At 46.6% G+C, this 143,400-nt stretch overlaps 3 protein-coding genes and 1 pseudogene across 16 annotated transcripts; 1 reads left to right on the top strand and 3 right to left on the bottom strand.

Moving 5' to 3' along the window:
- Positions 1–401: 401 nt before the first annotated feature.
- DDI2 (DDI proteasomal shuttling factor 2) lies at positions 402–39,132 on the bottom strand. Of its 6 annotated transcripts, none has more exons than XM_073317055.1 (10): positions 38,911–39,132; positions 24,402–24,531; positions 22,898–23,134; positions 19,854–19,980; positions 16,963–17,090; positions 16,209–16,337; positions 15,258–15,361; positions 14,458–14,647; positions 4,672–4,734; positions 2,537–2,624 (listed from the first exon to the last, which is right to left on the bottom strand). In XM_073317055.1, exons 1-9 carry the CDS (start codon positions 39,046–39,048, stop codon positions 4,718–4,720), a joined length of 1,200 nt encoding a protein of 399 aa, XP_073173156.1. In that variant the 5' UTR covers positions 39,049–39,132; the 3' UTR covers positions 2,537–2,624; positions 4,672–4,717. The 6 variants fall into 6 exon arrangements, with proteins under 6 accessions (XP_073173152.1, XP_073173153.1, XP_073173156.1 ...); XM_073317057.1 differs by lacking the exon at positions 2,537–2,624 and adding an exon at positions 3,366–3,623; XM_073317051.1 differs by lacking the exon at positions 4,672–4,734 and having other exon boundaries at positions 402–2,624.
- Positions 30,099–36,423, top strand: LOC140900129 (tissue alpha-L-fucosidase pseudogene; annotated as a pseudogene).
- Positions 39,133–43,071: 3,939 nt separating the features above from the next.
- On the bottom strand, positions 43,072–56,506 carry DDOST (dolichyl-diphosphooligosaccharide--protein glycosyltransferase non-catalytic subunit). The gene is made up of 11 exons (XM_073316359.2): positions 56,258–56,506; positions 54,742–54,852; positions 52,528–52,614; positions 51,953–52,056; positions 49,459–49,553; positions 48,580–48,673; positions 47,135–47,283; positions 46,249–46,396; positions 44,719–44,839; positions 44,187–44,293; positions 43,072–43,589 (listed from the first exon to the last, which is right to left on the bottom strand). Exons 1-11 carry the CDS (start codon positions 56,418–56,420, stop codon positions 43,440–43,442), a joined length of 1,329 nt encoding a protein of 442 aa, XP_073172460.1. The 5' UTR covers positions 56,421–56,506; the 3' UTR covers positions 43,072–43,439.
- Positions 56,507–57,797: 1,291 nt separating this feature from the next.
- On the bottom strand, positions 57,798–107,486 carry KIF17 (kinesin family member 17). Of its 9 annotated transcripts, none has more exons than XM_073316719.1 (14): positions 106,118–107,486; positions 96,664–96,810; positions 95,479–95,580; positions 90,568–90,757; positions 83,035–83,487; positions 81,617–81,717; positions 80,376–80,523; positions 79,454–79,533; positions 78,890–79,014; positions 73,540–73,771; positions 65,343–65,601; positions 61,808–61,878; positions 60,376–60,496; positions 57,798–58,899 (listed from the first exon to the last, which is right to left on the bottom strand). In XM_073316719.1, the coding sequence occupies exons 1-14, from the start codon at positions 106,358–106,360 to the stop codon at positions 58,703–58,705; spliced, it is 2,469 nt and encodes an 822-aa protein (XP_073172820.1). In that variant the 5' UTR covers positions 106,361–107,486; the 3' UTR covers positions 57,798–58,702. The 9 variants fall into 9 exon arrangements, with proteins under 9 accessions (XP_073172820.1, XP_073172823.1, XP_073172822.1 ...); XM_073316722.1 differs by having other exon boundaries at positions 60,376–60,493; XM_073316721.1 differs by having other exon boundaries at positions 61,808–61,875.
- Positions 107,487–143,400: the final 35,914 nt, after the last annotated feature.

Raw genomic sequence — 143,400 nt, 5'->3', positions numbered from 1 at the left:
TACATTTTGGGAATCTAGGCATCAGCTTTCAATGCACAAAAATGTGAAAGCTTTGAACATCCCTGCAAAACCTTTTTGGATCCGGAACCCTGTGAGCATTGACATACCTCTAGTAGCTGCTACAATTCTTCATCAGCATCAGATTAATATCAGATTATAAAGCACAGTAGAGTGATCACTGGTACAATTCCAAACAGCTTAATTGACAAACTTTGTTTCAGTTTGTACCATATTGAATTCATAGCTTGTGTGCCTCTCCTATAACAGCACATGCTCTGCACTGCCTTGGGGATGCATGTACATTCAGTTCATTTCGCAATCTGCTTTTACCTGAATGGGGTGGTGGTTTTCTCAATGGCTTCTGCTTTTTATTCATAATATCGGAGCTCATTCTAAAATCATACAATTAAATAAAAACTATTTTATTCCAGTATGCACCATCTTAAGGAAAATTCAAAGCTAATGTGTTTACACAATGCCAAGACTTTTCTTTTAAAAGGCCCAAATTTAACGCATGACACACACACAAGAGATCATAAATTACTTTGGCTAAAAATAATTTTTTTTAAAAAATCTGACAACATTCGGCTTGCAGCTTACTCTATATAATTTAGATATGTTCTTTAAAAGGACGATGGAGCAGTCAGGCCATCTTTTCCATGGTCATGTAGGAACTACAATATTCTTGGCTAATAAAAAGAGAAGAGCAAGGTTTGCATTTCCACCAGCTTGCTCCAAAGCTTCAAGAGCTTCCCGCACGGTAAAGCCAGCGCACAGAATCTGACTAATGTCGGCTGCAGGGAAAACAGGCAGCGGAGGAAGTCTGGAGTGCAGTTCCAGATCACTGACTGGAGGGCAGAGCAATGGCTCAACAAGTCCACAGGGTGGCCTTGGATCTTCAGGATTTGAGGAACTGTCAGTTATTTCAGACACTTCTGTTAACAGGCTCTGAGCATCCTGAGGAACATCTTCCTCCACCGTGAGCTCAGGTGAACGTGATCTGTTCAGCTCTAAAGTCTGACTGGCTGGAACTTGGTCATTTACTAAACGTTCAGGTAAAATTTCTGCCGGCTCAGTACTCTGTAGTTGATCAAATGTTGCAACTGAGCTCAGAATGACAGAATTACTCTTACTCGAGGACTTCTGTATCTCTAGAGCATCTTTTTCAACAATTGACTGGCTGCTAGTTAAAACCTTGATGCTAGCATTTTCTATTCCCATAGCATAAGATGGTGCCCCTGCTAGCCCCTCAGGGTTCGCATGTTCAGGCATCACCGTATGAAAGGAGCTATTTAGATCCCCACTCTCTGGATCCACACTTTCACATTCATCATCAGAAAGCTCCTTGCATTCCATTTGCTCTTCAAGAATAGTTTCTGGCTGACCAGTGTCTTCTTCAGACATAACAATGACAGAATCTCCTTTACTATTTATAACCAAAAGTTCATGAAGCTCCTTCAATGCTGCTGTTAAAGATAAACATGGCTCTTCAGTGGATGCTGCTGTATCACCTTTCACCTGATGAATGTCAGGTGAGGAAGAGCTATCTTCAGCTGATAAATTAGGTAACTCAGTACATATTGCAGTCATTTCAACATTGGTTTCAGGCTGCAGTAAATCACTAGTGGAAACTGGGTTACTCGAAAATACAGAGAAGGAGGAGTCATGCTTTGATGACTCTATTTGCATCAAAGAACAATCTACATTCAGACAAGATCCACCAATCTTCTTCGCTTGAGCGTTCTGTTTCCTTGACAAGTTATGCCCTGTGATTACAGACTGCTCAGCTACATCTGTTTCCATGAAGATTTCTGTATGTGTACAGCCACAGGATGCGGACATTGGGATATTGTCGTTTCTACACGATAGCTCTATCTTCTCCAGGCCACTTTCTCTTCTCTCAGCAAGAGAGTCAACGGGTGATTCCGGCTGGATGTTCGTAAGGCCTTGCTCCCCCACAGCAGGTAACTCAAGGCCACTGACATTACAAGGATATTCTGGCTCGATTGGTTCATTCTGTTTATCCAAACATCGTTCACTCACTGGTTCTTTGTATGTCTGAAGATCCAAAGGAAACTCATTCATTTGGTTCAGTTCCAGCGGTTCTGAAGGCAATGATACATCTAGAACCGCCTGCTGCCCACGCTTGCTGGTGGTGTCAGACAAACTGCTTTCTCTTGTCACTTCCATAGAAGATTCCAGACCATGGGCTAGTTCTTTAGCATTATATTTATTTAGACTGTCAGCAGCCACTGTTTTTTCAAGTGTATTCTGTGAAGGTATAGTTGGACTATGACAGGCTACTGCTCCAGTCTGGATAGCATGGTCATTGTGTGCTGAATGAGCAGCATGATCAGAAAGATTCTGTAACAGAAGAGGGTCTGGAGCTAGCTGGCATTCAGCTGGTGACTCCAAAGACTTCACAGCTGTAGAATCAATTATCTCTGCTAGACTAGATTTGTGTGAGCAAATTGAAGCAGGGGCAGAGACGGAGCGATCAAGTAATTGATTTGTGGGATTACAGATCTTGGAACTTAGTCCTGAAGAATGGACTGGACTTTTAAATCCATCAGAAGATGGTAAAGATGGCATTTCCAGTGAGGTAGTTTCTTTATCACTATTCTCTATACATGGATAGAAAGAGAAAGAAGTAGTTAGAATTATAAGAGCTATTACATTTTCACGTAATATAACAATTTCAGAATACAGGCTGTAAGGACATTTTGTATATCAGTTTGGTATGCCATTTCAGTTTGGTAACTACACCTGAAGTGCCACTTTCTCATGAATGTACTGTGACTAGATCAGATGTAACAGCCCTTCCACAGCTCTTTGAATAAATGCAAATTTGGTAATTAAATTACAGGGGCAGATACGTTATTATGGGTGAGTATGAGAAAGACTGGATGAAACCAGGTTGACTTTCAGATCTAATTTGCTATGATCACAATTAGAAGAGACATTTTAACTAGTAAAGCCAGCAAGTATAATCTGAAGTAATTGAGAAAAAACAGAAAATCCTATGATTCCACATACAGAGTCACTTTTCAGAGCAAAAACATGCTAAATTTAAAAAGTTAAGATCCCAACTTCTCTTCCACCCATCCCCTCAAACATTACATACAGCCCCTTTAACAGGAAAATGTCCAGGGTATTGTGTGTGGTTGGGGGGGTTAGCTTGTATAGCTACTTATTGGTTTGTTGAAGTTTAAAAGCAACTTCCATAGAAGTTTATCCTTTTCCATTTGGTAATACCTGCTCCCTTCCCCTAGTCTTGTTGTGCTTTGTAAGAAACAAGAGGATCCTTTCTTTGTCTGGATATCAGCAAAGATGTGAGAACAACAGCAAAGAGAAATACCACAGAGTAATAGAAAGCCACTGTTTATTATTTGTTTTAATTTCTCAGAGTGGTGGATAAAAAGCAAGATATTTAGAGTTCAGAAAACATTCACCATCAGATTATAACAATTTTAGAGTAGAAAAATTGTGGACCTAAATTACTTGACAGCTTCGGTCTTCATTCAACATTTATTTTCTGTTCCAAGCTACTGATGTCTGCCATAACAGGAGGAGGCAGGTGGTTGCAAATTCACCTCTGAGCAAAGTCAATGAGTTCAAAATATCTATTTTCATGGTGATAAAATAAGCAACCTGTAAAGCTTTTTAATTACAGAACCCAAAAGGGCCTCTGAGAAACACTTGCAACGGTACAGAAAGGCTACATAGTAATACAAAAGATATTTAGCATTTAATCATGCAATTCAAATACAACATGCTGAATAACAACGTTCTCCCAAGGGAGTGTAAGTTTTCAAGGTGTAATAAAGTAGTAAGTGTATGATCTAATTGTGCTCAAGACACTTCAGATTAGTCAGACAGCTTTGCATAATAAACTTACTGCAAGTGCTTAGGTACTGCTGGGCCTTTAAATAAAAATCAATTGCTATAAGATGGTCACGGCTTGTTTGTTAAACTCCGCACACACAGTCATTACAAGCTGAAGTCGTAGCCTTTCAGTTAGGTAGCTTAACATAACCATATAGTTAACCAAGTTTCTTTATATTATTTATATCTTTATATCTGTTGTCAGATAAAGCCCAACCAACCAGGGGCCTATGGTTGTATATTGGTAACATGACTTGCTGTCAACACCAAATTAATTTCTTGCTTTAAAAATCCAAAATTAAGACAGATATGACCGTGCAGTGGCCTTTCACCTCAGGAGACCTGTGTCTGAATCTTAGCTGAGGACACCCATAAATATCAGTGTGATGGTGTCCTTCTAGTTCTTGTTAGTTACATTGCAAAGTCACCACGCTGTTCAATGTGACTAGCCATCTCTGCTCAAGAGTTTCAGGTTTATGCACCATGGGTGCTGTAGGTAAGAAATGGGTGCATTTGGAAAGTAGTGCAGGAAAGCTCATACACCTATTAGCCCCTCCTTTCCATGAACAAATGGTTTAAATAAATGTTTAAATGAGGAAAAAGAACACACTACAGGTTTGTTATATTTAGATAAAAGAGGTGGAATGTTTTCATCCTCTGAAAGGAACGAGCTGTCAATTTCACATCACATAGGTTTCTCCACAATACTGTTTAAAGCAAGGTTAGCCCTGCTGCTGGCAGTGTGAAAGTTGAAGCGAAAGCTCATAAATGGGTAGCTATAAATACCTGGTCTGTGGCCCACTCCAGCTGCAGTACACACACACTACATGCATCAAGGCTTCTGATGTTCTGTTTGGATTAGGAAACACAACACACCAAACTTGTATTAGCAATTCAAAGCACACAACATGCATGGATATAGTCTGTGACCTCTCTCTCTCCCCTCCCCCAGTTTCTTCCAATATATGGTTCTGAACAAGGGAGCTCCTTGTGGTCGCTGCCTTCCAGAAGTTCGGCTGGCCATTCCGATATAAGTCTGTTTAGGCACTTTGCCATGTTGAGTCAAAAAGGAACTGCTCTTCAATCAAGTTAAGGATTTTACTGTACCGTCATTTGATCAGTACGGAGTGCAGGAGAAGCTATGTATTCGATAAAAATACACAGCACAAGGCATGTTTAACGGCACGCTAGCTCACTGTGCACTGCTGAAAATACACAGCAGGCACGTTTCAGAGAAGTTGGAGCTGGGGACAGTGCAACAGTTCCTGGAATCTGCTGCCAGTTGTCAGTAACTTGCTCTGTGCCCCTGGGTACATCACTTACCCAGTATGTACCTGTATCCCCATTTTACACATGGGGTTACTACCAGCCTCACAATGGGTGCGTGGCCTGAAGGTTATAAGATTTAAGATCCTTGGGTGAAAGGCACCAGAAAAGTGTGCAGTCTGAGCCAGCAATACTTTTTCAGAACACCACAGTGACTGAACAGATGTAGCCAAGGGTGAAATATGACTAACAGCAACCTTCTTTGCGCAGCAGGGAGGATGTCTCACATCAGCTGTGGATTTGGTTATTAGTAACCTCAGACAACAATTTCTATTTATCAAGAAAGATGTATTACCAACAAGTTGCATTCATTTATTTTTGCTAAGATTCTGGGTAAACGTATCAGCTCTCAGGCGCTTGTCAAATTTCCAGCATGACCTTCAGTGTGACAGTGAGTGTCCCTACCCTAGATCACATTAGGATCTCTCTGTCCAAGTTTCCTATTTCCAATCAGCTATCCAAAACTTCCAGCTGCGCTGCCTGGTTTGTCGTCATCTGTCTCTCCCTGTGCACAGGTTCCAAAACTCAGTGGCCTTTAGCAGGACCAGCAGGACAACTGAAGTAATTAAGACACACTGAATTGCTTTCCTTCATTTAAATCTTCAAAAAGTCTTCCTCCTTTTAAATATATAATTGGACTGTTCTGCTGACTGAACACGCTCATGTTTGCACCTGGGATTTGCCAGAAAGTTTATTATGCCTGTCCTGTAAGAAGTCTGTTTTTGTCTCCTCGAGTACCTGTTTCCATTATTTTCCATTTAGATCAAGCTGGGACGTGGAGTCTCAAAAGAGGATACATTGGGCCACTCCTGTTCTACTGGTTGCACATCTGGTCTTAATGTAACTATGGCAACAATTTTGTCAAGTTGTGATTTTAAGAAAAAACATTTCTGTAAATCATTCAGCCTTCCACATTGTCACAGTCTTTCACAGGGGGAGCAGCGAGGCCTGTGCAACAGAATAATAGTGAAAAACAAGACTAGGATTTGTGTGTCTCCAATTAACACTACACTCAGACCCCCATCTGCACAGCCTGATTCTTTGAAAGGGGAAGGGGGACAGGGTCATCCCCTGGTGCAGTGGAAGGTGATTTTGTTGACAGGGAATCTGTAATAAGGGTCTAATTAGTCAGATACATCAGGGAGTTGTATCCATTTAGACAACAGAAGTAGCTGGTGTCCTGCCAGACACCTGAACATGGTTATCAAAGACCAAAGACATGGCAGAATCTGCAGAAGGATTTGTTTTCTAACTCTGTCAAGGAAATCAATACAATAGGAATGTACTTGTCTCCAGATAAAATGCACCATATTTGATAGGGTTTTCCCTGTGCTGGAAAGAGTAAGGGCAACATACGTGATGGGACTGCCTGTATACATAGGCATTCTAGATGCAAGTACAGCTATATAAAGGGGCAGATTACTTCTCTATACCAGTGGTTCCTAAACTATGGGCTGGGTCTCCCAAGAGAGGCACGGGAATGTGTCAAGGGAGGCATGAGATGTGTGCTTTTTTAAAAAAAGAGCTCTGGCTGTCAGCCCTGGGCTGCTGGACTCGTGCAGAAGGGCCGTGCACACCCGGGAGGTGGGGGATGGGATAAAGGGGACAGCCGGAGCACCGCTGCCCCAGGGCTGACAGCTGGAGTATGCCACCCAAGATTGGGCTCTCTTCCTCCCCACCCCCCAAAACCTCAACAGGAGGTGGTGGCGGGGAACTCCTGCTCCCAGCCCCGGGGTGGCAGCAGCAGCAGCGCAGAAGTAAGGGTGGCAGTGGGGCGCTAAGTCTCCTGTGACAAGTGATATTGACAAATATCACTTTTCACATCTCTAGCCTCACTTCTGCACTGCTGCTGGCACAGCCCTGGCTTCAGAGCTGGTGCCCAGCCAGCAGCCGCTGCTGCTGCTTTCTGCTCTGCCTTCAGAATATATGTACTTTGGGGGTAGGGTGGGGGGTTTGCATAAGTGATTACAGACACAAAGAAGGGGGGGCGTGAGCAAAGAAGTCTGAGAACCACTGCTATTGTTAGGTTTTGTTGTAGTTTTGCTGTCAATATTCTAAAAATCTCATTGATTACAGGGAGTTGGCATCATCTGAATCCAACAGGGGAGAAAACATTGTGCATGGCTGGAAGAGTACAAATCCTTGAACAGAAATGGAGTTCACATGGAGAATCTGGTAATGAATAAATAGATATTGTCTATGCAGGACTAATACCAGGATGACACTGGCATCTAACTCCAAATTCTAAGCCTCTCCGAGGTGGGTCTGAAAGGGTCAAATAAGGCTCAGGACTAATTCACGTGTGTTCAAATGGGAACTTTACTGACCTAATGATGTACAGTGTGATATCTGGCATATCATGAACCAAAAAGGAGTCAAAATTCAAACCACTATAAAAGTACACAGGAGGTCCTGCAGGAAGATGAGTCTTTTAGGGCTGAACTATATCCTCTCTCTCTTTCTCTCTCTCGGCTTTCTTGGTGCCATCTGCAAGCAGCTAATATTTTGGAAAGGAGGATGATGATGCAAGAGTTAATATTCTGACAACTCAATATGTAGCTAACAATTGCCTAAAAATGTGAGGTTTGTCACATGTCTAAGACTCAGTAAAATCACTCAAAACAAAACCAACCTGAAGTAACATTTTATACATATATGTCAGAGTGTTCCACAAGTGCTATGGAACAACTAGAGATGATCTGTTCTATTTTAAATCCCTCTGTTAAATCACTCAGCTTCCTTCAGAGCTGAAACGTTGTGTGTTTGGTCTCAACCCCCAAGGTGAGACTGTTGGCAAATGAACGAACAGCTGAGCATTTTTAATTATATTAGCACAAAAAATGCTTTCGATAGTAAGTTATAGTAACTCTTTTGCACTCGACTCTAACACCTTAATTTTAAAACCTCAAATTTTCCAGGTTGATTGTCGTCAGTTTTGAGGGTCAGATAAAATTGAACCTTTGGTTTTTTGGTTTTTTTGGGGGGGGAGGGATAGCTCAGTGGTTTGAGCATTGGCCTGCTAAACCCAGGGTTGTGAGTTCAATCCTTGAGGGGGCCATTTAGGGATCGGGGGGAAAAATTGGGGATTGGCCCTGCTTTGAGCAGGGGGTTGGACTAGATGACCTCCTGAGGTCCCTTCCAACCCTGATATTCTATGATTCTATGAAGTCACAATCTGACTGATGAGGCTTTGGAAAACCAACCTTGGTTTTACCTATCTCAAATATTCTAACGGGAGAAAAACTAATATTTACGGCTATTGATTAATCTCAGTTAACACATGTGATTAACTCAAAAAAATTAATTGCGATTAATCGCAGTTAAACGATAGAATATCAATTGGCATTTATTAAATATTTTTGGATGTTTTTCTACATTTTCAAATATATTGATTTCTGTTGCAACTCAGAATACAAAGTGTAAATCTTTAGAGCCTACAAGTCCACTCAGTCCTACTTCTTGTAGCCAATCGCTAAGACAAAGAAGTTAGTTTACATTTATGGGAGATACTGCTGCCTGCTTCTTATTTACGTAACCTGAAAGTGAGAACAGGTGTTCGCATGGCACTGTTGTAGCCTGTGTTGCAAGGAATTTACATGCCAGATATGCTAAACATTTGTATGCCCCTTCATGCTTCGGCCACCATTCCAGAGGACATGCTTCCATGCTGATGATGCTCATTAAAAAAATAATGCATTAATTAAATTTCTGATTGAAATCCTTGGGGCAGAATTGTAGGTTTCCTTTTCTGTTTTACCCGCATTCTGTCATATATTTCATGTTATAGCAGTCTCAGATGATGATCCAGCACATGTTCGTTTAAGAACACTTTCACTGCAGATTTGACAAAACGGAAAGAAGGTACCAATGCGAGATTTCTAAAAATAGCTACAGCACTTGATCCAAGGTTTAAGAATCTGAAGTGCCATCCAAAATCTGATTGGAACAAAGTGTGGAGCATACTTAAAAGAGCAACACTCTGATGCGGAAACTACAAAACTCGAACCACCAAAAAAGAAAATCAACCTTCTGCTGATGGCATATGACTTGGATGATGAGAATGAACATGTGTCGGTCCGCTCTGCTTCGGATAGTTATCGAGCAGAACCCATCATCAGCATGGACGCATGTTCTCTGGAATGGTAGTTGAAGCATGAAGGGACAAATGACTCTTAAATGCATCTGGCATGTAAATATCTTGCAATGCCGGCTACAACAGTGCCATGAGGACACCTGTTCTCACTTCCAGGTGACACTGTAAACAAGAAGCAGGCAGCATTTTCTCCTGCAAATTGTAACCAAACTTGTTTGTCGGAACGATTGGCTGAACAAGAAGTAGGACGGCGTGGACTTGTGGGCTCTAAAATTTTACATTGTTTTATTTTTGAATTAAGTTATTTTTTGTACATAATTCTAAATTTGTAAATTCAACTTTCATGATAAAGAGACTGCACTACAGTACTCGTATTAGGTGAACTGAAAAATACTATTTTGTTTTTTACAGTGCAAATATTTGTAATAAAAAATAAAGTGAGCACTGTACACTTTGCATTCTGTGTTGTAACTGAAATCAATATATTTGAAAATGTAGAAAACGTCAAAAAATATTAAATAAATGGTATTCTATTATCGTGTAATCATGATTAATTTTTTTAACCATACAATTAATCGCGATTAATTTTTTTTAAATTGCTTGACAGCCCTACTAATATTATTTTACATTTCCTGTTGAAGGTAATGAGATGAACCTGCGACACCAAGTCTGGCTCTAGAGTTTGCCAGGGTTTGGTGATGGCAAGGCTGGATCCAGCGTTATGATTTATGCCTCTCTCTACTTGTCTGTAGACTAGGGGCACGTCTGCACTACAGGACTACCGGGGCGACAGCAGCACAGCTACAGATATGCCACTGTATCTCCATTACTTTAAGGTTGACCTGCACAAGGATTTTTTTTTTAAAAAAAAAGCACAAATTCATTTTTCAATCGTAATCATGGATAAAGGACTGGAAGGTTTTTTCCTTTACCACCTTTGAAGAATCAAGAGTGCAAATTTTGGCCTTCCCGGATTTTGATCACAGACCACTGGGAGGTCCCAAGAGATACATATTTTGAGCTATTAACACCTTAATTGATTGGAGCGAGAATGCTGAATCCTTAAAGTTTTTTCATTCATATCTTGTGTCATTGAAGTAAAAGATGCATTAACAAAAACAGAACTACAAAGTTTCAAACAGCCTGGCTAACTGCTCAGCCTTCTGCTTTCAGACCATCACCATGGCCTGATGTATACCTAAAACGTTTGTTGACCTAGCTACATCACTCTGGGGTGTGAAACTCACTATCCCAGCCCCCCCACGAGAAACGTAGTTTGTAGGGTCTAAATGAGCTGTTACTATTCAAGAAAGATCTTGGAATCATTGTGGATAGTTCTTTGAAAACATCCGCTCAGTGGCAGTATGCGGTGGCAGTCAAAAAAGCTTAACAGAATGAAGGAATCATTAAGAAAGGGCTAGATAACAGGACAGTAAGTATCATAATGCCACTCTATAAATCCATGGTACGCCCACACCTTGAATACTGCACACAATCCTTGTTGCCCCATCTTAAAAAAAGAAAAGGAAAGAGGTACAGAGAAAGGCAACAAAAATGATTAAGGGTATGAAACAACTTCAATCTGAGAAGAGATGAAAAACACTGGGACTGTTCAGGTTGGAAAAAAGATTTCACTTAACACAAGAACAAGGGGTCACCCAATGACATTAACAGGCAGCGGTTTAAAAACACACACAAGGAAGTACTTCTTTACACAGTGCACAGTCAACCTGTGGAACTCGTTTCCAGAAGATGTTGTGATGGCCAAAACTATAACTGGGTTCAAAAAAAGAGTAAGATCATTTCATGGAGGATTGGTCCATCAATGGCTATTGGTCAACATGGTCAGGACACAAACACATGCTCTGGGTGTCCCTAACCCTCTACCTGCCAGATGCTGGGAATACATAACAGGAGATGGATCACTTGGTAATTGCCTTGTTCTGTTCATTCCCTTTGAAGCATCTGGCATTGGCCACTGTTGGAAGACAGGATACTGGGCTAGATGGACCACTGGTCTGACCCAGTATGGCCATTCTTATAAGCTGACTTAAGCCCCAGTACAGACACCACTAGGTTGACACAAGAATTCTTCCATTGACCTAGCTACTGCGTGTCAAGGGGGTGAATTAGATCCAGCAATAGAAACACTCGTTTCATCACTGCAAGTATCTACGCTATAGTGACACAGCTGTAGCATCACAGCTTTGACGCTATAGAGCATCTGCAGTGCAGACAAGTCCCGTTTCGCTAGTTCTCCAGTCATCAAGGCCTTCCAGCCTAGACAGGACCGGAACCTGAAAACTTTAAGGCTTCTCTTATGTTGTAAAGCAGTAAAAGAAGGGGCACAAGCTCATTATTTTTCCCCTTTGCAGATCACCTTTAACACCGAAGATGTAGGTTAGGATACAGTAACTCCTCATTTGAATAAACAGGAAATCAGATTTTCAGAGTTGCTGAGTAAAGTAATATTTCAGCTCCGAGATACCATCACTGCTATGGGTACCTGCGTGGCCCCACAGTATGCCAACATTTTTATGGCTGACTTAGAACAACGCTTCCTCAGCTCTCGTCCCCTACTCTACTTGTGCTACATTGATGACATCCTCATCATTTGGACCCATGGAAAGGAAGCCCTTGAGGAATTCCACCATGATTTCAACAATTTCCATCCCACCATCAACCTCAGCCTGGACCAGTCCACACAAGAGATCCATTTCCTGGACATTACAGTGCTAATAAGCGATGGTCACATAACCACCACCCTATACCAGAAACCTACTGACTGCTATGCTTACCTACATGCCTCCAGCTTTCATCCAGACCACAGCACATGATCCATTGTCTACAGCCAAGCTCTTAGATACAACCGCATTTGCTCCAACCCCTCAGACAGAGACAAACACCTACAAGACCTCTATCAAGCGTTCTTATAACTACAATACCCACCTGGTGAAGCGAAGAAACAGATTGACAGAGCCAGAAGAGAACCCAGAAGTCACCTACTACAGGACAGGCTCAACAAAGAAAGTAACAGAACGCCACTAGCCATCACCTTCAGCCCCCAACTAAAACCTCTCCAGCGCAAAGATCTACAACCTATGCGGAAGGATGACCCATCACTCTCACAGATCTTGGGAGACAGGCCAGTCCTCACTTACAGACAGCCCCGCAACCTGAAGCAAATCCTCACCAGCAACCACACACCATACAACAAAAACACTAACCCAGGAACCTATCCTTGCAACAAAGCCCATTGCCAACTCTGTCCACATATCTATTTAAGGGACACCATCATAGGACCTAATCACATCAGCCACACTATCAGAGGCTCGTTCACCTGCACGTCTACCAACACGATATATGCCATCATGTGCCAGCAATGCCCCTCTGCCATGTACATTTACATAGAGACTGTCTGGTTTGGCCAAAGAAAAAATGGACACAAATCAGACGTCACGAATTATAACATTCAAAAACCAGTTGGAGAACACTTCAACCTCCCTGGACACTCAATTACAGACCTACAAGTCGCAATTATTCAACAAAAAACCTTCAAAAACAGACTCCAACGAGAAACAGCAGAACTGGAATTAATCTGCAAACTGGACACCATTAAATTAGGCTTGAGTAAAGATTGGGAGTGGATGAGTCATCACACTAACTAAAAACTATTTCCCCATGCTAATTTTCCCCTTACTGTTAGTTACACCTTCTTGCCAGCTGTTTGAAATGGGCCATCCTGATTATCACTACAAACTTTTTTTTTCTCCTGCTGATAATAGCCACCTTAATCGATTGGTCTCGTTAAGAGTTGATATGGCAACCCCCATTTTTTCATGTCCTCTGTATCTATCTATCTTCCTATTGTATTTTCCACTGCATGCATCTGATGAAGTGGGCTTTAGCTCACGAAAGCTTATGCTCAAATAAATTTGTTAGCCTTAAGGTGCCGCAAGTCCTAGAATCATAGAATCATAGAATATCAGGGTTGGAAGGGACCCCAGAAGGTCATCTAGTCCAACCCCTGCTCAAAGCAGGGCCAATTCCCAGTTAAATCATCCCAGCCAGGGCTTTGTCAAGCCTGACCTTAAAAACCTCTAAGGAAGGAGATTCTACCACCTCCCTAGGTAACACATTCCAGTGTTTCACCACCCTCTTAGTGAAAAAGTTTTTCCTAATATCCAATCTAAACCTCCCCCACTGCAACTTGAGACCATTACTCCTCGTTCTGTCATCTGCTACCATTGAGAACAGTCTAGAGCCATCCTCTTTGGAACCCCCTTTCAGGTAGTTGAAAGCAGCTATCAGATCCCCCCTCATTCTTCTCTTCTGCAGGCTAAACAATCCCAGCTCCCTCAGCCTCTCCTCATAACTCATGTGTTCCAGTCCCCTAATCATTTTTGTTGCCCTTCGCTGGACTCTCTCCAATTTATCCACATCCTTCTTGAAGTGTGGGGCCCAAAACTGGACACAGTACTCCAGATGAGGCCTCACCAATGTCGAATAGAGGGGAACGATCACATCCCTCGATCTGCTCGCTATGCCCCTACTTATACCCTCCTCCTCGTTCTTTCTGAAGCAGTATAGGTATTTCTAAAAACAGTTTAGAAAATTCATATATTTATGTAGCTACAGCGCAAATAAATGTCAATTGACAATTCTGTAACAGCTCACTACAATTTTTCTTTAGCATTTGTATAGACTGTGGAGATTAGAGCATGGCTCATGGCTGCTGCCACAAGTCCTCCTCCCTACCCCCCGATTAAAATGGCTAAAATATCACTTAACTGAAATTGTCCCCTCGCTGTACATTAAAAACAACAAGATTAATGGACTACGGTGGCAGGGAGGAATGGGAGAGCTACTAGTCAACCACAAAGAAAGACCAAGTTAAAATGGCACAGCATCCCATCGGCCTGTATTGTCCACGAAGAGAGATTTGATTTAGATGTCCCAAGGAAAAGAGTGCAGCAATCAGGAGGCTCTGCAAGAGAGGGTAAAATCCCCCTGCTCATCACTGGCATTACATTCAGTAAGATGTGCTAGAACAGTTGAGAAAAGTGAGGAGCTTTCTAGTGACAGGAGACAGAGCTGACATGTTACTGATAGCACTCTGCAGATTGTTACTCTGATTTGGCTCCTTGTGGTACCTGCTTCCTCTACAGATTTCTGTAGAGCTTCTGCCAGTTCTTGGTCTGCAATCTCCTCCGGCCGCATGTCCTCCCGTCCTGGCCCATATGCCAGTCTTGCACACTCTGGGAGCTCCCCTTCCGGAAGGAAAGTTGTCTGAGATCCAGTGGTGCCAATCACTAGTACATTCTTTTTGAGATCAATGGAACACTGGGAAAAGAGTACACGTGCAATTGATGTCTTGGTAACGGTCAGTCATAACACAGGACCAGAATACATTAATGTGTCACTAATTTAACAATGCACTAGAAAAATGTCACTTCCAATCATCAAGGGGTTACATTAACTGGACGAAGAAGGGTTAAGAAGGTGCTAACAACTGGTAGATCTAAAAACACGTGCTGGGTAGAAATAGCTCAGCAGCCTGCCCCTTCAATATGCCAAGGGGCTTCTTACAGCGGCTCCTATTAATCAGCTCTTGAATAGTTATGGTCCTTCTGCTCTTCAGCCTAACTAGGGTTACAGCTACAAGTGAGGACTTCCCAGAGTCTTTATTAAAACATTGCTCAGGTATAGACCTCCGAGGATTTTCAGGCACCAAGAGTTCAGAGCAAAGACCTTTAGGCTGGGACAAGATACAAAGTACTTACAACCTACAAGGTATAAGTGCTTCCCCCCAGTCTATGGGAAAACCATGTCGGCATATCTCTTCAGAGTTTTTAATCCTAAAAAATTCATAAGGATGATAAAGATCTTACATTTAGCACTTACGAAAGAGCCAAGGATTGTTTGCAAAACAAGCACCAATTGATTCAATTACCTGATGTCTCTTAAGCATATCCAGTCCTAGAAGCATATCCATGGGCTGTTCTTCAAGGATAGAGAAAGAACACGGCAGAAAATCCCCTTCAATCTGAACCTGAGCTGAAGCACACAGAAAACACCATATTACCCACCCTCCAGCCTCAAGAAGTGCTCAAGCACTGCAGCACAAGGATTCCACTATAGGTATCTCTCTATCTAAGGGAAATTATACAAAGCCTCTGTGGGGAAGTTATGGAATCAGAGAACAATGTACATAGACTTGGTTGTGGAAAAGTCTGCTCTAAGCCAGCCCTGGCGATTATCGGGAGTTTGCTAGCCCCCAGTGGCTAAATATTTCCCCCTCCATTATTTTAAAAGCTGACTGGATCTGCAGTGCAGTAGGAACTGATCAACTAACCCCTCAAGCTAGAGCTAAAGAGGCTGCATGCAGCTGCTCAGAGTGTGGAATTTTGTTTTGGTGCTTTAATTCATAGTCAATGTCTTAAACAATGAAGATAATATTTCCTTGTATGGCATTTTCTTCAGACAAACCTGTGCAAGAACACATATCTTGAAGTGCTCTCCTCACTGCGGAATGAGATACACTAAGCTGCACTGGAATTCTGCCCCAAACAATTCACACTGCCCATTATCCCCATCCTGATCCCTCATACCAAAGAATAAAGCTATTTATAACCCATCAGCACCAGGAATCAAGGTTTCCTCTGTATTTGTATGGGGACTCTAGACCTACCAGAATTAAAGTGTTAGGATAAGTGTATGAAAACATTTAACATGATGCAATCCTGGTTATTGTGTCTCTGGGTGAGCTTAATGTGATCTTGATAAACTCGTAAGCCACTCTATAGCAGTTCCCAAAGTTTACAGTATTAAAGTAGAGACTCTTTGGCGCCAAGCAGAGCCACAGCCATTACAGGTAAAGTTATCCTGTTGTATCACTACTTACCTAGGTGCACTCTGCCAATGATTTTCTGCGTGCCCACACCCTTAGCAATGCCTGCCCAGCGCCGGTCCACCAGTCTCATTATGTTACACCTTTCAGCACAAGCTTGGCTCATAATGGTCATTTGGGCACCTAGCACCAGAGAAAAGAGGAGTTAGCAATATTTAAAAACAACCAAGGGCTAGTTTAAAAATCTAGTACAGAGATTTTAATCTAAGACTCAGTAGCAAGCAGGGAATTACATTATGGCACAAAGGCATTCGATTACACCATGGCTCTGTGTGTATACACATGTCCACCTACCACCACCTGAAGGTCATTATGGCTATGGAAGTTACAATAAAGCTGAATACTTACACTTTGAGATCTACAGATGAAAAGTGTTGTGTAACAAAGGAAAGAAAATCTCAGTTTTACAGCTAGGGAAACTGAGACACACAGGTAGAGTGACTTGTCCAAGGTTACACAGCTGGCCAGCAGCAAAGGCAAGATTAGAACCCAGGAATTCTGACTCCCAGTCATGTTTTAACCACAACACACATCTCAAATATTTTTAATTAGGCTGAATAATGACAGAAAGTACATTCAGATTTTAATTAGATCCTTTTAAATCTCGTAACACAATTCTTTACTGTGGGAAAGGAATGCTATAAACTGACCTATTGTGGGGTTCATGATTTCCTTTAAAGAGCCAGGAGAAGGGGGAGCAGGGAGAGCATAAAGAGATTTAAAATGGGGAGATGTGGTGGGGAATCACCTGAGTCAACAAAGGCTTTCACTGGATGTCCATTGACTTTGCAGTTAATATAGAGCATCACCACCTGGCCAAAGCTCTCTGGGGCCTCTTCCATAGCTATTGTCATGTTCTCTTCAATATTTTGTTGCCTGAATTAAAGGAAAACCAGAAACTGGAATCATGCCTTCCATGAGCAGAAACAGCATATTTATAAAGCCTCCCCCTTTACAAGGATTACAAACAGATTTGTCATCTTCCCTGTCCCCACTACCACCAGTCATGAAGAGCTTGTGAAAGGCGTACTTCAGCAGTTAAACATCAGCCTACTTAGCAGATGTTAGCAAAAGATCTTGCCTTAATCCAGAGGCATCAGGATGCTTGCAAGCAGGAAGGAAAGAATGTTCCTTGTAGCATCTTAAAGAGACCCAATGCAGCAGTCTGGAGTAAAGTGGTCAGATGCACTTTAGCACCTAGAGACCTGCAACTGACTCTCTGTTTACAACAAAAACCTGTCATTACAGAGTTAACAAAAAGAACTCAGGGGCAAAAGACTGCATATATTAGTCATTCTGCTACAAAACTAGGATCCCCAAAAGTTATGTTTCTAAATGCTTGCCATAACATTTCAGTAGCGTCTTCCCTTTTGCAAGTATCAGGGTTGGGACTAGATACATGAAACTCTTGTGAGTGCAGTGATAACACCGCAAAGTCTCTCTACAAATTCAAGGCTACAAAAAGGAATGCAAGGTAGATAAAGCCAAATGAAATGTAGCTCCGTGTCTGCCATAACCTTGAGCATGCTGGGTATCTGCAGCTACCCTGCTGGAAATAGCTCATCTACCAGTATAAAAGGGTCTCTAGTTTAAAGAGATAGCTTCCCTTTTTTTCAGTAGGAGGGAAGATGTCTGCTCTTTTCCTACCGTATAGCAACCCTCCCTCCACCACAGGAGGGCTGACTGCAACTCCCTTTGGAGGCAGTCAGTGATATTCCATACACCTTCTAGAAGGGGACACTGGAGAGAAATATGCTGAGCTCTAAGACGTGGCTGCTTGGGAACTGAAGGTGGATTACTGCAAAGCAGCATATTGCACAGCCACTAGGCTGCCCTGGCTTTATTTACTCATAATATAGCTCAAACCAACACATATTGGGCTCTCTTACAGTATATAAGATTAAGTCAGTCAGGAGCAAGTAGTATGTGTGACTGATTACAGCAACCACCGCTCTGGTTTCCTCCCCGCTCATTCAAAAAAAAAAAAAAGATTAGAAAAGTGGCTCGGTAAAATGTGGCATTTATTATGCTGCACACAGCATCTGCTCCCAACCCATCTTTTCATGGGGACAAAATCGAATCGAGAGGGGCATGAGTCAGGTGATCAGAGACCAAAACTGAGAACTATCAGCTCCCAGGTTCTAATCCCCACTGTCACTAAATGGCTGTCTAGCTGTGGGCAAATCACTCGCTTTCTCTGCCTCAGTTTCCCTTTATCTATAAAAGTGGGGATAACAACACAACTTAAATAGCTCATGGGGATGTTCTGCTGTTTAGTCAGTGTTTGAACAGCACTGTGAAATACTGAAAAATACTTAACACTTACATAGTGCAAAATGCTTTAGTAGTCATTACAATATAATAAATGATTATTTTCCCTTTTACTAATGCATGTGTTAGCACTGCCAACTCTGCACAACCAATATGAACCTATTATGAAGGCATTCTGCTTCATACATCAGCAAAACCGCTTACTGTGTTCCGATACAAGAATTTATTGTCGATGATGTAAGAAACATAAGAATCAGAGCTCATCTCCCACAGGCAGCACCTAGCTGAGCCTGTAGCACTGGCAATGAGAGAAGCCTTGTTCGGACTTACAGACTCTGCAGTTACATACAAAAGATACAAAGGGGAAGTAAACCTGGGACAGCAAGGTGCCATTTTTACAGAATCACTTTTCAGACAATGATTATGCTTGAAATCCGCAACTAACCAGAGAGTTGGGCTATGTCTGCACTACCAAACTTACAGCCGCCCAGGGGAGAGAGAGCTTATACCGACAGGAGGAGTTTCTGTTGGTGTAGAAACACCACATCCCCAAATGTTAGCCATGCTGACAAGAAGCACTCTTCTGTCAGAAGCATCTACACTGGGAGCTATGGCAGTGTAAGTTTTAAGTGTAGACCAAGCCTCAATGGGTATGTCTTCACAGCAACTACACACCTGTGGCAGGCCTGTGCCTGCTGATCAGGGACTATGGGGCTCAGGCTGCATAGCCTGTTGTGTAGCTGTCCAGAATCGGGCTGGAGCTCGAGCTCTAGGACCCTGTGAACTAAGCCCAGAAGCCTACACAGCAGTGAAACAGCCCTGCAGCCCAAGTCACGTTTTTTCTTTGTTGCGTAGACATACCCAAAATATAAAAAGAGATGGACTGCAACAAGAAGATGCAGCCTGCTTGGTAACAACGTGATACTGCCCTGCAGGAGACATGGGTTAGGGGCTACGTTTGCAAGTCCTGGTGCTCAGGTTTGAGGGGATCCAATATATCCCAGGCAGCTACTTGCAGGGTCTCCATGGAATTTTGGTTAAGCAGTTTCTATGCAGTGCTCTCTACTGGCAAGTTCATGGAGATGCACTGCAGAATTGGGAAAGGTCCCTGAAAAAGAACAAAGACTATGACTGGATTTGGGGAAAGTGCAGTCCCCGTGTCGAGAGAGATGACCAAGACTGCCTCTACTCCGATGGCTGTGGGGGTGAGACCACACCACCAAAAGAAGTGACAGAGTCAACAAATGGGAGACAATGCTGGATCTACCTGCCCCTCTTGATTCCAACTAGACCCCCAAAATGCATTTTCAACTGGAATAGGGTCCCACAAAGGGGTCCAGAGCTCTCCCTTAGACTTAGGTTTACTACCTTATGTCCTCTTCTATCTTTGCCTGAGCCTCAAGATCAAAAGGGTCAGCTGAAAACAGACGGATTCTCTCCTGCTCCCGGCGGGCTCGGTCCTGTTGCTGCTCCACCAGCACCCTGGTAAATTTCTCTGCAGTAACAAAAACAGATACAAACACCATAGTTAGATGCACAGACACCCTTTACTGGAAATTACTCTTACAAATGAAATGCTATTAAACTTGTAGCAAAACAGTGTCTTTTAAAAATATTGGCCACTGTTGAAAAGTAAAGTGACCAGTGCAATCAGCAGTGGGCTCTATTTCAGGGCTACTTGAAAAACCAGCCAGCACAGACAGAACTCACGGGCTTGATCACGTAATCACTTGAGATTTCTCCCTTGCCTCCCATCTCCGTGGACTGAACTACTTCGCATTGGGCCTGATGCCCAACAGCCTATGTAGACATAACAGAGTTCTCAGCTTCTGAATGACCTGAAGTTACCCTACATTTATCTTTCCATTGTCTGCAAATGGATTTAATGTGCAGAGACACCATAACATTTAAATCAAAGAGCTGCTATTAAAGAATATTTTCATTGCTTTACTGCAGCAAGACCTACCCAGTGATATCATGCAAGAACATTTCCAAAAGCAGCAAATAAATTACACCGAGAATAGGAGTCAGAGATTCAACATTTGTATTCCAGCTTCTAGTTTAAATTATGCATTCGTATGTAGAACCATCTTTAGCCAAACACTTTTTTCAATTAGGAGAAACGGACGTCACAGCGACCCTAACGCTTAGCATTCCTCCCACAGATCTCAAAGAGCCTTGCAGGAGTGGACGTCATTACCCATACTCATGTTTACATGAGGAAATGGAGGCACCAAGGTCAGCTGGTTTACACGTCACAGTGAGTCAGTGGCATAGCCAGGAATGTAACCCAGGTCTTCTGAATCCCAGTGTGCTGCTCTGTACATTGGACCACGTTGCCAACAAAATCAGATGTTCCACCAAAAAGACAGCAGCAGAACTTACTGGCAATAGATTAATTTTGCATCTGAGCAAAGTCAAAGTTCTATGACATTGCAGGCTCCAAACAACAGTCTTATTTCAAAACCAACATAGGCCAAGATTTACAAATCTGAGTTCTTACAGTTAGATGCCTAAATCTACACTGAATGGGAGTTAAGAAGTGATTACTTTTGAAAAAAAATAAAATAAATTAGGTGCACAACTTCTAGATACCAAAATTTCAGCCATGGTTTTTCAAAGTTTGTACACAACAAAATTAATTCTTAACACCACTTGCATGCAGAAATCAAAACAGTTCTGTGTCAACAGTAGCTAGTGCTTTCACTTCAGGAAATGCAGTGGTTCCCAATACACCTGGTCTTGAAAACTTATTTACTCAGCAAGGAGTCCGATGCTTCGATTTCCATGGCTCCATGCTCTGTATAGCTGGTGCCTTCTGATGTATTGTAATGCATCTAACACAATTACATATGCATTGAAGCTTGATGTATTTTGGACACTACTGTGAGAGCAGATCTGGATATCTGCCCAAATGCTGATGGCAAATTCTGACAGCATAACCTGATAATCCACCCTTCTGAATGCACAGTGCTGTACCAATTTTGAATTATGAGAGTTTACTGTACAGATTAGACAAGGAAAGTGGCAGATGAGCTAGTCCTGGGACCCTGTAGTTCGTGCTCTGCACCATTACCACTGAGAGCATCCTTGCACCATCAAGGGCGGCGAGCTCTAGAAGCAGTGCTCTCATCCTAGGATGGGAGGGAAGAACATCTCACGTGATTCTGTGACAAGCTCTCCGATACAGGGGACACACTGTGAGGCTCAAGAGAGGGCCAATAAAAAGACACTTGTTATGGAAAGTAAAGGATTGTATGCTTTAGTAACATGGCATGCAGTATTGTACATTACTGTGTTCTCTCTCTCTTTGCAACTGTTCATATATATAAAATCAGTATAGAGAATTTTAAAAAAAACCAAACACATAGCTCTCTCCTCCAGCCTTCCTGTACTGGGAGAAGTCACCAGCCTGCAGTCTTTCAAGAGGAGAAAAACTAGGGGAGGCTCTTCTATAGAGTGCTTTTTCCTTCCATCATCTCTCCCAAACCTTCACACTAGTAACCAAGCTCCTGATAAACAGTTTTCTACAAATGGATCTCTAGTAAGGGTTTATAGCCATGCATTTTAATGTCTGCAAATGATCTGTTTTCATACTAAATGAGCTCTATGTTATTGCAAAAATAAATAAAGCTCAAATGAAACGAGGAGTGAGCAGCAAAGACCAAGTGTTCACCAGCAGAGTGTGGAGGGCATTATACTACTAAGTCTGCCAAGTGCACCACCATCTTAGATAGCACCCAGAAGGATTTTAACAATTTGTTTCTAAAAAAGCCAAATGTACAATTTTTTAAAAGACATTTAAGGAAACTCTTCAAAAGGAATAGTGAAACAAACACTGTTTACTGGTTCCCAGGGTGACCACAGGGCTGCCAGATTAGGTGTCTGCCACTGAGATACAAAGCCTCTCTTATTTAGGTTTTTTTTTAAGTCCATGTCTGTAGTGACGAAATATTAATATCTTCCAGGCTTTTGCAAGGGAGGTAGGATGGGATTTAAAATGAGCTATTTTCTGTTTGGGTCGTAGAGAACTAGGGATGGTAATACAGTTACCAGTAATTGGTACAGTTGATAGGATGCTCCGTACAGAGGCCAGGGATGGAACCGGTCCTAAAAACTGATCTCACCCCCCAGATTTGGTCCTTCCAAGAAAGGGGACAAGGCACATCCGCAGAGTTGCACGGAGGAAGCTTACAAAGCTGTTGCTAGCGAGGGCTATTCCTGTTCTGGGGATAGGGGAATTCCACCTCCAGTGCAGTCCGCAGTAAATTCACTAAGAAGCCATTGTGAGCAATCCAACTGACTGAACACCCGTGACCACTTTGTACTCGGACTCGGCACAGACAGAAGTTACCACGCAACAGCCTCAGACAAAGCAAGGAAGAACCAGTCGCCTCCAAATCCCAATTTACCAAGGTCTCCACTGAGCAGTGCCTCAGCCAGGGGCGGATTGCGTTCTTTCAGCAGGGACAGCTCGTGGGGATTGGCAAGCAACATGTCCCGTAACAACGTCGGATTGTCCAAGCCCTGCAGGGACGGTGGTGTACCCGGGGGCGATGGGCGAGGATGCTGCGCTGGCGGCTGCTGTGGCTGCAGCTGGGCCGATGTCCCAGGCACTGTAATGCTGCTGAAGTCTATCCTGGGCAGACCTTAAGGGAAAATGAGGTAACAGTTTGACCATTTCACCTTCTCAGCTGCTGTGGACAATGCAGTCAGAAGCGGTGGAATGGCTGAACATGCTACACGAGTATTTCATTTACACAGCAATTCATGTCTGAGCTCCACTGTGTTACCAACGTATTCAGGTTAGTGGGTTAGGAATACCATTACATATTTACCAGTCACATATCTGGCCCATTTTCCTGTGAAACTCACTTAACCCCCTCCGACACAATTTTTCAACTCTGAGATATGCATACCACCAATCTACCTCACAAGGGGGTTGTGAGGCTTAACAGCGCCTGTAAAGCACTTCTGAATTCCTCAGATGAAAGGAGATATGGTAGTGAAAAAATATTACTGAAGCCCTGCACTGCAGCCACCAATCTTCCAGCTGAGGCAGAGCTGGGACTTTACAGCCATTCCCCTGCTATAAGCTGCGGTCAACATTTCCTTTGTTAAGGGATACAATTATAACAGGAACTCTTAGGACTAAGAATTATAAGGGGGAAGTAGGACTCCAATTCCATACTATGGGGCTTGAGGAATCTTTTGAATAAATATTGCATCACATAATTGGTCTGCTAAGATTCAGCTTCTCTGTGCATAGTCACGAGATGTACTCGGAGCACACATTGCAACAGTCCTCTAATGTGTCGGAGCAGCACAGATTGCCTATTATTGCACCATTATACTGAATGGGAGGGAACAGGAAGCCTTATAAAAATCCACATGCATTCACAGAAGCTGCTTTTATGAACAAATTATTTTGGGCACTTTTCTCCCACCCCCAAACAGCAAACTAAATCATGCCTACCCATGGACTAAAGCATCACTGCAAGAAGTAAACCCTTTAAGTAACCAAAGCAAAGAAAAAGCCCACCCCCAAACAAAAACAGTTTTTCCTGATGAAGATGGCTATTGTGAAGTTTTTCAAGCACTTGTATGAAATGTGTTACACACATATAAAGTAGTGTTTTGGTGTATTTATTTACTAATGAACCAACTTTCTGCCCCAAGTAAATGTTCTATCACCAAGTTATTAACTCTCTGAAAAAGGGGACGTTTTAAATTTCATACATTAGTAGATCCTTGACAGGACAGCATTAGTTAAGTTTCACACACATCAATAAATAAAACTTCCAGAGCATTAAAAGGCTAAACAGCCACAATTTAAAGGTAATCTTCTGGGTACAGCAAGGGGGGCTGCAAGCCAACAGCAGGTAGCCCAACGAGCTAGTCTGAAGAGTTTCTCACCTGGAAACTGGACTGGAGGCCGTGGCTCCGCATTCTCCTTTTGCCGTAAAATCACCACATCCCCATCTTTCAAGCCATACGAGGCCAATGATCTGTGGTTGTCAGTTAGAGGCCTCTCCGCATAGACAATCTGTATATAGGGAGAGAGACAGCGTGACAGGAAACAAGCTTATACATAGCACAAAGTGGACTGACAGCAAGACCCTAAATGGTGATTTTACTTAGGAACATTAAATCTGATTCACTATAAATTTCAAGATGAATCCAAAAGAATTACCGGTAAGTGTGCAGTTCTCAAGAGACTGCTGCAAATCAAGTGCCCTGTGCACTAGGCAGATAGTTCCCAAGAGGAGTACTCAGTACTCCACAGAGAATTATTCTTACAGGAAACCAACAAGGTTTCACAGTACATAGCATTTCTGAGAAGGGCTGGTTAAGGAATAAGAATGGTAGATTTTAGAGCAGCTTTGGATAAGGCCCCGATTTCTACATATTCCCATATAAACCTGGAATCACCTTCAGCCAAAACTCTGTCTGCCTGCTTCCTAAATTGTGATCTCCCATCATAAAAATGACAGCCGCAATAACTTTATGAATTTCAAGGCAGAAGTGTTGAATACCGGACAGGATAGGAGGACATGAGGTCTTCAGTGGAATTCTGATTTCAGCCTTGAATATGTAGCCATGACTCTCCATAACATCCAGTTTTACAGAACTTACATTACCATTAACTTATGTCAATGCACAACAAATTCTAAAGTCAGAAGGGACCAACAGATCATCCAGCCTGACCCCCTGTATATCACAGGCCACCAACACCATCCACACACTAAATCCAACAACTGAAATTAGACCAAAGCATTACAGCCCACTGGAGACTAGACTGTGTGCCACAGGCAGAGAATAAGAGGGACTAAGGGGCACCAGTGCCCAAGGCCCCTGCAATGGTAGGGAAATGAATAAATAAGATGTACCCAGATAATCCTAGCAAGTGACACACTCTCTCACGCCACAGAGAAAGGCAAAAATATCCTCTAGTCACTGTCAATCTAACCTGGAGGAAAATTCCTCCCCAACCCCAAATAGGATAATCAGTTAGACTCTGAGCCATCTCTGACTGTTTGAGATATTTTCTAATAGCAATCGTGGAAAGGTCATGTGTCATAGTATGGAACCTCATCGTATCATCCCCTCCATAAACTTGAAACAAGTTAGGTTGCACTAACTACTCCCTTTGGAAGGGTCTTCTAGAACTTCACTCCTCTGATGGTTAGAAACCTTCATCTAATTTCAAGACTAAACTTGGTGAAGGCCAGTTGATATCCATTTGTTCTTGTGCCAGCATTGGCCCTAAATAACTCCTCTCCCACCCTAGTGTTTATCACTCTGATGTATTTATAGAGAGCAACCATCTCTCTCCAGAGCCTTCATTTTGTTAGGCTAAACAACCCAAGCTCCAAGTCTCCTCTCGTAAGGTAAGTTCTCTGTTTCTCTAATCATCCTAGCAGCCCTTCTCTGCACTTGTTCCAGTCTGAATTCATCTCTCAAATACAGGAGACCAGAATTGCAAGCAGTATTCCAGATGAGGTCCTCCAGTTAATATCAGAGAAATTAAAGTCTCCCATAATCACACAATTCCCAGTAGTATTTCTTTCATTGGTCTATCCATATCCAAATCAGATCCTGGGGGTCTGTAACAGACCCCAAGCACTGTTCCAGGGGAGTCTGTTTCCATTTTTCTCCAAAATGATTTTGACCCAAACATTCCATTCCGTCACTCTCGAGTTCTTTACAGTCTACCTCATCATTAACATACGGTGCTATTCCACCATGTTTATCTTTATTTCTGCCTTTCCTGACCAGCACATACCTTTCAAAACCCGTACTCCAGTCATGACGACTATTCCACCACATTTCCATTATCCCTATAATATCTGGTTTCACCTCCTGCACCAGTAGGTCTAGTTCTTCCTGTTTGCAACCCAGGCTCCTTGCACTGGAGTACAGACATCTTAGCTGTTTCACTTGGCCTTACCCAGGTTCTTCATCTGACAAGGCACAATCATTTTACTGCCCGCATAGCCTACCTGCCAGTGCCAGTACCAAGGACAGTAATAATCTTTCCTCTTGTTGTCCATTCTCCTTCTCTCTATCCGCTTACTTGATTTCCCTCCTGCTAAATATTATAATCAGGTATGGGGATTATATGACCACCTCCAAAACATTTTCCCCAAATTCCTAATTTAAAGCTCATTTAATCAACTCTGCCAGCTTCCATCCCAGAAGTCTACTACCCTCTCTACTCAGGTGGAGTCCATCTCGTGAGAGCAGCTCTCTGTCCGTGAATGCTCCCAGTGGTCGAACATCCCAAAGCTCTCCTTGTAGCACCACTGCCTGAGCCATCTGATGATCATCATAATCTGGTCTTTCCTTTGCTCTCCTCCTCTATGGACACTGAAGATCTCCCACTGAAGATCACTTAAACCTCCATTTCTTAAGCATCTTCTCCAGCTTGGTGCAGTATTCCTTGATGTGTCCCAGTGAGAATCTAGCAGCATCATTTGTTCCCATGTGAAAGACGATAAATGGTTTCTTTCCTGCTCCCCTTAGGATCCTCTTCAGTCTCACGTCCACATCTCATATCTTAGTCCTGGCAGACAGCACACCATCTGGTGACAGGCCTATCTGTTCTTCTTAGTAGGGAGTCCCCAGTTGTGTAGACTGTTTCTTCCTGGTGTTGGTGTGAGTCTCCAGTCCTCCCTCTTCTGTTCTTTCTGGCTGCAAGTCTTCTTGTCATCTGTTCTCACTTGCAATCTTCTGCAAGTCATACTCTATCGTCCTGGAGCTCTGAATTCTGGATCGCCTCTTGTAGGACTAGCTATTCTACTTGTCTTCCTTGCTCTTTTGTTACTGTCTGCCTCTCCCCTTCATTTTCTAACTGAGCAAAACCTGTCCTTCAGCTCTACTTCTCCCTTGCTAGCTAGTCTTCTCCTATGCCTTGTTTTTGTAGTCACATTCTTCCATGGGCCACTTTCTTCATCCAGCGGTCTACCCTCACAGTTCTCTTGGCCAGCAGGCATCTGCAAGCATTGAGTTTTCTCTTCAACCTCCTCTCTCCATCATCTTCTGAAATTCTGTCTAAACTCAACCATAATTTCTAGCTGCATCTCCAAACATGGGATCTTCTCTTCCATCAGTTCTATTGGGCAGCACATCATACAAATGAAGCTCTTTCAGGTACCCTCTACAGCAAGGATAGGCAACCTATGGCATGCGTGCCAAAGGCGGTACGCGAGCTGATTTTCAGTGGCACTCACAATGCCCGGGTCCTGGCCACTGGTCCGGGGGGCTCTGCATTTTAAATGAAGCTTCTTAAACATTTTAAAAACCTTATTTATTTACGTACAGCAATAGTTTAGTTATTTATTAAAGACTTATAGAAAGAGACCTTCTAAAAACGTTAAAATGTATCACTGGCACATGAAACCTTAAATTAGAGTGAATAAATGAAGACTCGGCACACCACTTCTGAAAGGCTGCCGACCCCTGCTCTACAGAGTAACGTACATCCTGCACCTTCCACAACCTGTTACCTGTAACGTTTTAAGTATAAACGAGCCCTTAGACAACTGGCCCCAAAGAGCCACCCCATCAGCAGGGGTGTGAGGTGGCCTCTCCCGCCTTTGCAAGTCCAGGTAATGTCCATTCTGCACAGGTTGCTGCCACCCCCTCATTTACTCTCTCTCAAAGCTGAATGATGGGCAATCTAACTAAAAAAATCTAAGCATAAAAAAAGCTTCAAAGGACAGAATGAAAGAAAAAACAATGAGGGACGAACCAAAGTCAACGCATCTGATCTGAGTTAAGGAGCTGCATGCTCATTGGGGTCACTCACCCTTTTACACCCTTGGAAGACTCAGGGATGGGAAGGAGTCAGTGACACCAAATAACTATGCTCACAGTACAGTCATCTTGATCCCACAAGTGGCCATGTACAGAGGCTACTCAAAGAAGAATACAGGACCTTCTCATTCACTGTTAAATCTTTGCTGAGCAATGGGAAAGGCCATTAGGTCTTTTGTGCAAATCAGGATTAACCATTGCAAGTACCCAAGTTTCTCCTGTACTATATTCTGGTTTATACTGCAGACTTGCAAGCTTACCTTAAAAATCATTTGCTTCTAAAGTACCAGAATTTGAATAGTGCTATTTCTAAAAACTGACTTTGCAGTCTCAGAATATTTCAGGCTCAGAAGATAAAAAATCTGGAGCTGAATTTGAAATAGGATTGTCCAAAACATGAAGTAGGTGCTGCCAAAACAGATGCGTGTTTCCAAAGCAGTTATTTTGTTAAACTATGAAAAGTTTTTCTTTTCAAAAATAAACCTGTTTAAAATTAAATCTGACTTTAATACAAAATATTTTAAATCCTAAATGTATTATAATCTCTTAAATCTTTTAAATTAAAAAAAGTATGCTGAATTCATATGCCTCTATCAAAAACTGAGTTAAAGGCTGCTTTGCTATGTAAAGAATCAGAGCAAACTCATCCATTTTGAGGTCAAGCTTTATAAATATGGCACAATAGGTCATATACTATTCTGTTTAATAAAAATATTTTACATGCTGTTGTGTGTGTTTAATTAAATTCCAGTTATCATCCTAATGCAGCTTGACATAATCATGAGCAAAAGGTTAATTTAGTAAATAAGCAGTATCAGTCACCATTTTCTAACATACTAAAAATGTGCAATTAATAAGAATCTAAAACATTAAGCTACATAATTGCTTAAATAAATGTATATAGTTATACTGTTGTATCCTTCTACATAGCAAAAAGAAGTACCAAACCTAGTGTAAAGGCTCTATTTAGTTGTAAATCAACATGTTTTAATGGTTATATCAGCAGAGAAGAAACAGTACAACAAACTCTTACTGGCATTATGAAACTTTGTTTGTGATGAGTTGATTTTCAAAGCAGCATCTCACATAACTAAACACACCCCAACCTGTGCTGCACCACTGTGAGTTAGTCATGCCACTGACAGGGGAAAAAAACAAGCTAGGAATAAACCTGACCTGCAGCTGTAAATCTTAAATGACAGTTTCTTCACATGGATATTCTGGGAGAAGCAACTTAATCAGTTTAAGACAGATTTAGCCTGTCTTCTTGCTTGGATTGGATTTTTAAACTTTCCACCTTAACAGCTCGAAGCATGAATTAAGCACACCGCAATTAACGCCATATCCCTCAGCAAAACAAATTAACACACTCTTAACCATCCTCCTTTACAGGCAAAATAAACTAATTTGATTTAGTTGCTTCTGCATGGTATGAAACATTACAAAAGCAAACGCTGATAGGACAGCCCAGTACTAAGTCACTAGCTTCTCTGAAGCTGGGCAGTGCCCAAGATCCCCCAGCATTATGAAGTGCTCTCATTTTGCAAAGAATGCCTGACCAGGAAGGCAGGTAGCTTTCTGCTGTTTGAATGACAATACAGCAGGAATGCCTTTCCTTTAAAAGCAAGAACAAAAGCAGTACAGATATTACAAACTCTACCAAACAAAACTATAACATTTGTAAGTTACTGATTCATGCTGCTGAGGTCTCATGCTAGAAGAGCACCACCTGTGGTCAGTTCTCGCACCTGTACTACAATCTGTTTAATGAGTCTCTCATCCATCAGCAGGTCGATGGCGCTGAAAGGTACTATATGCTCCCCTACCCTACCATATTGATGACATTCTGTGCTGGGCCCCTGTGTACCATCACTGACTGCTCTCCATTCAGCTATGCCTACTTTAGCCTGCCACAGACCTTCCACAGGTCTAGGGGTTGGGAGCTGCCAGGCTTCATAACAGGTTAAGCCCACACCCAACTGATAGGCCTGGTACAGTCACGGTCTTGGTCGAACACTGGTACAGATCACCACCTAGCTCTTACACAGCACTTTTCGTCAGTAGATCTCAAAGTGTCTTACAAAGAGAGGTCAGTGACACTTCCTACTAGAGATCCCCAGGCAGCACATAAGTAAATCAAAATCTAGAATGAGAACTCTTACTCTAATTTTCAATAGGATATCAACCAGTTTTTGCCCCCCCCAAGTAACTGCAATCAAGAAAATCCATTAGCCATAAAAGTAGCATGCTTTAAAAATACTGAGAAGAATAGTGTCAGCAATGTAAAGAACTAGAGGTTGATGTAGTTATCTCAGCAGCACTGTACCGTGAGAAACAGAGTTCTGAGCTCCTGGGGCCACCCACATCAAGTAACTCGTGACTGGTACTCAGAGAACTGCTGATGGGTTCCAGACCTCCTTAGCTGAAGTGTTATGACAATGTGCAACCCAAGAGCAGGTCAGTAAATGGGGGTGGGTTAGTGGCTGAAGAAGGAAAGTAGATAAAATATTCATGATCCCAGAAGACTCCAAAACAGGTTCCCGCAGCATATTTTGTTCAGATTTTCCTCCCTTTCCAAATCCCTTTATGGGACGGAAGGTGCAATCTGTTAGCCAGACCAAATAAAAAAAAAATCACAAACTTGTTAGCAATCAAAAGGTGAATGGGAGACAAAAATCTCACTATTCCCTTCACCTCTCTTGCCTTCCACTCCCCTCCACATGTTCTACTCGCTGCCTGCTCCACTTGCCTCCCTGTTCCTGGTGTCTCCTTTCCTCACAAGCGTGTGTGTGTCATCCCTTTGACTGGGAACTTTGCTGTGTGGCACAAAGTCATCAACCATCTCCATTAAATCGTTCCTCACAGTGCATCCTTTTTAGTCAAGACTTTCAGCCCTCACTTTTCCCTGAACAGTAGTAAAATGAATTTTCAGAGTTCAATAAAGCACACACACATAATAAGAACATCAGTTTCTCATCACAACCATTGGCCTTCCCCACTTCCTTGGTTTATTCCCCCGCTGTGTAATGTTTAATATGAATTGCACCTTCCTTGGGGGGCAGGAGCCTGACAATTTTGCTTTTAAAGCAACATGCCTCTGATCATTGCAAAAAGAGAGCTATGATAAAAATAATGCAAGAAAAGACCCTGAGTTAAAAAACTATTTGTCAGTTTAAGCAAGCACAGTCCTTCCTTATTGGAAGCTGATTCTTGTCCTTAAGACAAGCTGATCTTCCAATAAGTAAAATACAAATGGTATTTATATAGTTTCTTCCTATGAAAGATTGCAAAATGCTCTACAGAAAGAGGGGCTGACTAGAAAGGATGTTATACAGATATAGGCCCAGCAAATACGTGGGCAGAAAGGGAAAATGATGGACAGTAAAGGAGAGAATGGAAGGAAGCAGGAATTAGCAAGGGACAGGAGAAGCAGAGGCACTTCTGATGGTGTTTGGAGTCAACTGCAGGTTATTTGACCTAGATAACTGTGGAAGCTATTACATAAAAACTTTAAAATTATTTGCTGAGAGGGGAAAAAATCCCAATGACGGAGCAGCACAAGCAAGAGAGTACACAACCAGACATCATCTTAAAAGAGAGTCAGTGTTGTCACATTATCATTATGTAAGTAGCTGGAGGGACACAGCTGAAAGACTAGAGGTGTTTACACTACAGGCAGTACTTCAGGGGGGAGGGATAGCTCAGTGGTCTGAGCACTGTCCTGTTAAACCCAGGGTTGAGAGTTCAATCCTTGAGTGGGCCATTTAGGGATCTGGGGCAAAAGTTAGGGATTGGTCCTGCTTTGAGCAGGGGGTTGGACTAGATGACCTCCTGAGGTCCCTTCCAACCCTGATATTCTATGATTCAGAAATTCAAGCCTCCAGTTGCAGGCATTTGTACATTCTCGTATGCAGAGAAGTTATGCTGGTCATTGGCAACAGGAAGAACAAGGGATATTCATGTTTTTGTAACCACAGCTTTCAGTGTTAACTGCTATTTATTGGTCATGGGTTCCTCTTCCCTTGCAGGCAAGGTGGAAGAACATGGACCAGGAGGGGCCTGGGACTCTGATTTTATCGTACCAGAACAAGTCTCATTTAAGAACATGTATCTGGTATTGATATTCATTCTCTGTATAAACATGGGTTGGCAGCAGCATAAAAAGAATGGGAATCTTTGCGATCCATCGTCTCTCGCTCTCCAGTGAGAAAAATGAAGAGTTTTCCCTAAGGAACTCCATGGGCCTTTGATTTTCTAATCTCATTTTAGACTGTGGTGGTTAGATCAGTGGACTAGATGACCTCCTGAGGTCCCCTCCAACCCAGATATTCTATGATTTGATTCTGCAGTTACGTGGCTTTCGAATAGGATGGTGTGCAGCATGCCCTGGGAAGCAGATAAGATATGGAGCTCTCCAGCACTAAGTAACTGGCATCAACTCACCCAAACTCAGAAGTAATCAAAAGTCAGCATTAAACCTTTATTGCAGGCATGGAAGCTGCGCACAATATTTTCATGTTGTTTTTTAGATGTCCTTTATTATTATTATTATTATTATATTATTCACATTTCTGTAGTGCTCGGATACCCAAATCAGGATCCCATTGCACTACACGGGCTGCATATAAAGATAGGGTTCAGCTCCTGAAGAGCTAATGACTTGATCCCCTGGGATTTTTGCACATCTTAAAGTGTTGAACCAATTTCACTAAAACCTTGAGAGCAGTCAAGTTAAATACTGAGTTGTACAGGAAGCTAATAGAGAACAATAGCTCAGAAACAATAAGCAACTTGAAGGCTCCGATCTAGTAGCTTTTAGTGAGAAGTCCTAATTCAACCAGAAATGGGGAGATTTCTTCTTTTCCCAAAATTACGAGACTATCTCGGGAGGCAAATTAAGTTTACAGCTGTGGCTTGATAGTGGCAACCACATTATTTAAATCTATCCATTAGCATGCACACACAGGTCTGACTATTTGGAAAAACAAAAGGACAGGAATATTGGCTCTCTTTTAAAACTGTATTTCCAGGCCTTTTCCCAATGAACATCCTGAAACTTTACCCTAAATAAAAATTGCAACAAACCAGCCCTAGTCGCCAATATATCTGGTGGCTGTTTGATGGCCTCCAGGAAATGAACTGAAGGCCCTAGTCTAGAACTCAGTGGACATGTGTCCACACCAGAGTGGATAAAAATCAATTAAAAAAATTAATAAATAAAAATCCAATTTTTTAATTTAAATCTGATTTTTTTGATAAAATGCTTTTTGAGGAAAAAACCTATCTAAAGATAGTTTTAATGAAGCTACATTATAGCTCAAAGATATCTCATCATGGAATAGGGATTATAAATTCTAATTCTATAGTATGAGACAATATATTCATGTAATGTTTAAGAAAAGTTTTGTAAATGAGTTCCAATAGTTCATGGATTAGGGACCCAAATTTATGGGGTTCCAGGGGCTTCTGTATAGATTATTTAGGTTAATCTTTCTATCTATTCAATGGGACTCAGTGCTCAGTCTAGAAGATATCATCAGAGATGCTTAGTTTTGCAGTTCCCAAACTGTGGATTTGTGTCTCCAGAGATAAATTGCTTGTTAACAGCAAAAATGGTTTTAAATAAATAAATAAATATACAGTGGTGAGAAATAAAAGACCTCAACCCTATTGTCCCTCTCCAAATTTGTGTACACTGAGTCAATCCCTTACCTCTCTCTAAAAGTGCAAAGTTTCAAAAAGTTCAATGAATAGAAGATTGTTGGGGGCGGAATAGATCTGGACAAGGAGAAGAAGTCTGGAGATAAACGTGAGAAGGGATGAACAGTAGGCAGAAACAAAAGTGAAACTGTTTGAGCAGCATATTTCTGAAGTCTCAAGGTCTTCCTGAATGTAGCTTTCATTGATTTGAGAGCTACCAGACCATTCTCACTAGAAGGGAAAACCTATGATGGCAGCAGGCAGTAAGAGAGACCCAGTTTGAGAATAAGAACCATTCAAGACATATATGTTTTCTGATGTTTTAAAGAAAGTCACACCAGTGAACTGGAGGAAGTCACTTAAGCACTTTGATTCAGAGACTGTTGAAGTGATAATCTCACTTTTAACAGCAGTAGCTTCTTCTGCTGATGTAGAAAGAATATTTTCTTCCTTTGGACTAATTCATTCCAAATTGAGAAATCGTTTGGGACCTGAAAAAGCAGGAAAGCTTGTTTTTCTTTTCCAGATTACAAACAAACAGGAAAATGAAGGTGAAGACGACCGAGTTAGCTGCAGAAGCCAATATTTTAAGTTTCTCATGTTGACCTGGCTGACAGAGTCAATTTAATTTTTGTTTTTTTAAACATTTCATTTAACTATTTTAGTTAAAAAACAATTTTAACAAAAACAAACCTGATTTTAAAAATCTTGAATGTTTAAATTCAAAAATTCATATGCTTGTTTCATTAAAATATTATATGTTTGCTGTTGAAGAAAAAAATCCAGAATACATAAAGTTGTTGTTTTAGTTAAATAAAACAATTTAAATGTCTGTCTGATGATGTTCTCCTCCTAATACATCAGGGCAAGAAAATCCTCTAAATATTAATGATTCACCTGTTGAATTGGAGATAGATATTTATGAAGTCATTGGGAGGTGAACTGCTTCAATTACCTTTGGTAAATGAAATAACCAATCATTCATTTTCTGATACAGCTGTAAACCTAATCTGAAAAGTTTTAAAAATAAATCACTTAAAAAATGTACATAGTGTGTACCTTCTAAAAATGAAACCTACATCTATCTCCGAGTTGTGAAGAATATGTATTAAGGTTATAACAACCAACAAGAATGCACTTTTATGTAGAAATCCATAATTAAATCGAGTCTTCCTGACAAGTGATTTAAATCATGATTTAAATCAACTCAATTTACATCAAATCCACCCCGCCACACCACAAAACCATCCATCGTAACCAAGCTGCTTACCAGTTCTATAAAGTGGCATCTGAGCTATACCTCCCAACCCAATCACAAGGGACTGGGTGTGGAGGTGTCTTACCCAGGGCTGAGATGAGTCAGAGAACTTGGGCACTGTGGGGGAAAAGCTTATTATACTACTGCTGACCATATACTGAACCTGTTGCACAGAGAAACTGACATCAACCTCCAGGGCTGTCAGTCTAACACTCTTCACCAGCACTAATCTTCGAGCAGCCAGGTATGTGGTGCTGACTACAAAGCATCATGAGGGCTTCACACACTAGGGGTCTCCTGTGTCCTGTAACTGGAATTCTATGGATACAGGGTCCCATCGAGACCTAATGGGTGAACTGGGACAAGCTCTCAGAGAAAGGAACATACGCTATGGACTGTACCATTTTCTCAGAGTGGTTTAATCCTCTGTATTTACATGATCAAAAAAATGGCATCAAGAAACAGAATTTTATCTTTTCAAAAACTATGCCAGAGCTTTATGATCTTGTTTTGAGGTATAAACCAGATCTGATTTGGTCAGATGGTGATTGGGAGGGTCCAAACACATATTGGAACTCTACCTCTTTCCTTGCCTGGCTTTATAATGATAGTCCTGTGAAGGATCCTGTTGTGATAAATGACTGTTGGTGCAACAACTGCTTCTGTCATCATGGAGGATACTATAACTGTGCCGATAAATACAAGCCGGGCACCCTGCCACAGCACAAGTGGGAGATGTGCACATCTATTGACAAAAGGTCTTGGGGCTATTAAAGCAACATGCAACTCAACGAGCTCATGGATGAATCAACTATTATCTCAGAACTAGTGCAGACTGTGAGTTTTGGAGGCAACGATCGTCTCAACGTGGGCCCCACAAAAGAATGGGTGATTGTTCCAATCTTTCAAGAAACGCTTCTGTCCCTTGGAAAATGGCCGCGTGTTAATGGGGAGGCAATTTATGCTTCTAAGCCATGGAGGGTGCAGATGGAGAACACCACAATCCATGCACGGTACACTTCTAAAGGATCAACTGTCTATGCCATCTTTCTGACCTGGCCAGAGGGTGTTGTGTTGAAGCTGTCTTCACCTATTCCATCTCCAAGCACACAAGTGACTAATATGCACTTAAAATTTAAATTAAAGTTTTGGGCTGTATAAGTGTATTTTTGGAAAAAGACCAAAAAAGCAAAGGCAATAATCACAGAATGCTCCATGTGCTTTGACAGGTGTGTCAAGCCTCTGATTTGGTGTTATGAGAAAAGAGAGAGACAGCAGATCAGATGTGGACAGAAATGACAAATGGACATCAGAGCTCAAATGCCAAATGGTGTGTAACCCTATCTTGGGTGGGTTGTATCCCTCCCTCTAACACACACCTAACACTTGTTTTCTTCTTGTGTTTTGGCAACACTTGTATAGCTTGTCATGTCAGCAAAGCCTTACCAAATTTGAACTGGATTGAGGTATACTCTATGAAAGTCCTAGACACTAGTTTTCATTTCAGCTGCCTCTCACGCCCAAAAGGAAAAAAGTGAAAACCTCATTCTCACACACCCCAAACTGGTATTTCAGGCTTAACAAGGGGCGGGGACCAAGTCAACCTGATGTACTAAGTGTTAGAGGAAATCTAAGGGAATTCTCATCCTAAAATGCTACCCCATTTCCTTAGCAGAATGAGGGAAAGGATGTTAATCAATTTCTTAGGTGGGCTGAAGTACATATGCTTCCTAGTAGCAACTCTGAGACGTTTCCCTAGGCAGGCAGCTGGGAGGCCAGCCTCTTCACCCCAAAACTCTCACAGTCCTCATCACTCTTAAAGGGCAGAGAAATCCTTGTTCCCCTTTCTCATCAGGGACTCAGATGGTGCTTGGAAACTAGATGGGGAGTCTCACCTGGCTTGCAGGTTTAAAATGGGGCAGTGGGAGACAGGGACACTGAAGAGACTGGTGTCTGGGAGAGACTGTTCTAGCAATGAAGTGGATTTGGTGGGTCTGAAGACTTTCCCCAATGGAAGAAAAGGGTGTAAATGTTCCTGTCAGTGGATCCAAGACCACACCACTCAAGAACAGAATAGAGGGGTTTCTACTATGAGGGAGAGAGTCTCCAGGCTTTGCATCTCTGGGTGTAGGATGGTGAGGTAGAAAAGAGACTCTGGCTCCACTGATTGGAAGATGTGTCCTGAAGATAGGTGGAGGGAGCCTATGAATGTGGTGGAGAGTCACTTCTTGGGGAGATGAGGTCCCCTGCCTTTTGGCTACCATGAGCCAGAGTGGAAGGGGTCACTCCCTAGATGAGATCCCATGCCAGTCCTAAGAGAGAGGGGATGAAACCTAAGGTCCCTCACAGCTGTTGGGTGGAAGAATGGAGGGTTAACAAGGCATGGCTGTCCCTTTTCAAGGGAGGGGCCCCAGGTCCCCCAAAGACTGGAGATGAAGAGAGACCTACTCTCCAGGTTCCTTAATTCCACAACTGTCTCTCTGTCACAGAAACACTGGGGAGAGCCCCCTCCCAGAGGCTCCTTCGGCTCTTAGCCACGGGGATCCTGGGGTGAGCCGAGCTCCCCCAGCGCCTCATCTGACCCTGCTGCGGGGGTGCCAGGGAGGGGCAGAGACTAGGACACAGGGTCTCGCTCTCCCCGGGTCACTCCGTCCCTGAGAGGCTGGGAGAGGAGATGGGGTCCAGTCACTTTCCCCAGTATGTGTGGGTTTCTCTCTGCAAGTCCTCTCCAGGGCTGGGAGATAACTGGAGTCTCCCCAGCCTGGGGGGATGAGTGGGACGGGACTGGAGAGGGGGTCTCCCCAGGCTAGGGGGATAGGGGAAGCAGGGGCCCACATAGGGGGGATGAGTAGGGTCTCCCAGCAGCAGGGGGCAAGTGGGAGAAGGGGGGGGGGTGAGAGAACGCAGTGGGAGAAGGAGGACGGAGTGGGAGGGGGGATGAGGGGGCTGGGAAAGGGGGAGGAGGGATGAGGGGGGTCTCCCCAGGCTGGGGGGAAGGTAGGGACCCGGCGGAGGATGAGGGGGGTCTCCCCAGGCTGGGGGGAAGGTAGGGACCCGGCGGAGGATGAGGGGGGTCTCCCCAGGCTGGGGGGAAGGTAGGGACCCGGCGGAGGATGAGGGGGGTCTCCCCAGGCTGGGGGGAAGGTAGGGACCCGGCGGAGGATGAGGGGGGTCTCCCCAGGCTGGGGGGAAGGTAGGGACCCCGCGGAGGATGAGGGGGGTCTCCCCAGGCTGGGCGGAAGGTAGGGACCCCGCGGAGGATGAGGGGGGTCTCCCCAGGCTGGGCGGAAGGTAGGGACCCCGCGGAGGATGAGGGGGGTCTCCCCAGGCTGGGGGGAAGGTAGGGACCCCGCGGAGGATGAGGGGGGTCTCCCCAGGCTGGGGGGAAGGTAGGGACCCCGCGGAGGATGAGGGGGGTCTCCCCAGGCTGGGGGGAAGGTAGGGACCCCGCGGAGGATGAGGGGGGTCTCCCCAGGCTGGGGGGAAGGTAGGGACCCCGCGGAGGATGAGGGGGGTCTCCCCAGGCTGGGGGGAAGGTAGGGACCCCGCGGAGGATGAGGGGGGTCTCCCCAGGCTGGGGGGAAGGTAGGGACCCCGCGGAGGATGAGGGGGGTCTCCCCAGGCTGGGCGGAGAGGGGGTCTCCTCACCTGGCTCTCGGCCGCGGGGATGCCGGACTCCAGCTCGCAGAGCGCCCGGAAGTTCTGCAGCTCGAAGTCGGCGTCCACCTGCAGGGAGAAGGTGAGCTCGGAGCGGTCCCGGCGCAGGCAGAACACGGTGAGCAGCATGGCCGGGCCGGGCCGGGCTCCGCCACCAGCCGCGCCGCCGCCCCGCGCCCGCTGCCGTAAAAGCCCCGCCCGGCCGGCAACTGTCGCGCCGCGGCCGGAAGTGACTCGGGCGGGGTCAGCTCAGTGCCCCGGCGCGGCGCCGCCCCGAGGAGCCCCCGGGACCCCGCACCCTGGGCGCGGAGCCGCTGCCGCCCGCTCGCCGGCCCCGGCCCCCTTGTCACTCGCCGGCCCGGGGGAGGGGGGGGGGGCTCTGGCTGTCACACGCCCCGCACCGGCCCCCTTGTCACTCGCCGGCCCGGGGGGGGGGGGGGGGGGGCTCTGGCTGTCACACGCCCCGCACCGGCCCCCTTGTCACTCGCCGGCCCGGGGGAGGGGGGGCTCTGGCTGTCTCGCCCCGCACCGGCCCCCTTGTCACTCGCCGGCCCGGGGGGGGGGGGGGGGGCTCTGGCTGTCTCGCCCCGCACCGGCCCCCTTGTCACTCGCCAGCCCGGGGGGGGGGGGGGGGCCTCTGGCTGTCACACGCCCCCCACCGGCCCCCTTGTCACTCGCCGGCCCGGGGGAGGGGGGGCTCTGGCTGTCACACGCCCCCCACCGGCCCCCTTGTCACTCGCCGGCCCGGGGGAGGGGGGGGGGCTCTGGCTGTCACACGCCCCGCACCGGCCCCCTTGTCACTCGCCGGCCCGGGGGAGGGGGGGGGGGGCTCTGGCTGTCTCGCCCCGCACCGGCCCCCTTGTCACTCGCCGACCCGGGGGGGGGGGGCTCTGGCTGTCTCGCCCCGCACCGGCCCCCTTGTCACTCGCCGGCCCGGGGGGGGGGGGCTCTGGCTGTCTCGCCCCGCACCGGCCCCCTTGTCACTCGCCGGCCCGGGGGAGGGGTGGGGGGCTCTGGCTGTCTCGCCCCGCACCGGCCCCCTTGTCACTCGCCGGCCCGGGGGAGGGGGGGGGGCTCTGGCTGTCTCGCCCCGCACCGGCCCCCTTGTCACTCGCCGGCCCGGGGGAGGGGGGGGCCTCTGGCTGTCTCGCCCCGCACCAGCCCCCTTGTCACTTGCCGGCTGGCCGGGGGGGGGGCGCCTCTGGCTGTCACACATCCCCCACCGGCCCCCTTGTCACTCGCTGGCCGGGGGGGCTCTGGCTGTCACGCCCCTCACCGGCCCCCTTGTCACTTGCCGGCTGGGGGGGCCCCCTCTGGCTGTCACGCCCCGCACCGGCCCCCTTGTCACTCGCCGGCCCCGGGGGGGGGTCTCTGGTTGTCTCGCCCCGCACCGGCCCCCTTGTCACTCGCCGACCCGGGGGGGGGTCTCTGGTTGTCTCACCCTGCACCGGCCCCCTTGTCACTTGCCGGCTGGCCGGGGGGGGGCGCCTCTGGCTGTCACACATCCCCCACCGGCCCCCTTGTCACTCGCTGGCCGGGGGGGCTCTGGCTGTCACGCCCCTCACCGGCCCCCTTGTCACTTGCCGGCTGGGGGGGCCCCCTCTGGCTGTCACGCCCCGCACCGGCCCCCTTGTCACTCGCCGGCCCCGGGGGGGGGTCTCTGGTTGTCTCACCCTGCACCGGCCCCCTTGTCACTTGCCGGCTGGCCGGGGGGGGGGCTCTGGCTGTCACACATCCCCCACCGGCCCCCTTGTCACTTGCTGGCCGGGGGGGCTCTGGCTGTCTCGCCCCCCCCCAGGCCCCCTTGTCACTCGCCAGCCAGGGGGCCCTCTGGCTGTCACGCCCCTCACCGGCCCCCTTGTCACTCGCCGGCCGGGGGGGGGCCCCCTCTGGCTGTCACGCCCCTCACCGGCCCCCTTGTCACTCGCCGGCCCGGGGGGGTCTCTGGTTGTCTCACCCCGCACCGGCCCCCTTGTCACTCGCCGGCCAGGGGGGGGGCCCCCTCTGGCTGTCACGCCCCTCACCGGCCCCCTTGTCACTCGCCGGCCCGGGGGGGGGCCCCTCTGGCTGTCACGCCCCTCACCGGCCCCCTTGTCACTCGCCGGCCCGGGGGGGTCTCTGGTTGTCTCACCCCGCACCGGCCCCCTTGTCACTCGCCGGCCCGGGGGGGGCCCCCTCTGGCTGTCACGCCCCTCACCGGCCCCCTTGTCACTCGGGGGCCCGGCTCTGGCTGTCTCGCCCCCCACCGGCCCCCTTGTCACTCGCCGGCGGGGGGGGGTCTGACTGTCTCACCCCCCACCGGCCCACTTGTCACTCGCCGGTGGGGGGGTGGGGGCGCTCTGGCTGTCACGCCCCTCACCGGCCCCCTTGTCACTCGCCGGCCCGGGTGGGGGCGCTCTGGCTGTCACGCCCCTCACCGGCCCCCTTGTCACTCGCCGGCCCGGGGGGGGCCCCCTCTGGCTGTCACGCCCCTCACTGGCCCCCTTGTCACTCGCCGGCCGGGTGCAGCGCTCCTGCTCCCTGCCCGTGGGAGTAGTGGGGTCTTCCCAGCCCTCACCTGCCATGGCAAGGCCCATCCAGCACCTCGTCAGCCTCCATTTTTCTCCTTGGGGCAGCGGGGCCAAGCCCGTCCTGCTCCAGAGGTTTTTAATTCCTCGCTTGGCTTGAGTTTTACAGTATTTACAAGCTGGGCCGGAGGAGTGACCTTATACAAACCAAACCAAAGCCCAACACAAAATAAATACAATTACTGGCCCGCCTCCCCGTCTGTTGGTTTGTGGTTTCCAGCCCTTCCCCCAAACAGAAGTAAACTTGCTTATTCCTACCTTTCTTTGCTAGGTTAAAGAGCCCTTTAGTATCTCAGCCTTGTAACAGGAACCTCACTACAACCTTAACTCTTGAGATAGGGCCATCTCCCTACAATATGGCAATATCCGTGTTTTATTTAATCTGGAAAAGAGAAGACCAAGGGCAGACATCAAAACAGTTTTCAAGTACATAAAGGATTATTACAAGGAGGAGGGAGAAAAAATTGTTTTTCTTAACCTCTGAGGATAGAAAAAAAAGCAATGGGTTTAAATTGCAGCAAGGGAAGTTTAGGTTTGACATTAGGAAAAACTTAACGGTCAGGGTGTTAAGCACTGGAATAAATTGCCGAGGGAGGTTGTGGAGTCTCCATCACTGGAGATTTTTAACAGCAGGTTAGACAAACACCTGTCAGGGATAGTCTAGAGATCATACTTAGCTCTGCCACGACTGCAGGGGACTAAACTAAATGACTTCTTGAGGTCCCTTTCAGTTCTATGATTCTATTTCATTGTCCCGTCTCAAATAGTTTCCCAAACACTCACAAGGTGTTTAGCTTCTGATATAGAGTTCATATGGCCAATTTAGAACCAGCCCTAGATTTATTGTATGTAAAAAATGTGTTCCTCTCTAAGAAACCTCACATGACTGTAGTAGGAAGAGAGCCTGAGACATAAGCCCCTGTATCAGGCCTGGTATGAGGCAGGACCTGCTCACACAATCTGGCAAGAACAGGGCTATCGCAGAAATACACATTCCTAAGAAGTGCTAGGCACAGAGTACTTATGCAAACATCCTGATATCAAGTGGCACCAGAACATCCCGATATCAAGGATGGAACAAAAATATTCCGCAAGGATAACAGGAACATACTGACCCCCTCCTAAAAGAGAAGGTCAGGATGACAGTATGCAATAAAAATGTTTTGATCAAGCCAACACGTACAAGGTGATGGGTGATAACTACCCATGTCTGGGGGCAGTAACTAACTATGTCAGAGGCAGTATTAACTTGTTTGTATCAGGGTATAACTGTATCAGAGGCAGTATCTTTGTCCAGCCAAGGGGGGGGAACATGGAAGGTCCTGCCATTCACTGAGCTGCGTCCATTGTCACGGGCATACAGGTCTTAGTATCCCTGTAGAGTATGCCAGGTGCTATTATGGTGCTTTGTCAACAAACCTGGCCTGGTGCCTTCGTACCTTAATGGATCTTGTGGTCATTGGGTGGTTTGCTCGAGGTCTGCTATGCCAGCTGTCTGCGCAGAGCTGGGGCAGCACACACTGAGAACACACACATGCAGCTGAACGTCTAACCACAATGACAAGTCAGAAACTTCAGCAGAAGGTGAGAGGAACAAATCTTTATTCTGGAAATGAACAATCTTGAGGCAAAAGCCTTTCTGAGAAGGGGTGGAAATAATAAAATTGTTTTAGTTTTTTTTTTCTCCTCATGAAACACCAATATTGGAATTGCCATTGCACTGCCAAACATTTTGATCTCTTGTGGACATCAGTGGCTTCCTCTCAGACAAAAAAGTTTTCAATTTTTCTCCCACTAGTCACTCTTATCTTAAAAACCCCCATAGCTCATCTGGCTCCTACCAGCTGAGGATTCCAGTCCCCAAACATTTATAATCTGTGCCCTGAGTGCTGCCAGTCTCCACATGGAGCCAATGTCTTGGATGAGGGCTCTTCCTCTGGCTGAGATGATATCTCAGTCAGATTTCTCCTTCTCCTTCATGTGCAAGAAGACGATGCTGAACATGAAGAGGCCTATCATCATGGAGAAGGCACTGGCATAATATGGATACGCTGAGGGGATAAAACGCTCATACTGTGTGTGCTGGAGGGGACGCACAGACACCTGGGAGAGAAAAGAACACAAGACCAGGGTCACAAGAGATGAGGTCATTTAGTCCTGTGTGTGGCAGGACTATCTCAGCTCTAGATGTGTTATTTAACTTAATGCCCATTCTGACAATGCCCCACTCAGATGACTGTAGAACCAGATTACCTTACTGGAAAGATACATGTATGAGAGCTCCTAGAAGTGGTTCAATTATATCTCTTGTTTTTAAACGAGAGTTTTAAGCTCCAAATCCTCAACTTCTGTAAAAGCATGTTGGCAAACCTTAAGCGTCAGTGCAGGCAGTGCTGGCGAGGGTCCAACACTGCCTTGAGACAAGAATGTGTTTAATGAGGGTAAAACGCTCTCTACAGAGGCTTATTTCCAGACCTTCCTAAATATAACTGAAGATGGTCACAGAGTAAGATAGCTTTCAAATCCATTTCATGCACAAAGGAAGGCTGGATGCAACTTCATGGTCATTAAGATTAATAGCCCATATGGTATCCACTCAAAACATTTGCAAAGTTTAAAATCCTGACTTGAAATCTCAACCAATACTCTTACATTTCCTACCACACAGACAATAATTGACAGATAATTCAAACTATTTACCTGTGTAGAGGAGTACAGGTGGGTGTATCCCAGCCTGTTATAATCCACTTTAAACTGAAACACTCCATAGACATCCGGCAGCTTGAACTGCACACTATATCTGCCACCTAGGGGAGAGGCAGGACCATTTACATTACACAGTAAATAGAACAAGAGCATTAGGAGTTAAGATCCCTCACTGGAAGTTCTTTCCTCACCTCCTTCCATTTGTAATGGCCCTTTGTCTCCCCCAAACCCACTTTGTGGAGCTTTTCATCCAGATTGAAAACTAGCCTCTGGAACCCAAAGCTGCTCCACTGGAAGAAGGAGCTGTTGGAGAGCTGTGTGAAGTGCACCCTTCCTCTTAACAGTGGAGCATGCTTCCCATAGAGATTCTATACACTACCTCCTCAGAAGAACCGTAGCGTTCCAAGTCAATACATACGAGCAAGGTGAGTTTCAGTGGTGGGGGAAGAAGTCAACACCCAGTCTTGTGTTATTGTTAACAAAGCCATAGGGCAGAAAACATTAAATTGTCTGATAGGAGCCCTACCATTTTTCTTCAGGAAAGTCCTTACAAATGGATCAATGCGGACAAACTCCAGCTGAATATCATCGCCATCAAAGGGGACCCACCTCCCTTCAGAGAGCTTTTCAATCACAATGCTGTACTCCTGTAACATACAAATGCACGCTGCATTAACAGAAGCATAAAGGAAGAGGACACATTGTTAATGAGTAGGGCCCTACCAAAGTCACAGCTGTGAAAAACATGTCATGGACCATGAAAGCAGACCTCCCCTGTGAAATGTAGTTATTGGAGGGGAGGGGCAGGGGACACCCCAGCCGAGGGCTCCTACCATTCACTGGGCTCAAGCTGGGGAGGGACAGGACTTCCTTTTCCCCTGAACGGCCATTCTTGGGGCGGGGGGGGGGGAAGACCAGACTCAGCTCCAGCTATCTCCCCCAGCTGTAGGAAGCTCTGCAGCTGCGCACAGCCCTGAAGGCAGCAGAGAAGTGAGGGTGGCAATTTTGTGACCCCCCCCCGCACACGCCCCCCCCCCTTTTGGATCAGGACCCCCCACCTGAAAAAACATGAACACCTAAAAATGCGAAATTGACTAAAATGGACCCTGAATTTGGTAGGGCCCTATCAGTAGCTAAGAGTGACACCTGAAATCCATTCAATAGAAATCTCAGTCCTAAACTATGAACTCCACTTTCCATGAAATCAAGGGGGACAATGGGGAATTTTCCAATAACTGCTATTTCCAATGTAAGAGTCCATGTGAGCTTCCACGCTTGGAAATACAGTTGAGCTACCATGCACTGAAAATCAAGCCAACATTCAGTAGCAAATCAGTGAGTGAGCATATCAATGTAGAATTGATTTGAATTTGAGAGTGCTATACTTAAAAACTCTCTAGGCACACTAAGCTGTCCCCCAGTATATAGCTGCAATTTCTATTTAAAGCAACATGGTATTTCAGGCTTGCCAATGTACTCTTTTTGTATAATGAAGCTTGGCATCACGAGTCTGAGTGAAATGGAGGTAACAGGGAAGACAAAATTCCAGCATATGCTTTTGATCAGGCTCAGATACCTGTTTATCAACAAGGTTCATGACTGAAAAGAAACTATTTGCAAGGATAACCAACTCCCCTCAACTTAAGCATTAAGTAAGTTTACTAACAGAACAGACTTCTCCAGAGCTGGCTGCTGCTGCCACTTAATATTGTATGATACTCAAGTATGAGCCATGAGCAGTCTGAAATTTAGTATTAAGTGAAAGTTACATGTAGGAACTAAAGGTTAGGTAGACTGCCTTCACATTAGTGGAGAAACACTGTCAAGAAGGGGACAGTTCCTACAATTATGAGGAAGAAAAACCCCACTGGGTTATATATCCTCATGCCCTCTGAAATTTCACACCTTGGCTGGTGAAGCCCTGGGTGCCAGCCATCACCTTTCCAACCAATAAAGAGGAGATAAATCTGCTTCCACAACACTTCTAGCCCAATGAACAAGAGTACAGTCTCTCTGCACAAGTCTATTTGACTCATTTTCCTAAAGTCAGTCTTACCACGAGGTCAGTGACAGTGTAGGCATTAGGTGGTAATGTCTCCCCTACACGATGGTGAGATACCTCTCCAACCCGCAGCACACCCTCTTCCTTGAATACCCAATGGGACAAGGCAACAGCCAGCTCGTAGTTACCAGTCTGAGAGTACCTAGAGATGGTGAGAGAACAGAAGCACAGTGGGAGACACTGCATTGGAGGACATTCATAGGACTGAGCATTTTTTTGGTCAGGTATACTATGAAGTTTCCCCAAGAACTAAATGCCAGGTCAGAAAGTCAGCACCCATTTTAAATGATCACATTACTTGAAAGTTTTCCTGTAAGACTGTTTGATCTTTAAATCCCAACTGTCTGCTAGGTCTTCTAGGTAGTTGTTTAAAGTACAGCAAAACATTTTAACAGATCAGCACTGAAAGGAATTCAGTGCCAAGGTTTCCAACCTGCACACTGAACTGATACATATCAATGCTCAGAGTATAATATTCTATGTCAAAATTTCCAAGTAAGAGCTGTGCCCAGATTATGAACTGTGTTCACAGCATCTCTGAATACAATGGATGCAGAAACTGCTTCTTACACACCTAATATCAGGGTTTCTATAAGGACAGGAGACAGCTATATGGGTTAGCCAGCTTGACAATTTGCACTGCACTTAAAGGAAGTTTCATCTTTTTCTTAAGCTTTAATATAACCTAAACAGTGTAGATTTTACAGTAGCACGGCTGAACAGTTATGATAGTATTCAGTATATTCCCATCAGTCATCTTTGACACAATTAGTTCTCATCACCTGCTAGGGATCCTTGATCAAAGAGGTACCCAAACCACTTGGGCAGAAGAACCCGAATACCCCACCCTACCTACAGAAGGCCATGTTAAGCTAGTCACCTCTGAGAGCCAGGTGTAGCTTTCTGCACAGCAGAGTTGAAGAAAGCATCACTGAAGAAATCCAAGGAGCCACTGAAAATGACACGGGCATTGTTCCTGGCCTGGAGACCAGCAATCAAAAGGGTATTCTTCCCAACAGCATGAGGGTACTGAAATTGGACGAGAACAGATTTAAATCAGCACTAATGATTTGTATTATAGTAGCACCTTGAAGCCCCAACTGAGATAAGGAGGACCCCAATGGGCTGGATACTGTACAGACAAGACACATAGTAAGCCTGGATTCTTATTTGCTAAACAAATACCGCAAACAAACAGCATGAAGAGAAATAAAGGCACAGAGATAATGTGCTCAAGATCACATGGCAAGTAAAAGTAACCAGAAACCCATGTTTAATTTTATTTATATATATATATTATATGGAAAGAAGGCATCAGGGCTTTAAGCTGCTTTTTTAAGCAAGTACGGAAACTAGCCATGCAGTATTATCCATTAGGTTTAAATAGTTAATAGCAGCAGGGAAATGTCTGAGAATTAAATGATATTGGATGATCTTTAACTTTGCTGCTAGGTCTGGCTGGGCTAAACAAGTACAATCCAAGTTATTATTGTCTTGTCAGAACTCTTGTCAAACCTCATAGACCTAATTAAAGGGAATGTTTAAACTACTCATCTGCCTGTTCAAATACCCATTATGGAAGAGCATGTTAAGCAGACATAAGTTGAACACGTTTGCTGTCAGTTAAGTCCCACTCATGCCAGCTCCCAGCTATTATTTTTCCTCTACATTTTCATTTCATCATGTCAATAAGACATGGCACACAATGCATTTTTGCAGATTGCTGCACTACTCAAGTGGAGAAGCAGGAGGCTTCAACACAACTGAGACACTAATCTTCCAGAATCAGCCAACTGCACCTTTTTTAGCCCCTTGCCAGCTACAGAGCCTCAAAACTAAACAGAGGAACCCCTTCATTTCACACTGGTCACAGTCCCGCTGGAAGATGGCAATAGCTTTCAATTACTAACAACTTAGCCCAAATTCTACCAGCATCTTAGAGGAAAAAGGCTTCAAATTCTATTGCCTGCCACAGTAGCATGGGATTGAAAGCCTTTTGCTTCTATATCACCAGTTTGAATTCAGCCCCTTTGATACAGCAAAACAGTATCAAAGTTAAGAGTCGATATTCCTTCCAATGCAGTCTTGTTAGGCTTTTCCCATTTGGATCCAATGAAACTGCAAGAAAGATTTCCATGATAATATTAGAAAATATATAGTACTAAGAGACCGTGGAAGGGAGCTTTCAAAAAACCCATAAGTATTTGACACAGACTATAATAAGCACTTGAGTTAAGTCTCTTGATCCATTTTTAAACTGTTGAAAGAGAGGTAATTAATTCCACAGGATTAGAAGCAAAAGAGGACAAATATAATTGTGCGTACCTGTGTGATGGGCTTATCTGGGAAGAAGGAGTAAGATGTAGAGGAGCCAGTCAAGATATCTAGTACCAGAGGGTTATCAGGATCAGCCACCATCCTGTGGCGAGAGAGACAATCAAAGTACCAGGAAGATACCTGAAAGCTGGTCAAACCTGAGATACCTGCCCAAGAAGATTCGTGTGCACTAAAATCTGCTAACAAATATGAAATTCACAGAGGTTGAGAACCATGGGACTGACTCAGCTCCCCCTGAAATTAGTGGCAAAAACACACACTGAAGTCAATCAGGCCCAATTAATTTTATATCAGCTGTTGACTTTAAAATATCATTTCTTTAAACAACTGTGAATAGTTATGCTATCACATCAAAAACTGAAGCTTCTTTAAGAACAACCCTTTACAAAACTTGACATCAACAGAAGTGCTTCTATGTTCTAAATTCCAATTCAAATAGTTTAAAAAACATGACTACATGAGAACAAGGAAGTGAATGGATTACTTTCATTGTCCAAGTAAAGCAAAACAGAGTAAGCAGCAAGAAGTAAAATATTAAAAGTTTTCTGTTTCAAGGAAGTTTATAACTAGATTGAGAGATGAGGAATAGCCTTTGGCTACCCAACCAGCAAGAAGTCTGCGCTGTTCTTGCCTGCCCTCAGCCCCCCTCCCTCCACTTCCATCCTGTGAAAGGACCAAATGCCTGTTGCATCTCAATTGAAGAAACCAAAACCCAACCTATGATGCTTTGTTTATAATAGTGCCTACCCCAGCCCTAGGCTTATAACCTACAGGGAGGGAAGATAGTGGCAAGAAACCCATCCCAATAGAGACCTCTTGTTCTCAGTTGCAGCCCCACTTGCCAGCCTTGCCTCGTAGTTCACTTACCCGACTCCTCGGAAGAGAACAGGGTTTAATGGAGTTTTCCCCACAATTGTGGGAGCCTTCAGTAGATTTTCAGAGTCTGCAACAATGAGCGTATGCTTCAGGGAGGAAACATAAGAGACCTGTGGTAAGCTTTCACAAGCTACTGGACAATGTAATTAATGCACAGGCAACTTGTTAATATGTGTGTCTGCTTGCCACTCTATGGCTAGTGATCTGCACAACACAGCACCTCATGTTCTACAGCTGCCCTTCCAGAGCTTTGAAGTAGCATTAATTGGCTCTGCATAGTCTCACCTGGCCTCTTGGTAGGAAGAAGAATTGTAACACTGAGCAAGGGGACGGAGGAGGTAAGAGCACGAGAAGAAATCAGGCACATGCTTAGAAGCCCTCAGGGAAAAGACAACAGCCCCTGCTTGTTACAGTTTAGAGCCGGTTTTCTGTCTTGTGAGTTGCATATTAGGAAGCTTAAATCAGAAGGAAGGTAAATCCCAGGGCAACAAATGCAGATCTCTTGCAGGAACATGTGTTTATCAGTTCCTATTTGTTCTGATTGCTGCCACAAGCTAATGTGAACACTGTAGAAGGGATTTCAGCATAGCGGAAAAAGCATGTCAAGAAAGTACAACACAGAAAAATCTGCATTCCGAAGTGCCAGAAGATACTGGGGGACAGCTGCTGCCTAAAGCCTCAGTCCGTGACACTTACACAGCCCATCCTAGAGCACTTTGGTTCTTCTTGGCCTGCAGGGCCTTGCTCTAGGACACAAGATGTTCTTAAGTAAGGAATAGTTTCATTAAGCTTACAGCGTGTTGTCAGGAGCTGCCATAATTAAATGGTGATGTAACTTACAGTCACTCAGAAGAATTATCTCTAAGGGACAGTTGTGTATCCAGAAGGGTAGTTACTGTGCTTATTGTACTGAGTTTTAGTTAGGTTCTTCCACTGAAAGAATTTTTTGTTTCAATCAGGAAGTATTCAGCTATTACAACATACTAGAAGAGGTACCAATTCAAGAACTAGGCATATTAAGAGAGTCTAAATAACAGCACCTCAGTGAAATCAAAGGCCTCATGAACCTATAGAGCCATGGTTTCCACCCTCAGACTATGTCTAAGGGGTCCACAAAAGGCTGTTGTTACCATAGAACAGGGGTGTTCAACCTGGGGTCTGCAGACTATGTCTAAAATTTCCAAAGGGGTTCACACCACCATTTGAAATTTTTTAGGGGTCTGCAATTAAAAAAAGGTTGAAAACCACTGTTATACTTATTCCTTCAATGATATTGGATAGGTCTTCAACTACCTACTGTCTGGGAAGAACCCGTATTTAGCTACAAATTATGAATCTTCAAGTCCTACTATAAGTTCCGTAAGATTGATTTGATAGCGAGCAGAAGATGGTATGGTAGAAAAGGAAAGTTTGCAAAATCTACACAACTAATAAGTTACATAGGCATCCCAAAGCAATGGTGATTCCCCCATCCATCGGGGATTGTGTGTGCCCCACATATTTTACGAAAAAGCTCTGTTCCAATAATGTTTGAGAGTTATGAACATTGTGACATCTTTCTCTCTCCTGTAAAGACAGATATTTCAGAACCATGCGTCCAACCGGACAGACCATGCAAGGACAGAAATATGAAGATATCACATACATTTGAAGAACTTCTACAGAGTTTTCTATATTGATCTCTCTTTGTCCCTGTGTCTTGAGCTAGAGTTTACCTTTTTTATATGTCTGGCTACTAAGCATGACATTCTATCTCCATGGATAAAAGGAAGTGGTAGACTGTCCTCAGTGGTAGCAGATGATAGAACAAGAAATAATGGTCTCAAGTTGCAGTGAGGGAGGTTTAGGTTGGATATTAGGAAAAACTTTTTCACTAGGAGGGTGGTGAAGCACTGGAATGTGTTACCTAGGGAGGTGGTGGAATCTCCTTCCTTGGAGGTTTTTAAGGTCAGGCTTGACAAAGCCCTGGCTGGGATGATTTAGTTGGGGATTGGTCCTGCTTTGAGCAGCGGGTTGGACTAGATGACCTCCTGAGGTCCCTTCCAACCCTGATATTCTATGATTCTATGAAGTGCCATATTTCACTAGAAAGGGAATTCCTATCTCCTACCCCCGAGTGGTTCAAGGTCCAATACAGTGAACCCCTGACTATTCCAGATGGTGGTTTTTAACTGCTCAGTGTGACTGGATTGTTAGAAATTGTCAAAGGTGCATGATAAATTGCATCTCATATTAAAGAGAAGAGCAATAGTAAAAGCAGCATGTCATTCAATAAGATTCACAGCTGCTACTCAAAACAATCTTTGGAATGAGCAAGGGTAGGAGGGGAAAGAAGAGGCAAAGGAAGAAGACAGACAAGTTTTGTCTCCAGCCCTTACAGCCAACTGCTAAAAAATAAAATTCCTTCCCAGAAGCAATGTACTAGCTAAGACGAGTTTCCTCAAGCCCCGGATATACCCAAAGAATTCAGTGTCTAGATTTTTACCTGGCCTGGGTCTGAGATATCATAGTTGTGATGGTCAATGACTGCTGTCCTTTCCTCATCAAACTCTATTCCACACTCACTGCCTAGCTCTCGCAGAGGATCACCTAAAGGATAGAGAAGTGGATTCCCAATTTACAGTTTGTACAAGACACAAAAGCAACTAAATAATCAAAATAAAAACAAAGGACAACCCTGATTTGTGCGCTAATGATTTATCTGCTAACCAGGCTGCTGGGTGCACTCAGTACACAACTCTTGGCTGAACTGAACTTTCTTTGGAAAGTGAAATTAAGACATTCCTTTTTTCTTTACCACCAATTCCTTTGGAGCATTGTGAAGATTAAGATTTGTAGCATGTTTTAAGATACAGAGTATTGTACAGTTTTAGCTTTTGAAGTTCCCCTTTAAAAAAAGTTTGCAGCCAGAGTTCTAAGAGCTCCCATGACAAGGAAGACACCTTCCCCTACAGGACTGATTTGTGCTCTCTATATCCAGTAAACTCTTATTATGCAGCAATAAAATGAAAAGCCAACATTTGCACCCATTTTTTTTTTTGACACGCAGGTTTTACTGACCAATGTCAGAACTGGCAGCCACAAGGACACTTCCGCCTCCATCAATGAAAGCAGTAATTGTCTCCACATTGATGTTTCCGCCAAAATCTGAAAAGATGCACCAGACATTAGTGATTCAAAAAGCTGACAGCAAACTATTTTACCAGTGCTTCAGAGCAAAGGTGGAGAGGGAAATACAAGGGTGATGAGGACAATTAATAGAGAAGCTGTGTCAGCGTAGTAGGCACAGGAGGTGCCCAAGCAGGGTCCTGAAGCCACATACATCTATGGCCAACATAGATTAAAAGGGCGGATTAAGGGAGGATTAATTCCTTCAGAAGGAAGACAAAGATAGCCATAAAATCCAGCCTTTAAAGGCATAGAACTAGCCATTCAATCTCAGTTGCAGAGAAATAAACCTTAACAAAATTCATTGACTATTATTATTATTTGTTTGGGCATATTTAAAGACATACTTTTCTTTTGATTACATGTAGTTAATTTGCTTCTTCCTCACCTCACCCCAAGATAAAATTCTTATCTGTTTGCAGGTAGAAATTCTACATTTTAAAGCTAGTGAGAGACCTCTGCATTGAGACAGAGAGAGAGAGAGATTGAGAGATCTGTCAACAAGAGTAAATATTAATTATTCCTTCTTGTGGAAGTTGAATTACAACTGGCTCCAGTGCAAGCATTCCTGGAAAATGATGAGGAATCTCTCACTCATTCCATTCTTTAACAAAATCAAATTTAATTAAACTTCAGTATAGCTACAATAACCAATATATAAAGAGAAAGCAAAAGGATTTAGAGAAACATGCATCTCTGCAAAATGAAAGAGGTACAGCCAAAACTTTACTCTCACTTCCTTAATTAAGATATTGTAAAAAGAAAACAGAACACCGAGAGAATGTCAGAAGTGGAGCAAGTTAGAGGTTAAGAACAGGTCACATGAGGAAGACACTGTATGCCACACTCTAAAATTTAGCTCTGAAGTAGTTTAAAAAGGGTTCCTACATATCATGAGGCATTAGCTTCTTCTTGCACAGCTCTGTAGTTAGTTCTCCTAAGGATCTGATTCCAATATCCCAGTCCTAGTAGTAATGTTCAAAATTAAAGTTACCTGACACTTTCTCTGAGGCTCACCTGAAGTTAAGTGTGCTATAACCTGGGGCTACAGATTATACTTTTCAGTTCACTATTCATTCACACACAATCAACTAGCTCTCCACTCTTGCTAAGTGACAGTGTTCCTTTTGGAACATCTTTTTTGGCTCTCTCATCACACCAATATCACCTGATCTCTCACTTTCTTGAAGGGCTGTATTTCAAAAAGGTTGCTATTAATGATCCTGCATCAAGTCTGATTCAGGCTGTTAATAGTGGTAGAGAGAGAATCCAGACATTTTGGTATGAATTAGAAAAATCACTACTACTATACTTAAAATCAAGGCATTTCAAATAATGACAGTGTTATTTCATCTTTTAGTTATAGAATTTTAGAACAGTGCATTTGTTAATCTATGGAAGCACTGCTCCAAAGATACATATTGAAGAATTTTTTTTTTAAACTGAATCACAATACCATCATTCTAGATACAACACAGGGATTATAAAGTGGTCTGAGAATTATTAACAGACATGACAGTTACTATCACAGCAAACAATGGTAATGAAAGGGTGTTTACAGAAAATAGATACTCAACAATGGCTGCTATTGCTTTGGACCTGCAATCAGCTATATTTTTGTGCTTATTCTTTGTTCTACAGGCTCCTCTTGCTTTTAGAAGCAGCTTGATGACCATTTAACTGCTTAAAATGCATACAGCTCCTGCCACAAATTGCCTAATGATGAGTGCAGAATACACCTGTCAGTCTACATCTCAGGGACAGGCCCCAAAAACCACCTCGAGGTCAAAAATGAAGCAAGTCAGAAGAATACGTTGATCAGTTTTATCAAACCTAAGAAAAGCATTCTCATGGTTAGCGCAGGAGACTGGGAGTTAAGACTAGGCCTCGCTTTGCCACCACTCATTGTTTTACGCTGGGTAAGTCTCTTGCCTCCCCATTTGGAAAACTGGAATAGTAAAAGACCCGCCTCAAATGAGTGTTGTGAAGAAGGTTAGCTAATATCTGCAAGGCACTTTACAGATCTAGTGTGTCTTCTCCAAGGGTCTCAAAGTATTATACAACTTAATTTCTGAGTCTTTTCCTTTATGCAAAAGGATCTCTTACCTTCTACAGATGGGGAGAAAATAATCAAGTTGTCATACAGAAATTCTCCATATTTTATGAGGGACAGGCCAGGGTCATCAGCAGTCCTGAAAGTGAGGTCAAAGCCTCTATCTGCATACAGAAAACAAAGAGCATAGCCATGAGTACTTTTATCTCATTTAACTTACACTCTTTTAAAATTAAAGTTGTGTCAGACGGCCCTTAACTCAGTATTACCCATTACAATCTAACCATGTGGTTGCCATATTTTTTAAGGTGTCATGCGTCTGAAGAAGTGGCTTTTTTGCCCACGAAAGCTTATGCCCAAATAAATCTGTTAGTCTTTAGGGTGCCACCATACTCCTCGATACTTTTAAAGTTGCTACATAGACGTCTAAGTCAAGCATTTTACTCTTCCACAGTACACTTATTTTCTCAGTACTCCAGTGAGCACTGTCCGCAGAATTGTTCCTGTCAGCCTCCAAGCAGTGACACTTCTTGGTACTTATAATCTAGTCCACAGTGCTCAGGGAACATAGAGACTTTTTGGATAAACCAAATTAAAAACAAACAAGAACCTCTGCATTCTCCATAGCATTTTCATGCATGTCTTTGATGTAAATCAAACCCTGGCAAAACTTGTGGATGACATGAACACCAGAAAGGGAAACACACACAGGAAAGAACCAAAGGCTCTAGTGAGATCTGGGCAGCAGGGACTACAGCCAATACTGGGAGATGGGTTTCAGAGTAGCAGCCGTGTTAGTCTGTATCCGCAAAAAGAACAAGAGGACTTGTGGCACCTTAGAGACTAACAAACTTATTAGAGCATAAGCTTTCGTGAGCTACAGCTCACTTCATCGGATGCAAGCAGCGGAAAATACAGAGGGGAGATTTTATATATACAGAGAACATGAAACAATGGATGTTACCACACAGACTGTAACGAGATTTATCAGGCAAGGTGAGCTATTACCAGCAGGAGAGGGGGGGAGCGGGGGTGAGAGAAGGGAAGCTTTTGTAGTGATAATCAAGGGGGGTCATTTCCAGCGGTTGACAAGAACGCGTGAGGAACAGTGGCGGGGGGGGAAATAATGTTTATTTCCCCCCCCACACACTTATGCTCAATTAAATTTGTTAGTTCTCCTTTTCTTAATACCGGGAGATGTGAGTCTAACCAACGTGACGCCCATCAGCAGAGCGACAACAAGCGACCCAGGTACGGAGCAGGGCAGCATCCCCCCCACACACTGACTGACACACGCGGCACTTCCGAGTGACCGAGCCCCACCGCCACCGCCGTATGGGGCAGGCGGGGTCAGCGTGGCACCCGGACCTAACCCGACCGCCAGCGGATTCCGATCGCCTCAGCCACCCCTGGCAGGTGCAGCCCGGATGGGGAGACGGAGGGGGGCCGCGAGGCAGCACCGTGACAGACCCAGGCTCCTCCCGAGCCTGGCCGCTCCCCTCATCCCCATCACCCCAGACCATGATCCCGCCTTCCCCTGGGACGCCCCCGGGGCGCCGCCGCCCTCACCCGCCAGGCTCCGGAAGAAGAGCGAGTGCGTGTCCCGCAGGTTGATGTTCTCCAGCAGCACCAGGGTGCGGGGCCCCGCGTCCGCCCGGACCAGGCCCAGCCCGACCAGCAGCAGCAGGAACCGCCCTGAGGGGAAAGCGGCCGCTGCCTCCATCTTCCTCATGGGGGAGGGCAAGCTCACCCGGAACCGATCCTCTCGACGCGGCCAATCGCCGACCCACTTTGCCCGTAGATGCAGGACACGCAAAGCCACCTCAATCCGTGACCCGGAAGCGATCGGCAACTCGGCACACGCCCCCTCCCTCGCGGGGCCCGAGGACGAGATCTGAAGGCCCGCCTCCTCGAGAGCGGGGCCCAATCAGAGACAGACAACTCCACACAGCGGGCCGGGCTCAGCACCCTTTCCTCAGAGCGCTCGCTGAGCCCCGCCCATGCGCGCTAAAACCGCCTCCGAGCCAGCGCCCCCTGCGGCCCATCAAAGGGATGGTAGCGGTCCCAGCCCAGCCTGGGCTGCTCCTGCACCCCGCTTCCGTGGATGCTGCTGGGCCTGCGCCTTGGCGGTGCAGCACGCCTCCCCCTTTCAGGCCTTGCGGGACGGGATAGGGGGTCACCTTGCCTGGTTTCCTTCATGCCCCAGGCTTACTGCAGTATCCACTCCCAAGCAGGAGCCACCCCCCCATCATAACATTGATTCAAAAGTCATGATATTTTTAAACATGCCACTTTAGGTCTCTGTGGGCTGCAGCCCAACCCCTCAGGAATCCCATTGGGATGTTTTTACTGTTGATGTTGCCAACTCATGATTTTGTCATGAGTGTCATGATAATTATTGTTTTCCTGAAAGCCCCAGCTCCTGGAGTCACGTGGCTATGTGATGATTTCAGCCTTCATTCTTAAAAGGAAGTTTCTATCCCTCATGGCTGTGGAGAAAGCTTCATAATGTGACCCCGGTGCACCCTAAAGGTTCAAAATGCAGAAAGCCAATAAAAAGGACACCCAATCTATTATTTTTACATAATCTCATGATATGAAAGCCAATCTCATGATTTTTGAACATTTGGGGTTAGCAATGCTGCTGCCACTGTGAGGGTCAGAAACTTACTTGTTAAAATAAAGCTGAGTCCCATGTAATCACATGACTCCAGGAGCTTTATGGAAAGCACCAGATATTGCAAGATTTGCAATAAAATCATGAGAGTAGGCAACACTGTTACTGTCCGAACAGGGCTGTAAACTGTGCTCTATTGCCCACCACAGGGAGCTTATTTCCTACTGGCACTGCTCGTACCCACGCTGCAGCATGTGTCCCTTTCCTCTTCCCTCAGCTGTGCTCTGTCATTTGGGTCGCCTCTCACTGTCTAGGAGACCTAGGGTTGGCAGTGTCTTTTGCTGATCAACGGCAGAATATGAAGCAAAAGCTGATGGGCAAGGCACTCCCCACCCCGTGTTTTACAGCTAGAGGGATAGTGGCCAATGTATGCAACATCTGGCAAAAATGCAAAGGAACGTGAACTCTAAATATAACAGCAGTCAGATTGAGTTTGTCATTAAAAGGCAATGTATTGTGATCATTAACCAGATGTCCTGCACATAAGATAAATGACTAAAATATAAACAGTCAACATACAGTTTACAAAACTCTAACATCTTGAACACAAGGACAGGAGCGATCATGTCCACTGTCTCACTGAACTGCAGTTTCTGATCTGATCTAGAGGAGTCAGGGAATAAATGTGCAAACTGTATTTTCTTGGAGAACAGAGTCTGTGCCTCATAAATGATGTCAGTTTAAGACTCTTTCTCAAGAGAAGAGAAAGCAGAAATGGCTGTGATATGGTAACGATACTGCCAGAAGCTCTCTCTGTCTTATTGCAATGAGGAATAAGACTGGAGAAGTCTGTATGGGACATGAGCTCAAGTTGTGGCTGTGACATCCAAAAGGAAATAAGTAAGTGCTGTCTAGGAAACTTGCATTGGGAAATACGGAAAGTGATTTTAAGGCTTTTTTTGAGGAATTTCCTCACATCACCTAAAGATTTTAGTCCAAATACAGAGGTTTGACTTCCCACCACCTGCTGGGGGCGGCAGTGACCTGAATGGAAGACTAAACGTGCAGCGCTTGCTGAACACATGTGGCAGGGAAGCAGGTCATGGAGGAATGTGCCAGCCCCAGCTTGAACCTGGAGTTGTCACTACAGACTTTAAAACCCCTGGAAGCAGCATTTGTCTCCACTGACCCTAAACTCAAAGGAAAGTCAAACTGTCCCTTCCAAAAGCCGCTGTGATAAGAGGATTGTGCCACCAAATGCTACATTGTTAAGAGGGTAACTGCCAAGGTAGGTTGCTGCAATCTGAGCAGACACTGCCACCAGGGGCCACAGGGGACTGGAGTCCATGAAGGCCACTACAATCAGAAGGATCCGTATTCACCTGAGGCCACTTCACTCAGAAGGGGTCGCTGCTGAAGCTGTTTTTGCCCTTCTTCCGCTTTGTTTTGGAGGATGGTGTGGTGAAGTCAAGCGACTCAAGGCGGAAAGGACGTGGCTGGGGCATCTCCACAGTCTGTGAAGGAGAGACTGGTGCCATGCTGGAGGTGGTGTTGTTCAGGGGAGCATTCAGCACAGGAGGGGAGTTATGATGGGCTGCAGAGTAAAGGAACAGGACATACCGACATGTTTGGTCTGTTAAGACTCAGCAATGCTTTTCCAAGTTCCCAGCTGCAGTAAAACCTTATCCATGAATTTTATTGAAGGCAGTCAGGAAATTTACAGATTTTTGCATGTAATTTACTCATATTAAGGAACTGGAGTTGACCATTTCATTGGTTGGTTATCTGAATATGCAATGTATCTGGAGAGTGAAACACCCCATGCCTGGTGGCTGAGCTTTCTCAGTGGACTGTCCCCACATTTGGGATTTGATGCCCACATCCCCTTGAAAGTGCATCACAGCCAGAGTTTAATGACTTTCATGACACAATGCGTGGTTGAATTGTTGATTATATCTTTGTTTTGTTCTGGCTTTCTGCTTATTCTCTGTAATTGAAGTGCCCAGCTGCTACCGTGACAGGCACCTCAGAGACTACCAGTAATAGGGTTCATTCACAGAAGAGGAAGTAATTGGATACATTTCTCCATGCTGCCTCATCAATGTGCCTCAATCCTGTCCTCATGAGACCATTTCTAAAGGTAAGATAGGAGTGTCTGTAGCCCATCCAGTCTCTGCTAGCAAGGATACCAATTAGCACCAACTGTGGTGATGGGTTTTGTTATACAGACAGCTCTTCAACAGGAATTAGACTGAAACCCCACAAAAATCTGTTTCACTCAGGCTACCACAGGGTGGTTATCTTTTGTTAGACCTATCTAGTCTACTTTGGAACCAGTGACCTGAAGATGAAAAGCTCTGTGACCGTTCATCCACAGCTGCATTTATTTCTGTGTGCTGGCTCAGAGACTGCAGAGCTCTGCAGCGCAGTACATTGTTTGTTTTTAATTAATTTTGGAACAAAGAACCAAAACCAAAAAACAGAGGGCCTCATCAGCAAGAGACTCCTATTGAATTCAATGGGAGTTCTGTGCACAGATGGGCCCATGCTGTACATTTACAGAGCTTAGCTATCCCTAAAACAAATTGAGTCAGACACATAAAGGGCACTTGTCATCAAGGACTAAGTCCATGGCAAATTTAAAAAGGAATCACTAGCACCACTGAATGACACACAGGCTAAGACTGCTGCTTCTGCACCTCCAACCCGTGCTGCTTTATTTCCTCAAAAACTAGGATGATTGGCAACCCTATGGAGGGACAAAAGACAGCAAGTGTTGGTCAGGATGACATTCTGAAAGTGAATTACCTCCAAGTTACAAGCACTGGAAGCAAATCATTCAAATCACTACAGGTAGGTTTATCAACATCTGGTCTGCTAGAGCAACTCTAGGGAACCATTGTCAGAGGGGAAAATGGCTATCACCACCAAAAAAGGAATGGGTCCATTAAAGAGGCTGTTTGACTGGGGAACAACAAATCCCTCTAGACTAACATGCCAGGAACGGAACCCTCACTGGAGGAGATACCAGCACACGGAGGAAAGGAAAGGAGAGTTTTGGGATATTTACCAAGACTCTTCATAGGATCAGCACTGAGGATCTGGCTGGCTCGCTTGGACCGGAAATAGTTACTGGCAATATTCTCACTGTCACTCCTGCTCAGCATCAGTTTGTAGCGGTCTTCTTCCTGCTGGGATCACAAAAAGCTGTGAGCAGCACTCCCCTCAACTCCAGCTCTTAAGCAGCCAAGCACCATTCCATGAGCTAGGGCCAGAGACTCAGAGATAATATGAAGTGATTGAACACATGATTCAATCTGGGTAACAACAGTAACACTACAGAATACATGTTCTTGGGCATAGTCTGGACAGGCATCGGGCTACATCCTGCCACCCTCTCCAATACCTGTAAGCAAAGTCCAACATGTAATGATACAGGTGCAATTCCACTACACTGGAGATTGTTGGGTGTGGGTGGGAGGTTTTTCTTTTGGGGGTGGGAGTGGGATTGTTAGGGTGTTGGGAAGCCTCCCCCATGCAGACCCTGGCTGACCCCAAGTCTCTCCCATTCAGTCAGGCACGTCTGCCCATGTCCCCGCACCCCTCATCCCCATGGTTCTCTGCAGTCCCTGTCCCCAGGCTCAATGCTGTCACCCCATTAGCTCCTGAGCCCATTCTCCAGTGTGTCCTCCACCACTAGTCATTCTGAACCCCAATCTGTGACTCTCTAGCAGCCCTGTGTGCTCCACTCTGTCCTAAGCTGGCTCCGCGGGCCTGGTGCTGTGATGAACTCTATTCTGGGGGGGAATTCTGGGCATAGAATTTTGTATTTTCCTGCATACAAAAAATATTGCCCCAGAAGTGCAGCAGTTCCGCCTTTTGCCCACCAGAGGCCGCTGTGGCGCTAGAACAGCCAGCATGAACGCAGCCGGCTGTTCTGGCGCCACAACGACCTCTGGTGGTTAAAAGGCGGAACTGCAGCACTTCTTGGGCAGAATGTTTTTTATGCAGGAAAATATAAAATTATGTGAGACAAAGGCATTCTGCGTGTCCAGAGATGTGCAGAATTCCCTCAGGAGTAAGAATCTGATGCAACCAATTAACTAGAACTTGAGCCCAGCTCCCCACAGAGAACAGCCAATGCACTATCCTTCTAGTCTTGGAATTGCTCTAAGGCTCCACCTCAATCATTCTGGTCTGGGTTCTCTCTCCTCTTTAGAGGCTGGATTCCCAGCATTCCCAGCCCCTGCTGGCCAGGGTCCTACACTCCACTGATTGGCCACTGGACTGTGAGGCCAGCTCACTGCTTCACTATTTACTCTGCTTTACACACACCTCTGAGCCCTGCCAGTCTTATTCTAATGGCCAGTGATGGCTGGGTATGAGTTCCACTGGAGCCACTCAGTCCTCTGCCTGTTTCCTCCAGAAGGAACAGCTGCGTAGCAACATAGACTCTTCTCAGAAGGCTCCCTCAGGATCCCAGGAGGAGAAGTGCAGCTTACCATCATCAACTCTCCGTTCTCGCCTGAGAAGCTCTTCCTGGCTGGCTTAGTCTGTGGCAATGATGGAACTGCTATGAGAGAACAAAGGCATTACTTAAAGAACCAGCAGCACTGAATCAGTTTCAGATTTTCCTGACTCTCCCCCTTGTTCCCCATTGCTGCTTACAGACACCCCAGATCACTGTTTACTGAGCTATAGGGGGATTAGAAGGACCCTCGCACTACACTTTTTATCCAGTAGATGGCACATGTTATGCACCTACCAATAAGAACATAGGAATGGCCATACTGGATCAGACCAGACCAGACCAGATCAGATCAGATCCCAACAGTGGGGTGGGAGGAGGTATTGGTTCATATTCTCTCTGTATATATAAAGTCTGCTGCAGTTTCCACGATATGCATCTGATGAAGTGAGCTGTAGCTCACGAAAGCTTATGCTCTAATAAATTGGTTAGTCTCTAAGGTGCCACAAGTACTCCTTTTCTTTTTGCGAATACAGACTAACACGGCTGTTACTCTGAAACCTGCCAACTAGTCCAGTATCCTCTCTTCCGACAATGTCCAATGCCAGGTGCTCCAGAGGGAATGAATAGAACAGGTAATCATGAAGTGATCCATATCCCATCACCCATTCCCAGTTTCTGGCAAACACAGGCTAGGGACACCATCTCTGCCCTTCCTGGCCAACAGCCAGTGATGGACCTATCCTCCATGAATTTATCTAGGGTTTTTTTTTGCACCCTGTTAACAGCCTTGGCCTTCACAACAGCCTCTGGCCAGGAGTTCCACAAATTGACTGTGTGCTGTGTGAAGAAATATTTCCTTTTGTTTGTTTTAAACCTGCTGCCTATTAATTTCATTTGGTGACCCCTAGTTCTTGTGTTATGAGAAGGAGTAAATAACTCTTCCTTGTTTACTTTCTCCACACCAGTCATGATTTACAGACCTCCATCATACCCCCCTTAGTCATCTCTTTTCCAAGCTGCGAAGTCCCAGTCTTACTAATCTCTCCTCATACAGAAATTATTCCATACCCCTAATCATTTTTGTTGTCCTTTTCTGTACCTTTTCCAATTTCAGTATATCTTTTTTTGAGATGGGGCAACCCAGATTTGCAAGCAATATTCAAGATGTGGATGTACCATGGATTTATACAGAGGCAATATGATATTTTCTGTCCTATTATCTATCCCTTTACTAATGATCCCCAACATTCTGTTAAGCTTTTTTGACTGCCGCTGCACATTGAGCGGATGTTTTCAGAGAATTATCCACAATGACTCCAAGATGTTTCTTGAGTGGTAACAGCTAATTTAGACCCCATAATTTTATATGTATAGTTGGGATGATGTTTTCCAATGTACATTACTTTGCATTTATCAACATTGAATTTCATCTGCCATTTTGTTGCCCAGTCACCCAGTTTTGTGAGATCCCTTTGTAACTCTTCGCAGTCTGCTTTGGACTTAACTATCTTGAGTAGTTTTGTATCATCTGCAAATTTTGCCACCTCACTGTTTCCCCTTTTTCCAGATCATTTATGAATATGTTGAACAGTACTCATCCCAGTACAGACCCCTGGGGGACACCACTATTTACCTGTCTCCATTCTAAAAACTAACCATTTATTCTTACCCTTTGTTTCCTATCTTTTAACCAGTTACTGATCCATGAGTAGGGTCCTACCAAATTCACGGCCATGAAAAACGCATCACGAACCGTGAAATCTGGTCTCCCCCCATGAAATCTGGTCTTTTGTGTGCTTTTACTTTATACTATACAGATTTCATAGGGGAGACCAGTATTTCCCAAAAGGGAATTGCAGGGGGGGTCGCAATGTTATTGTAGAGGGGTTGTGGTATTGCCACCCTTACTTCTGCACTGCCCTCGGAGCTGGAGAGCCGGAGAGCAGTGACTGCTGGCCGAGGGCCCAGCTCTCCAGGCAGCAGTGCAGAAGTAAGGGTGGCAACACCATATCAGGCCATCCTTACTTCTGTGCTGCTGCTGGCGGTGGCTCTGCCTTCAGAGCTGGGCTCCTGGCCAGCAGCCCCTGCTCTCCAGCTCTGAAGGCAGTGCCACCAGCAGCAGTAGCACAGAAGTAAGGGTAGCACTAACGCAATCCCCACTACATTAACCTTGCGACCCCACCACAACTCCTTTTTGGGTCAGGACTCCTACAAATACAACACTGTGAAATCTCAGATTTAAATAGCTGAAATAATGAAATTTATGATTTTTAAAATCCTATGACCGTGAAATTGACCAAAATGGACCATGAATTTGGTAGGGCCCTATCCACGAGAGGACCTTCCCTCTTATCCCATGACAACTTACATTGCTTAAGAGCCTTTGGTGAGGGACCTTATTTTTTATTACTCACCTTATTATTATTTGGTGAGGGACCAGTGTACTTACATTTTCAGAAAGCCCTCTTTCTGAAAATGTAAGTACACTGTATCCACTGAATCACCCTTGTCCACATGCTTGTTGGCCCCCTTTACAAAAAACATGTTGACTCTTCCCCATCAGATCACGTTCATCTATGTGTCTGATAATTCTGTTCTTCACTATTGTTTCAGCCAATTTGCCCAGTACTGAAATTAGGTTTATCGGCCTGTAATTTCCAGGATCGCCTCTGGAGCCTTTTTTAAAAATTGGCATCACATTAGCTATCCTCCAGTCATTGGGCACAGAAGCTGATTTAAATGACAGGTTACATACCATAGTGCAACTACATGTGGGGTCTGCAGGTCTGTGCAGTGAATATTTCAACCTTGTAGGGAAAATGGTTCACCTCTTGGGCTAAGGCAGCTAATACACAGAAGGGAATGAAATAAAAAGCACAGGACTGGGGATCAGGGATCCTGGGTTCCAGCACCCACTCTAGTACCAAAACAACAAAGAGTCTAGTGACACCTTAAAGACTAACAGATTTATTTGGGCATAAGCTTTCATGGGTAAAACACCACTTCTTCAGATACCCCCTGATACTTGACACTCTACTACAGACTCACTATGGCACATTGGAAAGTCATATCCTCCTTCTGTGCCTCAGTTTCCCCCCTTTTAAAACCAGTCTAAGAATACCTACCTGATGAGGGTTTGTGAAGCCTAATTCATTAATCTCATAAAGTGCTTCAAGGTCCTTGAAGGAAAAGAATGGGGAGAAGGGCAACATTTTTATGTTAAGCACCAGTTACCAGTTCACTCTCCACTAAAGGCCCAGAGACGCTTATGATATTTAATCAGATACGGGTTATACTGTTGTGTGGTTTAACACAAGATTCCATACTATTACTCAAATCAGTGACATCTCGTTCAAAATAAATAGGAAGTTCCAGGAAGAGATACTTTTGTCCTCATTTAGCTAGATTGTCATCCAGGCTCCCACAGAAAGATAACAGTCTATTCTGTACAAGTGAGCCAAACCAAGGTTTTATAAGCAAATACTATCCAAATGCGATACACATGGCCATGCTAGTGAGCAGAGATAAGCTGCGTGGATGGAGGACAATGCAGATACCTTTCTTACCTGCAGGGAGGCTGGTTTTTTGAATGACAAGCTCTGGGAGTTTCCAGCAGCTGCTGTCCTCATCCCAGATGGACTCACATCTGATCTTATCTAGGTTGCTATAGTTACAGTCACGCCGTATGAGGGGCTGCACCTGATCCAGAAGCTGCTGAAAGAGCAAGCAGTCCCGCTCCTGCCGGCGGATGGTGGCAAGATAATCAATCTTCTCTAACTCAAACTCTGACTGTAAGTCTTTGATTTCAGTCTCGGCAGCTTGCAGCTAGGTCACCAAAAGGAAAGGGTTAATTGAGATGAGAACAGAGAAAACTCTAGATGAGTGGCACAACAAGAATGATTAGGGGGAAGATATGAAGAAGGAAGATAGATATGAGGAGAGTTTGAAAAGATTTGGACTGTTTACTTTAGAGAGGAGACTAATAAAGAGAGGGTACGATCACTCTGTATATGAATGGTTCAGAGAAAGTGGACTGTGAACTTCTATTCTCTCTGCCTCATAACCCAATAACAAGAGGACATTCAATGAAACTGAAAGGTGGCAAATTCAAAACTGGTAAAAGGAAACTCTTCTTCACACAATGTGGAATTAGAATGTGGAACTCACTGCCAAATGAAGTTGTGGGAATAAACACTGAATTTTGCTATGAGGAGCTGGAACTTATAGGGACAACAAGAATATTCAGAATCACACTAGCATTTACTAAAAAAATGGGAAAAGATGTAAAACCTCAGGCTTCAAGTTTCAAGCAAATCTCTGACTAACTATTAGGGATTAGGATGAACTCCTCTAGGGTCAGATTCTTCCACGTCTGTCTACTCCAGAGTTTATTGCCCCTTCCCCTGAAGTATCTGGTGTTGGCCCCTATTGTAGACAGGTTACTGGACTAGATGGACCTTGGGTCTGTTCCAGTCTTGAAAGTTCTGTATTCCCGTGATATCTCCACGTATTTAGGAGCTTCCAACTCAGTGGTACATTCCCACAGGGCTTCCAAAATGCATATGCAAAACAGGGCCTTACATGTGTAGACATTGGCCTGCATGTGCACACAGGCCCACCAACAGCGTGAGGCAAAGGGGTCAACTGCCCAGGGGCCCAGGCGATTTAAAAGGGCCCGTGGGCCCCCGGCAGCTGCTGGCAGTGCAGAGGGGCTGAGGCAGGCTTCCTGCCCACCCTCCACACCGCTACCAGAAACGGCCAGTACGTCCCTGCAGCCCCTGGGGAGGAGGTCTTCACGCCTTGCCCCCACCCTGAGTGCCGACTCCGCAGGTCCCATTGGCTGGGAACTGTGGCTAGTGGGAGCTGCAGGGGCGGTGCCTGTGGGCAGCGGTGCGGGAAAACCCCTTGGCCCCCTGCCTAGAAGCCACTGCCAGAGGGGTGTGCCGGTCACTTTCGGAAGCCGCCCGAGGTAAGCAGCTGACCCCCGGATCTCCTGCACCCCAACCTCCTGCCTCAGCCTGGAGTCTGCACCCTGCACCCAAACTCCCTTCCAGAGCCTGCACCCCATATCCCCTCCAGCACCCCAACTGCTGGCCCCAGCCTGGTGGAACTGTGTGAGGGTAGGGGAGAGTGAACAACGGAGGGAGGGGGGATGGTGCAGGGGGCGGGGCTTTGGATAAGGGGCATGGCATGGGCATGGTCTCAGGGAAGGGGCAGAGGGCGGGGCAAGGGTCTTTGGGTTTGCACGATTAGACAGTTGACAACCCTACCGGGCAGGCATTTGGAAACCCTGGCCGTGCCGGAAGAGCACGCCCAGCAGCGGATCCGGCAGCTCGCTGGGCACCAGCAGTGCAGCCAGCAGGTCACTGGGCACCAGCCAGCACAGGCTCAGCACTGCCGAAATGTCAGGCGGACCGTGTCCATGCAGGCGCAGCTTGTGCGTGCATGCCCATTAACTGTTCTGCCCTGAGGCCTGGAATTGCTGTCAGCGGGCCTGCGTGCACACATGTTTTTGGAGGCCCTTTGGTAGTTAAGCACTGTATCTTTAAAGCTGCATGTTGTCAGAGGGTCTGATTTTCAGAATGGCCTCACTTTGATGGGCACAATTTTGCATTTACAATGATTTTTGGGTGCAATTCGTACTGCTTATATGTCTTCTGATTCATAGCTATAATGAACCACAGTCAAATGAAGACAGATACCTAATTCCTTCAGCATCAAAAGCATGTGCCGCTCCCACTTCAGCTGTGAGAATGTAAGAAGCTGTGCCACTAGAGAGAATAATGAGCTCTCTCTCTCTCTTTCACACACACGCGCACACACAGCCAATTGATTAGTCAGGTTGCAGGTCAAAGCAGGACAAAGCTGGAGATGGGCAAACACTCACCATGACCATTCTCAATGATCCCAAGTCCTGCCGACTCTGCCCATGTTATAGATATGTGTGAGTAACTGTACAAATCGTAATAACTCTTAACTCCTGGATAGCACTTTCCTCTGCAGCTCTCAAAAGATCTTTACAAAGGTGAGTGAAAATCTTTGTTCTCAGTTATAGATGGGGAAACAACTTGCCCACATGAGTCAACAGCAGAGCCAAGTAGAGAATTCAGGTCTCCTGAATCTCTGTCTGTCGTTCTATCCAGGCTGGCTCAAAGCATGTCATATATAGCTATCAAAAGTAGGCCATTTGATTTACAGCTTCTATTTTGTGTTATGTTGAGGTGGAATAAAATAGTGGCAATTTTGGGCTCCCCCCAAGCAAAAAATCTTATTCTTATTTTTAGAAATTGTGCGGCTTTGATGTGAGCGAGGATAATTTAATATTTAAGATTATCAGGGGGCTAAAATAATCAAAATCCCTGTCTAACGTGTCTTGTCAGTTACCTAGGATCAGTTTGAGAGTGTCAGTTACCTAGGATCAGTTTGAGAGACACGGAGATTCATAGATATTTAGGTCAGAAGGGACCATTATGATCTTCCAGTCTGACCTCCTGCACAATGCAGGCCACAGAATTTCACCCACCACTCCTAAAAAAGACCTCACACCTATATCTGTGCTATTGAAGTCCTCAAATTGTAGTTTGAAGACCTCAAGGAGCAGAGAATCCTCCAGCAAGTGACCCGTGCCCCATGCTACAGAGGAAGGCGAAAAACCTCCAGGGCCTTCCAATCTGCCCTGGAGGAAAATTCCTTCCCGACCCCAAATATGGCGATCAGCTAAACCCTGAGCATATGGGCAAGATTCATCAGCCAGATACTACAGAAAATTCTTTCCTGGGTAACTTGGATCTTACCCCATCTAAAAACCCATCACAGGCCATTGGGCCTATTTACCATGAATATTTAATTACCAAAACCATGTTATCCCATCATACCATCTCCTCCATAAACTTATCGAGTTTAATCTTAAAGCAAGATAGATCTTTTGCCCCCACTACTTCCCTCGGAAGGCTATTCCAAAACTTCACTCCTCTGATGGTTAGAAACCTTCGTCTAATTTCTAATCTAAATTTCCTAGTGGCCAGTTTATATCCATTTGTTCTTGTGTCCACATTGGTATTGAGTTTAAATAATTCCTCTCCCTCTCTGGTATTTATCCCTCTGATATATTTATAGAGAGCAATCATATCTCCCCTCAACCTTCTTTTAGTTAGGCTAAACAAGCCAAGCTCCCTGAGTCTCCTTTCATAAGACAAGTTTTCCATTCCTCGGATCATCCTAGTAGCCCTTCTCTGTACCTGTTCCAGTTTGAATTCATCCTTCTTAAACATGGGAGACCAGAACTGCACACAGTATTCCAGGTGAGGTCTCACCAGTGCCTTATATAACGGTACTAAAACCTCCTTATCCCTACTGGAAATACCTCTCCTGATGCATCCCAAGACGACATTAGCTTTTTTCACAGCCATATCACATTGGCAGCTCATAGTCAACCTATGATCAACCAATACTCCAAGGTCCTTTTCCTCCTCCGTTACTTCTAGTTGATGCGTCCCTAGCTTATAACTAAAATTCTTGTTATTAATCCCTAAATGCATGACCTTACACTTCTCACTATTAAATTTCATCCTATTCCTATTACTCCAGTTTACAAGGTCATCCAGATCCTCCTGTAGGGTATCCCTGTCCTTCTCTAAATTAGCAATACCTCCCAGCTTTGTATCATCTGCAAACTTTATTAGCACACTCCCACTTTTTGTGCCCAGGTCAGTAATAAAAAGATTAAATAAGATTGGTCCCAAAACTGATCCTTGAGGAACTCCACTGGTAACCTCCCTCCAACTTGACAGTTCACCTTTCAGTAGGACCCGTTGTAGTCTCCCCTTTAACCAATTCCCTATCCACCTTTCAATTTTCCTATTGATGCCCATCTTATCCAATTTAACTAATAATTCCCCATGTGGCACAGTATCAAACGCCTTACTAAAACCTAAATAAATTAGATCCACTGCGTTTCCTTTATCTAAAAAATCTGTTACTCTCTCAAAGAAGGAAATCAGGTTGGTTTGGCACGATCTACCTTTTGTAAAACCATGTTGTATTTTGTCCCATTTACCATTGACTTCAATGTCCTTAACTACCTTCTCCTTCAAAATTTTTTCCAAGACCTTGCATACTACAGATGTCAAACTAACAGGCCTATAATTACTTGGATCACTTTTTTTCCCTTTCTTAAAAATAGGAACTATGTTAGCAATTCTCCAATCATATGGTACAACCCCTGAATTTACAGATTCATTAAAAATTCTTGCTAATGGGCTTGCAATTTCTTGTGCCAATTCTTTTAATATTCTTGGATGAAGATTATCTGGGCCCCCCGATTTAGCCCCATTAAGCTGTTTGAGTTTCGCTTCTACCTCAGATATGGTGATGTCTACCTCCATATCCTCATTCCCATTTATCATGCTACCATTATCCCTAAGATCCTCTTTAGTCTTATTAAAGACTGAGGCAAAGTATTTGTTTAGATATTGGGCCATGCCTAGATTATCCTTGACCTCCACTCCATCCTCAGTTTTTAGCGGTCCCACTTCTTCTTTCTTTGTTTTTTTCCTATTTATATGACTATAGAACCTTTTACTATTGGTTTTAATTCCCTTTGCAAGGTCCAACTCTACTTGACTTTTAGCCTGTCTCACTTTATCCCTACATATTCTGACCTCAATAAGGTAGCTTTCCTTACTGATCCCTCCCTTCTTCCACTCCCTATATGCTTTCTGCTTTTTCTTAATTACCTCTCTAAGATGCTTGCTCATCCAGCTTGGTCTACAACTCCTGCCTATGAATTTTTTCCCCTTTCTTGGGATGCAGGCTTCCGATAGCTTCTGCAGCTTTAATTTAAAATAATCCCAGGCCTCCTCTACCTTTAAACCCATAAATTCTTCAGTCCAATCCACTTCCCTAACTAATTTCCTTAATTTTTGAAAGTCAGCCCTTTTGAAATCAAAAACCCTAGTTGCAGATTTATTTTTGTTAATCCTTCCATTCAATTTGAACTGAATTAGCTCATGATCACTTGAGCCAAGATTATCCCCTACAACCATTTCCTCTATGAGATCCTCATTACTCGCCAAGACCAGATCTAAAATGGCATCCCCTCTAGTCGGTTCAGCAACTACTTGTTGAAGGAATCCATCAGCTATCGCATCTAGGAAAATCTGAGCCCTATTATTATTACTAGCACTCATCCTCCAGTCTATATCTGGGAAGTTAAAGTCTCCCATGATCACACAGTTTCCATTAGTATTTACTTTATTAAAAACATTAAAAAGGGCTCTATCCATATCCAAATTAGATCCCGGTGGTCTATAGCACACCCCAAGCACTATCCTAGGGGAAGCTCTTATAGTTTTCTTCCCCAATTTAATTATTGCCCAGACAGACTCAGTCATATCCATTTCATCGCTTCTTATTTCTTTACATTCTATCTCATCATTGATATACAGTGCTACTCCACCACCTTTACCTTTATTTCGGTCTTTCCTAAACAGCACATACCCTTCAATACCTGTAGCCCAGTCATGACTACTATTCCACCAGGTCTCTGTTATACCTATAATATCTGGTTTCACTTCCTGCACCAGTAACTCTAGTTCCTCCATTTTGTTACCTAGGCTCCTTGCATTAGTGTACAAACATCTTAATTTTTGCTGTTTGGCCTCACTCACATTCTGTACCCTATTAGGCACGGTTATTTTACTACCAGTATAACCTATTAGACTTGTATCTACACTGCCCTTCCTCCTACCTACAGCTGTATCCACTCTTACTTCATTTTCTTTCCACTCTATGCTAAATTCTGGCGTGGAGATTACCTGGACATCTCCCAACCATCTCCCCCAAATTCCTAGTTTAAAGCTCTCTTAATCAGTTGTGCCAGCCTCCATCCTAGAAGTCTATTTCCTTCCCTACTCAGATGAAGTCCATCCCGAGAGAACTGTCCTCTATCCATGAATGCCTCCCAATGGCCATACATCCCAAAGCCCTCCTTATAGCACCACTGCCTAAGCCATCTATTGATAGTCATAATCTTGTCACACCTTTGTTGCCCTTCTCTAGGAAGAGGCAAAATCCCACTAAAGATCACCTGAGCCTCAATTTCCTTAAGCGTCCTCCCCAGCCTAACATAGTCTCCCTTAATACTTTCCAGTGAGAATCTAGCCGTATCATTTGTTCCCACATGAAGGATAATTAGGGGATTCTTTCCCGCTCCCTTTAGAATCCTTTTTAACCTCAGGTCTACATCCCGTATCTTAGCACCTGGAAGACAGCACACCCTCCTATTTTCTGGATCAGCTCTGGTTACAGGCCTATCTATTCTTCTCAATAAAGAGTCCCCAATCACATAGACCTGCCTTTTCCTAGTGACGGTGCTATTCTCCAGTCTATCCCCTGTTCCCTCTGGCTGCAAGTTTTTTCCATTCCCATTCTCCCTTGTAATCCTTTTTAACCCATCCTGTATCCTCCTGGGGCTCATATTTGGTGTAATCTCCATTAACTCTTCCCCTTTTCCTATAGGACTAACCGCTCTTCTCTTCTTCCTTGCCCTGTCACCTTCAGTGACTACCTGCTGAGCCCCTTCTTCATTTTCCAACTCTGCAAACCTATTCTGAAGCTCTATTTCTCCTTCACTAGCCCGTCTTTTCCTCTGCCTAGTTCTTTTAGTCACATGCTTCCACTGACCACTTTCCTCACCCAGTCTCCCCTCAAAATTCCCTAGTCCTGCTTCCATCTGCAAGTCTGAGCTTTTCCCTTCAGATACCTCATGTCTTTGCTCCATAATCTGCTCAAACCCCTTCCTAAACTCTACCAGACTTTCCACCTGCATCTCCAAACCTCTGATCTTTTCCTCCATCAGCTCTATCAGACGGCATTTCATGCAGACAAAACTCTTACCAGGTGCCCCCTCCAGGATCATGTACATACCACAGCTTCCACATCCAGTCATCTTCATTGTGTCATCTGCTACATGGGTCACTCCCACTGCCACCTCTGAATCTGTCATAGCCTTCCCACCTAAATCCTGTTAATCTGGGAAACACAAACCACACCAAAACACCACCACCCACAGCAAAACCAAACCCCACACAAGCACCACAAGACAAACTCCGCTTTCAAACTCCCACTCAAACTCCCCTGTTTACAGCTCTGTTTGCTAGCTCCTGTGCTGCTGCAGCTGTCTGTGCTACTGGCTGCTACCTTTATAGGACCCCTAGTCAGTGAAGCCCCGCCCCCTAATCAGGGCTCAGCTTCTCTTCCAGCACAAAGCCCCTACAAGCCTCTACACATACAAATACTACCAATACAAAGCCAAACACACACAAATACCTTCTCCTCCAACAGAACTCCCACTCAAACTCCCCTGTTTACAGCTCTGTTTGCTAGCTCCTGTGCTGCTGCAGCTGTCTGTGCTGCTGCCTGACTGGCTGCTACCTTTATAGGACCCCTAGTCAGTGAAGCCCCGCCCCCTAATCAGGGCTCAGCTTCTCTTCCAGCACAAAGCCCCTACAAGCCTCTACACATACAAATACTACCAATACAAAGCCAAACAAACACAAATACCTTCTCCTGTCTGATGCCAGAGTCATTCCAGAAAGATGCTGACTGGAGTGTCTCATTACGATAACAAAAGGATGAAGGTGAAGAAGGAAAGGCGGATGAGGGGATAGGGGGATAAGAGTAAGGGGCACCTCCAAGAGTAATCTCATGGATGCTCCCCAAATCTTAACTCTATACAAGAGTTAATTGCTTCTTAGGAGTTACCTTCTTCTGCATCTTCTCCAGCAGCTTGCTCTTGGCTCGCACTTCCTCTTGGATGGAGTCATAGACATTGAGCAGGACCCAGTCACTGCTGTCCTCATCAATTTTCTGCAGAGCTGCCACCAGCTGCTTCTTCCGTTCATCTGCATATTTTTTCCGGCATTTGTGCTTTTCCTTCAGGTCCTTGTTTTTGGCCTGTTCTCCTCCAACCACCTGTTGTTCCAGCAAGTGCAGCCTAGAAGAGTTGGACACATTTCTTAGATCTTTAGCATATAGGAACACTGGCACATATGCAAATAATACACTTCCATGGCAACTTCCTGGAGACATTTGAAAAGATACAATAAACAGACAATGATTTCTGTTGAAGTGAGTATTCAGATTTGTTGACCTAAGAGGTGAGTGATGATCGGGAGCCTCTGTTTTAAGATTTACTTTGTGTCGTGATGTTCACCAAAGCATGAGCTCAGTGTATGTATCTTTACACATATCCTGAACATTCACCATCAGAAAAGGAGTACTTGTGGCACCTTAGAGACTAACCAATTTATTAGAGCATAAGCTTTCGTGAGCTACAGCTCACTTCCTCAGATGCATATCGTGGAAACTGCAGCAGACTTTATATATACACAGAGAATATGAAACAATACCTCCTCCCACCCCACTGTCCTGCTGGTAATAGCTTATCTAAAGTGATCATCAGGTGGGCCATTTCCAGCACAAATCCAGGTTTTCTCACCCTCCACCCCCCCACACAAATTCACTCTCCTGCGGGTGATAGCCCATCCAAAGTGACAACTCTTTACACAATGTGCATGACAATCAAGTTGGGCTATTTCCTGCACAAATCCAGGTTTTCTCACATCCCCCCCACCCCCATACACACACAAACTCACTCTCCTGCTGGTAATAGCTCATCCAAACTGACCACTCTCCAAGTTTAAAGCCAAGTTAAACCAGAACATCTGGGGGGGGGGGGTAGGAAAAAACAAGAGGAAACAGGCTACCTTGCGTAATGACTGAGCCACTCCCAGTCTCTAAGCCTAAATTAATAGTATCCAATTTGCAAATGAATTCCAATTCAGCAGTTTCTCGCTGGAGTCTGGATTTGAAGTTTTTTTGTTTTAAGATAGCGACCTTCATGTCTGTGATTGCGTGACCAGAGAGATTGAAGTGTTCTCCGACTGGTTTATGAATGTTATAATTCTTGACATCTGATTTGTGTCCATTTATTCTTTTACGTAGAGACTGTCCAGTTTGACGAATGTACATGGCAGAGGGGCATGGCTGGCACATGATGGCATATATCACATTGGTGGATGTGCAGGTGAACGAGCCTCTGATAGTGTGGCTGATATCTTCATCATCTGGACCCATGGAAAAGAAGCCCTTGAGGAATTCCACCATGATTTCAACAATTTCCATCCCACCACCAACCTCAGCCTGGTCCAGTCCACACAAGAGATCCACTTCCTGGACACTACAGTGCTAATAAACAATGGTCACATAAACACCACCCTATACCGGAAACCTACTGACCGCTATTCCTACCTGCATGCCTCCAGCTTTCACCCTGACCACACCACACGATCCATTGTCTACAGCCAAGCTCTGCGATACAACCGCATTTGCTCCAACCCCTCAGACAGAGACAAACACCTACAAGATCTCTGTCAAGCTTTCTTACAACTACAATACCCACCTGCAGAAGTAAAGAAACAGATTGATAGAGCCAGAAGAGTTCCCAGAAGTTACCTACTACAGGACAGGCCTAACAAAGAAAATAACAGAACGCCACTAGCCGTCACCTTCAGCCCCCAACTAAAACCCCTCCAACGCATTATTAAGGATCTACAACCTATCCTAAAGGATGACCCAACACTCTCACAAATCTTGGGAGACAGGCCAGTCCTTGCCTACAGACAGCCCCGCAACCTGAAGCAAATACTCACCAACAACCACATACCACACAACAGAACCACTAACCCAGGAACTTATCCTTGCAACAAAGCCCGTTGCCAATTGTGCCCACATATCTATTCAGGGGACACCATCACAGGGCCTAATAACATCAGCCACACTATCAGAGGCTCGTTCACCTGCACATCCACCAATGTGATATATGCCATCATGTGCCAGCAATGCCCCTCTGCCATGTACATTGGTCAAACTGGACAGTCTCTACGTAAAAGAATAAATGGACACAAATCAGATGTCAAGAATTATAACATTCATAAACCAGTCGGAGAACACTTCAATCTCTCTGGTCACGCAATCACAGACATGAAGGTCGCTATCTTAAAACAAAAAAACTTCAAATCCAGACTCCAGCGAGAAACTGCTGAATTGGAATTCATTTGCAAATTGGATACTATTAATTTAGGCTTAAATAGAGACTGGGAGTGGCTAAGTCATTACGCAAGGTAGCCTGTTTCCTCTTGTTTTTTCCTACCCCCCTCCCCCCCCCAGATGTTCTGGTTTAACTTGGCTTTAAACTTGGAGAGTGGTCAGTTTGGATGAGCTATTACCAGCAGGAGAGTGAGTTTGTGTGTGTATGGGGGTGGGGGGGATGTGAGAAAACCTGGATTTGTGCAGGAAATAGCCCAACTTGATTGTCATGCACATTGTGTAAAGAGTTGTCACTTTGGATGGGCTATCACCAGCAGGAGAGTGAATTTGTGTGGGGGGGTGGAGGGTGAGAAAACCTGGATTTGTGCTGGAAATGGCCCACCTGATGATCACTTTAGATAAGCTATTACCAGCAGGACAGTGGGGTGGGAGGAGGTATTGTTTCATATTCTCTGTGTATATATAAAGTCTGCTGCAGTTTCCACGATATGCATCTGAGGAAGTGAGCTGTAGCTCACGAAAGCTTATGCTCTAATAAATTGGTTAGTCTCTAAGGTGCCACAAGTACTCCTTTTCTTTTTGCGAATACAGACTAACACGGCTGTTACTCTGAAACAAATCATTCACCATCAGGTATATCTAGAAATCTTGACATTTATGGCCCTGTATTTATGAAGTAAAAGAGATTTTTTTAAAATGAACATCCTGATCCTTAATCTTTGTTTTGAAACCTGCTGTTTAGCCCCAAGACTGATACAGCAGGGGCTGACATTAGGATACAGACCATCCGAAAATCATTTGTAATTTATTTTCAGTGGATGGAATGAGGCAGATGTAGTAAAGGGAGCAATTTCCATATGCAGGGGCTGCCACATGAAAGGCTTGGTCTCTTGCTGACCTCAGGTCAATAGTGAAGCTCCTGAAAGGCAGGGAAATATCTGCCATGACGATAAGACAAATGCCCTTCTGTGAATCACACAACAAATTGATGCCCGTGCATCATGAGGGAATATGTACCTGCACTGAATTACTGAATATTTTGTGCACAGGAGGAAAAAAACCTGTTCCCCTAACAACCCTCCAACACATCATTTAAGGTGATAGCCCCCTTGGGAATGTTAATATTTTTTCTACAATCCCTTGCCTATGCTGAGGATTTCAGACATTGGTTGCCAGCCCCTCATGTAATTACACTGGTGTAGAGAGGGTAAACTGCTCTAAGTCACTATTCACACTGGTGGAGTTTATCCCTGGTTGAACATGGCGTAAGCTGTACTTACAGCCATTCACTTTTTCTACACTGGGGTTTGCACTGATGCTGCTATATCAGATGTTGGCCACTGGGGGCCAGTAAGGAGAGAATGCCAGAGTAGACATGACCTGCGATGATACTATCTTCTTAACTGTCTTTTCTTCTATCAGAGCATGCAAACCCATTCCTAAAGAACTCAGGTTTCCTCAAGAGGAAACTGGCTCTTTCTGCTCCACTGGACCTCCTGTCTCAATTGCTTGGGTTTGATATGAAACAGTTTAGCCCTCAGCAGCTTTTGTTTAATGCACAATTGAATCCTGCTTTGCTAAACAGTAGTAGAAAGTCTGCAGACATCCTGAACTGTGAAGTCTTTCCAAAGAGGCTTTGAAAATCCCATCTCCAAGGAACCCTGCCTTGCCTGATATGCAAAGAACTCTGATGTTTAACAATGTAATTGTAGGAGTGAGTTTCTTTTCCTTGTGTGTTAAGCAAACTAAGTTCTGCAAGGGAGTGTTGAGATTTGACACAATCAATCAGAATAGTTTCTTTGGAGCTGTCTCAGCCGAACAGGCGAATAGCTTATAATTTACAAATTGCACTACCTTGTATATTTTAATAGCCTGTTTGAGCCTAAGCGATGCCCAGCAGGAAAATGTGCAGCAGAGAAGCCTTTGGGAAACCTTCTGGAGAAGCAGTTACAGTACAAGGCCATTTTCAGAATGAAGCAGCATTCAACACTTTAGAGTTTAATATAGGGGCACACAATTGCCTCAAAAACCAGTGGAACCCACGAAGAGTGAATCAGGATATAATGAAACTCCACTACTGAGGAACAGACAGCAAGTCCCATACTGTTTCAATGCACTGTCATTCTGGTTAAAGGGACTTTCCAGACAGGCCCTCTCCAGGGTAGAGTAACAACTGTGCCGTCCGGAAACTAGTTTGGATTCAAGATGGGCCAAAAGTTGAACCTTGAATCTGAAGCTCTTCATACTCCAAGGGTCAAGTTTGGGTTCAAGGCTCTGAATCTCGTTCCACAGCAGATCCAAGCCAGAAGGGACCAATTTGCCAGTTCTCGTTCAGATGTGATTCTTGCAAGAACAGCTGATTTCATTTTCACCATTTTGGGGGCAAATATCTTACAATAACAACAACCAATGTATTTTTCAAGGTGAGTTTTTCACAGCAGACTGAGAGCCCTAAAGAGGAAAGTCTCATTTATCCAGCTACACCATGGGCAGCAACAAGGCGAGATTCCTCTACACCTCACCCCACCACCGGGGCTCCAATGTCCTGGAGAAACCCCCTCTGGGGTTGAAAAAGGAGTTGTCTCCGTGGTCTGTTTAGTTCCAAACCTTACCAACAGCAAGTAGATGGAAATGCATCAGTTCAAAGATAGGCCTACCAAAAGCCCCAAGAAAGCTGAGTTAGGCAGCATGTGATCTGGTAACCCAGAAGCAAAACACTTGCTGTCCCATTTGCAATCTCCTCGGATGGCCTGTTCCCCAGTATTTCACTCTTATAATTTCTGTATTTTGGCAACATCTAATGCCAGATCTGCTGGCTCTTTGTGTCTGAACAAAACTGGAACTTTCTTGTGGGCAAGAGACACATCTTCTGTTTTGTACACAGTAAGCACACTGTCCGAGCTTAATAATAATAATACAGTGCAATAGTCTGGTTGTTCTGTCCGTGTATGTCACATGCAATGCACAGAAGGCATTCTGCTGGATCAGAGGCACAGTTACTGACCTGGCAAGCACTTGCTGCTGGTCCACAGCCACTGGAAGCTCCTCAGCAGCAATGCCCACTTCTGCTCCAGGACTCTCTCTGGTCACACTCCCAACGTACTGGGCTATCTGAGGCTCTGCTGTGTCCTGAGGGCAAAAGGCAACTAAAGACAGCTGTTCTGAAAACATGCAGCATGTGAACTAGGAGACACGATGAAGCAGGAAGCTGTCTCTCTCATGGAGCAAAGAGTAAGGAATGTCATTTTGCTGCTTCCCCCTGCAGCACAAGCCACCAAAATTGTCACATTACCCTTAGGGATATGGTACTGCTTGGAGTGAAGTTTTGGCATTGGGAAATCTAAATTTTCCTTGCATTTTCAATTGGCTGTGGGATTCTTTTTCATTTAATTTCCTAGTAGTGTTGCTGTGCACTCTTAAACAGCTGCCACATTCCACCCCAGAAGCAGCTGCACTGTAGCTAGATAAATATGCTCTTTGATGAGTATCCATGAACCTCACAGACACAGGGGACAGGCAGCTAGATTTGTTCCATTTGTCTGATAAGGAGCATTAGCCTGATGGATACCTTGGTGGACACCTGTTCTGTTTCTGTGATGGCGACAACAGGGCCAGGGTCAGGGAGGGTTTCAACCCTCAGGACAGCATCTGGAAAATTCAAGAAAAAATACCCAGAACTATTAGCTACAAGCTCTGCACCACTAGAGCATCACTCTATGAAAATATCACCCAAAATTTGCACCGACCACGTGTTTGTGAGCAAAACAGCTGCCAATTGCCACCCCACCCTGTTTGGGGAAAATCAGAGTGACACAGAGAGCATCCTGCATGAATACAGTAGTTTTCACAATGGATGGTAAAACTTTGGAGGTCCACATGAGAATGCTCAGTCTGTCTCTGAGGGTGGGGGTTTACGTTCAAAGAAAAATCACCATTTTGTGTTAGAAAATGTCTGAGCCAAACTCTTGACAACACAGGTCATAGAACTACTATAGATTATCAGCTCTTTGGGGCACAGACCATCTTTCTGGTCTGCATTTGTTCAGTAACTAGCTCAACTGGCTCCTAGGCAACACTGCAAAACAAATAAGAATAATACTATAGCATGGCTGGCAGCAAGTCACAATTGTCTCAGGAATCCCCAAACTTTGCCAAGTCGACAGGCCATATTAGCTACTCACCAGGCATTGAAGGGGCACACCTAATTCACATATAATGGAGAAGTTCACATATAATGGAGAAGTTTGAAGCTACCACCTTCATATTGTGCATAGAAGTGTGGCTTGTGCCAAGCCAACTGGCTTAAGGTACAGCAATGCATGATGGGACCTGTCATCTCTGCAGTTCAAATCTTTTATTCAAACTAAGTGCTGTTGTGGGCCAAGCTAAAAAGTTCTTTTGTCTGCAGTTGCTAGTCCCCAGGTCTACATCCTCCCTGCTCTATGGTTCCCCCAAAAGCTAGCACTTCTCTAGATCTTCCCCGTTCCCACCTGCTTCTTTCCTGAGGTTTTCCTCCAGAGTGGACAGCTTGAGGTTGTAGGAAGTCCGCATGGTATTGATGTCCTCCTGAAGTCGGGCGCGGGACTCTTGCTCGGCTTCATAATCTGCCTTCAGCTGGGCCAGCTTCGCCTCATACTCCTGAAAGGCACAAGGGAACTGTGGACAGCCTGGCATGGCACATACCAGTGGTCTACTCCTGACAATCCCCACCCATTCTGGGCTGCTCGTCACTTCCCTAGCAATATACTAAATACAGAGCTGTATTCACAGCCATTTTCCATTCTACGTTTTAAATGAACACAGCGGCTGCTCAAAGGTGATTGGCTGACAGCCCTGGAGGCTGCAATTCTCCATTTCTCCACAAGACAGGAATAGCTGATGCAACAAGGATGCCAGCATGCCTCAGCCCTGCCCTGGAGGGATCTCCTTTAAGAATGAGAGGGGAGTTCACTCCCCCTAGCACTTTCACCTCTGAGCTCTCTCTGAATTTTCTGATCCTTTCTGATGGTGGATTCTGTGAATCTTGACCCACACACACAAGCTTGGACAAATCCAAAATTGTAATTAAATAGGAATTTTCCACATTAGATAAGTGTTGGTTCATAGGAAATCTAGAATTTAAGCTTCTGTGTATTTGAAATTGGTCATTATGATTTTTTGGGACAAATGAAGCAGCTTTATGTCATACTAACCACATCTCAAATGCTATCAGATTGGAACAAATTTTTGTCCCTCCCAATATGGCCAAATTAGAGCCACCAATGGAACCAAAAGGTTCTATATCTCATTAACAATCACCTAAGCAACCAGCAGCACTGAAGTCATTGGGAGTTTAGTCTAAGTAAGGAGCAAGTAGGAGGCTCAGAATTTGGCCCAATAGTTGGTCAGATCAGATTCGCTGAACCCCTTGCTGACAGGAGATTCCACACTGGAATTGCAGGAAGTGCTGAAAGCTAAGGCACTTCTATAATGCAAAATGACCCATGCTGGGAACCCAGTTCCATCTCATCTCCAAAGCAAAATGGAACAATGTTGGGAAAGAGTGCTATTGTAACAGGGTCTCCAACAACACAGGTTTTGTCTACAGTACAAGACCAAAGATTGAGGTGCATGGGCAGAGGTGTACCAAGAAGATCACACAGTACCCCCTTGCGCTACAGTTGTGCTGAGGATTACAGAAGTGGACAACCCCCAGCAGGAAACAACTTGGGGGTCACGCTCCCTGGCTTACTTCTCTGATCAGCTGCTTCTCTGCCTCGACATCTGGCTGGGGTTCAGGTAGGAGAGCTGGCTTCACTTCCAGGTGAGCAGTCTCAGCAGGTAACAGACCTGCTAAGGAAAGGAGAAATATTACTCACACATACAACAGAGGATTGTCCACAGATCATTTGGCAACTAACCAACAGAAAGAGGCTAACAGATGATAAGGAATGGGTCAGCCTAGACATTACTTTAAATTGTGCTAATATGATACAGTGCATGCTGATAGAGAATGCTCTGTGCTGGGGCCGCACCTGAGAGACGGTCATTGCTGGGTGGAAGGACAGAGTTTTAAACAGCTTGGTTCCAGGTATGTAAAAGGCTGAAGATAATTCTAGTCTAGTCTAGTCTAGATAGGTTCTTGCTATTATTTTCCAGGATGTAATTGAGGGCTACAATGGTATGATCTTTGCCTATGGCCAGACTAGCAGTGGGAAATAGTTTACAACGTAGGCCACTCTAAACCCTTCAACACAGAAAGGCATCGTTCCCTGGACACTGGATCACATTTCTGAAAGCAGTACAGGTATGCAGTGATGTGAAAGGGCTATGCCAGTAAATGCAAGAGTGAGAGATGTTTGGAATACAGTGCTAATTAGAGTCTTCCTGTCCCTGGTTTTCATCTAGCTATTCACTCAGGGAGGTGGATCATTCTCACCCCCATTTTACAGATGGGGATATTGAGACACACATGTTATGCAGCTTGCCCTAGGTCAGATAGAGAATTAGCATCAGAGCTGAGAACAGAACCTAAGAGTCCTGATGCCTAGTCCTCTGCTCTAACTGCTGGAGAACGCTGCCTCTTAACCCCAACCTAAAGCTACAGGGATGTAGGCAAGATGTCTGGTTGAATGGAGCAGTGATCTTGTGAACTTGTGGTTCTCAAGCTTCATAGCCCCTATGCAGCTTCTTTCTCTTACTTATCCTCAAAAAGAAAAGGCAGGAGTACCCATGTGATAGCAAAGGAAATGAGGCCACTTAATGTGGCCATCTAACATAACCTCAGGCCCCGGGGAGGATCAACAGTAGGGAGGCAAAGGGGGCATGGAGATTGCCTGCTCTCTTGAAGGCTGCTTCTGGCTAGGGAATGCCATAGAGTCTTAGCCCCTACATGATAGGCTGCTGCTATCCAGGAGTATGGAGGATGGGTAATAGAGGCTACTCCCCTCCCTAAAGTCTCCCCGCATCTGAAAACAGACTGCTCCCATCCTAACCCTTACCCTCCCACCTAACTTGAAGGCCAAAACTGCTGGTGTTGGGCTGAAGAGAGCCTTCCCCAATAGGTAGGAGGGAGGTTGGGGAGAAGTGCCAATATGCACTATGTATATTTAAGGTGTAATTTTCTGGCCAGTGATAAAGCAACTCTGGAGCAGTTCAAGGGCATCATACCTGACAAGTTATTTGTGTTCATCTGTTCAGCCAAAACGGCCTTCAGCTTCCTGATCTCGTCCTGATACTCCCTCAGCAGGGCATCTTTGGGATCCTCATTGATACGGGGCTTGTTCTTGATGTTCTTTGCCCGGTTGGCGTAGCGCAAAGTGCTGAGGCTCTCATCGTAGTTGTTATCAGCAGGAGACAGGCAGGCCACCATGAGGGTCTTGGTGTTTCCCCCGAGGGAGTCCTGCAGCAACCGGGTCAGCTTTGAGTCTCGATAGGGGATGTGTTTGCACCTGCCATCTACCAGGGCTGAGATGACATTGCCCAGAGCTGAGAGAGAGAGGTTAATTTTGGTGGCCTCTTTGAGACGCTCCCCTGTGGCTCCAGTTTTGGACTGCCTCTCGCTTCCAGCCAGATCCACCAGGTTGAGTTTTGCAGCCCTCAGGTGCTCCTGCCCTCTCTCATCTGCAAGAAAACAATGTGAGATCGGGTTCTTTTAAGAAGAAGCAACTTCACCAGACAAGGACCAGGCCTCTTGCCCTTAGGCATCGCATTTCAATTTGAGCCACAGACTTTGTATGTACATAGGCCCCAATTCAGCAGAGCACATATACACATTCATAACTTCAAACACAGGCGTAAGTCCCATTGAAATCATGTGCTTACCTATTTTGCTGAATCAGGGCCTTGGTTCCCAGAATACCCAGCAAAACTTCTTGAGCTGATTTAGGTTCAGATCCCATGAGCACTCTCAACTCCCATAGGCTTCAGGGGAAGATGAGGGTACTCAGCACCTTGCAGGATCAGACCCTTACCTTGTATAGGTTATTTCATACAAACTATGTCCTGCATGATGTTTCATGGAGTTAAATTATAACTGCCAGACAGAGAGAGAGAAATGAAAGGGGTGGAGATATGGGAGAATGGAAATGAGAGTCAAGAGTCCATGGGGTAGGAATTCAGCAAGGCCGGAAGAAACATGTGGCAGTACAAGCAGCAGAGGATGTGAATGGCCAGAGAGGAGGATCAGTTCAATTGGACTACAGTGAAAGGCTTGGGGGATTCAGGAAGCCTGGAAGCGATATTTAGTTCAATTTCTAGCCTACGGCTTCTCTCTAGGCCTGAATCAAAGCTACCTCAGTGTATGGTGATGCTCATAGGGCTGCCTGTGGTGCACAGATACAAGTTTGTTTCCCCTCATGTCATAAATATAAAGGGAAGGGTAAACCCCTTTGAAATCCCTCCTGGCCAGGGGAAAGCTCCTCTCACCTGTAAAGGGTTAAGAAGCTAAAGGTAACCTCGCTGGCACCTGACCAAAATGACCAATGAGGAGACAAGATACTTTCAAAAGCTGGGAGGAGGGAGAGAAACAAAGGGTCTGTGTGTCTGTCTATATGCTGGTTTCTGCTGGGGATAGACCAGGAATGGAGTCTTAGAACCTTTAGTAAGTAATCTAGCTAGGTATGTGTTAGATTATGATTTCTTTAAATGGCTGAGAAAAGAATTGTGCTGAATAGAATAACTATTTCTGTCTGTGTATCTTTTTTGTAACTTAAGGTTTTGCCTAGAGGGGTTCTCTATGTTTTGAATCTAATTACCCTGTAAGGTATCTACCATCCTGATTTTACAGGGGGGATTTCTTTATTTCTGTTTACTTCTATTTCTATTAAAAGTCTTCTTGTAAGAAAACTGAATGCTTTTTCATTGTTCTCAGATCCAAGGGTTTGGGTCTGTGGTCACCTATGCAAATTGGTGAGGCTTTTTATCCAACATTTTCCTGGAAAGGGGGGGTGCAAGTGTTGGGAGGATTGTTCATTGTTCTTAAGATCCAAGGGTCTGGGTCTGTAGTCACCTAGGCAAATTGGTGAGGCTTTTTACCAAACCTTGTCCAGAAAGTGGGGTGCAAGGTTTTGGGAAGTAATTTAGGGGGAAAGACGTGTCCAAACAGCTCTTCCCCAGTAACCAGTATTTGTTTGGTGGTGGTAGCGGCCAATCCAAGGACAAAGGGTGGAATATTTTGTACCTTGGGGAAGTTTTGACCTAAGCTGGAAAAGAGAAGCTTAGGAGCTTTTTCATGCAGGTCCCCACATCTGTACCCTAGCGTTCAGAGTGGGGAAGGAACCTTGACATTGGACTACAGTGAAAGGCTTGGGGGATTCAGGAAGCCTGGAAGCGATATTTAGTTCAATTTCCAGCCTACGGCTTCTCTCTAGGCCTGAATCAAAGCTACCTCAGTGTATGGTGATGCTCATAGGGCTGCCTGTGGTGCACAGATATAAGTTTGTTTCCCCTCACCAGGGAAATAAACCCTATCAAGACGTCACCATGTGGGTTCCTGGCATCCCAAGAGGGGCTGCAAACACTCTCCAAGGTTCAGGTCTTACTGCCTAGAAGCTGGTGAAATGACTCAGCAGGAGGAGAGATGGGCACTGTCAATGTCTGCTCTTCCTCAATGGACAATTGGGAATAGAAGCAGAAAACAAGAAAACTCCCCAGATTGGGATTCAGCTCAGCCCCCTGAGCCTGGGTGAGGAGCCTGACCTTCCTAAAAGGATTCTGCCCCTTTGCCTCTGAAGCAACCAATTTACAGCTCTCCCCCTGAGTACCACTGCATGAGAAAGCCAAGAGATGAGCTTGTTTACCAGGGGCCAGGAAGAGACGCTCCCCTCTGTAACATTTCCTTCCTGCCCTTCACCCCACGATAATGCTAAGTGTTATGGGCTCAGGAAGGAATTCCCCCCACGTCCATGTATTCTGGGTTTTTTTTGACGGGGGTCTCCTTCCTCTAAAGCTTCAGAAATGTCCATGGCTAGAGGTGGGACAGTGGACAGGGTGGGCCAGGCTCTGAGGTGGCACCGAGCATTCTCTCTCAGGTGCATGGCCGGCCAGTTTTCGTCACCTGCTCAGGGTCTAACTGATCACCATATGTGGGGTTGGGAGGGAATTTCCCCCCGGGTGAGACTGGCAGTAACCTAGGTGTTCCTTTGCATTATGTGGGTGCGGGTCATTTGCCAGCATTATCTGGGTATATCTCACTTAATCATTTCCCTGCCATTGCAGGGCTTCAGGCACTGGTGTAGCTCAGTGCCTACTAATCTCTGCCTGTGGCACAGTACAGGCCAGTCTCCTGTGGCTGTAATAATTTGGTCTAATTTCAGTTGATGGGTTTAGTGTGCTGGTGCCAAGTGGTGTTGAGGGCCTGTGATATACAGTTCAGAGGAGATGATCTGGTGATCCTTTCTGGCCTTAAACTCTAGGACTATCCTCATGACAGAAAAACGGCAAGCAGTTCCTGGCTTTGCTGCCAGTCTGGCCAGGGGGATTTCTCTCCAATGTGAGCTGCTCCTTCCCCATCCAGGGAGCAGGCATGCTGCCCACCCCTGCTAACTAAGGACTGAAGGATAAATGTCAGGGTGAAAACCTGGCCCCAAGGACTTCCGTGGAGCCACAATTTCACCCCAAAACTCCAAGGTGCTCTGATTCATTAGGGGTGCATTGAACCATTTGACTCTCATTCTCTCAGCACCTTCATAAATTACCCCACTCTCGGGGGTATACAGAGCACTCTGAGCCAGAAGGAAGGTGTTTTTAAAGGTATGCATTTGTCCCTTTTTCAAGTGGCTCACTAGGTGGAAAACAACTGACCTAGTCCCTCCCTAAGCCCCAGTCTACCAGTCAGCATCTGAGGTGCTAGACAAGTAGCAAATGCTCATTCAGTGAACTAAGGAAAATAAAATAAAAGGAAAGTGATTCTCCAGTGAATAAAAAGTAGGCTACAAAGTCAGACTTTGCAAACTCTACCTATGGTAGACAATGTGGCCCCCATTATCACAATATCTCAGCACCTCACGATCTTTCATGGATTCATCTTCACACCCATGAAGCTGAGCAGGGCTAGTATCCCCACTGTAGAGATGGGGAACTGTGGCCCAGAGAGACTAAGTGACCTGTCAAAGGTCACATACAGAGTCTGTGATGGAGCTGACAATTGAATCCAGGTCTCCCATGTGCCAGGAACCACTCTAAGTGTTGGATCATTCTTCATTTCAAACATCCCATTCCCTGCTATTCCCAGCCATCACAAACCCAGGTTTACGAGTAAAACTGGCCACAAGCCTCTAGAACAGCATGAGGCTGACAATGGAGTGTATCAAGGGTTCGACAGGGTGAGCACTATTCTGATGGCCCCATCAATATCTGCAAAATCTAAACTTTTTCTAGCCATTATGGTTGTGAAGAAAACCTTCCAAATGTCAACGAAGCATAAACTGATGCACTCTGTGAAAGCTGAGTTCTCAGCGAGATAGACAGAAACAATAACTCCAAGTTAACTGCCTATTCATCACAATGGGGTGTTGACACTGAACCCTAATGATTATGACAAAGCACTGCTAGCTATTTAATCACTGATCATTCTAGCAGAAACATCTGGCAGCTCAGGGATTGTGGATGGAGAAAATGGGTGGAGTTTGAATATAGTACCACCCCTTCTTACTGTCCTTTCTGAGCCCTGGGGCAAATGGACACTCTGAAGAGTGGGGGTTTTCCAGCTTAGGTAAGTAGCAACTGGCAATTAAAATTTAAGTAGTTGTTTTGGCTCCTGCCAGTAATTGTACCCAAGGAGCTTGTTTGTTTCAATCAATACAACTACTGGGTTAGTTTCCATGGTGTAATAAGTCCCCAGACGCTTGCTAAAATGCCTGCAAGCAGGTTGGAAAGTCAGGCTGCAACTGTCTAATTCTCTTCTAGTCCATCAACTAATTCTGGCAGCAGAAGCATGAGACAAGTCTAAAACTTCTTTCCTCCTACAAAATCAAGGGGGAAAACACCTGTTCCTCTGAATGCTCAGAGAGGACCAATGGGAAGGGACCTGTGTATTTCATAAATCTGCAGCCACAGAATTTGCCACTGAATCTACTATTTGCTGCATATTTGCACTCTGGAATCTAAATGTGCATTAAAAAGTCTTTGTAGACCTCATGGTTGTGAAGCGAATCTTAAAAATATGAACTGTAAGTAAGTGATGCTGTGTTTCTTCCCAAGACTGCAGATAGCTTGATCTTCCCCATTCATCTTAACGGGGTGTCCAATCTGAAACCTGAAGATGACAGTTAAAATGTCAACTTTGTTAACTATTTGACTGATGGTCATTTTAGTAGAAACATCCAGCTAATGTGCTTATTCTACAATCCCAAACTTGCTCCCAAACTCAGACTCTCCAGTATTGAGCTGCCAAAACATCATGTTTCACCCCCCCCGCCACCTCCTCCGTCTTCTACTATGCAGCTCTGGATTGTAAATAACAAATCTTGAGGCATAAAAACTGAAAACATGAGCAAAGTGTAAAACAAATTTAATTTAATTTCAAAATAAATAGCAGAGGCCACTGTACTGTTTGGAATATGACTGTCATGTTAAAGCCAGTAAAAACATCCAATCTCAAATGTCAATGAAACTGATGCAGAATTTCCAGTCTGCTGCACTACAGCACTGCAAAATCCAGAGACACTGAAACAGAATTTAGGCCCAGCTTGTCATGGAACGCATGGGGCTTCCCCAATAAGTTAATGAAATGACAGCCATTCTCACCCTGCTCATTTGGGCTACAAAAACAGAGGTGCTACTTTTTGAAAGCCTCTAAACAAGATAAATAATTCCAATTTAGAGTGAAACCCAAGCCCTACCTGGAACACAAGAGGAGTGTAAGCATTTTACTTTTGATTCTTAGGCTAACATCAGGATTTGAGGGTCCCACATTATAGAAGCTGGTGAAGCAGGACCTAGTTCAGCAAATCAAAGCACGATTAACACCCATGTTATCAGCTAATTGGGTTATTCTGAGGGTCACTCCTCATTCCCCCATTTTTAGTAAATGTTTGGTGAGTAAATTCTCTATTCATGGAAGTGAGGGACTATCAGCAGCATCTGTGATTACAGTTGGAAGACACTGTGCAAGTTTCCCATGAATGGAGAACAGATAAATGAAATAAAGCCAGACTTTTAGCACTCTCAGCAGAGGCCAAGGACTGAATGGAGCATGGGAGACTGAACTCCACTCTCACTCCTAGAGGTGACCCTTCCAAGTCCAGGTTCAGACACACTGGCATGGTGATATCTGGGGGCAACTTGCCCTGTTGCTAGCCATACTTTATTGAGTAAAGAAAGTCCAGTGGCTAGAAGCTGAAATCGTGAAAATCCAAACTGTAAATAAAATGCACATTTTGTGGACAGTGAAAGTAATTCACCACTGGACTAGATTACCTAGAGATTCTCTTTCCCTGGGATCTTTAACTGAGATTAGATACCTGTCTAAAATATATGCTGTAGTTCAATCAAAATTTAGTAGGTTCAATGCAGGAATCACTGGATGAAGTTCTCTGGCCTCTGTTAAGCAGCAGGTCAGACTAGTTAGAGGTGTACAGGAATACAGCAGTGGAGTACCCATAAGGACAAACCATCTCAAAGAACTCAAGTCACAGAAAGGTAAGTAACTTCTCCTCCATGTCCAGTAAAGGCAGGACAAGAAGAATCAGATTAATCTGCCGCAAGGGAGATTAGATTAGATATTAGGAAAAAACTTTCTAACTATAAGGATAGTTAAGCACTGGAACAGGCTTCCAAAGCAGATTGTGGAATTCCCATCAAGGGAGGTTTTTAAGAACAGGTTGGACAAACACCTGTCAGGGATGGTCTACGTTTTTTTGGTCTTGCCTCAGGACAGGGAGCTGGACTTGATGACCTCTCGAGGTCCTGTCCAACCCTACATTTCTATGATTCTGATTCTATGATAATAATGGTTCCTTCCAGTCTTACAATCTATGAATTTCAAGTGCAAGTGTGGCCTTCAGGCACCAGAGCTGTCAGCCTGGCACCTTTCAACAGCATCAAATAAGGATTTTAGAAGACAAAGAAAAACAGAGGGAAATACGCTCCCAAACAATGTGTAGGACACTTGTCCCCCTCACCCCATGGGTGAGCAAGGGAAAAGACGTTTAAAAAATACTCAGTCACGCTGCACTGCCGTGAATGCTGGTGCCCAGGCACAGCTCTCACTCTAGACCTAAAATCATTCAAGACCAGAACTGGGCAAAATATTTTCAGCAAATAGTAGATCTGTAGATTCACCGGAAAATGTATTTTTCAAGGGCTCTGAAACCGTTTGCAAATTTTGGTCCAATTTAACAAATAGCTTTGGCTGGAAAAAAACAGACAACAAAATTTTTGAAAATGTCAAAATATCTTAGAGAAAATCAAATCAAAATGTTTTGAAAACGTCCATTTGAACAGACTTTCAAAACATTTGGACCCACCTGGAATGTTTTCAGTTTTTGTTTTGGCGAGAAAAACCAAAAAACATTCAGTTTCCTTTAGAAACAAACCAATGTTTTCCCCACCGATATTGTAGTTCAGCAATAGAATAGAAAATCTATTATTTGCTCAGCTGTATTCAAGAGCCAGTTTTTATTCTGGGATTATCCACCAGATTGCACAGGCTGGTTCTATGCTCAGTCTCCCAAAGGCCTGACCCAGGAATCTGGCACCTACCTACAGCATAGATCTCCATGTTGATGGTGAAGATGGAGTGGGAGCGGGAAGAATCCTTGTTCATCAGGGTGTAGCCCACCGCTCGGTTTCTCCAACCCGTCTCCATGATGCGCTCACACTGGGCCACGCTGTGCACGGTGTGCAGCGAGAGTCCTTTCACATACACCCCTTTCTCTGAGTGCTCCTTCAGCTGCAAGCAGGAAGAGCACAACACAATGATCAGAATGTTCCCTTAAGAACATAAGAACGGCCCTACTGGGTCAGACCAAAGGTCCATCTAGCCCTGTATCCTGTCTTTCAACAGTGGCCAGTGCCAGGTGCCGAGAGGGAATGAACAGAACAGGTAATCATCAAGTGATCCATCTCCTGTCGCTCATTCCCAGCTTCTGGCAAACAAAGGGTCACCATTCCTGCCCAATCTTTCTGGCCTTAAAATCTATGAATCCATGAACACAGGTTACAGCAGGACCACTAGACTCTGAAACACCACAGACCACTCTGGAAACTTTCCAGGACCCCGAGGGCTGCATGTGCTTTGCATGTGAAAGGAAGAAAAGGCAGTTATGTGCATAATGGGACACTACAGCAAAAATCTCATTGCCAGCTACAGAACGGCACACTGAAGCAACTCCTGAGGGGTGCTGTGCACCTGCTGAGCACCCACATCTCCCATCAACTTGGAGGGGAGCCACAGGTGCACCATGCTCAGTAGGTGCTCAGCTATTCTCAGGTTTCAGAGTAACAGCCGTGTTAGTCTGTCTTTGCAAAAAGAAAAGGAGTACTTGTGGCACCTTAGAGACTAACCAATTTGTTTGAGCATGAGCTTTCGTGAGCTACAGCTCACTTCATCGGATGCATACCGTGGAAACTGCAGTAGACATTATATACACACAGAGACCATGAAACAATACCCCCTCCCACCCCACTGTCCTGCTGGTAATAGCTTATCTAAAGTGATCATCAAGTTGGGCTGTTCTCAGGCTTTGGCCCACCCCACTACACAGCTGTAATGCAACAGGCAGCTGTATTTGTTTGTAACTAGGAAACAAATTATTTCTGAAGTATGAATAAAAGTACAAAAACATTTCATGGTTCTATATACAACTGAAACTAAAGTCAAGAGTTTATTGCTTAGCTCAGGCATCTCCAGTGTCACATGGTGCCCAGCTCCCCTACTCTGAGCCGCCCCATAGCTGCGTCTTCACCTTCAAACATTAAAAAGATATGTAAAGTTTTTCACCTGCCCTAGCTAATCGCTCATGTGTCTCTGGTTATAGGGAGTTTACTACATCGAGGGTTTGTCTTCACTACCGTGCTGCAGCGGTGCGATGTAGCACATCTGGTAAAGATGCATTATGTTGACAGGAGAGTACTTTCCCATCGACGTAATTACTCCATCTCAACGAGAGGCAGAAGCTATGTCGGTGGGAGAGCGTCTCACGGTGACATAGCGCAGTGTACATACAAATTTAAGTCAATGTAACTTACGTTGCTCAGGGGGGAGAAGGGGGTTCACACCCCTAAGCGACATAACTTGCATTGACGTAAGTGGTAGTGTAGACAAGCCCTGAGCCGCAGTAGTGAGGGATACTGATATTAGGTGCTTTACTGATCCCCTCTGCACCACATGGGCATCTCCATGGTACTGGCTAAACTCTCAAAGTCCTGCCCATCATGTTCAGGACAAGTATAAAATCTCGGAGTCAGTTTTTTCTTTGGTGACTCCAAAGTACTGATCTGGAGAAAGATATCACCACACATTAAATCTCTAATAGACTCCTCCCAGTAATTCAAATTCCCACAGAGGGGACTTTTAATAAAAGATGTTAATAAAGTACATGGTTTTTCTTTTATAGCCTTGAGTGATCCATCAAAACCATCACAGGAAAAAGTGATCAGGATAGCCCACCAGGATCACAAACACCACTTAGGCTCCATCCTCATTGGGACTTTAAAATGTATTTGAAATCATTTGCAAACAGTTATGGCCAACATCATTTGTGTTGACAACTAGGACCCTATCCACACCACAAAATAACTCAGTCAGGGGGACCAAGCTACAACATGGTTGTCCTGATGTGATTTCAAACATGTGACAGATGTTAATGCACTGCTGGAAAGCACTCTGACACTACTGTGATAAATGCACTACAAGAACCTATCTAGAATAGAACAGAATCAGGTTATGAGAGAGTTAAAAGTTGTAGTGCAGATAGGACCTTAGTCATGTTCCCTAACCAAGCTAAAGCCTTGGGCTGCCCCGGGTTAATCCAGTTACAGGATCAGGGTTAGGTCAATCTATACTATAGCTTTTAACTGAGACATATGATAAGCAGGTGACCGGGATGGTTCAAGTTAGGAGTGCTGTGGAGGCTTAGTCCCTGGCGAAGACTTCTCCAATGTCCATCTCCGATCAACTGAAGGAATGGCACTGCCTTACATGAGAGGAAGCAGTACTTAGCCACTAGGGTGGAAAAAGGACATTTCACTCGCTTCAACTGAGTGTGATGTCTTCTTAGCAGAGCTCAGTGAGGCCTGTTCTCTGCAGGGCTTTATTTAATGGCAAGTGACTGTGAGTCCCTAGTGTGCAGGGATGGCCAGGAGTCACCGACATTAAAAGCAAACAAATACAATTAATAATACTAATGGGATTGCAGAAGAGGAACATGTAGGGCTGCAGGGGGCAAAAGATCTGCCTAGACTTTGTGTCTCCACAGGACACTGACTCGCTTAATTACTCTGTAGAAGCAGCTACAGCCAGCAGCTGTCGCTAGTGGTGACTGAGTTACCATGGAAACAGTTCTGCCCAAGTGCTGCCGTGCCTGTGCCAACTGCAGTCATCATGGAAACCAATGTCATTATTGATGTGGAACAAAAAGCAGGAATGTTCAGGAGGCTCTTTCTAAAATAGTGAACCCTCAAAACACATACACGCTCTCTGCAGAGCGAGGAAATGGGGACCCATCAGGGACTTCACCTCTGCAGGGCCAGGCACATGCTAAAGTTCTGTCACTGTTTCAACATTTCTGTGCAGCAGATTGCACTAGTACCTTGGTTTTCCTTATACTGACAATCTTGCTGGCATGTAAATTAGAAGAGAAGACATGCAGCTCCCCACAAGAATGCATGGGAAGGGCAGAGATTTGCAAAGCTATTGTAAGGCAAATTCTTTGATTGTAAAACAACAATCAATAGAATTATTAATTGTATTAATTTTACCATACTATATCTTTGAAACTTTCTGCCTTTCCCAGGCATTCCAATGGGGAGTTGTACCTCTGCAGTATCCTGTCAATAAAGGATCAGCCATTCTTAGAGATAATGAGATCATCCACAGTCCTATTAGATCAGATTAAAAATGGATAAGGGACAGAAACCCTCCTGCTTCAGTGCATAAACCAGATACTAACTTATGGGCATCAGGAAGAAACTTCCCCTATGGGCAGGCTATTCCATAATGGTCCATTGAGGACTTCTTGCACCTTCCTCTGAAGCATCTGGAACTGGCCAATGTCAGATAGGACTTGCCACATGACATTGGACAAGATCAATGGTCCATCCAGTTAGGTGTCCGATGTCCCTAACTAGTCATAACCTTCCAGGCCCCTCCAAATCCCATCTCTGGCTCCCCTCTCCTTCCACGTTGAACAATTCAGCCTCACTTTCAGGGTTTTGCACAATCCCTCTCATCCTTACATTTCTGCTTTCATTACATCTTTCCCCTTCCCTTCCCTATGATCTTGTGTATCCTCTCTCCTGACCCCTTCTTTCCATGCTTCCACTTTCAGCATCCTAACTCCTTTCATGCCTCCCTGTAAGTTGAGGCAGATTCCCATCTCCTGGCCCAAAGCTGGGACCTTGGGTCCAGTCCTGCAGCCCTTACACATACTGGCTAATTGACAGACCTCAGCAAGTTCTTCTAAATGGGGACTCATCATGCAATTGGAGCCTTTCTCATGGGCTTCACACAGAGATCTGTTCTTGGTCCAACGCTAGTCAATATCTTTATCAATGAAATGGAAGAAAAAGTCACTGCTGGTAAAGTTTGCACACAAAAATTGGTGGAATGACAAATAATGATAAGATCAGTTCTACAGAGCGATTTTTTAAACCCAGGACCAGGAGCTGCCACTCCACCATGGCTCTGGCCAAGTCCAGTGGCTACCAGCCAGGACTCCACCTAAAGCATCCCCTTTAAAAAGGAAAATGCATGCGTGCATGCACACACCCCTTCCAGAGCCTGGGCTCAGATTTTGTGTGTGTGTGTTGGAAAGGGGATACCATGGTGGTTTTGTAATTAATTTTAAATTGATACCAAAGGTGCCGGGGGGGGGGACGACGTAGGGATCTGGGGCAAAAATTGGGGACTGGTCCTGCTTTGAGCAGAGGGTTGGACTAGATGCTCTCCCTTCCAACCCTGAGATTCTATGAACCAGTCATAGGCATTCTTTTGTGCATGTTCAGTTAAATTCAAATACATACATAAAACAACAGAAGTAAGTTTGGTCTCGTGAGTTGCATATTCTAACAGCCACCATCAAGAATGAGGAACTTTGAAATCAACTGTGGAGAGCAGCTAAGTCTAACCTTTCATCAGGGTAAACACACATTGATGATAACTTTCAGCATTGATTTGAAGCACACTACTTTCATGTACAATAATGTATTCAAACCTGGGTCTCAAACAACAAAGGAAAGTATGAGATTTGGGGGAATGGGACCAGACTGTAGATAAAACTCACTAAACATAATAAAAACAATTTTTGTCACATCCCAAATGCTTCATGTTTCAGTTTCTGCAAAAACTTTCTGCTGGGTTCTCCCATTTCTATTAGGCACACGTGATAACAGCAGTCAGAGCAAATTCAAGCATATCCTCATTTAGCCATAATGACTTTATGATCTCCTCACCTCCAACTTTTGCTTGGTGTCGGCTCCCAGCAAATCTCTTATGTCTTCATTGTAGATCTCCAGGTAAGAGACTCTCACCAAGAACTTGGTGTTTTCAGCACACTGTACAAAACCAAGAGATTGGATTTTAGGGGAAGTTTTTCAAAAGTGCCTAAGGGAGTTAGACACCTAAACGCCAATTGACTGTCAGTGTCAGTTGGGTGCCTGACCCTCCTTGACATATTTGAAAATACTTAGTCTGCAGATTAACTATTTAGTTCACATTATACGGGACCTTTCAGATTGTACATACTGCTGTACAATACACAGACACTGAGAAGTGTAGACCTAGTGTGGTGGGCTGGTTTACACTGGTAAATACCCAGCATCGAGATGAATATAAACCACTGTATTAAGTAATGTGCGTTAAGACCTTTTAATATTCAGCTTGGAGTAAAAGTATCTTACCCTTCTCTAGCACCTTTCAGCAGAGGGCTTCATAGCACTTTATAAACATTAATAACTTAAGCCTCACAACTTCCTAAGATTTAGGCATTATCCTAGTTTTACTGATACGGAAACTGAGGCCGAGAGAGAAACACTAATTTGCCAAAAGTCACACAGTAAATGTGGTAGAGCTGTAATCAGTACCTAAGCCCCAAATCTCAGGGACTCTGTTGGCCTATTCATATGCCCACTACTGAATCATACATAGCCAATCAGAACTGCATTCAGTGCTCATGTACTCATCATGTGAAGTTCTTGGCAAGTTGACAGGAGGTCTTGTGCTATCTTCCCACCCACAAATTATCAGTAGGAATGGTCTTGTGGCTAAAGCACTGAGGAGGAACTCAAGAGATCAGAGTTCTATCCCAGCTCAGCGGCAGCCTTCCTTTGTGATCTTGGGGAAGTCATTTCCCTGCTCTGTGCCTCAGTTTCCCCATCTGTAAAATGGGGGATAATACTTCCTTACCTTGCCATAAAGTTGTGTGGCTAAATACATTAATGTTGTGGGGCTCAGATACTATGGTGGTGAATACTGTAGAAAAACCTATTAATAAATAGCTTATAACATATCGACCCAGAGCCTCAAAGATATTTAGGCACCTAACTCCCATTGAAATCAATGAGAATTAGGCACCTAAATACCTTTGAGGATCTGGGCCATAGTCCCTGCTACAGCAGCCATTTCACTTCACTACATACCTGTACGCTCTCAAAAACGTGTTCAAATGCTCTGGGAATTATGCCTTTCTGTGTAGGAGGGTCCACAATGCCCTGCATGGTAAATGACTTCCCACTGCCAGTCTGGCCATAGGCAAAAATGGTGCCATTGTAGCCCTCAGTAACACCCTAGAAATTCAAAAAAACATAAAGATAATAGCCATTATCTTCATCCTTCACATGTTTTGAATCAAGCTGCTAAGATTCTATTCTATCACCTTGTCATAAATATAAAGGGAAGGGTAAACCCCTTTGAAATCCCTCCTGGCCAGGGGAAAGCTCCTCTCACCTGTAAAGGGTTAAGAAGCTAAAGGTAACCTCGCTGGCACCTGACCAAAATGACCAATGAGGAGACAAGATACTTTCAAAAGCTGGGAGGAGGGAGAGAAACAAAGGGTCTGTGTCTGTCTGTATGCTGATTTCTGCCAGGGATAGACCAGGAATGGAGCCTTAGAACTTTTAGTAAGTAATCTAGCTAGGTATGTGTTAGATTATGATTTCTTTAAATGGCTGAGAAAAGAATTGTGCTGAATAGAATAACTATTTCTGTCTATGTATCTTTTTTGTAACTTAAGGTTTTGCCTAGAGGGGTTCTCTATGTTTTTTAATCTAATTACCCTGTAAGATATCTACCATCCTGATTTTACAGGGGGGGATTTCTTTATTTCTATTTACTTCTATTTTTTTATTAAAAGTCTTCTTGTAAAACACTGAATGTTTTTTCATTGTTCTCAGATCTAAGGGTTTGGGTCTGTAGTCACCTAGGCAAATTGATGAGGCTTTTTACCAAACCTTGTCCAGGAAGTGGGGTGCAAGGTTTTGGGAAGTATTTTGGGGGGAAAGACGCGTCCAAACAGCTCTTCCCCAGTAACCAGTATTAGTTTGGTGGTGGTAGCGGCCAATCCAAGGACGAAGGGTGGAATATTTTGTACCTTGGGGAAGTTTTGACCTAAGCTGGTAAAGATAAGCTTAGGAGGTTTTTCATGCAGGTCCCCACATCTGTACCTTAGAGTTCAGAGTGGGGGAGGAACCTTGACATGGTGGCAGCGATGGGAGTAACCTGAAATCATTTTGAGATCCAGTTGAGATTTTTTGAACTAGAAATACAGATTTTAAAAAGGAAATTTTTTTTCCTTTGGAAAGGAAGTCCAGAAAGCAGCTGAAACTGAAAGCAGCTTGTTTTTTCTCTGCTTTGTGGCCAAGCAGAGACAAAAGGGGATTATCTTTGTGAATTGCAGGTTTTCTTCGCCTGGAGGCAGGGTACTTAACTCCTGCAGGGAAATTCACAGTCTTCCAACCCACAGGTTTTTTTTTTCTTCCTAAAAGTAAATAGGGGGTGTGTGTTCTACCCATTTGCTTTTTCTTTGGGCTGGGTAAGCAGGTTTCCAAGTAGTTGGAGGTTTTTTGCTTTAATTTGGGCCCAGAGCAGAGACAAGGGAATTGTCTTTTTCTGTAGGCTGACAATCACTATCAGAGAATAGGTATTCTATTCCAGCACAGCAAAATTTTACAGCCAAGTTTTGTTTGTTTATTTCTAAACCTCGGGTGTAAAGTTAGCTAAAAACAGAGAGGTTAGAATGACAAAATCTGCAGCTCGACTACAGCTGGAATTAGCCAAATTTCAGGCTGAGGAAAAACAAAGGGAACATGAAAGACAGATAGAACTCATGCGGCTGGAGAAGGAGGTAAAGGAGGCTGCCCACAAGAGGGAAATGGAGGCAAGGAAGCATGTGGAGGAGGAGAAGGAAAAAGAGAGGAAACATGTGGAGGAGGTGGAGAGGATAAAGGCCCAGCAGAATATACCAACAAACCCTAGCAATCCTTCTCCAGGTACCACTTCCCATCCCAGAAAGTTCCCCACCTACAAGGCAGGTGATGATACTGAGGCCTTCTTAGAAAACTTCGAAAGGGCCTGCCTTGGGTACAACATCTCTACTGACCAATACATGGTAGAGCTGAGGCCGCAGCTCAGTGGACCCTTAGCTGAGGTGGCAGCTGAAATGCCTAAAGAACACATGAACAAGTATGAACTGTTTAAATCCAAGGCGAGAGTCAGAATGGGGATAACACCCGAGCAGTCTCGTCGGAGGTTCAGAGCCCTAAGGTGGAAACCAGACATGTCATTTACCCGACATGCCTACCACATTGTGAAACACTGGGATGCCTGGATATCAGGAGCAAGTGTTGAATCTCCAGTAAATTTGCCCTTCCTAATGCAAATGGAACAATTCTTAGAGGGTGTTCCTGAGGAAATAGAAAGATACATCCTAGATGGGAAACCCAAAACTGTAATCGAGGCAGGAGAGATTGGAGCCAGATGGGTGGAAGTGGCAGAGAAGAAGAAAACTGGTCGCAGTTGGAGCGGAGACCAGAAGGGACAACCCCAGACCCCACCCTATTACCGGGGGCCGCCCAAAGCCCCACCTACCTCCCAAAGAACCCTCCAGACCCCTTATTGTCCCACCACCCCGTTCTCCAGCAACCCTCCTCGCCCCAGTGACCCGTCAGCTGGACGATGTTTTAAATGTAACGAGCTGGGGCATGTAAAGGCCAACTGCCCCAAGAACCCCAACAGATTACAGTTCATTGCACCGGAATCACACCAGAGGTCCACAGGCCCAGATACCTCCCAGATACCCTTGGAGCAGAGGGAAACTGTGAGTGTGGGCGGGAAGAAGGTCACCGCGTGGAGGGACACCGGAGCACAAGTGTCAGCTATCCATGCTTCCTTAGTGGACCACAATTTAATCAACCCAGAGATCCAAGTGACGATTCAACCCTTCAAGTCCAACTCTTTCAATTTGCCTACAGCCAAGTTGCCTGTCCAGTACAAGGGCTGGTCAGGAATGTGGACTTTTGCAGTCTATGATGATTATCCCATCCCCATGCTGTTGGGGGAAGACTTGGCCAATCATGTGAAGCAGGCCAAGAGGGTGGGAACGGTCACCCGCAGCCAGGCTAAACAAGCCGTGAGGCCTAGCTCTGTTCCGGAAACTTCTATCAGGACCCGGTCAGAGGTGATGGACCCGGACCCCAGGCCAATGTCTGCAACAGCAGTAGTGGATCCAGTCCCGGAGACCCAGACGGAACCAGTCCCAGAACCGGAACCAGCCAAACAACCAACACCAGACCCAGTGTCAGCACTGAATCCAGTACTTGCAACCTCAACACCAGAGGGCCCCATCGACCCTGAACTGGCAGCAGCCGATAACCCGACACAAGAGGCTCAGCCGGAGCCTGAATCCCAACATAGTGCACCAGCGGAGAACGGTTCACAGTCAACAGAAACAGCTCCATCCCCTATATCGCTTCCAGAGGGACCAAGCCTAGGTCCACAATCCAATGAGGGACTGATGTCTCCAGCATCAAGGGAACAGTTCCAGACCGAACAGGAAGCAGATGAAAGCCTCCAGAGAGCTTGGACGGCGGCACGGAGCAACCCACCGCCTCTCAGCTCTTCTAATCGATCCAGGTTTGTTGTAGAAAGAGGACTTTTATACAAGGAAACTCTTTCTGGTGGACACCAGGAAGACTGGCACCCTCAGAGACAGTTGGTAGTTCCAACTAAATACCGGGCCAAGCTCTTGAGCTTAGCCCATGATCACCCTAGTGGCCATGCTGGGGTGAACAGGACCAAAGACCGTTTTGGGGGGGTCATTCCACTTGGAGGGAATGGGCAAGGATGTTTCTACCTATGTCCAGTCTTGTGAGGTGTGCCAAAGAGTGGGAAAACCCCAAGACCAGGTCAAAGCCCCTCTCCAGCCACTCCCCATCATTGAAGTTCCATTTCAGCGAGTAGCTGTGGATATTCTGGGTCCTTTTCCGAAAAAGACAGCCAGAGGAAAGCAGTACATACTGACTTTCATGGATTTTGCCACCCGATGGCCGGAAGCAGTAGCTCTAAGCAACACCAGGGCTAAAAGTGTGTGCCAGGCACTAGCAGACATTTTTGCCAGGGTAGGTTGGCCCTCCGACATCCTCACAGATGCAGGGACTAATTTCCTGGCAGGAACTATGGAAAACCTTTGGGAAGCTCATGGGGTAAATCACTTGGTTGCCACTCCTTACCACCATCAAACAAATGGCACGGTGGAGAAGTTTAATGGAACTTTGGGGGCCATGATACGTAAATTTGTAAATGAGCACTCCAATGATTGGGACCTAGTGTTGCAGCAGTTGCTCTTTGCCTACAGAGCTGTACCACACCCCAGTTTAGGGTTTTCCCCATTTGAACTTGTATATGGCCATGAGGTTAAGGGGCCATTGCAGTTGGTGAAGCAGCAATGGGAGGGATTTACACCTTCTCCAGGAACTAACATTCTGGACTTTGTAACCAACCTACAAAACACCCTCCGAACCTCTTTAGCCCTTGCTAGAGAAAACTTACAGGATGCTCAAAAAGAGCAAAAAGCCTGGTATGATAAACATGCCAGAGAGCGTTCCTTCAAAGTAGGAGACCAGGTCATGGTCTTAAAGGCGCTCCAGGCCCATAAAATGGAAGCATCGTGGGAAGGGCCATTCGTGGTCCAGGAGCGCCTGGGAGCTGTTAATTATCTCATAGCATTCCCCACCTCCAACCGAAAGCCTAAGGTGTACCATATTAATTCTCTAAAGCCCTTTTATTCCAGAGAATTAAAGGTTTGTCAGTTTACAGCCCAGGGAGGAGACGACGCTGAGTGGCCTGAAGGTGTCTACTACGAAGGGAAATGTGCTGGTGGTGTGGAAGAGGTGAACCTCTCCATGACCCTTGGGCGTATGCAGCGACAGCAGATCAAGGAGCTGTGCACTAGCTACGCGCCAACGTTCTCAGCCACCCCAGGACTGACTGAACGGGCATACCACTCCATTGACACAGGTAATGCTCACCCAATTAGGGTCCACCCTTACCGAGTTTCTCCTCAAGCTAAAACTGCTATAGAACGGGAGATCCAGGATATGTTACAGATGGGTGTAGATCCGCCCCTCTGAAAGTGCATGGGCATTTCCAGTGGTTCTAGTTCCCAAACCAGATGGGGAAATACGTTTTTGCGTGGACTACCGTAAGCTAAATGCTGTAACTCGCCCAGACAACTATCCAATGCCACGCACAGATGAACTATTAGAGAAACTGGGAAGGGCCCAGTTCATCTCTACCTTGGACTTAACCAAGGGGTACTGGCAGGTACCGCTAGATGAATCTGCCAAGGAAAGGGCAGCCTTCACCACACATCTTGGGCTGTATGAATTTAATGTACTCCCTTTCGGGCTGCGAAATGCACGCGCCACTTTCCAAAGACTTGTAGATAGTCTCCTAGCGGGATTAGGAGACTATGCAGTCGCCTACCTTGACGATGTGGCCATATTTTCGGATTCCTGGGCAGACCACCTGGAACATCTACAAAAAGTCCTTGAGCGCATAAGGGAGGCAGGACTAACTGTTAAGGCTAAGAAGTGTCAAATAGGCCTAAACAGAGTGACTTACCTTGGACACCAGGTGGGTCAAGGAACTATCAGCCCCTCCAGGCCAAAGTGGATGCTATCCAAAAGTGGCCTGTCCCAAAGTCAAAGAAACAGGTTCAATCCTTCTTAGGCTTGGCCGGTTATTACAAACGATTTGTACCGCACTACAGCCAAATCGCCACCCCACTGACAGACCTAACCAAAAAGAAACAGCCAAATGCTGTTCAGTGGACCGAAAAGTGTCAGAAGGCCTTTAACAAGCTTAAAGCGACACTCATGTCTGACCCTGTACTAAGGGCCCCAGACTTTGACAAACCGTTCCTAGTAACCACAGATGCGTCCGAGCGTGGTGTGGGAGCAGTTTTAATGCAGAAAGGACCTGATCAAGAATTCCACCCTGTAGTGTTTCTCAGCAAAAAACTGTCTGAGAGGGAAAGCAACTGGTCAGTTACTGAAAAAGAATGTTACGCCATTGTCTACGCTCTGGAAAAGCTACACCCATATGTTTGGGGACGGCATTTCCACCTGCAAACCGACCATGCTGCACTGAAGTGGCTTCACACCATCAAGGAAACTAACAAAAAACTTCTTCGGTGGAGTTAAGCTCTCCAAGATTTTGATTTCGACATCCAACACATCTCAGGAGCTTCTAACAAAGTGGCTGATGCACTCTCCCGTGAAAGTTTCCCAGAATCAACTGGTTAAAATCGTCCTTGAGATGTGGAAAATATTGTTAGTCTTTATGTACTTGGTAGTATATTTAGAGATGCATGTGTCTTATTAACTCTGTTTTTCCTAGAGCTCCAGGAAGAAATCCCAGCCAGTGTTTCACCCTAGCTGAGATTTGGGGGGCGTGTCATAAATATAAAGGGAAGGGTAAACCCCTTTGAAATCCCTCCTGGTCAGGGGAAAGCTCCTCTCACCTGTAAAGGGTTAAGAAGCTAAAGGTAACCTTGCTGGCACCTGACCAAAATGACCAATGAGGAGACAAGATACTTTCAAAAGCTGGGAGGAGGGAGAGAAACAAAGGGTCTGTGTGTCTGTCTATATGCTGGTTTCTACTGGGGATAGACCAGGAATGGAGTCTTAGAACTTTTAGTAAGTAATCTAGCTAGGTATGTGTTAGATTATGATTTCTTTAAATGGCTGAGAAAAGAATTGTGCTGAATAGAATAACTATTTCTGTCTGTGTATCTTTTTTGTAACTTAAAGTTTTGCCTAGAGGGGTTCTCTATGTTTTTGAATCTAATTACCCTGTAAGATATCTACCATCCTGATTTTACAGGGGGGGATTCTTTATTTCTATTTACTTCTATTTTTATTAAAAGTCTTCTTGTAAGAAAACTGAATGCTTTTTCATTGTTCTCAGATCCAAGGGTTTGGGTCTGTAGTCACCTAGGCAAATTGATGAGGCTTTTTACCAAACCTTGTCCAGGAAGTGGGGTGCAAGGTTTTGGGAAGTATTTTGGGGGGAAAGACGCGTCCAAACAGCTCTTCCCCAGTAACCAGTATTAGTTTGGTGGTGGTAGCGGCCAATCCAAGGACGACGGTTGGAATATTTTGTACCTTGGGGAAGTTTTGACCTAAGCTGGTAAAGATAAGCTTAGGAGGTTTTTCATGCCTAACAGTGATTTTATGGGGAAGAAGAGAAACTGCAGGGTGAGCAAAGAAATTGCTACGCCATCTGTAGGTGGATGGAACGCAAGCACCTGAGCAGGAATTTTGAATTTCTTCTGGAAAGTCCCATGGGATCTTTAATCTCTACAAACCAAGGACTTGGTTTTACAGCTCATCCAAAACCCAAAAAAATAAAAAGAATGGAAAACCTGAAGCGGAAGAAAAGTAGGGGCAAAAGACAAGCTTCTTAGCTCAGGCCATAGACTAAGAGAATAAAATAAAATACATTTCACTCCTGTATAAATGCGCTGGTTTCTCTCAAACCCCAGGGGCTGACAGAACACAGAAGGTCAAAACAGGAAGGGCCAATTGATTATAGGATAGAAAATTAGGATACTTTTGCTGTAGGTCAGAAGATACTCTGAGGACTGGAGAGACAAATGGAACTCCAACTGATTATAAAGTGGCTAAAAGGGAAGTTTTAATCCTAGAATAATGATAAGAATGTTATTTCTCATCTACTCACTCAAAGTCATCCTTTGCAAAGCTGGCTAAAGGAGGGAGTCACCTTTCCTTCCTTCCTTCATTCCCATCTCAGCAAAACATGAAATAGATATAACTTTACGAATCACCCATTGGGTGATGGATTTTCTGATTTTTAAAAAAACTGAATGCAAGATTCCCCAGATGTGATGGCAATAATAACTAAAGCAGAGAGTTTGAAAAATATGAACCATATACCAATTCACAAGAGACTGAAATATGGTTAGGGAGAGAGGCTGTGAAGAGCTGTAAATGAGGTATGTGGCAAAGCCCTGGTGAATTGCTCAGCCCCCTGCTGTGAAGCCCTCCCAGCCCCCTGCTGATTGAGGTCATTCCCTCCTTTGGCAGCTTCAGAGATGCCTTTGAGTGAGCAGAGGAGAAATACCATGCTAATGTTCTTCGGTTTATTGTAGTGGTTTCCCTGCAATCATTTGAAGTCCTGGTTGTCCCGTCTTCTTCCACTGTTGGGAAGGGGGAAGAGTATTGGACTTTCTACCCAGGTGTTGTAACTGGACACTGCTCAGAGGCTCCATCTTTCATATCGGCCTTTGGCTAGTAGGTGTTTGATACATGTAAAAGTACCATGCTCTCAGCAAATTTGCAGATGATACTAAACTAGGAGGAGTGGTAGATACGCTGGAGAGCAGGGATAGGATACAGAGGGACCTAGACAAATTGGAGGATTGGGCCAAAAGAAATCTGATGAGGTTCAACAAGGATAAGTGCAGGGTCCTGCACTTAGGACGGAAGAACCCAATGCACCACTACAGACTAGGGACCAAATGGCTAGGCAGCAGTTCTGCGGAAAAGGACCTAGGGGTGACAGTGGACGAGAAGCTGGATATGAGTCAACAGTGTGCCCTTGTTGCCAAGAAGGCCAATGGCATTTTGGGATGTATAAGTAGAGGCATAGCCAGCAGATCGAGGGACGTGATCGTTCCCCTCTATTCGACATTGGTGAGGCCTCATCTGGAGTACTGTGTCCAGTTTTGGGCCGCGCACTACAAGGAGGATGTGGAAAAATTGGAGAGAGTCTAGCGAAGGGCAACAAAAATGATTAGGGGTCTGGAACACATGACTTATGAGGAGAGGCTGAGGGAACTGGGATTGTTTAGTCTGCAGAAGAGAAGAATGAGGGGGATTTGATAGCTGCTTTCAACTAACTGAGAGGTAGATCCAAAGAGGATGGTTCTAGACTATTCTCAGTGGTAGAAGAGGACAGGACAAGGAGTAATGGTCTCAAGTTGCAGTGGGGGAGGTTTAGGTTGGATATTAGGAAAAACTTTTTCACTAGGAGCGTGGTGAAACACTGGAATGCGTTACCTAGGGAGGTGGTAGAATCTCCTTCCTTAGAGGTTTTTAAGGTCAGGCTTGACAGAGCTCTGGCTGGGATGATTTAGTTGGGGATTGGTCCTGCTTTGAGCAGGGGGTTGGACTAGATGACCTCCTGAGGTCCCTTCCAACCCTGATATTCTACGATTCTATGATTCTATGACAATTTTCAAATCAAGATTGAATTTTTTTCTAAAAAATCTGCTATAGAAATTATTTTGGGGAAGTTTCATGGCCTTTGTTATACAGGAGGTCAGACTAGATGACCCCAATGGTCCCTTCTGGCTTTCAACTCTATGAATCAAGGAGGCATTGCTGCATGAGGTCACATTCAGCGGGTTTTCTTCATAACCATAAAGATTAAAACTTTGTAGGATTTTTTAAAGGAAGTTTAAACTCTGCAGTAATTGATGAAAAGGCCTTTCTTGCCATTGCCAATCTCCCAAGTCACCCATTCTCCATGGAGAGCCTCTGTGGCTCATAGATTACTTTTGGCCTCACTCACCTCCACCAGCGGATAGGCAATTTCATTGTAGATCTGTTCAGTGTTGTGGCCCTCATAATATGCCCCATCAAAGGTGAACTGCTTTGGGGGCTCATCAGTGGCCCCAGGGTTCTGGATGAAGCACTGGCCCCGGGTGCTGTCCATGCTGACCACGGCCTTGCAGCTGAGCGCCTTCTCTCGCTCATTCATGGGCCGGCAGCGCACAATGACCTTCACCGCCTCCGAGGCCATGTCCGAACTCATGGTACAACTCTGCCACCTGCAGAGGAGCTTTCAATGGTGCTGGACGGTTGGAGCGAGCCTGGTTCAGGGGCCACGATCCCAGCTCACCCCAGTGGGGAGGCAGGGACTGGGGGAGGCAGCATCAGAAGGGCAGGGGCAGCTTCGTATGGTGCTGGAGAGACCCTGGCATGGGGGGAAAACACTCATTCACGCCAGTGGGGTGGCAGGGGCTGTGTGAGGCAGTGGCAGGAGTGTGGGAAGTGCAGGGGCAGTTTTTATGGCATAGGAGAGCTGGGGCAAGCCTGGCACTGCGGTGGGGGGTGTTATCCCTACTCACACCCGGGGGTGGCAGGGACTATGTGAGGCAGTGTGTCAAGGGCAGGGGCAGTTTCTATGGCGCTGGAGAGCTGGGGCGAGCCTGGCACGGGGTGGGGTTGGCAGGGACCGTGTGAGGCAGCGGCAGGAGTGGGGAAGGGGGGGCAGTTTCTATGGCGCTGGAGAGCTGGGGCGAGCCTGGCACGGGGTGGGGGGGGGGTTGGCAGGGACCGTGTGAGGCAGCGGCAGGAGTGGGGAAGGGGGGGCAGTTTCTATGGCGCTGGAGAGCTGGGGCGAGCCTGGCACGGGGTGGGGGGGGGTTGGCAGGGACCGTGTGAGGCAGCGGCAGGAGTGGGGAAGGGGGGGCAGTTTCTATGGCGCTGGAGAGCTGGGGCGAGCCTGGCACGGGGTGGGGGGGGGGTTGGCAGGGACCGTGTGAGGCAGCGGCAGGAGTGGGGAAGGGGGGGCAGTTTCTATGGCGCTGGAGAGCTGGGGCGAGCCTGGCACGGGGTGGGGGGGGGTTGGCAGGGACCGTGTGAGGCAGCGGCAGGAGTGGGGAAGGGGGGGCAGTTTCTATGGCGCTGGAGAGCTGGGGCGAGCCTGGCACGGGGTGGGGGGGGGGGTTGGCAGGGACCGTGTGAGGCAGCGGCAGGAGTGGGGAAGGGGGGGCAGTTTCTATGGTGCTGGAGAGCTGGGGCGAGCAGGGAGGCGAGGCAGTGGCAGGAGGGGGCGAGCCTGGCTCCCCGGCCCCACGCCGGCTCGAAGGGCGCCAAGCAGTGGGCGGGCAGGGGGCAGCTGTCCACCCTGGCCGGGGCCCCGCCCGCTAGGGGGCGCGAGGCGGCTGCGGCGGCGCCGGGCTGGGGGGCGGGACTGCCCGCAGCGGGGGCGAGCCGGGCGGAGCCGACCTGGACCAGGCCAGAGCCGGGCCGCCGGGCAGGGCAGCAGCGCCGAGCTCCGCTCCCAGCCCCCGCCGCGGCGTTCGCCGTTACCAAGGGGACCAGGGAGCGTCGCGCAACGGTGCCCCGAACTCTCTGCCGCAAGAGGCCGGGCGAGGGAGCGTCACCCAATTCCCATCCCCGCTCTCTGCCGAAATACCGCTGCAGGCCCCTGGTCTGGCTGAGCGGAGCCGCCCCCCGGGCTCTGTGGGGGCGGGGGCGGAGTGAGGGGCTTCTCCAGGGAATGTCGCAGCCTCTAGCTGTGGGGTGCAGGGCACAGGGAGGCCCAGTGCAGGGAGCTGGGTGGCAGTGGCCAGCATAAGGGGCAGGTGCTGCAGGTGGAAGGGCGCTGCACCCCCTCAGGGTGGTGGGTGAAGTCTGGCTTGTCTAGGCTATTTGTGGGCTAGGAGGCCACAACTCCAATTAAAGAGCTGCAGGGACAGCCCAGGCCACTTCCCTCCTGCCCTGCTGGGAGCAGTCAGCACTCCAGGGCCCTGGGAGCGAGCACCCCCCTGTACCAGCGATGGCCTGGCCAGGGCAAGCTGTCATATGGGGAGGGCTAGCTTTAGCCACACTCCTGTTGTGATGGCATAGAGGAACTTTCCTTCTATATGCTGAAGGGCACGTGGTGCAGAGCCAACTCTGGATTTTGCAGAGGAAACTCTCAGGAACTGAGGGGAGGACTTGGTGGAATACAGATGTTCCCCTGCTCTAATCCAGATTCTGCCATTTGAATGCTGCAGATCAGAGATGGGAGGCTTGAAGGTTCTGGGGGAGCACGTTGCAAAGCCATCACATGCTGCTGCAGCTTCAGAGACATTGCCTTTCTCCCCTGCGCCTTCCAATGGTGGAAAGAATCTGACCCTTGGATTGGAGTTTCTGCCTAGGTCCTACATTCCTACATGTAACACCTCGGGACCTGGTTGTCCTTGATATGTTATTCTGAGCCTGGTGAAGACTCACCCCAGACTACAGCAGCAATGGCTGCAGAGGCTCAGGATGCCGCTTCCCAGAATGCCTTTTTGCCACAGATCTGCCCCTCCTCTTACTCCTGAGGCTCTGCCCCCCCGGCCAGGGCGGAAGCAGAAGCTGGAGCCTGGCCTGGGGTAAGAGTGGCCCAGGGAGCCTGGGCAGCTGTGGGGAGCCATGAACCCTCCACCTCTCTGAGCAGCGGGTCCGGGGGGGGGGGTGGAGACATGGGCTGGAGTGGCTGCTCTTGGGGGCCCCCTGCCCCAGGCAGATGGAGGGGCCTGGGCTCCCCTTCCTGGCTCCAGCTTCTGGGGGGCGGGGCCTCAGTGGGAACAGGCGGGGCCATGGAGGGGACAGGGCCTCGTGGCTCCCCAACTATTAGGAAGACTCTGTCACCCCTGCCCGGAGCGCAGGGCAGAGACAGAACACGCTGGAAGCTACTGCCACAGCCAATCAGAAGCCAGAACTCAGAGACAAAGAGTTTGGCTACATTTGGAGAAGCATTGCAGCCTGGGAGGTGCCCCTTCAACTTCCCATTGTTCCCCAAGGGAGACTGCAATCCCTGTTGGTGGCTACTGAGTCACTGACGTGTGTCAGCCCAGCACAGACCAGCAGCCTAGAGACAGAGGAGCGACTTCTGGTCCGGCTACTGAGCCAGCTGAATTGTCCATTGGACTCCAGAGCAGGGAGCCTCAGCACCATCCTACCCTTTTACAGTGAAGACCTTGTGAGAAACCCCATGCTTGTTTGTTTTGCTTGTGAATTTTAAGATGGCTAACAAGTACAGCGTGGCATCACCCACGGGTGAAAGTAACTTAAAAATCTTACTGATATGGGGGCCTGGCTCTCGGCCCCTAGAAGGGGCAGGGCCTTGGGCAGAAAGGGGTGGCACTGGGGGTCAGGCTCCCCCAGCCAGCCCTTCAGCGCTGCCTGGCACATGCCGCCCGGGGCTCCGGCGGCGATTTAAAGGGCCTGGGGCTTTGGCCACTGCTGCGGTAGCGGTGACTATAAGCCCTGGGCCCTTTTAAATCACCAGATCCTGGAGCAGCTGTCCCTTCCCCCACCTCGGCAGGCCTGGGGGTGGGGTGGGGGCAAAAGAGGCGGCAGTAGCGCTTTAACATCGGTTGAGTACGGACCTGTCCCGGCAGCCACTTCTTACCGGTACACCGTACCAGCCCACTTTCACCTCTGGCATCACCCCACGCAGAACTGATCTCAATTCCCATTCTGCCTAGGCAGGGGCTGGGAGGAAGCTAGGGGAATTGGGCCCCTCAGAAAAGCTGGGAGAAGGAGGATTTAAGGTAAGGTTGATGGTTTAGTGTTATAATTTTTCCTGGTCTTCCCATAGTCTCTATCCTTTGTTCCCTGTACTTAATAAATCTCCCCTCCTTCTTGTATTGCTACTTTGGGGATTGTGATAGTGATGCTATCCCTTGGGTACTGTACTACACTCCTAGCAAACTATTTTGTAGTAAACATCTCCCAAGGGACAGCACCCCTTGTATCCCAGGTACTAGCAGAGGTCCTCCTTGGCTGGAGACATGAGATCCAAGAGAAAGAATCCAGGACCCAGACCCCTGGGGGAGAGGCCACTCCAAGCAGCAGGCAAAAGGGAGAAGGCTTGAGCCACAGCTTGGGTGAAGGACTATGTGCAGTAACACATCTTTGCACAGTGCAATGCTGTGGTGCACTGGAGATGTCTTGCAAGATTCTCTGCTTCTGCCGGGAGGCCATCCTGCTATTAGCAGTGTATTGTGCTCATGAACTAATCTCACTCAACAGTATTACTCTTTTAGAATTCCTTTCAGAGTGGATCCTGCATGTGGTGACCCATCCTACCGTCCACAGGGCCTTGGCCTAGGGAACTCCCAAGGGTTGGGTTCCTCAACCACAGGCCAGGGAGGGGAGGGCAGCCTAGAGCTGTAGCAACCTATTGTAGTGGGAGAGGGGGCTGTACCAGTGAGATGGCCTGCATCTTGGAAGTAGGGGAGGGATTAGCCTCTGGGCTGGAGAGCAGCTGAGCTTCCGGGGGATGGGGGTGCCATTCAGACTCCAAAATGGCAAATAACATGAAGAGAAGGTTGTTTGACAAGGCTTTTTCCCCATAAAGCCTTGTTGACTGGTATTAGTTCCCATCCTTTCATTCTTTATCAGTTGAATCCCATGTCTGCTCTTCCACTGTTTTGCTCAGGCCCGATGTCAAGATAACTGGCCCACAGTTAGCTGGGTTATTCAATTAATGGTGGGGGCGGGAAGGGGAATTTCAGGGTCTGCAACATTCTGTCTCGCTCTGAACCTTTCTGTATCTCTCTCAGTCTTTCTTCCCAAACAGATAAAAGTTCATCTGTATTCTGTCCATCTCGGCCTCTACGGATCCCTCCTCCTGGCTTCTGACGGATATGCCTGACTCCATGTGTCTGCCAATACCAACTATCTACCTGGGCAATACTTGATGTGTGTGCTATACCTCTGCAGACATTATCATCTGCTGTAAACACTTTTGTGCACTGCATAATGGCTTTCTCCAAATGCTTTTGAGAAATTTATGGTCAGATTGTATGTCCCGTAAAGGGATTGGTGATATTTTTCCAGTCCAAGAGTATTGCTAACTATTCTTTTTACATTTGAGCAGATCTCTTCTCCAGCATGGACAGTGTTCTCCTTGCAGATGCAACAGGTTTTCCCCTAGACCCATCTTGGATGCACCACATTGCAGCTGCAGGGGTTCCCTTGGGTTGTAATATTTCAGAATGGGAGCCTTTCCAATATCTCTTTTACTTTCCAGAATGTTTGCTCATGTTGGTCTGTCCACTCCCATAAGGAGTCTTGATGTGTCAGCTGTCTCAGGATCATGAATCTCTCAGAGAGATGGTTGCAAAATGTAGCTAAATAACTGACCATTCCCAGAAATCTCTGGACTCCTTTAACATCCCTGGGTTTTGGCATTTCTCTAATTGCCTTCACTTTTCCTGGGTCTACTTTCAGGCTTTTGGTGGTCAACAAATGTCCGAAGTATGGCAACTTGGTTACTCTCAACCGGAGCTTCCCTAAGTTCAATTTAATGTTTCTCTGCTTCTCTGTAAAAATCATCATAATTTGTTGTCATTATCTTGTTATGCTTGTTCTGGATCGTCACCGTCTCCCACTGTCAGCACATTGTCTGCTATTGTCCAGAGTCCCATTAGGCCCTTCAATGCTTGGGTTGATCTGCTCTGGAATACCTCTGGTACCAGACTGATTCCCATTGGCATCCTTAAGCATCGGTACATCCCAAATGGAGTTGCAAAGGTTGTCATGTAAGTGGATTCTTCATCCAGTTTAATGTTCCAGAATCCATTTTTTACATCACATATTGAAAAAAGTCTCACTTTAGACAGATCTGGTAATATGTTCACAGTTGTAAGCAGAGGGAAATGGTTCCATTCTAAAGCTTTGTTTAAAGGCTTTGGATCTATAAATATTCTTACTTTTCCAGGTGGCTTTCTTACCACTACACATCTTCTTATCCAGTTGGTTCTCTTCTCTACAGACTATATACTTCCATGATTCTGTGGGTTCCACTGTTCATCATTTAGTGCCTGTAGTAATGCAACGGGTACTTTTCTTTATGGCAATTTAACTGACTTCACACTGGTGTCAATCTATATTTTATAATCACTGTCTATCCACCCATCACTCTGAAACACGTCTCTCTATACTTCCTCTGTATCATCTTCTGGACCCAGGTAATGCCATCCAAGGTATCTTCAGTCACTCTACTATCCACTTTCATTAGTTCTGGAAATGTGCTTTTATCAAGTTCATGGCTTGGGTGGCCTAGATTCCCAGAAGAGGTACTGCTGTCTCATAGTCTGTGACCACAGTTTCTGGTGCTTCCTACAGTCTTTTTGCACTGTGTTTACTAGCAGTTTGGTCACCCACATAATTGTTCTCATACTCACTGCTGCTCTTTTCAGTTACTGTGTGTACCTTGGGTTTGTTTTTCTTCTCTCTGCACAAACAGTTGGCTGCAAAATGATTCAAATTGGCACAGATATGGCATTTTTCCCCCATAAGCCAGACACTTCTCTTTCTGTTTTACATGTTTTCTCTTACATTATTTGCATGTGTCTATACTGTTGTCACCTGCTGCTGATGTATCTGGTTTTGTTTTCCCTTTCTTATATATTGCATGGGTAGTTTCTGCTGACTGCCCTACAAGGGTTCTAATCTTCTCTTTGGATAGCTCTGCTGCCCTGCTTATCACCAAGGTTTTCCTCAAAGTTAAGTCAGCTTCCATCAGCAACTGTTCTTATACCCAAAAAGAAAAGGAGTACTTGTGGCACCTTAGAGACTAACCAATTTATTTGAGCATAAGCTTTCGTGAGCTACAGCTCACTTCATCGGATGCATACCATGGAAACTGCAGAAGACATTATATACACACAGAGACCATGAAACAATACCTCCTCCCACCCCACTGTCCTGCTGGTAATAGGTTATCTAAAGTGATCATCAAGTTGGGCCATTTCCAGCACAAATCCAGGTTTCCCCCCCCCCCAAACTCACTCTCCTGCTGGTAATAGCCCATCCAAAGTGACCACTCTCTTCACAATGTGTATGATAATCAAGGTGGGCTATTTCCTGCACAAATCCAGGTTCTCTCACTCCTTCACCCCCCTCCAAAAACCACACACACAAACTCACTCTCCTGCTGGTAATAGCTTATCCAAAGTGACCACTCTCCCTACAATGTGCATGATAATCAAGGTGGGCCATTTCCAGCACAAATCCAGGTTTTCTCACCCCCCCACCCCCATACACACACAAACTCACTCTCCTGCTGGTAACAGCTTATCTAAAGTGATCATCAAGTTGGGCCATTTCCAGCACAAATCCAGGTTTTCTCACCCTCCCCGCCCCAACTCACTCTCCTGCTGGTAATAGTCCATCCAAAGTGACCACTCTCTTCACAGTGTGTATGATAATCAAGGTGGGCCATTTCCTGCACAAATCCAGGTTCTCTCACCCCCTCACCCCTCTCCAAAAACCACACACACAAACTCACTCTCCTGCTGGGAATAGCTTGTGTGTGTGAGGGTGTATGAGGGTGGGGGGGTGAGAAAACCTGGATTTGTGATGGAAATGGCCCACCTTGATGATCACTTTAGATAAGCTATTACCAGCAGGACAGTGGGGTGGGAGGAGGTATTGTTTCATGGTCTCTGTGTGTATATAATGTCTTCTGCAGTTTCCACGGTATGCATCCGATGAAGTGAGCTGTAGCTCACGAAAGCTCATGCTCAAATAAATTGGTTAGTCTCTAAGGTGCCACAAGTACTCCTTTTCTTTTTGCGAATACAGACTAACACGGCTGTTACTCTGAAACCTGTTCTTATACCCGTGATTCTCATATCGTGCATGCTATCTAGTCTCTTATAATTGAATTTTAACATTTCCAAAACTGCAGCTGGCTGCTAGCACTTTTCAGTTGGTGCTGTACTTGTCTACACCCTCCGCAGCTGCTTGATCCCAAGTAAAGAAATTACATCTTTCCCTTCTTTCATTCTTCCTGGAGTTACAGGAGTATCAAAACAGGCCATTACTGTTTCTAAGGTGCATTGAGCTTGGAGAATTTCCATGCAGTCTCACTTATCTCTCTCCAGCTTTCTCCAGTCAGGTAGCATTGAGGTAAAATTCCTCTTTCCAGCTCTTCCATGCCTGAATTAAAGTCTTAGCTTGCAGGATTAATGTGCCTGGAGGCTTCAGCCCCTCTATCTTCTGTTACCACAGCCTTGTCTTGTGAAACAAAACATGTGCTCGCAGAAGTATTCTGCTCTGTGCAGTGCAGCTCTGAATGGTCTGTCCTGCTGTCCAGGATTTTATTACGACTGCCACCAAGTGTAAAGCTTTGCTGTGGCTGGATCATCTGCCATATACCATGTCCCTCTGACACCAGGATAACTAACAAACTCCAGCTTTATTGTGGCTGCCTGCAACATGGCTTCTTGGGCCTCATGGCTTCTCTGACATTCCCCCATTTAGAGTCCTTCCAACCAGCTTCCCCCAGGAAGCAATATGCTGCCTGCAAGTCTCTGCTAGCACATTTGCAGTGTTACCATGGGCAAGCTGTGATCTGAAACTGATAAAATAAGGGAGAGAAGGAGAGGAGCGGCTTAGACAAATTAACATAGGCGCTGACTTTTATTTTATTTTTCCCTGGGGGTGCTCCACCCCTGCTTGGCCGAGGGCCCCACCTCCACTTTGCCCCTCCTCCGAGGCCCAGCCCTTTCTCTGCTCCTCCCCCAAGGCCCTGCTCTCGCTCTGCTTCTTCCTGCCCCCACTCCACCCCATCCCCTGAGGTCCCACCCTTGCTCTGCCTCTTCCCGCTTCTGCTCTGCCCCCTCCCCGAGGCCCCCACCTGCTTGCTGCTGTCTGCTCTCCCCAAACCCCTCCCCAAGCTGCCAAACAACTGTGCTGGCGGGTGCTGAGCACCCACTATTTTTTTTCCTGTGGGTGCTCCAGCCCCGGAGCACCCACGGAGTCGGTGTCTATGGGAATGAACACTCAAATATTAGTTTAGCAGCAGTATCCTGTACACACCCTAGGCCAAGCTGGCAGGTGGTGGCAGGGGCAGAAACACAGTCTCTAGCCCTCAGCCTTTGTCAGTTGCATGGGATACTGCCACTCAACCTGAACTTTATTGTCAAGTCAGCTGAGCTGCTGCTCTTCTCTTCACTGTTTTATCAGGTTTACAACAACAATTCTCTGGCTGCAGACCAAGTGGGCACTGGTCACATCAGGTACAACAGTTTTCCCTGCACAAAGGCAACAGATCTTGCCTGAGCCAGGCACAGGGTGAAGGGAGCAAAAGTGCAAGTCTCCAGCCCAACTCCTATTTCCACTCAGCCAATATAGCTGTAGATCTGAAGCAGCCCCTGCTATTCCAGCCTGGATCAGATCAGTTAAATGCCCTGAGCTCAGAAGGACAGTGGATGGCTGTTCTCTGGGGCAAGAGTCCTGACTGGTTTCCTGCTGGTAGCCATCCAAAGCCAATAAAACCATGTCTTTGGGTGTGGCACCAAGAGCACTTTCTCCTGGGTGAATCTCAGCCTCATACAAGAGCAGGTAAGTATCAGATCCCATTTTACAGGTGGCTGCTGAGCCACAGTGATGGGGAATGAGTTGCCCAAGAGCCCACAAGTCAATAATGAAACCAGTCATGGAACCTAGGAGTGCTGACCCCAATCCCCTGCTCCAGGCACTACGGCAGATCTCACCGCCTCTCTAAGCCAGGAGGAGAGGGAGTAAGGGCCTGGTTGCAATTCCCAGGTCTGGGAGGCAGTGTACTGTTAGTGGTTAGTGCAGGGACCTGGAAAGTAGGACTTCTGGTTCCATCCCTGGCTCTCTCACTGACTCCTCTGGTGACCCTGAGCCAGTGACATCTCCGGCCCAGACCACAATTTCCTATCAGAGGGCCTGGGTCCTACAGCCCAGAGGTTGGGAGGCTTCAGGAATGTGTGTAAAGTGCTGAGGTTCATGAGATGGGGGGGGTGTCACTCCTCCTGCCTCCACATACATGGGGTCAGCGTTCTGGCACTGTGCTGCTGGCCTGAATTTACCTGTCCCATGGCAATAAGCCCTGATCTGTGTTCACTGACATTGTCATCTGCCCAGTGTCTGCACCCCACCCTGCTGGCCAGGGAGTGTAACGCCCCATGGCAGCGCCCCCTCCAGCCCGCACTGGGGTTGGAGAGCGAGGAGAAGGGAGGGGGCAGAGAGTGCATCAGAACATCCGCCCCCAGCACTCCATCTCCTGCAGCAAGTGAGTGCCATTCAGCCTGTCCTTCAGAGCCGGTGCTAGCCCATTGTGGGCCCTAAGCAGGAATGTTTCCCCCCCATACTAAAACAGGCAAATTCTTATAATAAAAAGCAAATAGGGGGGCCCCTTGAGCTGCTTGGGGCCCTAAGCAATTTCTTAGTCTGCTTAGGCCTAGCACCAGCTCTTGTTTCCTTAATCACTTCCCCTTTCTGACCAGGGAGGGGCAGAAATGGGAGGGGGCATCCCCCAATGAGAGAGTGGTTTGCAAGCACAGGCCCCTAGAGCCCTTCGCTGGGGGCGTGGGCAGCACATTCCCACAGAGTATTCTCCAGAGCCAGCTCCAGTATGTTTGGAAACGTCCGTGCTATAGGCCAGCCCTTCCCTTGTAGGAGACTGTTCCCCAGGCTGGGAGCCTCTGGGAGGGGCTGAAATCAGTGGGAACCCAGACACTCCACAGCCCATGGTTGTGACCTTCTGAATCTGAGCCAGGGAAATTTCCCAGGGGAAGCCCAGACTCCTGGGTTCTATTCCTTCTCAGGCTTGTGGGGATGGAGGAGTGTGGCCTGGGGCCGGAGGAGGGAGCTGCTTGTTCTGAATAACTGCAGGTCTCAGTCCCTGACCCTGCTGCTCTGAACGGATGTGACTCCCCTGCTGTCCCAGCACCATGGATGGTGTGGGGGAGTTTTGGGAGCAGCTTATCCTATGTGCTGCTGCTATGTGTGCAGATCCCAGTCCAAGTGCCCACCAGGAGGGCAGACAGGCCCATTGGGAAGAGGCTGCATTGTCCCAGACTCACAGCTGCTCCCTGCTTGGTTCCAGGATGGACGTGCTAAGGTGGATGCTGAGGAGGAAGGCTCTGCAGGTGGCCCTGGAGCCAGAGGGAGGCAGCTGCAAGTGGTTCCAGGAGGAGAGTGGCCCCCTCGTCCCCCCCGATGGGGAAGCAGCTCCTAGCCAGCTCAGGAGGTGGACATACCCGGCCTTCCTGAGCAGCAGGAGACCAGCTCTTGGAGCAGGGAATGAAGTGGGAGGGAGGAGGCATCCACACAGAGATAGAGGTGGCCCAAGTTCTGGCTGGCAGACAGCACCCAGCCCACGACAGGAGCCGGGCAACACATCTCTGGGTTTGCTTCTGCTTCAAGGCCAGTCCCCAGGAGCCCAGCCCCAGTGGGCTAGCAGGAGGCATTATTCTGCCCACTCCCTGGACACCTCCCCGCTTCCCCAGGGCAGCAGAGTGGTTGCTCCCAATGGGACAGCTGCAGCTCCCTGACTGCAGGCTGCTGCAGGTGAGCAGAGCCCTGGGCATGGGGAGAAGTAAGAGACTGTTCACACCCTGTGCCTTATTGCTCTGTCAGAGTTGTTGGGGGATCCCAGCCAAGGGGTCTGGCCTGAGCCATGCGACCCTACTGATGCCAGTGGGAGTTGCATAGCTGCCCTCTGCAGCAGGGCATGGGCGGGGCTGCTGGCAAGTGGGTGGTGGCATCTCCTAGGGAGGACAGGAGAGTGCAGAGCCCTTTGTGGAAGAGGTCTGGGGCGGAGGTGTCTGAGGGAGGAGCAGTGTGAGGCCCTCTCTACCATGGGGCCCATACATGGGAGCGGGGAACATTAACTCTTCTCTCTCTGCCGTGCCCTGTCCTTTCTCTTCCTTCCCACAGCAGCAGGAGTGTCTCCCTTCTCTCCCTGATGCAGTGATCCCCAGAGACCAGTTGGAGGAGTTGGATGCAGAGGAGGAGGAGGATCTGGCCCCAGAGGATTACAATGATTTGACCACGGCAGAAGCTGGTTGGAAGATCGTCATGGAGCATCTCCAAGGTGGAGACAAGATACAAACATTGCCCAGCAGAGTGGAAACCGAGTCCTTCCTCCCCCTCATCCCATCCCAGCTCACTGCGGCGGGGCTTATCTCAGATGATCCACAGCCCCTAATGGGAATGGTTATCCCCTAGGATCTGGGACCCCCAGAAGGATGTGTTCATCCCATACAATCTGGGGTCCCCTCCCCCTACTGGCCTTGTCCTGGTTCCTGACCCTGCCTGTGCTGGAGGAGGAGCTGGTTATGGGAGCCAACCCCCTCATGTGCTTCACCGCACAGAAGAGGGGGCAGGACAACCTGGAGCTGCCCAGCTCCAAAGCCGCCCTGGCAGAGAGGATTGCGGTGAGTGAAACACTGCTCCGGGCACCTGGCGGGAAGGCAGGAGACATGGAATGAGAAGGAGTCTTCCGTGGGCCGTAGGGCAGATTGGTGGGGCTAGAGGGGGCAGAAGAGGGCAGGGACTGCCTGGCTGAGGACTGGGCATCAGCGAAGGGAAATTCGGGGCATAATCACTAGGGGCAGGTGGGGAATCGTGGGGCTGGCGGACAGCTGAAGGAGAAGGTGGGGAGGTGTGGGGAGGTTGGGAGAGGGTAAGTTTGACAGGAGGGAGGGAATTGGGAGGACAGGGCCCAGCTGTGCTGGGGGGATCCTACTGGCTGTGTTGGGGTGCTGGCACCCTCCTTTCTGGGGAGTGCCTGGGGGTCAGTGGGGCCTGAATCTCACACGATGCTTTGGGTCTCACAGGAGCTGATTGAGGTGCTGCCCTTGGACTCTGTGCCCAGCTCCATCCTCTCCAGCTCCATGGTGGCCATGTGCAACCTCAGATACCAGGACCTCCCGCCCAGCTCCCCCCACCCCAGTGCAGCTCACACCCAGAGCCAGGAGTCACTGCACCTCCCAGGTCACCTCCCAGCTGTGGCAGTTCCCTCCTTTGGTGGCGAGTGTATGTGGAGGGGACAGTCACTCTCTCCTGGCTAGACTGGGAATTTCACTGACCCCAGCCAGGTCACACCCGTGCTTGATGCCCCAGTTTCCATTCTTGCCAACCAGTGCCTAGATCCTCACAGTTTCATGCCCCATGTTAGTGCCAGTCCCAGCTCTTCCCTGGCAAGTCTAATACCAGCCCCTCTCTCCTACCAGCAAACTGTAGCCAGCCCAGGATCCAGAGCTGGAGTCTCACCTCCTGCAGGCCACCAAGCACAGTATGTCGCCATGACCATGGACAAGGACCCCCACATCCAGGTAGATCCTTACCCTACTCCTCCATGCCAGGGGCAGGAGTGACCTCTGGTCCATGCTCCCTCAATTCGCTGGAACTGCTGAATTGGGGGAGGGAAGAGATGGGAAGAGGCTGGTGGGGGGTAACAGAGGGCTGGGGGGGCCCTTCCTCCATGGGAGATTCCTTTACCCTCCATCAGGAATCCTTTCCTTCCTACCATGTTTTGTGCTTTGGAGCCTGGAGTCTGTCCGCAAACCTAGCTCCCATCCATGGCAGCTTGGCTGTGCCACGTCCTGCTGTGTGCCATGCCCGGGGAAGAGAATTACTAAGAACCAGGATTGAGGAGCCAGCTATCATCCTGCCATGAACACTTGTGAACTGTGCAGTGAGGGATTGGGATCGGGGAAGCCAGGCTGAGTGTAGGGTCTCCCCAGGGCTCCCTCTAGAACCCTTGTACCCATCCTGTGGCAAGTTTACCCTGGGTTCCATGACCCTGACCCACATCTCTCTCCCCCCTTTGCAGGCACTGCACAAGACCTTGGCGGAGAACATGGATATAATGCTGAGGAGCCTGCTGGCAGCGTCCCACAACACAGAGTAGCTCCAGCACATCTTAGAGATGATCATGGTGGGGATGGGCCAGGGAATTCTGCTAACCCCGTTCGGGGCTGCAAAGGAGAGACTGGAAGATCCATGTTTCCATCGTGTCCCCCTAGCTGGAATTCCATGGAGCCACCTTGGCCAGGACACTCTGCCATGCAATGCTGTCCTCCTTCTGGGAATAGCGGGAAGGAGCTGTGCCTTCAAGCCTGGCTCTGCAGTGCCTCCTTTTGGCTGGATTTGGTGTAGCCATTCACAGTATACCAGGCTGGCTTGGGGAGCAAGAGCCTCAACCCTAGTGAGACTCAGGGGATGGTCCTGAGAGAAGAGTCACTGGCTTCTCCCTAAGAAGACCCTAAGATACAGGAAGATCCTCGGGGAATTGGCCTTTCTCTCCCAGGGACATTGAGACCCTGGGAGGATTGTCCTCACCACCACTTACTCTGTCCCTCTGAGGGCTTCAGAACAGGGAGGGTGGCAGGGGTCTGACTTCTGCCTGATGAGCTGTTCATGAGTCTGGGGAGCAGAGAGGATGGGACCAGCCCCAAGACCAAATATTGTCCCAATCTACTGTGACTGGCAAGTCACAAGCAGTGTCCTGGGTGCAGCAAATCCCTTCTAAAGCTCTGAGATCAGTGAGTCGGCCAATTCCACCAAGCACAAAGTCTTCAGCTGCTGGAGGTCTCATTTGTACAGCATGTGGGCCTTCCCTTTCACCATGGCCTGCCTCCTCCTCTCACAGCACATCGGCTTCTGCATCCACTCCAGAGTCACCCAGAAGAGAGCCAGGGCTCTAAAGACCAGCACCGCCCTGCTATGATATGCCAGCCACCTCCCAGGATTTGACCCAAGTGACCTTTGACCCTGAGTGTAGGCAGGGCTGGCTCTGTCAAGGCTGTGGGATCTAGGGGCTCTGGGCTGGGATGCAGTCAGAGCTGGCAATCAGATGATCATTTGGCAAGTTCTTCTTCTCCTGGCTAAGTGGTGCTCCCTGGGTCTGTAGGCAACTGTTCCACAGCTGCTCCAGCCTGACTGTGCCTGGCCTTGGTTCGTTCTTCTTATCCTGGAGCTGCTAGGGGGTGTGAGTTCTCATGCAGGGCCCTGCCCTAGTCCCTCTGCTCCAGGCTCTATTTGGGGCAGAGGGAATTAGGGCTCTGGGAAGGGCAAGACTCCTGGCCTGGGAGAGACTGGGAGCTGAAGGTGAAACGCTAATGGATTCACCCTCCTCTTCCTTCTACTAGAACTCCTCCAAGTTCCCCCACACAATTAACCCTTTACTTTTGGTGATCCAGCTGCAAGCTGCTGAGACTGAAATCAAAGACTTGCAGTCAGCGTTTGAGCTGGAGAAGATTGATTATCTCACCATTGTTCGCTGAAGGAATGGGACTGCTTCCTCTTTCAGCAGCTTCTGGATCAGGTGCAGCCCCTCATGCCATGTGACAGTAACTATAGCAACCTAGACAAGATCAGACACGAGTCGGTCTGGGATGAGGAGATGAGGACAGCGGCTGCTGAAAACTCCTGAAGCCCGTCATTCAAAAAACCAGCCCCCCTGCAGGTAAGAAAGGTATCTTCGTTGTACTCCCATCCACACAGCATATCCTTGGCTCACTAGCATGGCCAAGTGTGTTGCATTCGGATAGTACTCACGTATAACACAGTTGTTGGTTCACGTGTACAGAATAGGCTGTAATCTTTCTGTGGGAGCCTGGATGATAATCTAGCTAAATGAGGACAAAAACTTCTCTTACTGGGACTACCTGACTATTTTGAAGGGGTGTCATTGATTTGAGTGATAGCAGGGAATCTTGTGCTAAACCTAACAGAATAACCAGTATGTGATTATATACCACAAGCATCTCTGGGCCAATTCTTTTCCATCAAGGACCTTGAAGCACTTTGAGATTAATGAATTTAGGCTTCACAAACCCTCATCAGGTACATATTATTAGACTGGTTATAAAAAGGGGGAAACTGAGGAACAGAAGGACACGACTTCCCAATGTGCCATAGTGAGTCTGTAGTAGAGTGGGGGCTGGAACCCAGGATCCCTGACCCCCAGTCTTGTGCTTTTTATTTCATTCCCTTCTGTGTATTAGCTGCCTTAGCCCAAGAGGTGAACCATTTTCCCTACAAGGTTGAAATATTCACTTCACAGACCTGCAGGCCCCACATGTAGTAGCATTGGCAGGTGCATAACATGTGCCATCCACTGGATAAAAAGTGTAGGGCAAGGGTCCTTCTAGGCCCCCTGTGGCTCAGTAAACAATGATCTGGGGTCTCTGTAAGCAGCAATGGGGAACAAGGGGGAGAGTCAGGAAAATCTGAAACTGATTCAGTGCTACTGGTCCTTTAAGTTATGCCTTCATTCTCTCATAGCAGTTCCATCACTGCCACAGACTAAGCCAGCCAGGAAGAGCTCCTCAGGCGAGAACGGAGAGCTGATGATGGTAAGCTGCACTTCTCCTCCCGGGACCCTGAGGGAGCCTTCTGAGAAGAGTCTATGTTGCTATACAGCTGTTCCTTCTGGAGGAAATAGGCAGAGGACTGAGTGGCCTCCAGAGGGACTCATACCCAGCCATCACTGGCCATTAGAATAAGGCTGGCAGTGCCTCAAGGGTGTGTGTAAAGCAGAGTAATTAGTGAAGCAGTGAGCTGGCCTCACAGTCCAGTGGCCAATCAGTGGAGTGTAGGACCCTGGCCAGCAGGGGCTGGGAATGCTGGGAATCCAGCCCCTAAAGAGGAGAGACAACCCAGGCCAGAATGATAGACAACACAGCCCTAGAGCAGTTCCAAGACTAGAAGGAACAGGTCTCAAGTCCTGGTTAATTGGTACCATCCTAGTTCTTTGACAACCACAGAAACACTCCTTGCTTTGCTTTGCTTGGCCTCTCTGCCCAGGACACAGTGGCCTAGGACTAGGATAGTGCAGCAACTGTGGACGGAAGCTTATTCCCAAACTTCTGTGGGGATTATTGAAACCTGCCTCATGGCTCAATTGCTGATTTCCCCCTCCCACCCATGCTAAACCTTAGTAAATGGGACCAATCCCATTGCTTCTAGTAGTTGCTGTGGTCCCTGCAGGTCCCCTTGGCAGGAGTTTTGGACAGTGGATTTGCATGGTTTGCAAACCTGCTGGCCATGTACCTATTGCAGCCTTGCAGAGGGTTGCCAGAAAGCCATGCTGTGCAGCATAGAGAGTCCGCCCCCCCTTCCAGTGTAGCAGAATTGCACCTGTATCATTACATTTTGGACTTTGCTTCCAGCTATTGGAGGTGGTGGCAGGATGTAGCCCGATGCCTGTCCAGACTATGCCCAAGAATGTATGTTCTGCAGGGTTACTGTTGCCCAGATTGGATTATATGTTCGATCACTTCATATTATCTCTAAGTCTCTGGCCCTAGCTCATGGAATGGTGCTTGGCTGCTTAAGAGCTGGAGCTGAGGGGAGTGCTGCTCACAGCTTTTTGTGATCCCAGCAGGAAGAGGACCGCTACAAACTGATGCTGAGGAGGAGTGACAGTGAGAAAATTACCAGTAACTATTTCCTGTCCAAGAGAGCCAGCCAGATCCTCAGTGCTGATCCTACAGAGTCTTCATAAATATCTGACACTCCTCCTTTCCTTTTGTCCATTTGCCTGTATCTCCTCCAGTAGGGTGCCATTCCATCTGTCAAGCTCAGCACCTCTCATACCCACTTGAGATGGTTGAATGATATGAAAGACACAAACAGCCGACTGACGCGCTGGTACCTATTTCTCCAGCCCTATGCATTCCAAGTTCCGGATAGGGAAGGCAAAGCTCCCCAGAACACTGACTTTGCTCCCCCGCATTCCCTGGAGAAAATGTGATGGCCCCAGCTCTACTAGCTCCGTCTTGGGGGGGGGGGTGATTGGGTGCACAAACCCCACACTGAGCAACAAGGAGCTAAGGAAATACTCTGGCCTAGCCAGCCCCACCGCATCCTTGGCAAATGCACCAACTGGAGGAGGGGGTAAAAGGCAGGTGAGCAGCTCATTTTGTAGCAGACCAGGAAGGAGAGCAGACATGCTACTGGCAGCTCCAGGAGAGACGAGCTGAGAGACGTCAGAAACTCCCCCTAAACAACTGCCAAAAGGTCCCTCCCTGAGGAAAGGGAAGACCTGCTGCAGGGACAGCCTGAGAGAGAAGCACTTCCCTCACCCTGTCATATGAACTCTGGACTTGATTTATTTGCTGTTTGGACTACCCCAACAGGGGAAAGCCCTTGGACTGAGCTGGCCCCAGGAGACTGGGCCATACCCCAGGAGGAGGCAGTTGCCACCCAAGAGGAAAGGAGAATGACCTCACTACATGCAGCCACCAGACGGTGCCGTGGGGTGAACAGACATCCCTCACACTGCTTTACCCCAGACAGTGACCTTGGGACAGTTGCAGGGAGGTGGTAGGAAGTGGCCTTAAGCATCCTGAGCTGTCAGAGTCCTGATAGCCATGGGTGCTCCGGAGCTCACGCACTCATGGATAAAAATACGGGGTGCTCAGCATGCACCAGCCACACTGGTTCAGGCCTGGGCTGGCTGCCAGCAGACCGGCTAGCCGGAGGCACTCAGGGGAGGGGTGGAGCAGGGGTAAGAAGAGGCGGAGCAAGGGCAGGGCCTTGGGCGAATGGGGCGGGGCCTAGGGGCAGAATGGGAGTGGAGCATCCACTGGGGAAAAAAACGTCAGCACCTGTGCTGATAGCCCACAAAGAGCCATGGGTCAGAGCCCAGTGGAGTAGGAGGGCCTGGGATCCCCTCACAACAACCCCTCTGAATGTCACAGGCCTGAGCCCTGACCAGTAGATGGTGCTCCCCTCCCAACCCGGAGCGAGGGCCATCATGTTCTCCCAGTAGGATTGCCACGGATCCCAGGTTTTCAGGGAATAAAGCACCATGGGCTAGAGGTTCTGCAGAAGCAGCACCCTTAGCCTGTGTATCACTCAGTGGCGCTGGTGATTCTTTAATGGACACCAGTCCCCCTGGGGGCCTTCATGGGCAGTGTCCGCAAACATTGCAGCGGCCTTCCTTGGCAGTTACCCTCTTAACAATGTAGCATTTGGTGGCACAATCCTCTTATCACAGCGGCTTTTGGAAGGGACAGTTTGACTTTCCTTTGAGTTTAGGGTCAGTGGAGACAAATGCTGCTTCCAGGGGTTTTAAAGTCTGTAGTGACAACTCCAGGTTCAAGCTGGGGCTGGCACATTCCTCCATGACCTGCTTCCCTGCCACATGTGTTCAGCAAGCGCTGCACATTTAGTCTTCCATTCAGGTCACTGCCGCCCCCAGCAGGTGGTGGGAAGTCAAACCTCTGTATTTGGACTAAAATCTTTAGGTGATGTGAGGAAATTCCTCAAAAAAAGCCTTAAAATCACTTTCCGTATTTCCCAATGCAAGTTTCCTAGACAGCACTTACTTATTTCCTTGTGGATTTCACAGCCACAACTTGAGCTCATGTCCCATACAGACTTCTCCAGTCTTATTCCTCATTGCAATAAGACAGAGAGAGCTTCTGGCAGTATCGCTACCATATCACAGCCATTTCTGCTTTCTCTTCTCTTGAGAAAGAGTCTGAAACTGACATCATTTATGAGGCACAGACTCTGTTCTCCAAGAAAATACAGTTTGCACATTTATTCCCTGACTCCTCTAGATCAGATCAGAAACTGCAGTTCAGTGAGACAGTGGACATGATCGCTCCTGTCCTTGTGTTCAAGATGTTAGAGTTTTGTAAACTGTATGTTGACTGTTTATATTTTAGTCATTTATCTTATGTGCAGGACATCTGGTTAATGATCACAATACATTGCCTTTTAATGACAAACTCAATCTGACTGCTGTTATATTTAGAGTTCACGTTCCTTTGCATTTTTGCCAGATGTTGCATACATTGGCCACTATCCCTCTAGCTGTAAAACACTGGGTGGGGAGTGCCTTGCCCATCAGCTTTTGCTTCGTATTCTGCTGTTGATCAGCAAAAGACACTGCCTACCCTAGCTCTCCTAGACCATGAGAGGCAACCCAAATGGCAGGGCATAGCTTGGAGAAGAGGAAAGGGACACATGCTGCAGCGTGGGTACGAGCAGTGGCAGTGGGAAATAAGCCCCCTGTGGTGGGCAATAGAGCACAGTTTGTAGCACTGCTCGGACAGTAACAGTGTTGCCTACTCTCATGATTTTATTGAAAATCTTGCAATTTTTGGTGCTTTCCATTAAGCCTCAGCTCTTGGAGTCATGTGATTACTTGGGACTCTCAGCTTTATTTTAACAAGTAAGTTTCTAGCCCTCGCAGTGACAGTGAAAAACATGCCAATGTGATTACCGAAGGGCACAGCTCCAGAAGACAAAGACCCCAATGTTATTTTTGTTAAATATGACTTTTGAGCCAACGTTATGATGGGTGTGTGGCTCCTGATATGAATGCTTGGGGGTGGATACTGCAGTAAGCCTGGCCCAGGCACAGCCTCTGGGGCAGGGAGGGAGGCCTGTTCTTCAGCCCAAGTTGATGGCGGAGTTGAAGACTGCAAAGGAAATCAGGCAGTTAGTAGAGACTAAGAACCTTTTCAAGGATAAAACCTATCGCTGCGCATGAGGAAGAATTTTTCTGCAGAAAAGGACCTAGGGGTTACAGTGGACGAGAAGCTGGATATGAGTCAACAGTGTGCCCTTGTTGCTAAGAAGGCCAATGGCATTTTGGATGTATAAGTAGGGGCATTGCATAGATCGTTCCCCTCTATTCAACATTGGTGAGGCTTCATCCGGAGTACTGTGTCCAGTTTTGGGCCCCACACTTCAAGAAGGATGTGGAAAAATTGGAAAACGTCCAGTGGAGGGCAACAAAAATGATTAAGGGACTGGAACACATGACTTATGAGGAGAGGCTGAGGGAACTGGGGATGTTTAGTCTACGGAAGAGAAGAATGAGGGGGGATTTGATAGGTGCTTTCAACTACCTGAAAGGGGGTTCCAAAGAGGATGGCTCTAGACTGTTCTCAGTGGTAGCAGATGACAGAACAAAGAGTAATGGTCTCAAGTTGCAGTGGGGGAGATTTAGGTTGGATATTAGGAAAAACTTTTTCACTAGGAGGGTGGTGAAACACTGGAATGCGTTACCTAGGGAGGTGGTGGAATCTCCTTCCTCAGAAGTTTTTAAGGTCAGGCTTGACAAAGCCCTGGTTGGGATGATTTAATTGGGGATTGGTCCTGCTTTGAGCAGGGGGTTGGACTAGATGACCTCCTGAGGTCCCTTCCAACCCTGATATTCTATGATACTATGAGGCCTGGTTGGATCATGCTGTTCAGGTGGAACAGGAATGGGCATGCTGCAAAAGGGAAAAAAGAAAGAGACTAGTGGAAAGTCTGCAAAGACCTGCTCCTGAATCTATCAGGGTACTCAGGGCCAGTAATCCAGAGGCAACTGCTGCTGAATACCTCTCACCTTTGGAGGGCTTTGAAAGCACTGAAAATGGAGAGCATGCTATATTAAAATTCCAGACTGCCCATCAGGAACTTGGAGCGAAGCTACCTCAATATCTGGCACAGATGGAATGACTCCTGCAGAGAGCCCACTGTAAGATAGGAATAGGCAGGGAGTGATTTGGATTGTCTCAGACTGGAGCAAGGGTTAACGGGTGCTACCCATACTGGATTGATGTTGTTCCCGTTGTGATTAAAGGACAGAAAGAGGAATCCTCCATCTTTTGCCACACAGATGAGAGAGGTCAGGGAGTGGGAAACAGGATTGTGAAGATAACCCTTCCTGAAGGACTGAAATGAGAGTGTGTACTATGGAAGCCACTCAGTATAACTCCACTCCAGAAAGTGACCTTGTGATGAGACAGATCACTGAGTTGCAAGAGAAAGTAGCTGTCCTGACAGTGAAACAGCACTTTGTAGTGTCTCTCCAACAAATGACCGGAGGTAAAGTGTCTCGACTCCCAGAGGCAAATGCAAGATGGACAGCTATACCAGAGAGGCAAGGGTCAAGAAAATGATAGGGCCTGGTGGACCGCCCACCTCTTGGAGCCCATGTGTTTCTGTTATTGGAGTGGAGAAGATGGTCATTACGTATGAGGATGTCCAAATCCTGTAAACCCTGGGAGAGCTGAAGAATGATTTAAGGCCCTCTACATCAGTAAGACAGCGGGACACTTTGGAGGGACCAGGTAAGGGAGCACCATGGGTCCTGTAATCACCTTTGCTTCTCCCCAACTCAAAGACACGAAGACTGAGTCTTTGCCTCCAACTATGCCAGGCTTGCCTGTAGAACTGTGTGGACCAAAGTCTGAGGTTGGGGTTACTATTGAGGGAATAGAGTGTACAGCTGTTCTAGATAGTGGCTCTCAGGTCACTGTCATCTTCAAATCCTTTTACTGGCAATATCTGACCCATCTGCCCCTGCAACCCCTAACCAGGTTGGCTGTCTGGGGGTTAGCTGACGAGTAGCAATACCTAGGATATGTGCTAGTGAAATTAAAATTCCCAAAGGATGTGGTTGGAATTGAGAAAGAGAGAGACACTCTTGCTTTGATCTGTCCGTCCACTGGATATCCAAACCAGATGCCTTGTATAGTAGGAACACATGCAGCCATGGCTCAGCTATTCAAAGAGTTTTCTGGACCTAAGTACGCGCAAAGCCTGGAGATCCACGCACTGTGTTTAGAAGCATATCAAGCTAAAGGAGGAGAGCGAGCTCAGTGTAGATTTCAAGGACTGGTGGGAATGGTCAAACTAAAGATCTGGGCCTCTAGTTACTATTCCTGCTAGGACAACCCATCTAGTGGATGGAATTGCTCAAGTGGATCAGATGGACACCAATCAGTTAAGCCTGAGTGAAGCTTCAGATACAGATGTGCTGCTGGGCAGATTGATGATGAAGAGAGGCATAGCTAAAACCTCATCTTGTACAAAAGTGCCAGAAAAGCTACCAGTGGCTAACGAAACTGAGCACCCAATCACTATCCCCCGGGGAACTGCAGTAGCTCACATATACTTGGCTGCCACAGTGGCCCATGCTGCTCAAAGATTATACCCATATTTGACCCAGAGAAGTGGAACTTTGGAAACTCCCCAATTCCTCCAGCGTGGAAAGAGAGACTGAAATGGAAACTAACACAAAGGCCCCAAGCGTTCACCACTTGTGGAATGTGGGTTGTGTCAAGGGAGTTGAACATCACATTGGGTTGAATGATGATAGGCCTTTCCCTGAACGATTGAGAACACTAGCACCTGCAGATGTGGCAGATGTTTGGAAGTCTGCAGAAATCATCAGGAACTCTAGAAGTTGTTATGCCTCCCCAATTGTTGTGACCAGAAAAAATAATGGGGATGTACACATGTGCATAGATGACTGTACTTTGAATATCTGTAGAATCCCCGACCACCCCAAAAGTGGATGATGTCTTAGACTGCCTAACAGGAAGGTGTTGGTTTTCCATTTTGGATCTGAGAAGTGGACACTATCAGGTACCCATGGGACCAGCTAATAGGGAAAAGACAGGCATCATCTGTTCATTCAGATTCTACAAATTTCTGAGAATACTCCAGGGAATATCTGGGGCCCTGGCCACATTCCAGAGATGAATGGAGCAGACCGACGGTGACATGAACCTTCTGGAAGTCCTGGTATATCTGGATGACTTGATAATGTTCAATCACACTTTGGAAGAGCATGAAGAATGCTTGTTGAAAGTGCTGGACTGCCTGCAGGAACAAGGATTGAAACTATCTTTAGACAAATGCCAGTTCTGTCAGGAAAAAATAAAGTACATAGGCATATAATCTCTCGAGATGGAGCTGCTGCAGATCCAGATAAGCTGGAAGTCTTGAGGGCATGGCCAAGACCCAAAACCTTGAAAGAATTGTAGAGTTTCTTGGGATTCTGCAATTATTATAGGCAATTTGTAGAAGGAATTTCTGACCTTTGTTGACCCTTAAATGAACTCACCACTGGGGTATTCCCCCATAGGAAAAGGCCAGGCTCTACATCCGGATGCCAACTGCTACCAAGTCAATGAACCCTTTGGTGACTGGTGGACTCTGAATTGTGAGAATGCTTTTCAGATGTTAATAGATACAGTAGCGTGCGTCAGTGCGTTAGTTTGGGCAATACTAAAAAAAGATATCTACTACACATTGATGCTAGTATGGAAAGACTTGGAGGAGTCCTCTACCAAGAACATCCAGCTAGATGAAGACCAGTTGCCTATGCTAGTAGGAGTCTAGCATCATTGAAAGAACTAGCCAGTTCACAAACTAGAGTTCTTAGCATTAAAGTGGACTCTGACCAAGAAATCCCATGATTATCTCTATGGAGCCAAATTCACAGGCTGTACTGATAACAAGCACCTGGCTCGGTTCCCCCTGCCTGAGGGGCACGATGGTGAACCCTCTGGCTCTGTTCCCCCTGCCTGAGGGGTGCGTGGGTGACCCCGCTGGCTCCGTTACCCTTGCCTGAGGGGCATGAGGGTGGTAGCCATGCCCCTGGCTCCATTCCCCTTGCCTGAGGGATGCATGGGTGACTCCTGATGGCTCAGTTCCCCTTAACTGAGGGGCACATGTTGTCCCCGATAGCTCCGTTTCCACTGCCTGAAGGGTGCGTGGGCCACCTCCCTGGCTCAGTTCCCCTGGCCTGAAGGGAGTGCTGGCGACCTCTCGGCTCGGTTGGCCCTGCCTGAGGGGAGCCCAGGTGACCTCCCTGGCTCTGTTCCCCCGGCCCGAGGGGAGTGCAGGTGACCCTCTGAGTGACTCGCCAGCTCGGTTTCCCCTGCCTGAAGGGAATGTTGGCGAACCCCCTGCCTCCATTACCCCTGCCTGAGGGGTGCACGGGCAACCCTCTGGCTCGGTTGCCCCTACATGAGGAGCAGGTGGGCAACCCCCCTGCCTCAGTTCCCCTGCCTGAGGGGCACACAGGTGACCCTGATAGCTTCGTTCCCACTGCCTGAGGGGTGCACGGATGACTCCCCCGCCGCTCAGTTGCCCCTGCCTGAGGAGCAGGTGGGCAACCCCCCGCCGCTCAGTTCCCCTGCCTGAGGGGCACACAGGTGACCCTGATAGCTTCATTCCCACTGCCTGAGGCGCACGTGGGTGAGCTCCCTGGTTCGGTTCCCCCTGCCTGAGGGGAGTGCGGTTGACCCTTTGGGTGACCTGCTGGCTCGGTTGCCCCTGCCTGAGGGGAGCACGGGCGACCCCCCCCGGCTCGGTTTTCCCTGCCTGAGGGGAGCGTGGGCGACACCCCCCCCAGGTTCGGTTGCCCCTGCCTGAGGGGAGCATGGGTGACCCCCCCCGGGTCAGTTCCCCCTGCCTGAGGGGAGTGCGGGTGACCCCCCCTGGGTCCGTTCCCCCAGCCTGAGGGGAGCGCAGGTGACCTCTCTGGCTCGGTTGCCCCAGCCTGAGGGGCACGCAGGCGACCCCCGTCTCGGTTTCCCCATCATGAGGGGAGTGTGGGTGACCCCCCTGGGTCTGTTTGCCCTGCCTGGGGGGCAGGAGGGTGACCCCCTGTCTTGGTTCCCCCAGCCTGAGGGGAGTGCTGGCGACAGCCCTGCCTCCATCTCTGTTCCCCCGCCTGAGATGCATGTGAGTGACCCTTGCCCAGTTCCCAGCTCTGTTCCCCCTGCCTGACAAGCGGCGACCCCCCTCCTGTCTCTGTTCCCCCTGCCTGAGGGGGGCGAGGGCGACCCCCTCCCCCGCTCTGGCCCTTTTCCCCCTGCCTGAGGGAGTGCAAGTGACCCCGCCCCCGGCCCTGCCCCTCCTGCCTGACGGGAGCATGTGTCCCCCTGCCGCGAGCCCGTTCCCTGTGCCTGAGGGACATGTGGGTGACCCCCCAACCCCGGCTCTGTTCCTCCTGCCTCAGGGTGCACAGGCGACCCAGGCCCCCACTCCTGGCTCTGTTCCCCTTCCATTTTGGGTGTGTGCGGGTGAACTCCTTTGTCTCTGGCACTGTTCCTCCTGCCTGAGCGGCACACAGGTGACCCTCCCCTGCCCCCTGGCTCTGTTCCCCCTACCTGAATTTGGGGTTTTACTTAGAATTATTTAATGGACAAGCTGCTTCTTTGTAAATCCAAAGAGGTGAGCGAGAGAGGCCCTAGAATTCTAAGCAATTTCTAAGGATTCCTGTGACAAATCCTCTCATAAGCAAGTGCTAGAGAATCGCGGGGGGCTAATTTCTCCTCTCTTTGAGCTAATCACTGAATAGGAGAGCTTTTTGAGCCATGTGCAGAATTGATTTGGGCTTCTATCTCAGTGAGTCTCCTAGCTGCACACAGCCGCATGGACGAAGCGTAGCCTTTTCTCTTTCTTTTGTTGTGTTTCAGAGAACAGTGTTGCCATCCCAAACCTTCATCACTTCACGTCGCCTCACCCCACAAAAATCATGAAATTAGCTTAAAAATCAGTCCAGGGCTGCATTCCAGCCCTGCAGCCCATGGCTCTCCAGGCTTCAGCGCACATATTGCCAGACCCCAGAGAGGCCACGCCCCCATTGCTCTGAGCCCCAAGTATTCCTTGGCCCCGAGCACAGGGGTGCAGGGCTCCAGCCCTCCTGTGGGCAAGGCAGGCTGCTCCCAGCCACGCACAGCACAAGCACAGACCCTGACTGGCCCCGTCTGCTCTAGGTGCTGCTGCTCTACCCAGCTCTGGGCATGCACATAGCGCAGCCTGCAGCTGTGGCAAGGGACAATGGTTGTAGCTACAGATGCATCAAGCTAGCAGACCTCCCCCACAAGGTGCTTTCCAGGCATGCACAGTTCATGCAGAGACACCCGGCGCCTCTTCAGCTTTAATGTCCCGAACTGCAGCAAGCCTCTGAGGGGGCTCTGCTGCATGGGAGAGTAGCTTGCTCCTTCCCAGGGCCAGTGGGACCCCCTTTCCCTCATCCTAGGCTCAGACAGACACCTCCTGTGCGGCACCTGGGGTGGGTGGAGTGGGTCTGGGAGCCAGGATGCCTGGTCTTATCAGAATACAGACCCTTTGGCCCCTACAGTCCCAAACCTTGTTCCCCCTTAAGTCACTGTAGCAGAGAGAGAGTGCCTGGGGTACTGGGCCTGGTGCAAGATCTGAGGCCTGAACGAGAGGCTGTGAACCAAAGTCAGGCCCTGTATTAAAGCAGATACTCACAAGTTCACTGTCCAGTACATGAACTTGGTGACGTTGTTGCTCGTGTACTAGGCAACAGATATTTACATAAATATGTTCCAGCAAGAACAGATACATCCCAATCTAGTACAAGTAAGCTAGTTTGACAAAATAATGAATAGAGATTTTCTTTTTTCCTGGGCAAACAGATCACCTGGGCCCTCTGTCTTCTGTTCCCCCACTGGCCAGAACCGGCTGCCTTCCACCTCACTGGGACCCTGTTTCCTCAGCCCTTTGTTCTCACACTGGCCAAAACCAGCTGGCTTTCAAGATGGGGTGGGCCTCTGGGTCATGAGTTGCTAAGTTACACAGTGTCCAGGCCGTGGTCCACATCCATGCAATGTCTGGTCCCCTGCAACAAAAAACACCCTCTCCCACCACCTTGTTAAACATGCAGCTCATAGGGAAACAGACACAAAGAGTATTCATACAAACCATTAAGAAAATCCCCCACTTTGTCACAGGGATGTTTTGTTCAAGATATCGGGAACAAGAGGAGGTAACAAACAGATGTCATGAAATACGCTAGGTGGTGTATAAGTTGTGTATTCCAGTTGTTTACCTCAGCTTGTAACTGTCAGGGTACTTCACCTTAGCCCTTTATCTAGCCGAGGGGGCCGCAAAAAGTGCTGCTGCTGACCGACCTGAGCCCATTGTAATGGGCACACACGTGTTCATGTACCTGTAACCACAGAGCCAGGACACTAGGACCATGCTCCGTTGACACTAAATCTGGCCGAATGCCTGTGGTCTTTCTTTGAGTAACATTGAAGTCTGCTGAACGAGTGGGCTGCCTCATCTGCACCAAGGACAGAAGCACTGGGCAGCCTGAATAGCGTTAGTAAGGCAACGACATTCCAGCCTTCAGCACTTAACGCTAGGTAGTACTAGTGAGGTCTGCTAAACCAGCTATCTGTGCAGAGCTCAACAGCACACTGAAAGGACATGCACACGTGAGCCAACTGACGACAGTCATGAGTCCCAGAGCCTGTGTTGGTAACTCAGGCTGACTGCAGCCCTAGATCAGCTTCTCTGAACTGGTCCCTTTTCTATCTGTCCTTTCCCCGCCAGCAGGTCTCTCAGTCTCTGCTCACTCTCCTCCTTGGACTCTCTGGAGGCTTCTCTGATATCCCTAGGCAGGTGTCTGATTAGCCACACAGTCCACGCATTGGGTGGCCGTGAGGACTTTCCCCACCTGGGAAAGCGAGCAGAGTGCACACAGGGCAGATTGGACCCCTGATCTCTTCAAGGGGCAAATCATCCTGTGATAGAAGGTCAACAAATGTATAAGTATTAAGTATCAGAGGGGTAGTGTTAGTCTGTATCCACAAAAACAATGAGGAGTCTGGTGGCACTTTAAAGACTAACAAATTTATTTGGGCATAAGCTTTCGTGGGTAAAAAAAACACTTCAGATGCATGGAGTGAAATTACAGATACAGGCATGAATATTCTAGCCCACAAAGAGAAGGGAGTTACCTTACCAGTGTTGACAAGGCCAATTTAGTCAGGGTGGATGTAGTCCACTCCTAATAACTGATGAGGAGGTGTCAATAGCAAGAGAGGGAAAATTGCTTTTGTAGTGAGCCAGCCACTCCCAGTCCCTATTCAAGTCCAAATTAATGGTGTTAAGTTTGCAAATGAATTGTAGCTCTGCAGTTTCTCTTTGAAGTCTGTTTTGGAAGGATTTTTTTTTTGGAAGAATGGCTACTTTTAGATCAGTTATTGAATGTCCAGGGAGATTGAAGTGTTCTCCTACAGAGCTTTGTACGTTACCGTTCCTGATGTCTGATTTGCATCCATTTATTCTTTTGCGTAGAGACTGTCTGGTTTGGCCAATGTACATGACAGAGGGGCATTGCTGGCACATGATGGCATAGATGTGCAGGTGAATGAGCTCCTGAGGGTGTGGCTGATGTGATTGGGTCCTCTGACGGTGTCACTGGAGTAGGGTGAAACTCTCTTTAAATCTCTGCCAGCTTTCCATATTTCCAGAGAGTTGCAGCTCTATTTTTCCTCTGGTGAAAAAGTTTAATAAAACTTTGGGGGCCAATTTGTAAATAAGTATTCCAATAATTGGAACCTAATGTTGCAGCAGTTGCTCTTTACCTACAGGGCTGTACCACATCCCAGTTTAGGGTTTTCACCATTTAAACTTGTGTATGGCTGCAAGGTTAAGGGGCCATTACAGTTGGTGAGGGGTTTACACCTTCTCCAGGACCTAACATTCTGGACTTTGTTAACAACTTACAAAACACCCTCCGAACCTCTTTAGCCCTTGCTAAGGAAAATCTAAAAGATGCTCAGGAAGAACAAGAGTCCTGGTATGATAAACATGCCAGAGAGCGTTCCTTCAAAGTAGGGGACCAGGTCATGGTCTTGAAGGCGCTCCAGGACCATAAAATGAAAGCGTCGTGAAAAGGGCCATTCACAGTCCAGGAGCACCTGGAAGCTGTTAACTATCTCATAGCATCTCCCACCTCAAACCTAAAGCCTAAAGCGTACCATATTAAACCACTAAAGGCCTTTTATTCCAAAAAAATTAAAGGTTTGTCAGTTTACAGCCCAGAAAGAAAACACTAAGTGGCTTGAAGGTGTCTACTACTACAAAAAAAGGTGAACCTCTCCATGCCCCTCGGACGTATGCAGCGACAGCAGATCAAGGAGCTGTGCGCTAGCTATGCGCCAATGTTCTCAGCCACCCCAGGATGGACCGAATGGGCATACCACTCCATTGACACAAGTAATGCTCGCCCAATTAAGGCCCAACCTTACTGGGTGGCTCCTCAAGCCAAAACTGCTAAAGAATGGGAGATCCAGGACATGCTACAGATGGGTGTAATCCACCCCTCTAACAGTGCGTGGGCATCTCCGGTGGTTCTAGTTTCCAAACCAAATGGAAAAATATTCTTTTGCATAAACAACCTTAAGCTAAATGCTATAACTCACCCAAACAACTATCCAATGCCACAGACAAATAAGCTATTAAAAAAACTGGAAAGTGCCCAGTCATCTCTACCTTAAACTTAACCAAGCTGTACTGGCAAGTACCGCTAAATAAATCCACCAAGAAAAGGTCAACCTTCAATACCCATGTAGGGCTGTATAAATTTAATGTGCTCCCTTTGGGGCTGCAAAATGCACCCACCACCTTTCAAAAACTTGTAAATAGTCTCCTAGCGGAATTTAAAAGAAATCGGCAGTCACCTCTCTCAACCATGTGGCCATATTTTTGAATTCATGGGCAAAACACCTGAAGCATCTCTGAAAAGTCTTCAAGCACATAAAAAAGGCAGAACTAATATTAAGGCTAAAAAGTGTCAAATAGGCCTAAACAAACTAATTTACCTTAAACACCAGGTGGGTCAAGCAACTATCAACCCCCTACAGGCCAAACTGGATACTATCCAGAAGTGGCCTGTCCCAAAGTAAAAAAAAACAGGTCCAATCCTTCTTAGGCTTTGTAAAGGTTTGGACTCACCCCTGCAACGCCTCCTGCTGGTAGTTGTCAGGAATTAACTCATCCAGCCACCAGAGCGCCCACTGCAGGCCGGTGAGCTGCCTTACCGCCAGCCCATGTCCCTCCCAGGACCCGGTGCCCCTTTCTCTGGGGTGCTGCCTCCTGGCAGTACCCCCACATTCTCAGGTTCAGGGTCTCCCCACCCAGGGGAAGCCCCACTCTCTAACCCCACCTCAGTCTGGGCTACTGCCAGTCCCCACTTAGCCCCTTATATCAGGGGCAGACTGCAGTGTCTACACCACTCATCACCAGAAAGGGGGTTTTGGACCTGCTGCCTCCACCTACCCATGGGCTGCCCCTATTTCACCTGTAGTCAGGCCTGCAGCCTGAGGCTTTCCAGGCTGGAGCTCCTAGCTCCTCTGGCCCTTCCTCTACTCTACTCTACTCTACTCTACTCTACTCTACTCTACTCTACTCTACTCTACTCTACTCTACTCTACTCTACTCTACTCTACTCGTCCTGCTCAGCACCTTGCAGCCAGGCCCTTCTCCCTCTACAAGCAGAGAGAGACTGAGTGGGCTCCTGGCTCACAGCCTCTTATAGGGGCCAGCTGGGCCTGATTGAGCTGGCCACAGCTGCGGTTGCTCCCTTAATCCTGCTGGGCTTTTCTCCACAGCCCCAGCCCTCTCCCCATGCTGGCCGCAGCCCTGTCAGGGCCGGAGCAGGTAACCACCCCACTACAGGCTTGGCCAAATATTACAGGCAATTTGTACCACACTACAGCTAAATTGCTGCCCCACTGACAAACCTAACCAAAAAACCAGCCAAATGCAGTTCAGTGAACTAAAAAGTGTCAAAAGGCCTTTAACCAGCTTAAAGCAACACTCATGTCTAATGCTGTGTTAAGGGCCCCAAACTTTGACAAACCGTTCCTAGTAACCACAGATGCGTTCAAGTGTGGTGTGGAAGCAGTTTTAATTCAAAAAGAACCAAATCAAAAATTCCATCCTGTCGTGTTTCTCAGCAAAAAACTGTCTTAAAAAAAAAAGCCACTGGTCAATCACCAAAAAAAAAGGTTACGCCCATACGTTTGGGGATGGCGTTTCCACCTGCCAATCGACCAGGCTGCGCTACAGTGGCTTCATGCCACCAAAAAAAAATAAGAAAAACCTTCTTCGGTGAAGTTTAGCTCTCCAAAATTTTAATTTTAAAATACAACACATTTCAAAAGCTTCAAAAGGTTTTGTTTGTGCTCTTTTGTTTTGTTCTCTTTTAAAACAAAAAGACAAGACAAAAAAAACCAAGCAGGTAATCCAGCTCCTACTAAATAATACATCTAAAATTACAAAAATTGTAAGTAATAGCAAAAAAATGCGTTAAATTGTCTTTTGTTTTAGCTTGTAAATTTTCCCTATGCTAAAAGAAAGGTTTATTCTTGTTTTGTAACTTTAAAGTTAAACCTAAAGAAAAATCCTCTGTGTTTTAAATCTTTTTATTACCCTGTAAAATTACCTTCCATCCTAATTTTACGAGGGTGCGTCTTTTACTTTTTTCTTTATAATAAAGTTCTTCTTTTAAAAACCTAATTGGTTTTTAGTGTCCTAAGTACCCACGGGTCTGGTCTGTGCTCACCTTGTTAAGCTTTTGGTTGGTATATTATTCTCAAGTCTTCCTAGGAGAGGGGGTAAAGGAGCTTGGGGAAAATTTTTTTTGGGGGTGTGGGGGGGGAATAGGGCTCCAAGTGGCCCCTCCCTAAATGTTTGTTTAAATCACTTGGTGGTGGCAGCAATACCATCCAAAAACAAAACAAAAAAATTTGGGCCTTGGGAAAGTTTTAACCTAAGCTAGTAAAATATAACCTTAGGGTGTCTTTCGTGCGGGTCCCCACATCTGTACCCCAAAGTTCAAAGTAAAAAAAAACAACAACCCTAACAGCTTCCCTTCTGATCAGGAACAGCCTCCCTGACCCACAAACTGCAGTACTTATTTCCACACTTCCTGGCCCAGTTAGCAGCTTCTTCAGCCTCCTCTCCTCTGATGGGCCACCTCCAGTGTATCTGCATTCCCTTCAACCTTCCCCTAGTGTGGACACACTCCCAGTCTAATACATGCAAAACAGACACAGACTCCTCCCAACCTGACCAGTCTGTGCATGGTATGCAAATGAGGCTGAAGATGGTGATCTCATAATGCTAAACATTTTATAAATCAGTTTATATTTTAATAACATTTTTTTAAAGATTAATGGACCTGTGACTGATGCAGGAGAATGGGAAGCAGCTCCCCATGGCCCTGAGTACTGCTCAAGCTGGGTATGAACTAGCATGATTCATAGATCTGTAGATTTTACAGCCAGAAGGGACTGTTAGATCATCTAGTCTGACCTCCTGTATAGTACAGGCCACAGAAGTTCACCCAGTTACCCCAGTGTTGAGCCCAACAAATTGTGCTTGAGTAAAACATATCTTCTTAGGCAGTGTGTTCCTGCCTAGGAAGATATGCTTTACTCAAGCACAAATCCCACTGTTGTCCTACATTGTCCTACTGTTTCTAATTGTAAGAACAGCAGGACAATGGAACAGATGCCTAGGGAGGTTGTGGAAGCACCTTCATGGGAGGTTTTCAATAGGAGGCTGGAGAGCCACCTGCCTTCGATGTTTTAGACACAACAAAGCTTACATCTTGGCCGGGGGTTAGCCTAGATGACCCTTGTGGTCCCTTGGTTCTATGATTCTAGCCCTATGGTTCTATGACTCGAGAAAAGATACCCAATCTTGAGCTGAAGACTTCAAGAAAGGGAAAATCCAGCAGTTCCTTTGGTAGCTTGTTCCAACGTCACTGTTAGAGTTTTGTGACATGAGCATATAGCATGGCATGGAATATGGGGAGGAGGATGGTGTACGTGGTGCAGGCACAGGTTATTGAGTTGTGTAGGATGGGCTGTCAAGAAGATAGACGAGTCAGGTAGCTGTGTCTGAAGGAAGTGGAGGGTGCTGTGTTTGTGTGATGGGGCTATTGCTCTCAGCTGCAATTTCCCCCCCAAAATGGGCCAAGTTTCAACAGGGTGATGTCATGCAGCCTTTTTGTGACCCAAAGTGGGGGACATAATAATAATTCATGCAGGAAACAAAATGCTCTGGGCTTCCTTCCCTTAATGTAAACAATTCTATCTCTAACACTCGTCTCATGATTCCTTCTTTCCGATGTAAAGAATTTACCACAATACAAGTGAGAGGACACAGCATTTGTGTGGAACATGGGGAACTTGCAAACTTTGTCAGTGAAATGGGTGATGTTCCTCAAAATTGTGGGCTGTTATGAGGTATGAATATAGGGGGATGCAACAAATCAAATGACTTTGAAGAGGGATCTGTTTGAAGTGGAGTGGGGAAACCTAGAATCATGGTAGATACAAGCTTGTTTGTTCAGTGTCCTACCAGTCTCTTTCCCATGCTCATCAATGAGGGTGTTTCCTGCAGGAGTGATGTTAAAGCCACAAAACCGGGAAATTAAGGGCAGATAGTTCACAAGACTCTGGCGTGAGCACATCCCTCCCTCTCCAACCAACCTAAGAGAAACATTAACAGACTCCACAGGGAACTGTATCCAACCTGTCTCAGCTAGAGTGAGGGTCCGTGCAGTGCATGGGAAGGGGTAGTGACTCAGAGAATAAATATATGCATGTAGGAGAAGGAAAGGGGGCAGGATTTCTGCCACTCCCCAGGAAGTTCAGAGTCCAGCTTCTCCTCCATTCCTAACCTGCTTTTACTGAGCCCAGATACAGCCGTGATCTCTGAGTGGGGAATGCGGGGGGTGGGCAGTTGGCCATTGCTGCTCCATAATCAACCTACAACATGTGTGGGGACCAGAAAATGGAATTTCTGCCATCCCTCTGACATGATTTTATATACCAGAGCTTTAGTATTTAGTTATGTGTGTGAGTGCACACTCTCTGTTGAGAATCTAGGTCTCTTTTCAGTCAGGATTTCCTTCTCTACTGTATGCTTCATTCTGCCTGTCATGAGTTCCAGTCGAAAAGGGGCGAAACAGGAGCTGCCAAAGCCACTGGAGCTAAGCAAAGGTAGGTTAGCAGATCCTCACGTGTATGTGTAATTTTCGGGGCCAGCCTGTGGGAGCCCCCAGAGAAGGTGAATGCCTCGGGCTGTTTCTGCCATCCAGAAATTGGCAGAGATGGAAACAACTTGGGAGTTTATTTTATTCATATAGTTTTCGAAGCAAACTTAGTACTGGTTAAAGACGAATGGGGAGTTAACTCTCCATTACCCTTTTGGTCCTCGCCTTCATTGCAGAGACATAAGCCACCAAACAGTCATCAGGTGATCACCTCCTTTGTTCTCCTGCTGCAGCCATCCCACCATCTGTACAGATTTCCGGAGATTTTATAGCTAGCTAGCTAGATAGATGGGGTATACGGAGATAGATAGATAGATGGATACTCTCCTTAGAATGAGCTCTCACTTCTTTCCTTCAGGAAGTTTCCTTGTGGTGTATAACGGCAGCCTTGGCATTGTCTTCTCAACTCATATAGGTCTAAAGCAGCTGTACCAGCACCAGTTGCTCTGTGATGCCATGTTAGTGTGTGAAGGAAGGAGATTCTCCTGTCACAGGTGGGTTTCTGTTTATCTAGCTGCTGTCCTTGGCCTATGCTGGAGAGCAGAGCTCTGTATTCTGTGTTATCAAGGGAGCAGCAAAGGCTGCTGAGATGGGAGGATAAAGCAAACTGACATAGGAAAATCCCACATAGCAAGGAAATACCAAATGATAATTGTATCACCTCTCTTGGCCTTAAGACCCTACACCACTTCATACATCTCTTTCAATGACTGGCTTTTCCCCCTAACAAGTAAACTTTCACCCAGTTTTACAGCCGTCTTTCCCCAAGATAAAGCAGGCGATCTGATATTGCATAATTTTGCATGGAAAATACTTTGCAAAGGAAGATTAATCATAATAAATAAGAATAATAATAGTAATAATAGAGATGACTTTAAGAGATGGGGTTAGCATATCAGCACTGATCACAGCAATGATAAGGGAAGCCACAGGCTGTTCCAACTTCCCCATCACAACTGCTGGGATCCTGCCATTGCCAACATGGAGATGCTTGGAGGAAGTGTGACCGGCCTCTTGTGAATGAGCCTTACTCATACCATGGTGATAGGCACCTGGAAAATACCGGCAGCTTGGATAGACAGAGCTAATTTAGGGCTGCCCCTCACGGGGAGGAGGTCAGCACCCTGGGGCAGAACTTCAATAACTCCAGTGGCCTCAGCCAGGAGAATCTCCTATGCAGGATATTCCCCTTCCCTAGATACACTAGCTTTATGGCCCCTTTACGCTTCCAGAGCAGAGTAAAGGGTCATAGCACAGTAGAAAATTGGGCCCCTCATCTTCCTGCTTCTTCTGATGACTGGCCTCCATTTTCCTATTACAAGTCTTGTCACTGGTGTGAGACCCTTCTCCTCCTATCTGTCTGGAACAGCTTCCTTCTGTCTCTTTACAGAATTTAATAGGACTGTGGCCAACAGGATTAAAACTATGGGGCGCGTCCTAATCTGTCGTAAATTGGCACCACTGAGAGGTGGAGTTATGATCATTTATGCTGACTGAGGATCTGTCATTGAATAGGCTTCTATATAAATTACTCTAAAAATCGCTAGGATTTAATAGAAAATTAGGCCTTGCCTGTACATTTTTGGAGCCATCCTATACAATGTAGCAGGCATGCAAGTATCTATTAAATTCTTTAGAATAGTTTAGAACTGCTATAGGAAGCTGACCATCCTCTGTAAAATTCCACAGGAGGTGTCCATAAGAATTGCTTCATCAGCTTTCCAGTCTCTTTCCAAATTCTGCTGAAAGCCCCCCTCCCCCTCCCGCCCCCCGGTCAATTGAGTTCTCTGTCTCCCTCTATTGTTATTTCTATATCTACCCAGCTAGGGATTTAGCTGTGAAAGGCACTATGGAACATTAATGCGTATTATCAGATCCTACGTGCCCATGTTCACATGATAAATGATATTTCCACATTTGCAGCCTGTGAAATTTAATCTGCTGTAGATTTCTGCTCTGACAAGTTGCAGTTACCTTCCAAACCCTGAGCACCAGGTTCCTGCCCCAGGCAATGTCCAGCAAGCAACATCACAACCTGATTCAGATGCATTAAAGCAAGGAGTCCGTCTATAGCAGGGGTGGCCAACCTGAGCCTGAGAAGGAGCCAGAATTTACCAATGTACATGGCCAAAGAGCCACAGTAATACGTCAGCAGCCCCGCATCAGCTCCCCTACCCTGCTCCCAGTGCCTCCCACCCACCAGCAGCCCTGCCAATCCGCACCTCCCCCCCCCATCCCCACACCTCCCAATCAGCTCTTCCGTGGCATGCAGGAGGCTCTGGGGGGGAGGAGGGAGAAGCAAGGGCACTGCAGGCTCAGAAGAGGGGGTGGGAAGGGGTGGAGTGGGGGTAGGGCCTCTGGCAGAGCCAGGGCTTGAGCAGTGAGCACCCCCGGCACATTGGAAAGTTGGCGTCTGTAGCTCCAGCCCTGGAGTCGGTGCCTAGACAAGGAGCCACATATTAACTTCTGAGGAGCCGCATGTGGGTCCGGAGCCACAGGTTGGCCACCCCTGGTCTATAGGGCTATTGTTTCCAAAGCACGGTCGTTCTTCGAAATCCTCAGCATTTCATATACAAGAGAATAGAAAATTACAATAAATACATAAATAAATAAAATAAAAAGCTATTCCCCTGATGCCCTATATTGTGCTGCAGTGATGAACGGAAGTGTGATCC

Source organism: Lepidochelys kempii, chromosome 18 (genome assembly GCF_965140285.1).
Source record: "Lepidochelys kempii isolate rLepKem1 chromosome 18, rLepKem1.hap1, whole genome shotgun sequence".
NCBI classification, from domain to species: domain Eukaryota; kingdom Metazoa; phylum Chordata; order Testudines; family Cheloniidae; genus Lepidochelys; species Lepidochelys kempii.
This window is presented reverse-complemented; position numbering and strand designations above follow the sequence as displayed.

Bases quoted from the DNA above. Each gene is read 5' to 3' on its own strand.
- DDI2 (XM_073317051.1), bottom strand. From the start codon at position 39,048: ATGCTGCTCACCGTGTTCTGCCTGCGCCGGGACCGCTCCGAGCTCACC. The intron at 14,648-15,257 runs GTAATTGAATCA...CTCTTTTCCCAG, and splicing joins ATATGCTTAAGAGACATCAG to TGTTCCATTGATCTCAAAAA. The intron at 2,625-14,457 runs GTACCACAAGGA...ATCCATGTATAG, and splicing joins GAAATCTGTAGAGGAAGCAG to AGAATAGTGATAAAGAAACT.
- DDOST (XM_073316359.2), bottom strand. From the start codon at position 56,420: ATGAGGAAGATGGAGGCAGCGGCCGCTTTCCCCTCAGGGCGGTTCCTG. The intron at 44,294-44,718 runs GTAGGGCTCCTA...CCTCTCCCCTAG, and splicing joins GACTTTCCTGAAGAAAAATG to GTGGCAGATATAGTGTGCAG. The intron at 43,590-44,186 runs GTAAATAGTTTG...TTTCTCTCCCAG, and splicing joins ACCTGTACTCCTCTACACAG to GTGTCTGTGCGTCCCCTCCA.
- KIF17 (XM_073316719.1), bottom strand. From the start codon at position 106,360: ATGAGTTCGGACATGGCCTCGGAGGCGGTGAAGGTCATTGTGCGCTGC. The intron at 90,758-95,478 runs GTGAGGAGATCA...TCCTGCTTGCAG, and splicing joins ACACCAAGCAAAAGTTGGAG to CTGAAGGAGCACTCAGAGAA. The intron at 80,524-81,616 runs GTAAGCCAGGGA...TGTGCCTTTCAG, and splicing joins AGAAGCAGCTGATCAGAGAA to GAGTATGAGGCGAAGCTGGC.